The sequence below is a fragment of the Microtus oregoni genome, unplaced genomic scaffold, assembly GCF_018167655.1.
Source record: "Microtus oregoni isolate MIOR12 unplaced genomic scaffold, Mior012 000031F_ref0000149, whole genome shotgun sequence".
Classification (NCBI taxonomy): Eukaryota; Metazoa; Chordata; class Mammalia; order Rodentia; family Cricetidae; genus Microtus; species Microtus oregoni.
Window position 1 is genome coordinate 28004254 of NW_024543090.1, and position 124607 is coordinate 28128860.

Consider the following 124607-nt stretch of genomic DNA (forward strand, 5'->3'; position numbering starts at 1 on the left):
TTATCTCTTATGTCTCACTCACTCACTCACTCACACACACACCTTGCTGAGACCATTTAGTGTTGCTCACATGTTTAGAGCTCACCACTTGAGATTGGGTTGAGTGCCAGGGTTCTCATCCCTGGAGAAAACTGATTCTTCCATTCTTAGCTCTCAGTTGCCTATAGCTCTTCATCTAGGGATAGGCCCTTGTGAGATTATCCCCATCTGTGCTGCCATGTCACTGTGCAAGTCTCATTGTTGAGATTTTGTGGGTGCCGCTTCCTTGCCGTATGCAGAAGACGCTATCTCAGAGCAGTTGCCCCTGAGCTGAGATGTAGTGGCCGTGCTGTAGATATATCTTTTGGGGCGAGTGCCACTTGGTCAGTTGTTGTCTGCATTTTGAATTTTGATTAGTAATGACTCTCTGTGATAGTCTCCATCTGCTGTAAAAAGCTTCTTTGATGAGGGGTTGCGAGCTACACTACCTGTGGATCGATACTTAGAATGAAGTTGAGAGTTACACTGGCAGTAGGAGACTCTCCTCTAGGGCCCATCACCTCACCAGTCATGGGTAGCTGACTCAGTTTATCAGGCATGGATCCTTCCCTTTAGACCACTCAGACCAATTACATGACAGCTGCTGGTTATCCCCAAGATATTGGCGCCACTATTGCACCTACTGGGATGCTTGCCTCACTGGCCATGTGCTTTATAGGTGTCATAGCTGACTCTGACTATTGGTTGCTTTCCTCCCTTGGCAGCGCACATAGCATGTTGGGATACTGTGGGAGCTAGTCCTCAAGTACAGGCTTCCAGGTCAGGTCCAGCTCGGTTCCTTCAAGTCCTGTGTGTAAAGTATGTGCTGTCCTCAGCAACAGGGTCTTAACCTTCAAGATCTAGAAGGCAACCAAGGGCAGTACAATAGTCCATATTGGTTTGGGAATTCTTCTTCTTTTTTATATTTATTTGTTTATTTGGATTTTCGAGACAGGGTTTCTCTAGCTTTTGGTGCCTATCCTGGAACTAGTTCTTGTAGACCAGGCTGGCTGTTTTGGGAATTCTTCTAAACAAAGATTCTAAAAGTGTTTTGGGAAGTGTTTATTTAGCTTAGGTTAGAGCATGGGTTTCAAGTTGTAAGATTTATTTTCATTTTCTGTGTATTGGTGTTTTGCCTGTGTGTATGTAGATGTGTATCTTATGGGCATAAGAACTAAACCCAGGTCCTCTGCTAGCAGGGAGGACTCATAACAACTGGGCTATCTCCAGCCCTACAGGTCATATTTGCACTTAACTTTTCCCATGTGTTAAAAATCAATCTTGGGACCTCATACATGCTGAGGAAACAGCCTACCACTGAACTGTACTCTCACATGTGCGAATAATTATTTGTGTTAGGCTGGATAGATGGCTCAGTGCAGACCCCAGTTCAATCCCCAGGACCCATATGGTGGAAAAGAAAATGAACTCCCACAAGTTAGCCTCTGACTTCCACGTGCACACAGATACAAAATAAGTATAAAAGTTTTTGGAAAATAATTTGGTACTTATGAAATATATTGTGATAGGAACCCGCCGCATGAGACATTGACCTTTGGAACCTACAGTTCTTAGGCTCCCGTGATGGCCGCGCATGGCTTCCATGCTGCCCTTAGTGAGCAAGGACTGTGTCTTCTTAGGCTCACTTATAGAGGCCATCTGTGAGACTTACAGACCTCAGCGATGTAAGCAGGTTGTAAGGATTTAATGACAAAACACATTGCACTGCAGTTCCTGGTGGCTGGTTTGCAGTGATCAGGGCGCTGTCCTAGCTCCTGCGCTTCTGTATTGGCATAGAAAAGGGCTGGCAGCTATAGAACAGAAGATAGGCTGTAGCTGTTTGAACTGAAGTGTCTGGGATCTCACTGACTCGGGTGTCATCAAAGCTATACCAGGCCTGAGTTACTGAGTTCTTGCAGAAGGCAGTGTAATGTCCACCATCCAGATCGCCAAAGTGGTTCTAGGAAAGAAAGGGTGTAAGACATGGTTTCTACATGCAAATACTCTGACAGAATAATAAAAATCACAAGGTCAAAAAACTTTAAATTGTCTGTTGAACTGAGGAAATAGTTTTGTCAAGTCTTACCTAATGTCTGACTTTGAATTGCTTATATATTGTACTCATTGACTCCTTAATAGAATTATAAAGGAAGTTGGACAGTATATATATGATTTATAAATTTTTAATTTATATATAAAATTTTAAATTATTTTAAAATAATTTATGTGACCAGGCAGTGATGGTGCATAGCTTTAATCCCAGCACTCAGGAGACAGAGGCAGAGGCAGGAGGATCTCTATGAGCTCAAGGTCAGCTCGGTCTACAGAGTGAGTTCCAAGACAGGCTCCAAAGCTACACAGAGGAAATCCTATCTCAAAAAAACAACGGTAATTTCTGTGTGTGGTTAGCCTGCATATCTGCATGTGCACCACATAATGCCCATGTTCATGGAGACCTGAAGAGAGCATTGGATCCCTGGAACTGGAGGCACGGATGCTTGTGAGCCTCCATGTGTATGCTGGGAACTGAACCCTGGCTTCAGGGTCTCAATGCTGCAACAGTAAAACTGAGTAGCTGGCAAGAAAAAAAGAAACTATGACTATCAAGGCCTAAAATATATCTTAGCTGGCTTTTTTACAAAGTTTCCTGACCCCTCATATAAAGGAAAGAAAATAACATCAAGTGATAACTTTAGAAATGCTTCCACCTTGCGAGCCCTACTCCTGCATCTGTGAACAGCAGGGAGGAAGACTTAGGGAGTCCTAAGGCTCATACCTGTAATCCTCAAATCCTGTAAAACCATTCATTCGCTAGCACGAGGCATGCTGGCTGAAATATCAGCGCAGGAGGCCGAGGCCCTTGGAGGATTGAGGCAGGACTGCCACAAGTTCAAAGCTTGGAGCCTGGAGTGAGATCCTGCCTCAAAAAGAAACCGTCTAGCTTTTTTATTTTAATTTGTGTGTTTCCCTGAGCACCACGTATGCTGGTGCATGCAGAGGTCAGAGGAGGGTTTGGGTCCCTTTCAACTGGAGTCACAGTTGTGAGCCATCGTGTGGGTGCTGGGAAATAGACCGAGGTTCTCTGCAAGAGCAGCCAGTGCTCTTAACCACTGAGCCATCTCTCCAGCCCCTTTCAGCCTTTAGGAGGTAGATACCCATTTATGTCTCCTTAATCCCCATCTTGTCTCTTCATGTCATAAAATGGAGGAAGCAGATTGAAGAGCAGAATGAGGTGAGTGTGGTAACCTGAGCACTTGAACTGTGAAGCCACATAGGAGCCCTGGGGAGCACAGAAGCTGGACTGAGGTTTCCACACCTCCTGGAAGGACAGACTGAGGCTCTTGCCATCGAACCTGATGACCTGAGCTGAGTTTCTGGAACCCGCGTGGTGGGAGGAGGACTGATCCTGCAGGCTGACCTCCACACATGCTAAGTAATCTTTCAAACATAAACCATTAACACTAAGCATGGTGGCAGAAATACCCAGCACAGGAGGCTGAAGCAGGAGATCTTGAGTTGGAAGCCAGACTGAGCTAAGGGGGAAAACTGCCTGAAAAAGAAAACTTAAAAACACCAACACAAAGCATATGATGGATGCTCAGCTGCTACTTAAAACCTCAGGCTACCAGGTGCGGGGGATATCTTGTAATCTCAGTACTTGGGTGTGGTTCAAGACCTGCCGGGGCTACAAGAGCCTCTGTTTATAAATAAATAAACAAACAAACACTTTGGTTTTGGTTAAATATTTTAAGAGCTGGGTAATATCAAGCAAAGAGAATGTGTGCACTGGAGCATGGCGTATTGATTAATAGAACAAATGACACTGTCACTGGAAATCAGGAAGCCTCGTCAAGTGTTAAGTAGACAGTTCCATATGTTCGGCAATTCCCTCCTAGGTATAGCCCCAAGAGAAATCAAACTGTCCACACAAAACCCTCTGTGGGATATTAATAGTGACGGCCATAAAGTAGAGCCGACCAAGGACCTCTCAATGAAAGAATGGACTGTGGTTGTTTACATAGTACAGTGATATTTGGCAACAAAAGAAACGAGTACGTGCTACAACACACGGAAACCCTTAAAAACATGCTGAGAAACAAATAACACTCATGTCTTTAATCCACTGTTGAGCAGGTCTACAGAGTGAGTTCCAGACTGACAGAGCTACATATCAGAATTCTGTCTCAGAAACAAAACCCAACATAAAGCAGTCCTTGGGTGGGTGCCAGGCTGGTGGGGATCCGTTTAGACATACTAAACTGTTGTAGAATGTGATTGTGGTGCTAACGGGCAGCTATGTAAGTATACACCAGAACCACTGAGCTCTGCACACCTACGTGGAGTTTCCAGTTATCCACGGAAGTATTTTTAAGTCGGAAAGACAAAAAAATAATAATTTACAGCCAGCCAAAAATTGAATGAATTTGTTGAATACAGACACACCACATAATACACACACACACTATGGTTTGGAGCAGTGCTACCCATAGATCACAGATGCAGACTTTGTCCCCAAAGTGTGAGGTGGTAGAACCTTTAGAGATGGGAACTTCTCAGAGGGCTTAGGTCAGTGGGCGTGTGTCTCATCTCCAGATGTGAGTCACTGTCCTGACGTGCCTCTGCTGAGACACGCTAGGCAAACAGTGAGTAGTCACAACGCGGTAAGGTTAGGTTTCTCCCAGATTTAAACCCAGAGATGCACACATGCCAGGCAAGCAGTCTGCCACTAGAGCCTCAGACCTGTGACAGTAAGAACACACAGACAGAAGACCTGTTTTCACACACACAAAACCTCAGTAGGGCACGCTTAGTAGACACCTGAAGTCCCAGTGCCCAGGAAGCACGTTCAAGGCTATCCATCGTGAAAGTGCAAGGACCAACTCAAATTCAAGTGCTGTCCCACCATACAACAGCTAGAACAGCCCAACAGAAAGCTTCCAAGCACAACAGAGGCTTAAGGCGGCCACACTTCCCGCTGCTGCTGCTGAGCTGTGAACTGGAGCAATTTTGGAATGCCACCGTCTGAGTTCCTAATGCTGGCATATGCATACCCAGCCACCAGTGCCCCACTCCCAGAAATAGCCCCCGAAGGCCCGAGGACATCTGTACCACAGCAATACTCATGGGCTAGAGCACTGCAGACAGCAGAAGAGGCTATGGTGACTTCACACAGTGGACCCTATCCAGTGGGCACAATGAACTGTGTGTAGCAGTGTGGATGCCTTTCAGAACTGTGAGCAGAAGGACAAGATCCTAGTGAGGACATACTGCAGAATGCATTTACATAAAGCCCAAAAGCAGAGTCTTGTTTCTGCACCCGAGGAGGGAGAAGGACAATTACACACGAATAGTAATGTCTGAGCCCTGTTTCCTGTTTCTGCTTTTTCAAAACAGGGTTTCTCTGTGTGTGTAGCCCTGACTGTCCTGGAACGCAGTCTGTAGACCCAGAGATCCACCTGCCCCTGCTGGGATTAAAGGCGTGCGCCATTACTGCCCAGAATGGTCCCTGTTCCCACCTGTGCCATTACTGCCCAGAATGGACCCTGTTCTTAGTGCACGGATGTGCTCACTGGACAGCTCGCCCAAATGTCCTTCAAAAACAGTATTTTGGAGACAGGCCCAGCCTAGCCTCAAGCTTAAACAGGTGAAAGTAACCTTGACCTTCTTGGTCCTGCCTCTACCTCCTGAGTGCTTAGATTATAGGTGTGCACCCCCAGTGGCCATTTATGGTTTGGTGCTGTAGATTGAAACCAAGGCTTTGTGGATCCTGGCAGGCGCTCTATCAATAGCCACATCCCCCAGCAGCACCCCCCTCCACCCCCAGAAAAACAGGATTTTCTACAAGGAGGTTTAAGAAATGCCAACACTCCCTTATACTGCCACAAAGAGCCAAACAGCAAAAAAAGAACTGCATTGTGAGGTGAGGTACTAAGAGCGCTGGCCATGAGCAGGAGAGCAAACAGCACAGCGGCATAAACTCTGTATCTACTCTGGCTACCCCAGCTCTATAGCAGGGTGGGGATGACAGAGACTGCCCACTCTCGGCAGTGTGGCAAAATGGCTGTCACCCTTGCCTCCACGGTGTTGGGCTATGCACCCATATGTATTATGGCGAACCCAGCTAGTGGAAAGTCTGGTAGCCCACACAGGCTTGCAGCTAAACTAGGTAACTGATCTGATGGGTGTCTTCACAGGCAGTCTGACTTTGGAAACCAGTTCCCATCCTCTTGACCGTTTGGCAGGATGGCGTGGCCAGGAGCCATCTGGATAAGGGACCTGCTGTCTCAGTGCAGTATACTATAGAAATCTCTGCATTGTCCATCTCCAGGAGCCATCTGGATAAGGGACCTGCTGACTCAGTGCAGTATACTATAGAAACCTCTGCATCGTTCATCTCCAGGGCCCCATAGACATCCCACTCCCCTGCATGGCTCAGTAGATAGCTGCATCACAAACCAAACAGCCCGGCTGTCCGACCCCAGCTCAGCCTCATTGAGTAGCCAACCCAGGTGGTATGCCATGGTAGGGAGTAGAGAACCCTCTCAAGCATTGGAGAACCAGAGGAGCCTTCCCACAGAGGCCAGGCGCATGGGAACTGGATGATTTTCACAGTACTGCATCCCTCTGGCCACGCCTCTCCCACAGTGCTGCATGTGAGTATCTGCCACGCCACACAGGAGCAGAGAGGCGGGATTACCTTCCAGCAGAAGCAGCACCAAGTTTAGGACCCGAAGGTGCCTTTGAGTCTTATCTAGAGATAGCAAGTCATATTGTCAAGGTTTCTGAGCAGTAGACTCACCAGATGCCACATACCAACACCAGATGCAAAAACCAGTTGTGACTTAATGACCCGAAATTCAACCAGTAGACCTGAGAACTGCACATCTTCAAATCCAGGCAGAGAAGACAGAGAGAAATGAATGCTGATAATAGAAGGCTCTAGAACCAAGGGACACTTCTCCAGACAGCACTTAGGCATAACAACGAGACTGGGAATGAGCCTACCTCAACATCTGGCCAATTCCAACAGATTGGAATTAGGATATGCTTCTGTTAGCTGTGAGACGGATAGTGGTGGTGATTTCAGAATAGTCTGTGTCTGTGAACGGTCTGCAGAACCAGCAGGATAGAGCTGCATGGCCCTGTTTATCAGTCAGCGCCAAATGAAAGGTGAATGGGAAGGTATGTATGAATGTATGTGAAAATTATATAACTACAGAGCCACAGTAACAGAAACAGACACACAGGTCAATAGAACAGAACAGAAGAGCCAAGAGTGAGTCCATGCTACCACAGCCACCTAATCTGTGTGCATTCTGGTGCCATGGAAACCAGAAGAGGGAGCTGGAGCCTTCTGGAACTGGAGTTAGTTACCCATGGTTGTGAGCTGCCATGTGGGTCCCTCTAGAACAGCAGCAAGCACTAACCACTGAGCCACCTGCTTTTTGACAAAGATGCCAAAAACTCCTGCAGAAAAGACAGTATCTTCAACAGATGCCTCGGGGAAACAGGCAGCTACATGGAGAATGAAAGTAGATCCGTTCCCCCCATACAAAAATTAACCCCCCGAAAATTAAAACTCCTGTTGACAAAGGTGAGCGTATGAGCAAGACATGAGTATGGGCAAGGCCCTCCTAACAGGGCTTAGCAACTAGGAAATAAGGCAAGTGGGACCTCATGAAACTAAACAGAGCGCAGACGTGGCTTTGCCCGAGGTGCTCGTCAACTGATGACAGATAATGAAAAAGTCCATATACACGGTGAGCTGGGCGGTGGTGGCGCACGCCTTTGATCCCAGCACTCGGGAGGAGGCGGAAGCAGGCAGATCTCTGTGAGTTCGAGGCCAGCCTGGTCTACAAGAGCTAGTTCCAGGACAGGCTCCAAAGCTACAGAGAAACCCTGTCTCAAAAAACAAACAAACAAACAAAAAAACCCATATACATGATGAAATTCTATTCAGTAAAATGAAATTAGGAATCCTGCCAGGAAGTTGATGGAACTGGAAAATACTAAGTCAAGTGAGCTAAGCCAGGCCCAGAAAGTCAAATACTGCATATGCAGATCCTCAGTTCAATTTTCAGATGTCTGTGTTGTCCGTTCTAGTGGGCTCCCCTGTTGCAGCGGTGAAACACAAACCAGAGGGGAGAAGTTGAGTCTGGCTCGTAGGTTCTAACCTCAGCCCAACACCGAGGGAAGCCGGAGCAGGAACCTGGAGCAGGAACTGAAGCAGAGGCCATGGAGAAGCGCTGCTTACTGCCTTGACCCTCCATGACCTGCTCAGTTTGCTTTTTTCATGACACCCAAGACCACCTTCCCAGAGGTGACACTGCCCACAGTGGGCTGGGCACCCACGTCAGGAGGAGGAGACAGCGGATCCCTGAGTCGTGATGGTCAGCTAATCTGGCTGACCAGTGAGAGACCTTGTTTCAGAAGCAAGGTGGAGGGGCTAGGAAGATGGTTCAGTGGTTAAGAGCACCTTAACCAAAATCAATTCCCCACACCATCACTGGGCAGCTCACATCTGCCTGTAACTCCAGTTCCAAAGGCTATGACACCCTCTTCTGGCCTCCAGAGCATCTGCAATTGTGTGTGTGCTTGTGCGTGCAAATCCACATACAATGGAAATTTTAAAACTGTCAAATAACTGACATCTACCTCTGGCCTCCACACACAAATGCACACATGTGCACATGTGCCATGAACACCTATACCTCCCTCCATGGACACACCTCAAAGGGTCACACCATTGTTCTAGGCAATAACTTTTTAAAATGTGATCCCAAAAACACGGGCAACAAACTTACTAGATGATGGAGTTGTGCAATAAAGACAACTAGAGAGTGGAGGGAAGACCCATAGCGTGCGAGAAAATATTTGCAATCCGTTTATCTGATAAGGATTAGTATACAAAATATGTAAGAAAACTCGCACAAGAAACAGCAAGGATGCAGGGCTTCCACAGAGACTCACACAGTGCCTGGTCCACGGAGAAGTGACCAGATAACAGTAAAGACAATGAGCAACCTGGAGTAGAACCTAGGTGAGGGGCTGGAGAGAGGCTCAGCGGGTAAGACCCAGTGCTCTCCCAGAGAGACCAAGCTCACAGTCACCTTTACCCCTATCTCTAGGAGATACATTGCCCCCTTCTTGCCTCTGTGGTCACTGTACATATAGGGTGTACACACACACACACACATACACACACAAAACTAAAATAATAAATATAAATCTTTAAAAACAAAACAGCCTTGTAAATTCCCACATTCAGCCAGGCGCGGTGGCACACACCTGCTACCTCAGCATTTGAGGAAGCGAAGGCAAGTCCCCAGGAGGGAATTCAAGACCAGCCTGGGTTTTATGGGACCTTGTCTGAAAAATAAACAAGGTTTCCAGAAATGACACTATAAATACAATTATTAAAATGATCAATACCTTGGATGTACCAGTTCTTAAAAAAAAATAAGTAAATGGAGAGAGACAGAGACAGAGAGAGGAGAATGAAGTCCACCTCTTCCAGGGCTCACCCAGAACCTTCCCTTCTAGTCTGGATGAATGGCTCAGGCAGGGAGTGCACACCACACAGCAGCCTGCTGGAGTGTGTGCTGCAGGGCAGGAGACTGGGTGAGGCCTGGAAGCCGCGTTTCTAACAGAGGCCCTGATGCTCTGGCTTTCGTGTGCTCAGTGGCTACCATAGCCAGGTCCCAGCCACCTTTCCTAGCACCACGTGCTGCAGTTTGAGAGATGCTTGCTTAGCTCTTTACTGCACCAGCAATGTGCCACAAGCTCTATGTGCTCATCTCTTCCTGAGCTGACTTCCAGTGCCTCAGCTAATAAGTCTGAAAATAATAGGAACATTTTAGATATGTGGGGTAATTTTCACAGAAGCGTGCATCTTTTCCTAACACACATAATTTTTAAATATAAGCTCCACTTTTTTTTTTTTTTTTTTTTTTTTTTGGTGAAGATTTTCCTGAATCCTAGGGTTGGAGAGATGACTAGCAGTTAATAGCACTGGTTACTCTGGCTGCTCTTCCAAAGGACCTGGGTTCAAACCCCTCACCCACATGGCAGCTCACAACTGTCTGTAACTCCTTTTCCAGGGGATCTGACACCCTCACACAGACAAACATGGAGGCAAAACACATTTTAAAAAAAATTTTAAAAATTTAAAAAATAAAGATTTTCCTGAATCAGAAAGGGATACAACGAGAAGTTAAAAAACTAAGATCTTGGGACACAGCACCTTTGAAACTCACGTTAATTAGAATCTCCATCTGATGGGAGAGAGGAAGAAGTCACTGTGAATGCCGGAGTGTAGGGAGGCAGCTGTGTGGAGAAGGGTAAATGGTACAAAGGAGACAGACGGCCTCCGGGGGAATAAGGGAGCACTGTGCAAGTCTGAGGGTGGTTCTGAACCAGGGAACGCAGAAGACTAGACATAATGCCCTCCCCTCTTTTTATTATTTTTATTTTTTTAATATTTTTGAGACAAGGTCTCACTATGTAGCCCTCACTATCCTGGAACATACTCTGTAGACAGGCTAACCTTGAACTCAGACATCTGTCTGCCTCTGCCTCCCAAATGCTGGTGGCGTATGACACCAGCCGACTTCATTTTTTTTTTTAAATAAATCTTTTTTTTTAAGATTTATTTATTTATTATATATACAACATTCTGCCTCCATGTATGCCCACATGCCAGAGGAGGATGCCAGATCTCAGTACAGATGGTTGTGAGCCACCATGTGGTTGCTGGGAATTGAACTCAGGACCTCTGGAAGAGCAGCCAGTGCTCTTAACCGCTGAGCCATCTCTCCAGCCCCCGACTTCATTTTTAATACACTGCTGAGCAATAAGATGAACTGGCAGGTTCAGTTTCAGCTCATCAGAGGGTCCTGTGGCAGGACTGCGCTCTGGAAGGACCCCCACCCTCAGACACAACAGCTTACACCGTGACCCAGGAGCCCAGAGAATGATTCTCTGCTCAGGTTGGTTCCTCAGGGAGATTCTGGACAGTGGTGCGGCTAGGACTCTGTACCAATCACAGCTGACTTAGAGCCAAAGGGAGCCGCTGGGACGGGCTTCAGCCAGGCATGGAGTCCTGGGACTGCTAAGTGCCTAGTGTGTGGGTGCTGGCTGTGAAGTGCTTCCCTAGTAACACAGGCCTGACCTCTAGGGGTGCACGTGGCCAAGACGCCTAGCCGCAGAGGCCGCCAAATGGAGGAGGGAGGAGGCAGAGGACAGGATGTTCTGTTCCCGTTAAACTCACCACCACAGCGCAGAGGTTGTACTTGGGATGTTTCCGGAAAATTGGACAGATGTAAGGAGTGAGGTCCAAGTTGGTGAGCGGGTAAAGGATTTCTGTTCTCAGCTTCCTCTTCATTGTACCCTGGATGTCAAACCTGCAACCATAACAAACGCATGAAATTCAAAATACGTTTGCGAGCCACTTGTGAACGAGGTCCACAGGCCTTGACACATTCCACGTACAGTTAGGGTAATTTTGAGATGATTATCTGGTATATAAATTGCTTCCTTCTTGAAATAAATTTATTTAGAAATGCCAGACCCTTCGGCCTCACCAAAGTGAGTCAGCGAGAGACTATACATCTCAGTAAGCCCTGCCTGGTGGGGAGAGAGCAAGGCAAGCACCTGCCTGGGGGGGGGGGGATAGTGTACGCCTGGGGGGGATAGGGTGGGGGGAGGGGGATAGTGTCTGCCTGAGGGGGGATAGGGTCTGCCTAGGGGGGGATGAGGGGGAGGGGGATAGTGTCTGCCTGAGGGGGGATAGGGTCTGCCTGGGGGGGGGATAGGGTGTGTGGGGGAGGGGGGAATAGTGTCTGCCTGAGGGGGGATAGGGTCTGCCTGGGGGGGTAGGGTCTGCCTGGGGGGGATAGGGTCTGCCTGGGGGTGATAGTGTCTGCCTGGGGGGGATAGTGTCTGCCTGGGGGGGATAGGGTCTGCCTGGGGGGGATAGGGTCTGCCTGGGGGGGATAGGGTCTGCCTGGGGGGGATAGGGTCTGCCTGGAGGATGGATAGGGTCTGCCTGGAGGATGGATAGGGTCTGCCTGGAGGATGGATAGGGTCTGCCTGGAGGGGATAGGGTCTGCCTGGAGGAGATAGGGTCTGCCTGGAGGAGATAGGGTCTGCCTGGAAGGGGATAGGGTCCGCCTGGGGGGGATAGGGTCTGCCTGGGGGGGATAGGGTCCGCCTGGGGGAGGGATAGTGTCCGCCTGGGGGAGGGATAGTGTCCGCCTGGGGGAGGGATAGTGTCCGCCTGGGGGAGGGATAGTGTCCGCCTGGGGGAGGGATAGTGTCCGCCTGGGGGAGGGATAGGGTCCGCCTGGGGGGGGTAGGGTCCGCCTGGGGGGGTAGGGTCTGCCTGGGGGGGTAGGGTCTGCCTGGGGGGGATAGGGTGTGCCTGGGGGGATAGGGTGTGCCTGGGGGGGGGATAGTGTCTGCCTGGGGGGGATAGTGTCTGCCTGGAGGGGATAGGGTCTGCCTGGAGGGGATAGGGTCTGCCTGGGGGAGGGATAGTGTCCGCCTGGGGGAGGGATAGTGTCCGCCTGGGGGGATAGGGTCCGCCTGGGGGGGATAGGGTCTGCCTGGGGGGGATAGGGTCCGCCTGGGGGGGATAGGGTCTGCCTGGGGAGGATAGGGTCTGCCTGGGGGGGATAGGGTCTGCCTGGGGGGGATAGGGTCTACCTGGGGGGATAGGGTCCGCCTGGGGGGGGATGGGGATAGGGTCTGCCTGGGGGGGATAGGGTCTGCCTGGGGGGATAGGGTCTGCCTGGGGGGGGATAGGGTCTGCCTGGGGGGGATAGGGTCCGCCTGGGGGGGATAGGGTCCGCCTGGGGGGGATAGGGTCCGCCTGGGGGGATAGGGTCTGCCTGGGGGGGATAGGGTCTGCCTGGGGGGGATAGGGTCTGCCTGGGGGGGGATAGGGTCTACCTGGGGGGATAGGGTCTGCCTGGGGGGATAGGGTCTGCCTGGGGGGGATAGGGTCTGCCTGGGGGGGATAGGGTCTGCCTGGGGGGGGATAGGGTCTGCCTGGGGGGGGATAAGGTCCGCCTGGGGGGGATAGGGTCTGCCTGGGGGGGATAGGGTCTGCCTGGGGAGGATAGGGTCTGCCTGGGGGGGATAGGGTCTGCCTGGGGGGGATAGGGTCTGCCTGGGGGGGATAGGGTCTGCCTGGGGGGGGATAGCACAAAAGCTGTCACCTAGGTGAGGCATGAGTCAAGCCACCTCTTCTCTCCTCCTCCCCCATCTTTCTCTGTCTCCCTCTTCTCTATCTCCCCTCTCTCTCCTCTCCCCAGAGTCTCACTATGTAGTCTTGGCTGCCCTGGAACTGTATAGTCCAGGCTGGCCTCAGATTCAGAGGCTTGCTGTCTCTCCTTCCAGAGTGCTGGGATTAAAGGCGCAGGCCACCACACCTGGCATTATCTTAGTGTTGGCACTGTTAGCGCCCCAGTTTCCAAGCTGAGATCTAAAGCTAAATGTAATGTTTTAGAAAGAAATTCTGTTCAAATCTTTCACAGTAGAAGTCACCAAATCTAAGCGCGTACCAGAATCATTCAGAACCTTTAAAAACAATATTCACTCAGAAAATGTGCTGATTTAGATATGAGGCAGGGGGATTACTAGATGAGATGAGTCATCCTTAGGCCATAAAGTGGGAATGCCTATTCCTGAAAACTAAGGGAATGCCCTGTATGGTGTTTTGAATGAAAATGACCCCCTTAGACCCGTAGGGAGTGGCACTATTAGGAGCTGTGGTCTTGTTGGAGGAAGTGTGGTTTCAGCAGCTGAAGCCAGGCCCAGTGTCACTCTGTCTGTCTGCTGCCTGAGGATGTAGAACCCTCAGCTACCTCTCCAGCACCATGCTTCCTGCCATGATGACAATGGACTAAACCTCTGACCTGTAAGCCAGTCCCAATTAAATGTTTTCGTTTATAAGAGTTGCTGTGGTCATGGTGTCTCTTGGTCGGCAGTGGTGGCACACACCTTTAATCCCAGCACTCAAGAGGCAGAGGCAGGCAAATCTCAATGAGTTCAAGGCCAGCCTGGTCTACAAAGCGAGTTCCAGGACACCCAGGACTGTTAAACAGAGAAACCCTGTCTTGAAACAACAACAAGATTTGCTGTGGGCATGGTGTCTCTTCACAGTAATAAAGCCCTAAGATACCCTATGGCCTGGTCTCCTAGGCAGGGATCACCCCCGGAAATATGAAGAGTTTTATAGACTGGGTGTTCATGCTACACAATGGAGCAACTCTATCCACGTCTGCCCAGACTGAAAGCAAGGCCAGTGGCCACCAGCTGGCTAATGGAGAAATAACTGTACCTCTATCTACAGAAGGGATGAAAACCCAGCAATGGCAGGGACCTGCCACAGCCACAGCCACACCCAGGCCGCCTCAAAGGCATCGTATCAAGAGAAAGGAGCCAAACTCAAAAGGCTAAAAGCAGCGTGATGCAGGGCATTCTAAGAAAGGCAAATCTGTAGGGACAGACGACAGATTAGTAACCCACGGGGAGGGCTGTGGGGATGGGTCAGGGGTAAAGGTACTTGCCATGCAAGCATAGGGAGCTGGGTTTAGATGCCCGGCACCCATTTCACTGCTAGGTAGCATGTGGGCCACCTGTAACCCAGCTCAGGCTGGCTAACTGGACTATCCAAATTGGTGAGCTCGGGTTCGAGCCAGAGACACTGCCTTGATACCTGACAGTGCCTGAAGAAGGCAAAAGACATCACCTTTGGCCTACATCCTTGCACACACAGCACCCCACACACAGGCATCCACACGTTTTCCTTTAATTCCCTGGGCTCATGGCAAAGGGAGAGAACGGTGGTAAAGAACTATTAGGGAATTTTCTGGAGTGACAGGTGGTGTTGATACATTGGTTGCAACAGATATCATTGTATGCATTTGTACAATTTCATAGACAAAATACATTTTATATATGTAAGTATATCTTTTTTATACTTTTTTTATTGATCTTTATTGAGCTCTACATTTTTCTCTGCTCCCCTCCCTGCCTGCCTCTCCCTTCTTCTCTTCAATCATCCCCCAAGGTCCCCATGCTCCCAATTTACTCAGGAGATCTTGCCTTTTTTCTACTTTCTACTTCCCATGTAGATTAGATCTATGTAAGTCTCTCTTAGTGTCCTCATTATTGTCTAAGTTCTCTGGGATTGTGGTTTGTAGGCTGGATCTCTTTGCTTTATGTTTAAAAACCACCTATGGGACTGGAGAGATGGCTCAGTGGTTAAGAGCACTGCCTGTTCTTCCAAAGGTCCTGAGTTCAATTCCCAGCAACTGCATGGTGGCTCACAATCATCTGTAATGAGGTCTGGTGCCCTCTTCTAGCCTGCAGGCATACATGCAGACAGAATATTGAGAATACTGTATACATAAAAAAAAAAGAACATGGCTTGAAGGGACTGTGTGCCAAAGTACACCTGTGGAGGTCAGAAGGCAACTTACGGGAACTGGTTCTCACCTCCTTCCACCACATAGGTCCTAAAGGTCAAACTTAGGTCATCAGGTGAATACCCACTGAGCTATCTCTCTGGCCTTCAACTTATTTACTTACTTTTAAAAATGATTTATTACTTATTTTTATTTTATGTGCATTGGTATTTTGTCCGTATGTATGCATGTATGAGGGTACTGAATCCCCTGGAGCAGACAGTCATGAACTGCCACATGGGTGCTGGGAACTGAACCCCGATCCTCTGGAAGAGCAGCCAGTGCTCTTAACCATTGGGCCATCTCTTCAGCCCCTCAACTTTATTTCTAAGACATATATTCTACTAACATATGACCATAGCATGAGTGAGGGAGTTACATGCTATCTCAACATTAGTAATTGATGGGGGAGGACCCAGGCCATGTGGGTGGTGTCACTTCTGGACTGTTGGCCCTGGGCGCTACAAGAAAGCAGGCTGGGCAAGCCATGAGGAGCAAGCCAGTAAGCAGCAACCCTCCATGGTGTCTGCTTCAGTCACTGCCTCCAGCTTCCTGCCCTGTTTAAGTTTATTATCAAAAAACAAGAGCCAGTGGTGGTGGCACACGCCTTTAATCCCAGCACTCAGGAGGCAGGTGGATCTCTGAATCTGAAGGCAGACTGGTCTACAGAGTGAGTTCTAGGGTGCCAGGACTACACAGAGAAACCCTGTCTTGAAAAACAAAACAAAAAGATGGAAAATTACAAGTATCGGTGAGACAGAGAACTCTGAGTCCTAGGGTTTATCCTATGAGAACATAAATGGATGCAGCCAGGATGGAGAAGACAGGCTGTTCTCAGAGGACCTCATGCTCAGGAACAGAAAGGTAGTATTAACTGTAGCTATTCCTAGTCACTTAAAGGTAGAAACAACCCAACTAACCCAACAAAGGGAAAAGGCACACACACTAGACTGTTATTAAACCACAAGAGTATCGGCTACAACAGGAATAAACCTTAGAAAATGTTCTGCTAGCTGGGCCAGGTATAGTGGCTACAGCCGTAGTCTTAGAACGCTAAGATGGAGACAAGAAGATAGTCCAAGCCCAGTTCCAGCTACGTGAGCTCCTTCTTCAAATAACAAAATTTATGCTAAGTGAAGCCTACCAGACAAAAAGAACAGTGTGTCTTGTTTTTTTTGTTATTGTTTATTTGCTTTTGTTTTCCTGGAACACACTCTTGTAGACCAGGCTGGCCTCGAACTCAGAGATCCGCCTGCCTCTGCTTCCCAAGTGCTGGGGTCAAAGGCGTGTGCCACCACTATCCAACATCACTGTTTTGGTTAAAGTTACTATTGCTATGATAAAACACCATGATCAAAGAAACTCGGGGAGGAAAGGGTTTACTTGGCTTACACTTCCAAATTACAGTTCATCAATGAAGATAATCAGGGAAGGACCCCAAACAAGCAGGGCAGGAACCTGGAGGCAGGAGCTGATGACACAGAGACCATAGAGGGGTGCTGCTTACTGACTTGCTCCTCATGGCTGGCTCAGCCTGCTTTCTTACAAAACCCAGGACCACCAACCCAGAAGTGACACCACCCACAATGGGCTGGGTCCTTCCCCATCAACCACTGATTAAGAAAATGCCCTATAGGCTCACCTACAGCCTGATCTTCTGGAGGTATTTTCTCAATTGAGGTTCCCTCCTCTCAGATGACTCTAGCTTGTGGCAAGTTGATATAAAAACTAACAGGCACAAACGATCCCTTGTCAACTTGACACACAAACACATCACTTATTAGATATAACCTTTCCTTCCTTGTGGTTCCCAATGTCTCATAATCAATATTACAATATAAAACACATTACAGACTTCCCACCCTGACCCCTTCAATCCTTGGGTTTCAATTGCTACTAAGGCTGCGCCTTTACCAATTGCCTCTCTCCTGGTCTCGTGCAGCCCCAACCTCAGCTGTTCTCCATGAGCCCTTCATGGCTTCAAACCCAGTGCCACCTGGGTGACTCTTACACATGGCCAAGTTCAGATGTAAGCCCAAGGTACAACCGTGGCCTCCTATGGAACATAGTCTCTGCATGCTGACTCTGGGGAACCCCTTCTCCGTCTCACTCCCAGCGACGCTGGTCTCTGACGGCTGGTACCGTCTCACTCCCAGCCGACCGCCATCATTTGTCACAGAGGTTTCACTTCTGTGGTCCTGGATCTTGTTAATCACAGCTGGTGTTTTCAGTCCCAGCTGACCATAACCAGAGTTAATTCAACACAACAACTATGCAACAGCCCTGACAGTCTTTAAGTAGCTCTCAAACGTCCCTCTTCACAAGCCAGGCCTCCAGAGACTCCTGTGCTCTCAACACTCTCATCTTCCAAGCTCCTACAGAGCAGCCCACTGGGCCCTCAACACCCATTGGCTTTTCTAGTCCAGAGTTCCAAAGTCCTTCCACAGTCCTCCGCAATACAACATGATCAAGTCTGCCAGAGCAGTACCCCATTGTCCTGGTTCCAAGTTCTATCTTTGAGTTACTACTGCTCTGATGAACATCATAGACAAAGCAACCTGGGGAAGAAAGGGTTTGTTTGGCTCACCCTTCTGTATTTCAGTTCATCATCAAAGGAAGTCAGGGCAGGAACCTGGAGGCAGGAGCTGTTGCAGAGGCCACAGAGGAGTGCTACTTACTGGCTTGCTCTTCATGGCTTGCTCAGCCCGCTTCCTTACAGAACCCAAGACCACGAGCCTAGAAACAGCACCACCCACAATGGGCTGGGCCAATCACTGATAAAGAAAATGCCCTACAGGCTGGAGGCATTTTCTCAATTGAGGTTCATTATTCTCAGGTGACTAGCTCAAGTCAAGGTGAAGCAAAACCAGCTGGCCCAGCTACTCTAGTGAAAAGAATAGGGATAAATCTACAGAGACAGGAAACACATTACAGAAGTAGGAACAAGGGAGAGGGGGAACATGAAGACGTTGCTTAATGGGTTTGGGCTTCTGTTTAGGTATTGAAAAGTTCTGGAAATTATGACAATTGACATTTAACATTGTCAAGGTAATTAATTCACTTGATCAAAATGATAGCTTTTATGTTGCATATATTCTAATAAAAGAAATTACATATTAAATTGGAATCCAACCCAGTCTATGAACTGGACTCTTTATTTCTCACTTGCCTGACACTGAGGACTAAGCCCCTACTTTGCCACTGGTTTTAGAACAATTAAATAGATAAACTATTAGTGTGTGAATCACATCTCAGGAAAATTTTTACACACCATCCACCTACAAGATGTCAAAATCCACATACCTTTTTAGGTGAAAAACAATTATTTTCGGTGCCTTGGAAATCGTGGCCCTCACAGCTGTTTCTTGCTTGCCTTCACAAAAGGAGCAATGGATTTGGTTGTTCCAGGTCAAGGTGTCTTGTTGGAAAAAACACTGGAGACAGTCCTGTTGGGAGAGACAGAGAGCATTTGCTGACCTGCCATCCCCGCTGACCTTAGAAGAAAGCAGGGTTGTAGTTGCTGATTATTTACAGCACACTGGAGGTTGAGGCAGGAGGATCGTGAGTTTGAGACCAGCCTTGCAATACAAGAAGACTCTATCTCTCAAACAAACACACAAACAAAACCATAAAATGTTGAAAGAACTGTGTACCTGTGCTTCTGGGAATTTTCCTAATGAACAGACCCAGAAGTCATGCCCATCACCAGAGCCCTGTAAAATCTACCTAGCAACCTTTTTTGTTTTCAGAGTTGGGGCTGATGGCTCACACCACTAATCCAGATGCAAGAGGAGTTCTTCAAGTCAAGGCTAGCTTGCTCTGCATACCAAGTTCCAGGCCAGCCAGAACTACACAGTGAGACCCTGTCTCAATAATAATAAATAAAAATCTGCCTAGCAACTAGTGATGCTTCTCACTGAGTGTGCTGCTGAGATGGGTTGGGTTCTTTTCCCACTAATAAATAATCTATGAATTATCACTTTAACTTTTCTGGTTTATTGCAGAATAATACAGACTTTGAAAAGCCTAGTAACAAATCAGATAGCTGTTTTCTACTCTAAATCTGCTGACACAATGTGGGGGTCTGAAATCAATCGTATCTCATGGTTTGGGGTGACAATTCACAGCAGATAAATTAGAGCACGCATCCGAGGAGATGAGGTCTCTAGCCAGGCCCTGCTTCTGCAAGTTCTTGACTTAAGAGGGGGGGGGGGGGGATAGGACACACAGACTGTTTTCATTAGAACTGCCAGTGCTTCCCCCAAGAATCTGAAAGTCTTTCCAGTGATCTTGAAGCCTTTTGATCAAATGGGAAACAAAATAAAAAGTAACAGGTTCTGCTTCCCTGCTGTGGACAGGAAAACTGTCGCCAGCAGATGTTTTCAATCTCAGAAGAAAACTTTGTGTAAACTCCTGCAAAGAAAGAGTTCCCTGATTCCTGATTGTTCCTAGACAGCCACTTCTTCCTACTCTGTACCCACATCACTCCACCTCCCCACTTACAGATGATTTCTGAGCACCATGGTAAAGAAAATCAGAGTGGCAAACCAAGCCACGACTTCTCTCTCTCCTCCCGCCACAGCCCACAGCTTCCATCCAAAGTCTAAAAGAGTCCGAGGGGCTGGGGAGATGGATGGCTAAATGATTAAGATCCATTGAGGACCTTGAGAGCTTGATAAAAACAGACTCTCTGAACATGGTGGACAATGAAGGCCGATGAGAAGCCAAGGACAATGGCACTAGGTTTCGATCCTACTGCATGAACTGGCTTTGTGGGAGCCTAGCCTGTTTGGATGCTCATCTTCCTGGACCTGGATGGACGGGGGAGGACCTTGGACTTCCCACAGGGCAGGGAATCCGGACTGCTCTTCAGACTCCAGAGGGAGGGGGAATGGAGTAGGGAGAGGGGGAGAGGAGTGGGAGGAGGGGGGGGGGGAATGGAAGGAGTGGGAGGGAAATGGGAGGCGGGGAGGAGGCAGAAATTTTTTTCAACAACAAATAAATAAATAAATAAACAATCCACTGAGGATCCAGGCTCAACACCCATGTGGTGGCTCACAGCTGTTTGTAAACTACAGTTGCAGGGAATCTGAAGCCCTCTTCTGGCCTTCTCGAGCACCAAGCATGCACACGGTTGCACATAAATGTTTGCAGACAAACATGCATACACTACATAATAAAAAGAAATCTTTTTTAAAAAAGAGTCTATTATAGCTAGTCCTAGCCTTGAACTATGGCATGTGGAGGTGTGGGCAAGTCAGAAGAGCTTCATAAGAAATCACAATCTCCATCTCAAGAGACCGAATAAACCTCACCCATATGTATAAGTGAGGCTTTGTCTTGAATACATTTATTTATTTATTTATTTATTTTTAAAATATTTATTTATTTATTATGTATACAATATTCTGTCTGTGTGTATGCCTGCAGGCCAGAAGAGGGCACCAGACCCCATTACAGATGGTTGTGAGCCACCATGTGGTTGCTGGGAATTGAACTCAGGAACTTTGGAAGAGCAGACAATGCTCTTAACCTCTGAGCCATCTCACCAGCCCTTGAATACATTTAGAAATACAACTAAATTCATAGTAACTATTAACTATAGGTTGCTTTTCGAAATATTAATAATATTGTTGTTCATTCATGGACTTCCTTTATTTATATCTTTTTTTAAATTTATTTATTTATTATATATACACTTTCCAGGATACAGTGTCAGATCTCATTACAGATGGCTGTGAGCCACCATGTGGTTGCTGGGAATTGAACTCAGGACCTCTGGAAGAGCAGCCAGTGCTCTTAACCTCTGAGCCATCTCTCCAGCCCCCTTTATTTATATCTTTAAGGCATATGACAGCCATTTCCTGCTAAAATTGTAGGGATAACAGCCATGACTATAATTGCAGTTTCTGAGAGATTCAGGCAGGGTTACTTGAGCCTAGTGTCCCAGGCTAGCCTGCGTGACACAGCAAGAAAACCCTGTCTCAAAAATAAGAAAATGGGGGCTAGAGAAATGGCTCAGAGGTCCTGAGTTCAATTTCCAGCAACCACATGGTCGCTCACAACCATCTGTAACAAGATCTGGTACCCTCCTCTGGCGTGTGGGCACACATGAAGGCAGAATGTTGTATACATAATAGATAAATAAATCTTTAAAAAAAATAAGTAAATTACCTGAAGGGAGCATTCATATTCAGATGGGATGGGGAGGGAGAGGACGGTGAAAACTTCATTCTTGTTGGTGCAGGTCTCACACTTTAAACACGTGATTCTGTAGTTGAGCTGTCCTTCAAACAGCCGGGTGATGATTGACGCCTCACTGGCCACCACCTTCCTGCAGGATCTGGGAGCAGATCTCTTCTCGTATGCCCTTCTGCCGCAGTGCTGTGTAAAGCGACAGATTCCTGTTGGTCATCTAGTGACCAACTAGATATAAAGCCAGGTAACACAGAATGGCTGTTCTTCCTATTAAAATGATACATTTTGACCAGAAAAGAGTTCTTTTTGATCCAGCCAGAACACTAAGGCCTTGGCAGCATCTGCCACCTGTGACAACTGATAACTCAGCTATTTCCCTCTCCAGATGAAACTGAAGAGTGACAATCATTGTCCCAACAGGAGAAAAGATACTCCAAGGAGAGACAATTGCGTCCTTCCTCTGCCTAACAGAATACTAATACTGAAAACAATGGTCCTTGGGATATTGGGTTGCTGTTCTCAGGGCTGAATGAAGCCTGGTGTGGGTGGGGGAGGAGCTGAGCTCCTGAGAAGAGATTAAACACAATTGCAACAATTTGTCATACTATCTTGTAAGAAAGATAGGCTGCGAAACAGTGATGGCTCGGTGAGGGCAGGACTCCCCTTGACCAGTCTCCTATTAGTTGTGCATACTTCAAATCACCTATTTAAACCTAAACCTCATGTCAGTACCCCAAAGTTGACTTGGGGATCACAACCTCTGTTTCTCTTCCCAGTCTAGCCACTCTGGGTCTTTCCAGTGTTTCTGTCTCTAATTGTCTTTACAAGAAGGTGGGGGGTTACAGAGAAACCCTGTCTGGAAAAAAAAAACAAAACAAAAATGAAGAAGGTGGGGGCTCAACCTCTGTAGACCAGGCTAGCCTCAGATTCACAGAAATCTGCCTGTCTCTGCCTCCAGAGTGCTGTGATTAAAGGCGTGCACCACTGCTGCCCGGCACAAGGTTTCCACCCTTTAAAAGCATTGGTAACAATTTGGCAAGGTAGGTGGGCACTTGCAAGCAAGTTGGCCCCAGAGAGAGGCAAGATTCAACAGGCCCCATACAGCTCTAGAACCCTTTCCCGAGGGGACTTTGGATCTTGGGTTTCAGCCAGCATGAGCTGCTTTGGAATTGAATTTAGCAACGAGAAATGTGTGTTTCGACCCTTTGCCTGGGCTTTGCCTTCTTGTTGGCATAGAGGCTTTTTGAGGTGCTTGATTTCATTTGGGCTATTATCCCTTGAATGTCTGAGCAAATCTGGAGTACTGTTGGGTCATTGGCCATTACCATATACCAAGGAAGGCCGGAATGTGAGTATTTCAGATCTCTTCCATAACACCTGCATTTGGAGAGGGGGCTGAGGCAGGAAGACTGTGAGTCATATACCTGCCTGACACAGTAAGACTCTGTATCATAAAAAAAGAAATATTAAAAGAAAAATTATTTTAGGAGCCAGAGAGATGGCTCAGTGGTTAAGAGCACTGACTTCTCTCCCAAAGGACCGGGATTCAATTCCCAGCACTCAATTCCCAGCACTCACATGGTGGCTCTTAACTGTCTGTAACTCCACTTCCAGGGCCTCTGTTGCCCTTTTCTGGCCTCCATGGGACCCTGGCAAGCAAGTAGCACACAGACATACATGTGCAGAAAATAAAAATTAAAAAAAATTGAAGTTAAAAAAGCAAACTAATCAATAAACAACAAATATCCTAACCTGGACATTTTCCAAAGGACCCCCAGCACCCAGAGCCCTATCCTACACACACACACACATACACACACACACACACACACACACACACACACACACACACACACGTGCGCGCGCGCGCGCGCGCGCGCAGATGTTTCCGATAAAGAAGCACACCTAGCTCAAAGCGGTTGGTTGGTTCTTACCTTTTTCAAAGCTTCATGAAGTTCATTGAGGACGTAAATCAGGAACTCCTGTGCATCTTGCTGTGTCTTTTTCAGAAAAACTGGGTAAAGGCTGCCAAGAGCCGACAGAAATATCTCTGGTGAGACACAGTCTGAGTCCCCAAGCCACATATCTGTCATCAGGTAGGCAAAGGCGGTGGTGACCTCGCTGCAATCCCTGGGAAGAAGAGAGGGCGAAAGGCAACTAGTCCCCGCTGATTCATGAAGAGCGGAGCCAGTCGTGGGGGATCTGGACCACGCCACCGACAGTTCTGCCTGCTGCCCACCCCGTCTGCTCACCCTTGATGGGTTACCCAAGGACCTACAGTGCCTGGGCTGACACAGCCCTTCCATCACCCCGCCTCGGGGAACTGGGGGAGCTGGGGGCGGGGCAGAGCTCAATGAAGAGCGCCTCTTACTTCTGAAGAGCTGTGACGTACTTTCCCGAGAGGAAGTACTCCACCAGCGGGGATATGCTGCAGAGGCATTGCAAGATGGCGTTCATGTAGCAGGTGTTGCCCAGGTTCCGCAGTCCTGTCATGCCCTGCAAGTGCGGCTGGCTCTCAGACTCCGGGAGGCAGGCATGGTCTGGACACTCTGAACTGCGTGGGCCACACACATGGAAGGAAAGTGTTTCCAGGGAAGAGAGTTAAGTGCAAGTGACAGCAAGGCCCTCACCACTTAGGAAATAAAGGGGTTCTTTTGTGGCTGGCAGTCAAGGTCTTGTAACCTAGGCAATCTCTGAACTGACAGTCTCCTGCTTCACATCCCAATCTGCGGTTAACCTGCCACCAGCTTGGCAAGGGGGGGTGGTGGTGGTGCTTGTTTTATTATGAGATAGGGTCTCCCTATGTAGCCCTGGCTGGCCCAGTACCGGCTTTGAAGACCAGGCTGACCTGAACTCACAGAGATCCCCCTGCCTCTGCTGGGATTAAAGATGTGCGTCACCATATCGAGAACATGATACATACACATAGTAAGAACATATATATTCATGTTAAGAACATAAATGTGTATATATGCAAACACGCATATATACATACATAGGGGAAAGGAGATAGAAAAAACTAGACTCACATCCTTACTATGCTAATGACTAGTTATTATATATTTATCATCTGGGTTCTTTTTTTTTTTTGGGTTTGTTTTTTCAAGACAGGGTTTCTCTGGTTCTGGCTGTCCTGGAACTCGCCCTATAGACCAGGTTGGCTTTGAACTCACAGAGCTCCACCTGCCTCTGCCTCTTGAGTGCTGGGATTAAAGGCATGCGCCACCACCCTGCAGTTGTGATCTGGGTTTTTGGGCCTGCTCATTTATAAAATAGAAACGATGAGTGTGGTCGTGTGCCTAACGTGAGGCTCTGGGTTCGGTGCCTTCTCCTCTTCTCCCAGCAGCCCAGGAATGCTCTACCTCCCTTGTGGGTCAGGCGTGTGCTGTGCTGGGTGCTTAGCCTAGATTATATAGTAAATGGTAGCTTTGAAAAGAATACAGTGGGGGCTGAAGAGATGCTCAGCAGTTAAGAGCACTTGCTGTTCTTTCAGAGGACCCAGGCTCACTTCCCACTGGCGTGGCAGCTGACAACTATCTGTAGTTCCAGTTGCAGGGGATCTAATGCCCTCTTCTGGCCTCCAAGGGCACTGCTTTGGTGCACTTACATGCCGGCAGAACATTCATACACATAAAATAAAAACAAATCTTTAAAAAAAAGTACAATGACTTACTTAGGATGGCTTAATGGTAAGGGATGGGATTGGAGCATCTGCCTGGCATGCAGAAGAGACGTGACCTCCTTTCCCTTTTATTATTTGCTCTATCTCAGGAGGGCCACTCAACACCTTCGTCCTTTACGATTTTCCTTTCCATGTTCTGAATCTAAAGTTGGTGTCCCATGATACAGGGGCCTCTCTCAGGACCTCTGCTCACAGTTACACCCATATGAAAAGTGCTCACTGGTACATGGAGGTCCTTTTCACTTTTGCTCACTGAGGTCACAGAGGCCCTGGACTGACTGCTCAGGAAGGACATCTATGTTACCTTTGGGGGTCCTTCATGAGTCAAATCTGGCAGAGCCCTCCCAAATGCAACACGTGCCCCGACTCCTGGGGGTAAGGCTCTGCCCCCCATTCCTAAGGTTATCTAAAAAGGCACAGTACATAGAGGCTCACAGGACATGGTAGATACCGAAGTCATCTGCTGGGAATGGCCGGTGAGAAGTCATTTTAGCGGGAGCACGTTGGATTTTCACTTCTACTCAGGAGCTAAGTTTGATCCTTTTAACTTCATTTCTCCAAGAGTGTTTCCTTGGCTACTGTTTGTTTTGTTTTTAAACAGTTTAAATGCTCTTCCCCCTTGCGGTTGCTGTAGACTGATTACAGCTGGCTCAGGCCTGTTTCAACTTGGTCCTTACCTTTCATCACAATTGTTTCCCATCACTCCAAGGTTCCAGCGTGTTGTCAAGGGATACGAGTGTTTGTTTGAGATGTGTCCACGTCACTGCTCTTCCTCCATTGCTGTTTCTCCTGGGTACATGTATGTTACACACAAGCACACACAGAGATGATTGTCCCTTGGATTAGAGGACACTATGGCAACCCTGCTCCCATGATCCGGAGCAGAACATCTCACCCTATGGAGGAAGGCTGGTTTTCTGATTCCCATGCACACTGCAGTGGGGTTACCAGGAGACAGTGGGACATGGTCATATTACCTGTAGCACACAGCTTATTATGAGATTTACAAGCTGTGACCTCAGGGGCACACAGGATTCTCTGAGCTCAGACTGGGGAAGAGGACAGCGCCCTTCCTCTAACTAGAGAAAGCATGTGACTGTGGCCTGGGAAAGTACCTGTGCTGGGGCCCTTGCTGTTGCTGGCCTGTTCTTCACTGAGCAGATCTACGGAGGCAGCCGAGCAACAGCAGAAAGCAGGTCGTAGGACCAACTGCTTGGCTTCTCTATTTATCCCAGGCAGGCCAAAGTAAGGATACCATCAAAGTCCATCTTGGTGAACCAATGAGTGTAAAGCTCATGAGGTCACTAACAGCAAATATGGATGAGGGGAGTGGGGGCACATGATCCCCCCCCAAATATGAGTGACAGTTTATGGACGCTGGACTCCAGGAGCACACACGGCCTACAGGGATCCAACAGGCTGGAGAGAGACCTTGTTAGGTCTTTTAATTACAAGTCACACATCACACCACACACACACTACCAAACCACACCCCAGTCTCCCCCGCACAAAGGCTAAGAAATATGCATTTATTATATCCATAATGATGCCCTCCGTGTGTATGTGGGTTGAGAATCAGAAGTCACATCAATAATCCCAACTCTAAACCTTTCCATATTTATTTTAGGTTTTTTTTTCCCTTATATCACTGATGCCACCGCATAAGACTCACGTATCTTCCCACTTCTAGCACGTGACACTCACTGGGCACTGCCCCAGAGCCCACCCTCACTTCATACAGCTCACACCAAGTTACAAGAAGAGAGAGCTGGCTCTTAATTTTTCCTTCTCCCTGGTGGTTTGTTTTAATCTGCCCCTCTTAATCTTTTTTTCTAGTTACCTGAAAGTTGTGCAGTACTTTCAAAATCCACTTCCATGTATTTTAGCTGGTCTGACAATACGAAGGGCAGCCTATGACCTTTTAATATAATTATGACTAAAATTGAGTAGCAAAAGTGACTATATTATTTTTCAGTTCTGGGTGATAAAGATTTATGTGAGCATTTCTATTACTCTACCTAACATCTGGTGGGGCTGGGAGGCAAGGAGTTCTTTGTGATGTCACAAAGGAAACAGTTGTCTTGGTAGATGTCTCCTGTCTGAGAATGCTCCTGCATAGGAAACATCCTTGATGCCGCAACTTTGGTTTTTCCTGATCTATCAGGAATTAAAGCACCAGGCACTCTCCCAACTGTCCCTCTGGTGCAATTAAAAAGCAACCTGTAAACAGGAGCTGGTCACAACTCCAACTTCATGCAATCCTTTATTTACATTGTGGTTTTGACAGCCCTTTTCTAAAATATCACAGGGAAATTTATAAAAGAGACCAGACACATGATTTTGGAGGTAAGTGGGTCACTTCACCCCTATGAATATGAAATGTGTTCCACAAATATTGATAAAACCTTGTAAAAACCCTAGTTTATAATCCAGTGGGCTGACTACTCCTTGCTCTGTCAGCCCACTCATCCCAATCTCTCTGGGGTGCTAAATTTGTACTTAAACTGTCTGTGTCAGAGCTGAATTATTTAAATAAAAAAAAAAACAAGGACCAAGGAGAAATGATCTTTGGTAAGAGACCAAAGTATGAAATTTAGGAGAGTGAGGTTTACCCATACTTAAAGTAATTTTCAGTGTGGTAAGATTTGGAGATCAGAAGAACCTTTCTCCTCCCAGTTAGATGTGATCCAGGGACTTGGGTTCCAGCTACTCAACAGCCAGCAAAAGTTAACTCAAGACTGTGGCTCTTGAGTTCTCTCACAAGGATGATTAAACATGCAAGGTGAAAGCAATCTTTCTTGGGAGAAGTCAAAGGAAAGTGAGACACCAAGGAAGAAGTTCCCAAGAGTTGATTGGGTGTCTAGGGCATTTTTGTAAGATTAGAGCAGAAACTGGACAAAGACTGGGAATCCTAGCCAGGCTGGCAGCACACAGCTTTAATTCTAATACTTGGGAGGTAGAGGCACATGGATTTCTGAGTTCAAGGCCAGCCTGGTCTGCAGAGCAAGGGACAGCTACAGATACATAGAGAAACCCTGTCTAAAAACCAGAATCCTATTGTGATTGGTTGTTTCTCTGCACATATCTGGGCCAATCAGAGGTTTACACACTCTTGTGCACATTCTTCTGGCCCACTCAGGAGAGTGGTCACACTTTGAAGCCCCTCTGTTCAGCTCTGATTTGCTTTGAGCTTGGCTAGTTTGTTGTCTTCCTGGCAGTGCTGCCAGCTCTTCCAATCCTGCAGGTGTTGCTGATCCAACCAGGGTGGGTCTGTAAGTGCTCATCAGCTCTTGGCTCTCATGTATTTCAGCAGAGTGGGGAGTGATTCCTATGGCATTACCACGACACAGCCGCAGTCCTTTTTGATTGTCCCGCACTAGCTCCTTGTCTATGGGTGTCCTTGGGAGGTTTCTTGTTAGAAGCTGCCCTCTAAGTTGTCTGTTATATTTAGCCACATAAAAAGTTCGAAAGCACTGTGCCTTGTCTATGTCTTCCAGGGTTTCATGGGGCTGGCCAGCCAACTTGCAAATATCAACTTTATTTCCAGATGTAGAGTAAAAGGGGGCAAAGAAAAAAAAATGTCCTGACCCTGACTTGACCCCCTAGGACTTAAGTCCCACCAATCCCTGAGCTTGCCCCAGAATCAAGCTACAAAACTCCAATCCCAAGCCACTCTGGAACGCTTTCCTCCTCCCCCGACCAAGAAATCCTACATAAGGTCTGCACCGTGAAGTTTGCTGCTGTTCCTTACCCGAGGCAGCCATCCTCATGGATTCTTCCTTCCCAATGAATCTCGAGTGAGGTCTGTTGGGCAGTGCTACATTTTCGTGGGAGCCTAGCTTTTTGCCAGAGCAGATAAGAGCAGAACTGTAACACTTCTCTGGCATTTAAGATGTTCTAATAATATAATAATTATGGCAATGAGATGTCTGCTCCTGGCAGCACCAATCTACTTTAGAGAAGATGATGGGTATCAAAGAAACTCCATATGGAGTTTGCTTTTTTTGTGGCAAAAGTAAGCCACTGGGTAAGAAAGTGTCCTTGCCTTGACTGCTGACTGTATGCTGTCCAAATTGGACAAGCAGGACACAAAAGAAAGCAACTGCTGAACTTTGCCATGACAAGGCAGGTTCCTACTTCACAAAAATGTCTGTCAGATAGTCTAGGTCTGCAGGCTTTAGATGGATGCCCCAATGTTACAGAGGAACCTTGGCTACTGTCCAGGCAGTCAGCTGCCTGCCATTTCTTAGATCTGAAGTTGCTTGCTCTGTACTTGCTGTTTACTCAGGTATATACTTCTTGGGTCTCTGATGGAGTCGAAGACTAGTTAGTTATAGTTTTCCTTGTTACCAAATTCAAAAATAGAAACTTACAAAAGAGGTGTAAAGTGTATAAAGTTGAGAGACATAATAGTTTTGTGTTGGTAATACAAGTTAGGATAAAAGAAAAATTAGGCACAAAACTTGGGACTCATCAAGACAGGATAGAAAATGGAGCATTTTCTCTGAATTTGTGAATGTACTTCTTACTTGATAATTATTCTTATTGTATAAAATTTTACTATGTTAGAGTTCAAACCTTTCTTTTATTTTTCCCCGTTTTTGGGGGCCAGGTTTCTCTATATCTTTGGGCCTGCCCAAGCCTGTCCTGGAACTAGCTGGCCTCGAACTCAGAGAGATCTGCCTCTGCCTCCAGAGTGCTGGGATTAAAGGTATGCACCACCACCGTCCGGGTAAAAAATTCTTCTAAAGGAGAGGATTGACCCCTGAAGCTATCCTCTGACCACACATAATCTGTGGCAGGAAACACGGGCACACCCTAACAACCAACAATGAAAAAAAACACACATTTCAGAATGAGTAGACTCATGAAACATCTGTAAACAAGAATAAATTTAATTTCTTTTAAAGATTTAATGGTATACAAAACGTATATGGTATAGTATCTTTAAGTAATACACTTTTTCTCTCCACATCAACATTAAACACTATTAAACAGCTTATCTCTGCTTGCCTTGTCTGTATCTATGAGATACACTATTGAATACAAATAAGCTTTACACTGCTCCCTTCCAAATAAAAATTAAAATTAGTACCTAGGAAATGAAAAGAAAGAGAAAGCATAAAACTTTAGTCAAATGATAAGTTTTTCTTGTTGAATATGCAAAAATATCTGGGCAATTAAGTTACATTTTATTGACATAAAGTTGGACTGTGATCTCCTTATATTGTATAAGGATACTCCAACAACTGATTTCTTAAATAAGTACCAAAAACAGAATTCACATTGACACATTCCTACACAATTTTAAATGTGAGAGCTCACACAGCACTCTGATTGGATACACTAAGTCAGTAAGTCTTTGGAAATGTATGCAACTACAGGTTATTTTAACTGTGACCTTCCTCACAGGAAACACCTGCTCAACAGTGAGTTAGTTCTCATTTATCATGGCTTTCTTTTTACTTAACATTGATAAAATAATGTAAAAGACCCTTTTGCACAATTCAGGTTTTGTTTAACAAGAAACTGGCTGTATCCATAAACAGAACCTAAAGTTGATTCTTAAATAAAATCCCTCTTAGGAAAAGGTCTTCATGAGGCCCCGGGTTTGATGCTCAATACTAAAGGAAAGTAGGGATGGACACAGGGAGGGAGGAAGACATGGTTTTTAGTGCAGGCTTTTAAAGATGCCTGTGAAGCTGGAACAGTAAGGAGTCGTTTTTCCCGTGGCCACAGATCTAGTAGAAAGCTAGCATCATTATCATGCAGCACACCAAACTGAGGAAGACTCTGCCACTTAACCAAAAAGCTGTGTGACTCAGTTTCTTTAGCTGAATGTCTGTAACTGAGCAGCCAATAAAACTCAAAGACACTTGACTTTGGTTAATGATACTGCACCAAGTGACAGGGAATCACTACCCTTCACAGAGCAAAGTTTCCGATTCCCCACTGTAAGAGCCCTTCACAAGTTGAAAGCATTAACTTCTACCACTGCTAACGTCTCAGCTGTCATTTGTAGCGAGGTGCTTTCCAATGAGAACACTAACCTCTAGACTATGTGTGGGGCCAGCAAGCTCAATTTGCACACACATTTTTGTGTCATCAATTCCCTCCTGAAGGAAAAACGACAGTCACACTTTTGTGAAGTGTAGGCAAAAAATCAGAATTATAACATCAAACGAACAGAATTTGTTGCTTCTGATTCTTTGGTGGAATTTCCAGACTGAAGATTCAGATCTGCTGACTCTTCCTGAGGAAATATAATCTTATCAGGCGTATAGTCGTTCCTCTTCAGATCTACAGTCACAATCCCAGAAGGGGAAGTCAGTATGTTTATAAACAAAAAATTAACAACATTTTGTACATTATTTTTCCTCCAAACATGTCAGAACTATTTCCTTAAATCTTAAACTTAATAGTCATACATTTCTATACAATTATTACATGAGGATCACAAATCAGTAAACTGTGGAAGTATGACACTATAGCAACGAACCCAGTACAAGGTGCCTGCTTTTGTTATCACAGAAGTGTGACAATACAGTACAGTAATGAACACAGCACAAGGTGCCTGCTTTCGTTATCACAGAAGTGTGATAGTACAGTACAGTAATGAACACAGGACACAAGGCCTTGCTTTTGTGAAGCTTACGAGGTCAAAGTCTTATACCAGAAAACCTCCCATGCTCATGGACTATTAGGGAAAGATTATGAAAATGGCTATCCTACCAAAAGCTAACTACAGATTCAATGGAATCTCCATCAAAATTCAATGATCAATTTGAAATTGATCATGGAGTTCAGCTTAAGACCTGATGCCCTAAATCAGATACAGGACAGACCTGGGAATAGGCTTCAATTCATTGGCACAGCACAGGACTTTCTGTTTAGGTCCCAAACTTTCTGTTTGGGTCCTGTTTAGGACCCAAAACAGGATTTCATGAAACCAAAAAGTTTCTGTACAGCAGATAAACCACCATCATTTGAGTGAAGAGGAAGCCTACAGAATGGGAATTATCTTTTTAATAGTTGACATCTGACAGAGGGTTGGTATCTTAAATACATACACACAAAAATTAAATACCAAGACACATACAATGCACTGTAGAAGAAGAGATAAGACTTTAAGAGCCAGAGGAGGTGGATGGACACAAGAAAACGGTATCTTTCAGACACAAAAGGATAGCTGCATGTAAGAACTCACAGGTTTTAACAGCATGCACAAGCCTCATGCAGACCAATGTCAACGGGGGTGGGGGGGGGAGGTAAACATCAAGTTCTACCCAATCAAGGAACTATCTGAGAGAGAGACAGTCAATTTTCTTTTAAAAAGAAAATGCTGTTCCTGGGCTGTAGAGATTGCTCAGTTGGAAGAATACTTGTCACATAAGCATGAGGACCTGAGCTCTAATCTTAGAACCCACATAAAGAAAAAAGTAAGTCAGATGTAGCTAGGTGGGAAGCAGAGGCAGGCGGATCTCTATTTCAGAGCAAGCCTGGTCTACACAGCAAGTTCTAGGACAGCCAAGGCCACAAGTGAGAACCTGACTCCGACAGATAGATAGATAGATAGATAGATAGATAGATAGATAGATAGATAGATAGATAGATGGAATATCCAGGAATATATGGGTAGCACGAATGGACTTAGTGGGTTAAAGAAAAAGAGGACACAGAGGCAAGAAGGGAGGGGGTGAGTGGCAGGTGGTGGTGAGTATGATCAAAAGCCACGGTGTGGAACTCTCACAGAACATGTAACCCCTCACTTTTGGGAGAGGGTTTATGTAGTCTTTGTTAACCTGAAATTCTCTGTGTAGCCCAGGCTGGCCTTGATCTTGGAGATCCACCAGGCTCTTTCCCAAATGGTGGGATTCAAAGTGTGCCTAACTATGCCCACCAAAAAAAAATTCTTAAGAAACAGAAATTTTCACAATCTAATCAAAGTGCAGAATCTTTTAAAAAATTAAAACTCTTTTATCTCTCTTAAATTTTATTTTTAAGGAAAATAAAAATTATTTTCTCCCTTCCTCTAAACCCTGCTTACTTCTGTATGTGTACAAGTGTTTTGCTTGCATGTATGTAGGTGCATTACATGTGTGTCTGGTGCCCTGCCCTTGGAGACCAGAAGAGGGAGCCAAATAGCTATAAGCTTCTATGTGTCAGTGCTGAGAACTGAATCTGGGCCTTCTCTCTGCAAGACTCAAAGTCTTACTGCTGACAACCTCTTTAACCCCACTTAACATTGTTTTAATATTAGAAAACCAAATGCTTTCAGGAACAAGATAAAATATACTGACCTTGCTATTCCTATCTTAGCACAGCATTAGAAAGTCTAGGTAGTGTAAAATGTCAAAGGTAAAAATAAGATACACAGTATAGAAAAGAAGTAATGAAATTATCTTCATTATCTATACAGATAATCTTGAAGTGTGAATCAAGAAAAAATTTGCTATTTTTCTATCACAACCTAGAATTACTATTTTTGGCATTCTTCAGATGTAATAAATACGTTAAATAGACTAATGTGTATTTATGAAGGAACCGCCACAGGAATTCCAGACCAAATCTTTGAACCCATGGCTTTACTGTTATAGTAACAACTCTGATAACAATTTATATAGCACATGGACTAAAAACACATAAGCCAGGCATGGTGACAACTGTATAATTTACAATACCCCACAGGTTAAGGCAGCTGAATCTTGAGTTCAAAGCTAACTTGGGTTACATAACAACAGAAATGAAATGAATATTTTTACCTGGAAGTTTAAGCTTTCGACAGCAAGAATTACAGTGATGTTTGGCTCGGAAGTTTTTTATTGCATCTTCTCCTAGATTGGCAGGGCCAAAAACCATGTCACAGGATCTGCAGAATTGGTAGGTAAAAAAGGGAGCTTATTCAAGTGGACACATGGAGTTTAAAAACAACAAATTACACCTCAATGAAACGGTTAAATCTTATTACCTCTTCTCTTCAGCTTTTATCACGGACGGGTCAGTCAAGTTCTCACCCACACCTTTAAATGTATACATAAAAAGAACAACATATATTATGCAATCTATATAAACACTTATGTTTACATAATAAAAAGGTCTAGAGAGATTTTATAGCATTGTTCTTACATTACATTGTTAAATTATTCAAAGAAGCACTTTTCCCTCTTGCTATTTCATAACTTGATATTTCAGCACTCCACCATATTGGAGATATGCTCAAAATTATATCTCAGAGTGGGTGAGGGGGGCATGGATGTTGATATTTGACATATTTGATTACACACTGTAAATATATGTCATTGTCATTGGTTTAATAAAGAAGCTAAATAGCCAATAGCTAAGCAGGAGGTATAACTGTCCAGGGACTTCTGGACAGAGAGAGCTCTGGGAAGAAAAGCAGTCAGACTTGGAGGCAGGATAGACAAAATGGAGATGAGGTAAGGAGTACAAAGAAGAACACAGTTACACACAAAAGTTCCTGGTGGTTCCCAGCAGCTGAATCAATGTATGCAGGTCTACATATGCTGCGGTCACCAGCACTAGTAAAGTGTGCTTTTCTATTTGAAGGCTTTTAAAAAGTCCTACAGAATATTTGTTCTGCCTTTTGGTCATTTATTTATTATTCTTTACCTTCAGTCTTCCCCAGAGGAATTAAAAGTTGGTTGAATCCCTTTTTAATAATCACAAATACTTAAACCCATTACAGTGAAACCCGATTAAAACGGTCCAGTTTTACAAATGGAAAATTCAGAATTAAAACATGATACCAGGGCTTATACCAGGGCTCAGCTGGCAGAGTGCCTGCCCAGCATACACAAATCTCTGGGGTCAAGTCCAGCATTGCATAAACTATGAAGGTGGCACACATCTGTGTTCAAGGTCATCCTTCAACACACTGAAGTGGAGGTCAGCCTGGGATAAATAAGACCCTAGTTCACAAAAGTAAGTAACAAAATAAAAGAACAAAAAAAGCAAAGCAAAGCAAAACAAACCAAACACCAACAACATATTTCTACTTTACAAAAGAGTTTTGAAAAACATTTAGTTTGTGTAAAGATGCATCTGTTATGCTGGATGTACAGAGTTCAGATAGGAACTTTCCGTCAGTTCTCTGTCTCCACTATGGAGATTCATTGGTCAGGTTGGCAGTTCAATAATCTCCTGGGACCCCAAATACTGCTACTTTTACTCAACGGATTGGAAAAGACCACCAATAGTGGATAGATGGGCACTCATGTGTAAGGCCAAAAAGGAAGTCAGGACCTACAGCCCTTTTTGAAAGTAAACTGGTAGTGCTTTATTGAAATAAAATAATCTCTAAAATAAGCCAATTTAGGAGCTCACCGACAGATGAGAGCAGCAACAGCTCTGTAGCAGCAAAAGTTAAAACTGGAGAGTTCCAGGCTAGTAAAAGGTACACAGTGAGATTCTGTCTCAAGGAAAATAAATATAAGCCGGGCAGTGGTGGCGCACGCCTTTAATCCCAGCACTTGGGAGGCAGAGGCAGGCGGATCTCTGTGAGTTCGAGGCCAGCCTGGTCTACAAGAGCTAGTTCTGCCGGCACCAAAAGCTACAGAGAAACCCTGTCTCGAAAAACCAAAAGGAAAAAAAGGAAAATAAATATAGATGCAATTTTTAAAAGAAGGATGGTATTAGTATAGTGCTTGCCTAGCATATTTTGAAAAATCGCATGTGAGGGGGAGGAGAAAAAGGGTTGAAAGAGTCTGGAACACTTGTAGAAGTTTCAGCATTCTACCATTAGGTGTGCTTGTGTGCTCCTTTAAGTCCTAGCACTCAGGAAGAAAAGGAAGGCCGGTAGGCAGATCTCTTGAGTTTATGTTTGTAGTTTGGGTTCCAGGTCAGCCAAGGAAACAAATCAAAGATACACTGTTAAGTCTGTCAAAACCAGAAAGACAGATAGAAAAACAGACAGACAACCAGGGCAGGGTGCTGTGGGATAATGCTTTTATATACTGTAAAGATCTGTCTCTCGTAATGGCTTAATACAACACTGACTGGCTAGTAACCAGTCAGGAAGTATAAGCAGGGCAACCAGAATAGAATTCTGGGAAGAGAGGCAGAGACAGTCACCAGCCAGATGCAGAGGAAGCAAGAGGAAGCCTTACTGAGAAAAGGCACCAAGCCACGTGGCTAGACATAGACAAAAATTATGGATTAATTTAAGCTGTAAGAGCTAGCTAACAATAAGACTGAGCTAATAGGCCAAACAGTTTATAATTAGCATAAGCCTCTGTGTATTTATTTGGGACAGAATGGCTGTGGGACCAGGCAGGACAAAAACTTCTGTCTACAGCAGGGGAAAGAGTTTGAGCTTTTTCTCTTGGCAAAAGTAGCTGCCATGCAAGAAGCCAAATACCTAAAACCATCCTACTATAGGAAAGCCCATGTTAGTCACATGGACAGAGAGTGAAATCAGGTAGTGAACAGAGAGCTAAGAAATTTAATTCCAATTAAACTATTATTTTTTTAAAGATTTATTTATTATGTATTCGGTGTTCTGCTTGCATGTATCCCCGCAGGCCAGAAAAGGGCACCAGATCTCATTACATATGGTTGTGAACACATGTGGTTGCTGAGAATTGAACTCAGGACCTTTGGAAGAGCCAGCAAAGCTCTTTACCAATGAGCCATCTCTCCAGCCCCCAATTAAACCATTATTATTAAGTTTTTTGATACAGGGTTTTTCTGTCTAATAGTCCTCCTAGCTGCCCTGGAACTCGGTCTATTGACCAGGCTGGCCTTGAACTCAGAGATTCCACTGCCTCTGCCTCCTAAGTGCTGGAATTAAAGGCATGTGCCACCACCACCACCCAGCAAAAAAAAATTATTCATGCCTATGAATTACTAAAGGCCAGACACCTAAGAGTATAGTAACAGAGTTCACACGAACATGTATCACCCTAGCAATTATTAAGGTAGCCAGGCTGGGTGTGGTAACACATCCCTTTAGTCCCAGCACTCAGACAGGAAAATCACAAATACTACAAATACTAGGCCAGCTTGGGATGCAATGCAAAACTCTACCTTAATAAAAGGAAAGATAACCAGATCCCATTATTTAAAATCCCAAATGACCATGCTGCTATGACTGCGACTTATTTTATACTTTCTATCAGCCCAAGATTTTAAATTAGCAGATTTCTCTATGTGCAATATATGAACAGGTAAGGACCTACCACACAATTTCACCTGAGTAATTCAATTAATAATAAATTTACCTTGTAAGTCAAGTACCAGTAACTCCCCTCTGGTATATTCGTAGGTCCAGTGGCTAAAGGCAAGCATGATCTCTTCCAGAGTGTTCGTTGGAATAATTTCATCACCATTATTATTATTGTATTTTCTAAATTCTCCAGTCATGCATTCTTCTACAGCAAACCACTGCCCTGCTGAATGGCAGTACAGTAGGAAAACCTCAAGGAACCTTATAGAAAGAATCGATATCACCAGGGGGTTGTTAGTAAGATTCTAATTGATATGCAATATATAGAGAATACACACACACACACTCAACATCAACAATGAGTGCCAAAAAAGACTGCTACCTAGATACCACAAGCCTCACCAAACGTAAAGCTTTACCTTGGAGAGTACGGTATGGACTTGGGTTTCATCTGATTAAAGGCAAACGTGAGCTTCTGCGCTGCTCTTTGTTGCTGTATTTCCTACAGAAGGGGAGAAATCCCTTGATCAGTATTTGACTAAGATTTCATTTGGTTTATTCACACTTTAAAAGTTAAAATATGAAACTCAGATCGAAGTTCACATATACTTACTCTGAGACAGAGATGTAGAACTGTATCTTCTTTATAAATACTTGACCATGTGTTAACCACCTCAGGAAGAAAAGACTTAATGATATAAAGATGCCCTGATTTCAGGATATCGTGCTCTGACCAGGTACATTGTACTTTGACTGCTCTTCGTAAACCTCCTCCCATTTCCTCTTTACTTAAAAACTCTATTTTGGCACAGAGGCCTAGTTGAGACCAAGAAGACATGCTGTTATTCAGTATACTGGGAGAACTCTCCTCCAGACGATACACCGTGACAGGCTCACCTGTAACACAAATGAACACAGTTTAAGATCAAAGTATAACTTAAAAAAATAACAAAGTAGAATAAATATTTGTAAATATCTACGGTTAACATCAAGCAAGGAACAGAACATAAAAAGTTGCAGTTTTATAAAAAGTGATAAGTAACAGGAAACAAAAACAAAAATACACTTCCTTGAGAGGGGATGTGGCTCACTGGATAAAAACATTTGTTGGGCAACCATGAGGGAGGCCCTGAGTCCAAACCCCCAGAACCCATGTACTATTAGAACTCTGGGCCTTGTGAGCTGCCAGTCTAGTTCTAGATGCGGCGAGAGACCCTTTCTTACAGAAATACTACTACTAATGATGATGATGATAATGATAATAATAATAATAATAAGGCAAAGAGTGATAGAGCACTATGTTCCAACGTTCTCCTCTGGTCTTTGTGTGCACACACCAGCATATTTTGAACTCATATTCACAGTTAAGCATGTTTTAAATTATATTTTAAAGACAAACTGTGTGGTGGAGTATGTGTACACATGAGTAAGTGGGTACCAGAAGGTAACTTTATTATGAAGCTATTGTTGCTCAGCAGCCATCTACTTTGTTTTTTGGAGCAGGATCCCTCATTGGCCTGGAGTTCAGGCTATGCTGGCCAGAGTGTCCCAAAATGACAACACTGCTGGCACGCCTGGCTTCTTCACAGTTCTGGGGAATGAACTCATCGTCTTACTGACTATATCATTGTCCTAAGCTCTAGAGATAATTTTTAGAAAGCAAATAAAACTTTACAGTTCTAGACAGGAGGTTAGAGCAATCTGTCTCACACACGCTATGATGTCTATTTTCTTACACTTCTGCTGCCTGACAATGGATCAAGGTTTCTGAAACAGAACACAGAATGGTTTCTAATGTCTGTCCCACCCTCCACCTCACTTCAGTATACTCTACCCTTCTAGTCTGAATTGGAACACAGAATGGATTCTAATGCTACCCATTTCAATATACCGTGCCCTTCTAGTAGCAAAGAAGGGACGTGAAGCTGGTATTTCTTCACAGGAATCCTCATTTTGTCCTGACCCTTGTTCTAAGTTGTGACTAGAGACCAGTGAGGGTTGCTTCTTATTTATGTTTTGGGATTTACCTCGTGGAGGTACAGGCACGAAGGGAATACTCTGTGATAACCTCATCAGGTTATTTCTTTCCACAGCTGCATTGAAATAGAGAGAAATAATGAAAACTCAAAAGATTCAAACATCAGTAAATTTTGTTTTCAATATCACTGACCTGAATAATAGTAATTTGTATCCATAACGGGCTTAAACGGCGAAGCAGGACCTAAAACTGTAAATACATCAGACTGTTTAAAAAGCACTCGTGCAGCATAAATTTATGCTCAGACATTCTCAAAAAATAATCTTAAATTTCTTTCATAATCTCTCCTAACAAGGGGGAAAAAAGAATGGTAAAAAAAAAAAAAAACTATCAAATATCACATGACGTTATTTCATTGTGGCAAAACAGTGGCCACTGTGCTCCAAACACCTGGAAAGAAGCATACACAAGATGCTCCACTCTCCAGCTCTTGATGTAAACTGTACTTTCACACCTGCCACTCAAAAAGGAAAACTGTTCTGTTTCTTGCTGTTTGGGTTGGGGACAGTAACTATCTAACCATGTTAGGTGAGCTGATGTGAGACGTGAGCTTCTGGGACACGAAGACACTACAGATCAGTTTCTCCACGTCTACATTTTATGTATTCACTTACTTTGAGGGTTTGACTTTTAACCATAGGAAGAAGATATGGGAGAATAACAGATCTGTGATGTGCTAAGTTTTAAGAATATAAATGAGAAGGAATCTACTATCTCACAGGAAATAAAAGCCAACAGTTCTAACACTGTGGTAATATAAAAAGATACAGTCTATACAGACACCTATCCACAAACACTTGTATCTCAGGACTACAAGGCAAGGTAATTGATGCTGCCTAGGTAATAAGGGCAGAAGCTACCTCACCTGGGGAAAGAAAGAGCACTCTGCATGGCAGTGGATTTTTAGGGATACATTTACAAGACTATCTGAAGTGCTAATGTTCATGCTACATTTGAGAAACCCCAGGCAGTTTAATATAGAATGACTAGTTAAGAATAAAATTAGATAGGCCGTGGAGTTTTCTGAACATCACCCACCGACACTCAGTCCACAATATCTAGTTCCACAGGTCTGTGGCACTACAGATGACTCTACAGTGATTGAATATGCAACCAAGATTGCAAATTAATGAGCAAGAGCATAAGCATACCTGAAGGAGGTGAAGCTACAGAAGCAGGCAATATCAAATTGTGAAGAGCCTAATATGTCATGCAAAGAAAGGACACTGCATTTTACTGAATGACAATGGGAAAAATGTAAAGCAGAGGAGTGGCTAGATCAAATCTTTCAGGAGAATTATTTTGGTGGTAGAAGATAGACTAGCACTAAAACTACAGGCAGGAAGCCAGCCTGGAATAACTAATCTGAAAACCTATCTGGCAGGCAGTAACTACTGAATATGAACATATGCATAAGCTATGACCCAGCAATTCCACCCATAACTAAATGGAAAGCAAATTTATGTTTACCAAACAACATGAACAAGAATGCTCAGAGCAACAGAAAGCATAATGGTTACACACTGGAAGCTACTGAAATGCCCAAATAGAATGGATAAATTCAATATATTCTAATAAGAAAATACTATGAAATACTAATAATCCACAAACTACACTAATAAAATAGTACTGATGAATCTCATAACAATTACATCTCTATGATTCCATTTTTACTATACTAATAAGTAAGCCACCGTGTTAGTCAGGATGGAGGCCAGAGCAAGAGCCTGGCATGTTAGCAATATTCTGGTTTTCGGGTACTGGTTAAGTGGGAAGCAGTTGTGACAGAAAAGTGGCCATCATAATTTACGGGGTGGGTCATGTGTTTGTAAACATTTATATTAAAGATGAGGGAAGAGTTTTCCAACCACCTTAACTTTATAAAACTTGAAGTCTAAAGTGTCTGGCCTATGATAATGTGGTAAATGCTTTAATTACGACCTTTAATTTTTCATATTTAATTTACTACACAGACTCACCATTTAATGTTCCTCCTTCAGATGGCCTAAAGAAATATAAAAATAATATAAGCTGTGAAAAAAAACCTTTGTTTTGATTATCATTTAACTTGTGATTTTATAAGGTTATCATAGTTATTTAATGAAATATAATTAAAGGAATACAGATGTTCAGATATATATGTCTGAATACTTGCTATTTCCATACTCCATATACAGACATGTACATATTTACCTGTGTACATGTTACCAACAACTTGTATCTCAACTTTATGGCTACATAAATATTATTTTGGTGTTCAACTGATGGCTACTAGATCTTAATAGAGTAATATTTTTATTTTATGGCTCAGTATTTGTGGAGACATTTCCAGTACTGTGACAATACCAGGAAATGATTTTCTATGATTCTAGAAGTACTCCAGTAGATTGTTATGAAAAGGACTGAGGCATCATTTTACAAGATTCAATATCCAATGTCCAATCTATTTATTTATAACAAGTCTTGATTCCAAGTGGGATTTCTTTGAATCTCAAAGATTCCTATGCAGATAAGATAGTTACAATGAAAAGGAGAGTGGGATATGACCAGGATGAATGCTAGGCTGAGTTCTCCCACTACACAGCTCCGAGTCTCACTTGGGACCTAAAGTTCAAGACCCAAAAGGACCCTGGAAACATGGCCTCTTCCCAATTCCCATATTCTAACTGGTTCCAAAGGTTATCTTAATTTTAGTAAGGTAAAGATTTTCTTGTAAGGAATATTTTAATCCAGCTTTATCCCCTCTTCTGCTAAGTACTTGACTCAATCCACAGCACCAAAAAAGAAAAAAAAAGTTCTGTGCTTATCTTCTAAGGCTTTGGTTATAAAGACACAGTCCCAGAAGGGGATTGAATGTAGCCAAGTCTTAACCTATTAATGTCAACACAGTTTACTTTCCTGTGTTCACACCTACTTCAGATCTACAAGGGGAGACACTAAAATATGGATTGCTTGAAAATGGCCGTTCTTCCTCAGTAGTACTTATCTGGGTGTACTGACAAATGGGTGTCAGTCATCTAGGGGCAAATTACCTATCAGATTGCTTTTTGTTTACTCTTCTGGCTCTGGGTTTGTCACATTCATTAGATAATTTTTCAGTACCCATGCTTTCTAAAGCATATCATGTATTACTGCGCTAATCATCACAGTACACACACACACACATGTTTGAGTACAATGACTGACAAGTATCCTATTAACCAAGTGCTAACTAAAGTCTCCAGATTTCAACAAATTTATTCAAGAGCAAGTTGAAATAATAGAATCAAATTATATAACTATATAGGAAGATCATAATAAAAATCCTCCAATTTCCTGTCTGTGAAGACGGGAAATGTTGCAACAGATATCTTAAATGGAGTATAAAACAGGTTAAGACAGAGAAGAACAAATATAGTATTCATTATGAACTCATATATTTTTCAGGCCATTAAGACTTACTTACATTTCTCTGTTTGATGGTCTATCTCGTAACCAATCCTTTAGTGAAAAACAAACACAAAAACTTAATTGAAATATAGAAGCAGTTTTCTAGAATCAATGTTAACTAATATATTTCTTAATATTCTTTAAAAATGATGGCCTGAGAACTTAATATGAAGTCCTTGTTTCATACAACTTATAACCACAAAGGGAAATAAGTAATTCAGGAACGTTATTTTTCACAGAGCTGTGTTTGTGTCTCTCTGTGCACCCATGTGGGTATCCTCCTTTATCCCATGCTTGGTTTTACATGCACGCTGGTATCTTTGTTTCTGATGGCAATCTTATTTTCCGAGCATGCCTCTGATTCTAAAAATAATCTATGCTTCTTACCAAAAGAACATCAAGTATAAGCAGAATTAAAATCACACCAACTAAATACGAATAAAATGACAGAAACACAAGTATTAAGACACATTTTGCACACCACACCCATTCACATGGTTTCTATTCAGCAAACTTAGTTGTTATGGTCTAGATATTTAACTTCCCTCACTGAGATTAATATTTTCTGAATTTGAGTTTTTATATATTTCATCAATTTAGAAAATTCCAATTCATTCACATTTCTTCAAATTCTACTTTCTCAAGGCCAATTAGATGTAGTTGCATTCTGGCCTTAGTAATTCTCTCTTTATAGAGTTCCTCACTTGTTACCCAAAAGAAACATTTGGTCTTTAATCTTGACAAAATATTAGTGTGTAGTCAGGTTGGTCTGGAATTTGCTATGTAGCAAGTCTGGCCTTAAATATGCCCCCCTGTTCTCTGTCCCCAGGTACTAGGGTTATTATGCCTGTATTATTTTCCCCTCTTTTTCTGGTTTTGTGCGACGGGGTCTCATGGTGCGTCCCTGGTTGATCTGGAACTTATTTTGTAGACCAGGCTGGCCCTGACCTTCCAGACCTGCCTATGCTAGGATTAAAGATGTGTTGCCATGTCTGGTGAGTATTTTCTTCCCTTCTACATATTTTTCAAGTTGCTAATATTTTTTAATAGTATCTTTTTCTTGGCTAATGTTTTATTATAATCCATTATTCTTTTTTTAATTGTTAGTCTAATAAAATCTCTATAGTTAGGAAATCATCTTAATAGATGATTCTACAATAGATATTCTACAATTTAGATTCAATATAAACTCCTAGAGAGCAGTATTTGTCACAGTGAAATTTTTACAAATTCCTTTTCCTAATGAAACAACTACTTTGTTTTGATTTTAAGACAAGGTCATACTATGTAGTTCAGGCTGGCCTCAAACTTGAGATCATCTGCCTCAATCTGTGGATTATTGAGGTTACAGCTCTGGGATTGTAGATGTGTACCAAAAATACTGTCCTTAATAACTTGTGGGTTTTTATTTTTCCCAGTTTTGCAAGACAGGGTTTCTCTGTATAGCAATCCTGGCTGTCCTAGAACTAGCTCTTGTAGACCAGGCTGGCCCTGAATTCAGAGATCCTCCTGCTGCTTCCAAGTGCTGGATTAAAGGAGTGCACCCAGACTTAATAACTTGATTTTTAACAACAGAACCAACTGTAAGTTACTCTCTATGGATTATAACTGTGTGAGCATCTATTTCTAGATACTCATTTGCTTTCACCCAAGCTAGCAGTCTTAGTTGTCATCTGGTTTTAGAAGATTTTACAAAAACCAAACAACACCAAAGATGGTTGGGAATGAATTCATTTAACTATTTTCTTTTTTTTTATAATTAAAAGATTTATTAATTATTGCCAGCAGGATAACAATCTCTGAGCCAAACTCGAATTGCCATGAGAAGAGGGGTGAGGGAGGACTTTTAAAGGTGAAGCCCACAAGAAGACCTTGAGTATCCGCACAAGCAAGCTTGTAATTCCTGACTTTTAGCAGACCACAGTTATCACAGGAGATTTGCATAAAGAGTGATGTGTTCGGTTCTTGAGGTAAACACATTTCCTTCAAGAGACTGGCAGATTACTTTCTGCTTTCCTGCAATTTCTGATTTCATAAAGGATATTTTATGTCATAGGATGTCAATTTTATGCTGTTTGGATAGAATGTGAAGTTCTTTTTGTTTATTTAATATTTTTTCATTTTACATATCAACCTCAGTTCCCTCTCTCACACCCCCACCTCTCTTCATTCTACCCTCCCCCCAATCCAGTCCTTAGAGAGGGCAAGGTCTCCTTTGGGATGTCAGCAAAATCTGACAGACCAAGTTGAGGCAGGACCAGGCCCTCCCCACTGCATCAAGGCTGAGCAAGGTATCCCACAATAGGGAATGAGCTCCAAAAGCCAGTTCATGATAAAGATAAGTCCTGGCCTCACTGCCAGCCCCCTCCCTAACAGACCAAGCCACATAACTGTCACTCACATTCAGTGACGGGGAGGGGCCTGGTCTTGCCTTTACCTGGTATGTCAAATTTTGTTGATACCCCAAGGGGAGGCCTTGCCCTCTCTAAGGAGTGGATGACCCAAGCTGATGGAAGCTCACAGACTATGAACTGACAGTTGGGGGACCTGTGTAGGACAGAACTAGAGCACATTCTATGCCACTCATATAGAAAATGAAGTTCTTTTTGTTTATTTAATTTTTTCCATTTTACATACCAACCCCAGTTCCCCCTCCCTCCCCTTCTCTTGCTTCCCCTCATCCCACTTAACTATTTTCAATTCAAACAGGAGGCCTTCCTTTTCTTCTGTGTAAAATTTCTGAGTGTTCTGCATGGAGGAGACTGAGGTCCGTTTTCTAAGGAAAACTGTTTTTAAAGCTTGATATAATTACCCATAAAACACTTATCACAACTTTTAAATGTTCATTAGTAAGTGCATGTTCCTGTCAATATGCTACTTAATTGAAATATACAAACCGGTAACAAAGCAGCTTTGGAATCTACTTCTGGAGATTCTTCTGTAGATGTTCTTCTATTGTTGCTTTCTGTTACAAGAAATTAAAAAGACATAGTTGAACAATTACACCTTTTTTCCCTTCCTTCCTTCCTTCCTTCCCTCCCTCCCTCCCTCCCTCCCTCCTTCCTTCCTTTTTAAAATTACAAGACAAGGTTTCTCTGTGCAGCCTTGGCTTTTCTAAACTCTGTAATCCAGATTGGCCTCAAACTTATAAAGTTCATAAAGTATACACTGGCTTCTGCCTCCCAAGTGCTGGAATTAAAAGTGTATGCCACCATTGTCCAGCTAAACAACTAAACTTTTAAGTATTCATAAAAAAGGAAAGTATTAATAAAACAAAGTGATTCTGAGAGTGTAACCTTCAAAAGCTGGTTTCTTATCTCCAACAAAGCCAAACCCAAGAGTTATAAGAGGCCCATAAATCCGCAAGCTATAAAACTTATTAAAAGAAAATTATTTAATTTATTGTGAAAACCTAGTAAGAAGCAAAACGTATTTTAAACACAAGCCCTCTCCTATTTTCAAACCATCCCTACCGACATCCAGGTTACTATTTTCTCGTGCATCTTTCTCAATAGTGTTTTGGTCAGTGTATGTATGTGTCATATAGCCCCTGGCACTTCACAAAAACAGCAGCATAAAACTTACTCTGAGGGTGCCTTTTTTTCTTTAAACGTTTAGAACCCATAATAAGATCCTATACCATAAAACCAAAAATAAAGTAATAGTTGAAAAAAAGGTAAAAAAAAAGTTGAAACATATTACAAAATGCATAGCAAAACTTTCTTTAAAAACCTGAAAGTAACAGGATATATGCTATTCTGAGAAATTTAGCTAAGTATCAAAGAATTTAGGATGCTGATTTAAATAAACTCATGGCATGATTATATTGGTGGGAAAGGGTGAAGACATGTGTATGTGTTCAATCTGGAAATGGTGGGAAAAGTTTAGTCTCCACTTAGTTAAGAAAGCTAAGAGCTAGGTACAGTAGCGTGTATAATCTCAGCTCTTGAGAGGTAGAGACAGGTGAATTGCTGTGTGTTTGAGGCTATCCTACCCTAGATCTATATAGTGAGTTCTAAGACAGCCAGGGCCACATAGAGAGAGCCTGCCACTAAATAAATAAAGAAATAAATAGCAAGCAAATTAAGAGATGTGACCTAAAAATGAAATAAGCCGATAGAGCAATATAATTGTGTTACTTTTAGAAACAATACACATGTTATCTAAAAAGTACTGACAGTTTCACCTTTTCCTTGATAATCACTTCTATTGTTTCTTTTATGGGCCTTATTTCCAGGACTATAATATAAAAATACAAACAGCTATAATTTCTATCTTAGTTCTCAATATGACATGGAATATGAGATTTGTGGTAAGATTTTACAGATAACTTTTATTGTAATTAAAGAACTCCATTCTTACATTACTATGTAAGTTTTATTCATGAGCAGATGGCTCAACTTTATCAAATGCCTTTTCTGTAGCTGTTGACATGATTTTTAGGTTTGAATTTGCTATCACTCACTATAGTAATTATGTATGATGTTGCCAAGCCAACCTGAACTCCTACAGTAATATATACTGCTGAACTCAGTGTACTGAAACAGATTAAAAGAAGTGATTGTGAGGGGACAAGGAAGCACTGATTTTAAAAGGAAAATGTCACAACTAATCAGCCTTTCAATTATAGGCATTTATATAAAAACAAAGTCAGGTATGGTAGTATGCACTTAGAGTACCAGTAACTAGGGATACTGAGGTAGGAAGACCACTTTAAGTTGGAAACAGCCTGGGCTACAGTGAAGACTGATCTCAAAAACAAGGCATGATGACACATCTGTAATCCCTGCAATAGGAGGCAGAGGTAGAAGAAGCAGGAATTCAAGGACACCCTGAGCTACACAGGGAGTTTGAGGGAGTTTTGATTTCCTGTCTTAAACAAACAAACAAGAAAAAATACTTAATATGGAAATATCACCATGACACAAGAAATGAAAAATTAGTAGTACAAAAGAACAATATGCTATCTATTGTATACATTATAGAAAATAGGAAAACATATATTGTTATAAAGGATTGCATAAGCATAAAGACTAGCAGACACACCCAACCTCTGATACTGTGATACAATGTAATCATTTACTAAGTTCATGCAGGGAAGGAGGAGAGGAGTAGGGGAAAGGGAAAGTGGATTGAGGGCACAGGATGGTAGAGATGGGGAAAGGACAGAGAAGGAGGGCAAGGAAAGAGATATCTTGATTGAAGGAGTCATTATGGGGCTAGCAAGAAACCTAGCACTGGAGAAATTTCCAGAAACCCACAGGATGACTCCAGCTAAGACCCTAAGCAATTGTAGAGAGGGTGTCCGAACTGGCCTCGCCCTGTAGTCAGAGTAATGACTTCCTTAAAAGTCATCACAGAACCTTCATCAAGCAAATGATGGAAGCAGATTTAGAGAACCACAGTGGAGCACTGGGCAGAGTCCAGTCCAAGAGAGGGAGAAGCGATAATATAAGCAAAGAGGTCAAGACCACGATGGGGACACCCACTGAAATAGTTTAACTGAACTAATGGGAGCTCACTGGAACCATCATAGGGCCAAATATGGGTGACAGTTGTATGGCTGGGGCAGACTGTGAGGTCACAGGCAGTGAGACCAGGATTTATCCTTACTGCTTATACTGGCTTTCTGGAATTCATTATCTTTGGAGGCTCAGCCTAGGGGAGGGCCTTGTCCTGCCTCAAAGCAATGTGCTAGATTTTGTTGACTTCTCATGGGAAACCTTACCCTCTCTGAGGAATGGAGGGGGGGGGGGTGGGGGGGGTAGGGGGGGAAGGTGAGGTATAGGGGTAGGAGATAGAGGGAGCAGGAAAGGAGAGGGAGTGGGAATTGGGATTGGTATGTAAAATGAGAAAAGTTTTTTCAAAAACTGATTTTAAAAAATTACATAATTAAGATTAATAAAATCAAAATGCTTATGCTTTACTAAGTCACTATTTTGTGTTGGACTAAATTTGTAGCTATCCATGAGTGAATATGACCTTCAGGCCACAAAATGGATATATTAGCTAAATGCAGACAAAAATAATAGTGGTTCCATGTATGGTTGGAAGAAGTAGTAATTTTTCAAACTGTATTTTAATATCACCAGAATTTAACCAAGTTGAACTACAAAAATAAATTTGTTGAAAAACTGATGCTATCTGTAAATGTTAAAAATTAGATGTAAAAGATCTTTGAATTTCATCTTTTCTTTTCTGACTAAATAATCATATATATCTATATCTATATCTCATATTCATATGTGTTTGTGTGTGAGAGAGAGAAAAATGTAAGAATTACATTACTCATTTCCAAGGTCACACTAACTATTGTTGACCAGGATTTTCATCTTTTGACTCACATACAATTTATTACTAACATACTTGGTAAATATATACTTAAAGCCAGGCGGTGATGGCACACGCCTTTAATCCCAGCACTCGGGAGGCAGAGGCAGGCAGATCTCTGTGAGTTCGAGACCAGCCTGGGCTACAAGAGCTAGTTCCAGGACAGGCTCCAAAGCTACAGAGAAACCCTGTCTCGAAAAACCAATATATATATATATATATACACACACACACACATACACTTAAAGCTTAGTCTTTTTGCTAAAAGAATTCATCAAAACACTCACCTTGTTCTGCATGAAGAGATGCAGAAGTCTTAAGACACTCACTATATCCAGCAGCACCCACATGTTTCAAAGTGTTTTCAGAAGGAGTATCATTCTGTATAGATTATATAGATATGTGAGTGTACATATAAGCATAAATATATATGCACATAAATTTTTAAAAACAATTGACCTTCAAGTCCATTGTCCTGCATAGAAATTCTTTTGATCTAACTCAATATGCTTTAATCTACTCAAGCATTAAAAGGTATATAACACAGATCTGGTTACATGAATGTGAATCTCAAAAACTATCTGAAAACTACCTACTCATCTGAATGAATCCTTTTAATACTAATACACATTCTCAAGATGTTTGGAAAAATATAGAAAACTGTGGGAACACTGAAAACAAAACCATTATTACTTTATAAAGGAAAAAGTATTGCCACATGGCTTGATACATACTGCTTTGTAGGAGCTATGTGTCAAACCTTAATTTCTCTTTGAATTTGTTCTGACACATGGGTACAATATTTCAGTGTCTCTGAAGCTTTCATTTTGTTTGTAATATTCATATATTAAAGGCTTGCTGCCTTTCTGGCCTAATAATTATTTTGCATTTTTATTAAAATTTTCTATGATTAGACTTTCTATATTTAGCTCTAAGATTCATCCACATTTATAAAAATCATGATGATATAGTCTTTTCAAATTTTTACCCAATTCTCCAATTTATACTAACAAAGCACTTCCTTTATTAACTTCAAATTCAGCCCTCCTACTAAATTGTTTTGTTCAAGGTCTACTTCAACAACAATGATATTTAATGAAATAGTTTTGTTTTAACTATTCTAGCTACAAAATATTTTAGTATCTAATAGTTACTTCACTTTGACTTTCTTCTTTCCAAACAAACTAATGAATCCCATTAAACAATTAGGGAGAGGCAGCACACCACTTTCTTTTTCAAGTTTTATTTTTATGAATGTCTGTCTGTGTGCATGTCATATACACATGCTGCACACAAAGGCCAGAAAAAAAACAAAACATGGGATCTCCTTGAGCTGACTGATGTAGGTTCCAGGACCCAAATTCATATCCTTTGGGAGAGCAGCAAGTGCTCCTAACCAATGAGTAATCTCTCTAGCCCCACACTGTTTACTTTATCAACTCTAAGAATATTACACAACCTTTAGAGTATTTCTGAACCTTGGTCACCAAAACATTACTGCTGCAAATTATTACCTCAAAAAAAACTAAGCATCTCTGGCTTTGATGCTGCACACTCTTCACAATATACAATATACTGGAAATATGATAAAAATATGCTAATTTAAAATAATTTCCAATAACAGCTTTCCTAAGACTTAAGAATATCCAGAGTACTTCATTTACCTAAAAAAATCCACTTCATTATCATGTATGATGTGCCAACTAAAATGCATCCAACCCACTTATCTAGCTTTCTTCTTCAAAATTATCATATGTAATGAAAATATTCAGAACTTTACAATTATGCCAACAGAACTAAAATGAATAGAAAATATTGTGCAAAGAAGCTGAATGTAATAGCACATGCCTACAATCCTGTTCTTGGAAACAAGAGGCAAGGCAGATAAGGATTTAGATTTAGACTGTCTCAGAAATCCCACAAAGATGTAAAATGGAGTGAGGAGGGACTGTGGATAAAGAACAGTGTCAGGACTGGAACACTAAACTTATGAGCACCTCCTTTAAAGGCTATGTGGATGCTAAGCTCACCTTCTGACTCCCACACACTAATGAGATGTTACTGGGTATTTAGGCACCTATGAATACCCTACGATCATGTTTCATATATCAACCTGCTGTTCTTTTGAAGCAAGAAAACCATACAACTATTTTCATACTTTAAGGCAAACAGAAGATAAATATAGAATCATCACTCTCAATATGCATATATTCACCAATTAAATTATGAGTTGACAGCACCTACCCACTAGATACTTACTATGTGCATCAAATTTTAGTACAATGCACCTGAGCCTGCCTTTTACATATGCCTGACAGCAATGACACAGTTAACTCTGGATCACATGAGTGATGACTCAGAGGGCATGTTAGTTATTATATCTCTGTATCTTTAGGAACAAATCCTGTTTCCTGTATTTGTTATTTGACCATTTCTAAAATGTAAGTTCTTTAAGGGACAGAACAGTTCAAACACTTCAAATAACTCATGGTGTTGTTCTTGAGGTGATGAGTAGCTATGGGCAATTTATGAAAGCAAAAGAAATACATCTTTTTGTTTTTTGCCATTTGTTCCATTCATTCATTAGATGTCATTGGAATTTATTTAATACTCTATCTATGTACATCATATATAGTCTTTTAACTTCTAGATTTCGAGTTCTTTGAAAGGAACGATCGTGTTCTAATAAACTTTGGGTCCTTGAAGAAAAGTTAAGCTCAGTAATAACTCCATAGAAAATGAACAGGGAAACGCCCCTTTTAAAAAACTGTTAAACATTTTAGTTAACAAAAATGCAAGCTAATTTGAACTTTTCATGTTTCTCTTTGAAGCCTAACAGTTTCAGGTATCTGGGGTAATCATATAATGATAACAGTTGCAGGTATCTGATAGTTTCAAGTGTATGATAATTATACTAATGACAATCTCTGCTAACCTACTTTTTACTAAAAAGTTTAGTTCTATTTAGAAGAAATGATCAAAAAAGTGAAAATACATTTAATTGTGCTGACATTTAAAAGTGTCACTTACGGATAACAGTTCTTTTATTCTGTTTGATGTTTCTTTAAACCTCTGTAAATCCATACTATCTCTGTGTCCTTAACAGGGGAAAAGGAAAAAAGGTTACAATGAAACTTTTTCTTCCCTATTAGATGAAGTAAAATCTTAGAAACAAATGATTTATATTAATCTTTTAAGTAGTTTTCAGGCTCTGTAAACTTTCCTTTAGCTCTTTTTATATGTCATACTGAAAATACCTACCAGGAAGATGTCCAACAGCAAACAATCTCCTATTGAGAACCCCACAAACAATCTAAGTCAACCTTAGAATTAGAAGGAGACATTTTACTCTTACTAATGAAATGCAAAATAGACTGAGCCAGGCTTAGTGGCAAACATCTGTATGGCAAACATCTGCACAAGGGGGGTAGAGGAAGGAGCAACAAGATATTCAAACAAATTTAAGGGAAACTTAGACTTGGTAAGATTGGGATAGATTTAATGCAGGAAATGTTATTTAATTAACCACATAAACTAATAATAAATACCAGTAATCTAATACCTAGATAACATGCCAGGTTGGCCTTAATATGGATATTCTACATGGTCTTATTAACAGATTCTCTAAATAATAATAACAGTGTCCATGACTAGGTAAATTTGTAGGTTGGGAAAAGCTAGAAAAACAGTTAAAGTCTAGAACAGAAAGTTAATGGACAAAGTCAGATAAGAAAGGCAAAAGGCCTCAGGTAGACCTTGTAATAGTATGATTATCACTCTAAGAGAGCAAAGTATTACAAAAAAAACTTCTTTAAATATTTTAATACTCTATCAGAAGACAATTAGAACACTATATTCTCCCATATTACAGAGTTCAGCTAGCCCTATGACATTTTCTCTCTTCAGCTGTTTATTCTCCTCTATATGGCATGCTGTTAATATTCAAATATGCTAGGTCTATATTACCACTTAACACATTTAAGCTTTCAGGTAATTGTCCAACTCCTCACATTCACACTTTATTTTACTACAGTCTAGCCCTCCATCCCTTTCCTGATCAAGTAATTTTCACAAATGTTATTAACATGATTACTGTCAAAAGAGTATTTTTTCCCCATTACTTTACTTATGCTATCACTATTATGTAAAAGACTTTTCTTTTGCAACAATCTTTTCTGGTGCAATAGTGGAATGAATGCTGTAGTACGAACTACTTTCTAATGGATCTCAGGCTTGTTCCACAACAGATCCATGCCTGACATTATAAACTCACGTCTGTTACTTTGCTAATTGTTCTAAATATCTGTGTGCACCCACCCATAGACCTGGGAGGCTCTCAACCATGGTCAGAGAAGCTTCTTTTAGGAGTGGGCGGCAGCCCATAATTGTTGAAGGAGCTGAGAACAAATGAGAACAAGTGAGTGCTAACCCTTAAACCCACTACTAGCCAATGCTCAGGGAAGTGTGTGGGAAAAAAAGGTGGAAAGAATTTAAAAGGTAGTTCCTTTGTGCTGGTTCTTTAATGCACAAGATATCCAATAAAAGTGAGAAAGGGGGCTAGAGAGATGGCTCAGCAATTAAGAACACTTGTTAGTCTTTTTTTTTTTTTTTTGGCTCCCCGTTGGGGAATTGAACCCCGGTCTCCCGCGCACTTGTTAGTCTTGAAGAGATCCAGGTTCAGTTCCCAACACCCACATAGTGGCTTACAACTCCACTTTCAAGGGAATTGATATCCTCTTCTGACCACTGTGGACAACAGGTACACCCATGGTACACAGACATTTGCAGGTAAAAACTCATACACATAAAGAAAAATCATCTATTTAGAAATATTCTCATCTTTACATATGTGATTGAGTAGACCACAAATACAGACATGTATTTGATTGGTTGGGTAACAAAAGTTGCTTTTAGGTGAACCATTTATTTTTCTGGTTTTATTAAAGTTTTTAATATGATTATAATGCCTACCGTATCACTGTTAAGTAATGAATGTATGTGCTGTCCCTCTAATCCTAACGTAATTACTTGTAGTATACAGTCACGTTCAACACTGTCTTGGTTGTATATGAAATTACACATTGGTCCTATTCATATTGGTGTCATAACCTCCCTTATACCGTTCTACTTTTACCCTAGAATCTACCACTCACAAATCACTCACACCCTAACAATTGACAAATCCAACTGAATATGCATTAAATTCAAATGACAGTTCCCAAATAAGTATATAATTAATGGCAACCTGTCTTATAGTACATTTTTATTAATTAGCTAATTACTTTTCTAAGGTAGTGTCTCTGACATCAAAAGCAACACTAATATGCAGCAATAGTTTGCCAAACTTACCCACGAATGCTCCAAATTCTATGTTATCTCCTTCTGCAGCTTTATAGAAAACAGGTTCTGGATCTTTGGTTGCAGATTCCAAGTGACTTTTGCAACTTGGCTGAGATGGAGTACTCACAGAAAATTTGGTTGGTGGGGATGACATATGTGGTGAACTATTAGGTGAACTGCCTAATTTCTGATTTTTATTAAATATTTTTAAGATTTCTACCCCATGTCGCCTCTGTCTTAATTCTGGGGGAGAAACAGCACTTGGGAATAAGGCACCACAGGAGGAACCAGCCTCTGGAATGTTGAATTCTTTTTTCTGGGGTATCACAGGCAAATCTTGACCAAATATGTTATACTGGGGGTCTTTTTCATCTTTCATAAAAATGTTACAAAGAAAAGGATTATTACTTTCACGATCACCTTGAGGAAGAGAGGAACTCAGTGTATTTACAATGCTATGCTTCTTCCACATAGGCCTTACAGGAACGTCATCAATAAGATTCTGGGTCAAGTGTTTGGAAATACTCAATTCCCGAGTGATCTCATTGTGAACTTTGCTAGCTTCTGAAGCTTTCTGGGCTGTAAGTGTTTTTAATGTATCTACTGTCAGGGCTGAGAGATCTTGCAGATGGCCAATTTGAGAATCTAAAGACTGTAATGATCTTTTTATGTAGTTGACACGATCTCCAACTTCTTTAATCTGAATGCACATCTGCTCCACTCTGCAGGGGGACAAAAGGGCATTTCAGATGTTAAAAATAATGTAGATGGGACAGGGCGATGGCTCATTAAAGACCGAAGTTTGAGCTCTGTAATCTGGTCAGGAGAAAACGTTGTCCTCTAATGTCTTCACTAAAGCCACAGCAAACATGCCCTCCACATGTCATGCATACACAGGGGCAATATATATATATATATATATATATATATATTTTTTTTTTTTTTCCTTGAGACAGGGTTTCTCTTTGTAGCCCTGACTGTCTTGGAACTCACTCTGTAGACCAGGCTGGCTTCAAACTCACAGAGATCTGCCTACCTCTGCCTCCCTAGGGTTGGGATTAAAAGTGCGCACCACCATTCCTGGCTTAAAACATAATACACACACACACACACACACACACACACACACACACACACACAATATTCTGTCTGTGTGTATGCCTGCTGGCCAGAAGAGGGCACTAGACCCCATTACAGATGGTTGTGAGCCACCATGTGGTTGCTGGGAATTGAACTCAGGACCTTTGGTAGAGCAGGCAATGCTCTTAACCTCTGAGCCATCTCTCCAGCCCCCAAAACACAAAGTTTTACAAACAAATTTTGTTCCATAGGCTATCTGAGTTCACTCCTTCAAAATGTATATAAAACTACATATACAAAGGATTACCATCAGTGTCATACACAAATACCACATGCTTCTAATATGAAACAAAAACATTGTAAAGAAACAAAAGCCTTAAGATAGTTATGAAAACATTACTTTTATCTTCTTGAAAAGTTAAAAATACCAACTCTTCTCTCCTTGTAACTACAGTCAAAAAACAAGAGCACTGAGGACCAGACTAAGAGGTATAAGCATTTCCTAGTAAGTGTGGGCATAAGCTTGACCCCTAGCATCACTAAAGAGCAAAGTAAGGGGCTAGACAGGTGGCTCAGTGGTTAAGAGCACTTGCTGGTCTTCCAGAGGAGTTGGGATTTGAATCCCTTCACCCTCTCAGTGGTTCATAACTATCTGGAACCCCAGTTCCAGGAGATCAATGCCTTCCTCTGACCTCCACATGAACACAAATGCACACGTGAACACACACACACACACACACACACACACACACACGTATATAAAACACTCATACACATAAAATAAAAGCTTGTAACAAGAGATCTACTGGGTTACATGTAGTAAATGTAAAGAACTAACCTGATTTCTCAATGCTTGTAATATAAAGTTTTTTACCTGATAAACTAAACTGAACAGAGAACATATATCAGCTAACAGGATTCATTTTAACATACAGTCAGTAATAATTAAAGAGATTATCTACCTGTCAAAAGTGACACGGATTCTCTCTTCACTCCCAGAATGGAATTTATCATCCTTTTCATCAAAATACATTTCAACACACTGCTCTTCAAAGTCATGGAGTTTCTTTTGATCTTCTTCTGTTAAGAAAAGTTCTAAGAAGAAGAAGACCAGAAAAAAATTAGAACACAATGAACACTACCCACCAGATTTCAGTTCGTGTCTTTCTCCTTCTACTTATTGTTTTTGTTTATTTGATAGACAACTATTTATTTAACAGACTGGGTCTCTCTATGTAGTCCTGGAACTCACACACATCCCCTTGCCTCTGCTTCTCAAATGCTGAGATTAAAGGCACGCAAACCATGCCCAAGTTTTAGATATTTTCTCTTTTTACTTTCTTCTTTAATACTATGTCGTTCCTATTTCTTGCTTAGTTCTCTGATCATGTGTCTTGTAGGAGAAATTTAAGAATTTTATGAGAAAGAAAACCACAGAAAATTTAAATATAATGACTTGTTGAAGGTTGTATGAAGATGTACTAATTTGGAAGAACAGGTTTCAAGAACAGGTAAAATGACATAGGTTATCATTTTTAACAAGAACTGAGGGGCCATTCCCCAAAAGAAGTTAAATATCATATTGACTTTTATGATCATATTGTTTTGCTATTGTTTAAATGATCAACAGTTTGTTCTAAGGCCAAATATGATTTACAATGGCCCAGAAACAGAGATTTAGATTACCCAAATTCCATGTTAAAACATGGAAGCAGTTTTATGAAGTTTTCATAGTAACAAAACAGAAAAAGTCATAAATCAAGGCATTTTTGAAATAGAAAAGACATCTTAGCTATGATGTGAATTTATCTGAATATACTTAAGCTTTTGATTGGTAGAAAGTTAAGGTGTTGCTAAAGTTAACATATTTTAAAATTTGTTTGTTTTTCTCTCAAGATAGGGTTTCTCTGTGTAACAGCCCTGGCTATTGGAACTTTCTCCGAAGATCAGGATAGTCTCGAACTCACAGAGATCTGTTTGTTTCTGCCTCCCTAGTGCCTGGATTAAAGGTATGTGCCATCAAAACCCAGCTGAAAAAAACTTTTTGTTCTTTGTATCTGATATAACATTTATGTGTGACATATTATAACTTGAAATAAGAATAATCAAAGATACTATTTGGGCTGGGTGGTCGTGGCACACGCCTTTAATCTCAGCACTCAGGAGGCAGGGACAGGCAGATCTCTGTGAATTCAAGGCTAGCCTCGTCCAAAGTTCCAAAACAGCTTCCAAAATACACCCTATCTCAAAGAAGAAAAAAATTATACTATTTGGCCTAATAAAGAGAAAGTAGCAGATGAGGAAAGTAGGCGCCCTAATCAACCAAAATATCTCCAACCCATGTCATCACACTCTTTACCCAGACTCAGGTGTTTTCCTGCTGTGTCTAGTTATTTGTACTTTATGAAACATTTGATGTTTGAAAGCACTTGTAATAATTTAGTAACTTTTAATTTTAGTTGTCTTCTGGCCAGTTTGATTTCATAGCTATCACTTTATGTGCTCACTCTAATTCTTAAAAAGACTGGTCTTTAATATTCAAATTATCATAGTTCTTATTTGCAGATACTCAAACTGTACCTAAAATTGCTTTGAGACAAATTTAGAATTTTCACAATAACTAATCTAATAGCTTATCTCTAAAATCAATATTTAGCATTCAAGTATAATACTGAGAAGCAAAAAAAAAAAACACATTTTCCTTAATTTATTTTACTTACTTGGTCCATCAGAAGTCTTATCTTTCTTTCTTCTTTTACATACACAGCAAAACAGGGAAACTATATGGCTGAGAATGATAAGTGGAGGAGGCAGAACTGGTTTCTCATGATAAGCCATAATAAAATGATAACGCTGATACTTCCATACAATATTGGAAATTGCCTTCACTTGTAAATATACATTACTAGAATGAACAAAAATAAAGCAGTTATATTCTGAAATATTAATACTAAATATTTCACCTTAATTCTGTACTACAAACTTTAGTATACTTTCATTCAAAAAATGAGAAACCCTGTCTAGAAAAACCAAAAAAAAAAAAAAAACAAAAAACTATAAATAACATAAAGGTTGATATTGTTGAGGACCTTAATAATAACCTTAGAAAAATGGGCAGGAAGGGAATGGCTTGAGGCTTTTACAAAACTATATGTAATGGATAAAACAGTCTTTAACCTTAGCACTTGGGAGAGAGAAGCAGACAGATAACTGTGAGTTTGAGGCCAGCCTGGTTTACATAGCTAGGGACACAGCCTTATTTTGATTTAAAGTCAAACAGCCCTAGAAGTACATATCCTCAACAGTTCTGAACATTTAGAAAGGAAAAAAAAATTCAAGAAAACGTTTAGCGGGCTGGAGAGATGGCTCAGAGGGTAAGAGCATTGCCTGCTCTTCCAAAGGTCCTGAGTTCAATTCCCGGCAACCACATGGTGGCTCATAACCATCTGTAATGATGCCCTCTTCTGGCCTGCAGTCATATACACAGACAGAATATTGTATTGAATAATAAATATTTTTTTTTTAAAAGAAAAACGTTTAGCAGCAAAAAAATGATAATCTGATGGAGCAGTTTAATATACTGGCATGAAATATGGTCTAGATCATGGAGAATGACATAGTCATTAAAAACTGCTTAAACATAAAACTGCCAAGCATGGTGATGCAGAGGGAGGTGGATCTACACGCAGGGCAACCTGGTCTACAAAGATAGTTCTAGGACAACCAGAACTGTCTCAAGAAATACGTGCACATTTACACACACACACAGAGTAAGATTATTTTGAGAACCACAATTTCTATATTCTCAAAAATGTTATATGAAGCCGGGCGGTGGTGGCGCATGCCTTTAATCCCAGCACTGGGGAGGCAGAGGCAGGCGGATCTCTGTGAGTTCGAGGCCAGCCTGGTCTACAAGAGCTAGTTCCAGGACAGGAACCAAAAAGCTACGGAGAAACCCTGTCTTGAAAATAAAAAAAAAAATGTTATATGAATATAACCTAAATATCAAGTATAATTACTGTTAAGTTCTGTGTTTTTCTGCAATTCTCTAGCAACCCAAGAAAAATCTGAGATAAAGATCAAAAATTTTAAAACATTTTTTTCCTATGTGTGTCATGTGCACAGGTCTCCTCACCATGTAGGTCCTGGGGACTTGTTAATAAGCACCTTTATCAGCTCATCTCACCAGTCTTTTGACCCTTTCTTTAAAAGTAAGGTAGAGATTGGGACTGGAGAGATGGTTCAGAGGTTAAGAGCACTGGATGTTCTTACAGGGCGGGGTCTTGAATTCAATTCCCAGCAACCACATGATGGCTCACAACCATCTATAATGAGATCTGGTACCTTCTTGTGGAATATATGAAAACATACAGGCAGAACTGTATACATAATAAATAAATCTTTTAAAAAATGGGGAGGGGCTAGAGAGACAACTAAGCCATTAACTATACTGGCTATTTTTTCACAGAGTTTGGTTCCCAAGGTCCACATGGAAGCTCACAACAGTTTGTTAACTGCTTGAATGTCGTATAGACATACATGCAAGCAAAAACATACCTAAACACAGAAAATAAAAATTAAATTTAAACTAGAGAATGATCAACAAACACACCAATATCTACCTCCACCCTCCATATCATACACATCCTTATGCACATATGCATGTGAAGGAGTACAGATATAAAACACAAATACACACACGGATTTTATGTTGAAAATAATAAAACCTCTAATTTCCTCTAATTTGAAAAATCAAGTCTTATTTATCCAAAATATTTTAATACTTTAAGTATCAATAAAACTTAGATTTTAAAACTCAGTATCTCATTCAAAATGAGAACTCTGTATCAAATAAATAAATAAATAAAATTCTTACTTGAAAAATGCGATAAGAAGATTAACCATAATGATATACTGTACAAAGAGGTAGACTGCCTGAAGAAATGGAGTCAGCCATGTGCCAGGACCACAGATTTCCTTGACAGTGGAATCATTTGCACACACTTTGGGAAGAGAGAAAAGAATTTTAAACATAATAGTTCGGTGTTCCAGGTTTTTGTCTCAACAGAAAAATTTGAGCATCTGCAAATCTGCTTAAGAGTTAAAAGACAGCCGGGCGATGGTGGCGCACGCCTTTAATCCCAGCACTCGGGAGGCAGAGGCAGGCGGATCTCTGTGAGTTGGAGGCCAGCCTGGTCTACAAGAGATAGTTCCAGGACAGGCTCCAAAGCCACAAAGAAACCCTGTCTCGAAAAACCAAAAAAAAAAAAAAAAAAAAAAAAAAAAAAAAAAAAAGAGTTAAAAGACAAGGACCTTTGACAGGCCGCACTGGAGCCTGCTTTACAAGGACTCCAACACTGAGGGCTGTGGGGCTTCGGTTCTGCCATACTACTGAACTATACATAAGCAAGGGTTAGTGCATGTTCATCTATCTGAAGACAGATTTAGACTGAGGGTAAACATAGATAAAACCCCTAGATACAGTGTATAGCATTTATATAAGAAAAATATCTGAACTTAAAAAGAATAAGACAGATTCACAGTAAACTAAGTTATAGATTTCATTATGTCTCCAAAGAGTACTAAAATGCATTTTAAATATAAAAATTACTAGATTTGGGGTCTGGAGAGATAGCTAAATGATTAAAAGTGAGGATCTGAGTTCAGTACAACACCTACGTTGGGTGAGTCAGAACCACCTGTAACTGCAGCTTCAGATAGATTCCATGCTTCTGGCTTTCACAGGCACCTGCAATTAGGTGCATATACCCACACACAGGCAAACAAATATACATATAATCAAAAATAAATATATGTATTTTTAAATTTTGTTTTGTTTTCCGAGGCAGGGTTTCTCTAGGGCTGTCCTGGAACTCACTCTGTTAAACAGGCTGGCCTCGAACTCAGAGTTCCACCTGCCCCTACCTCTCACGTGCTGGCATTAAAGGCGTGTGCCACCACTGCATGGTTTATAAATATATATTTTTAAATGACTAGATTTGAATTCCTTGTTTCTATTATCCATACATGAAATACTTTTGAAGCTAGGTCAAGCAAGGTGGGGCATAGTTTTAACATCCACCACAATTACAAGGAATAGCACAAGATTTATTTGGGTAGGAGGGATGAAAACCATTATGAATGAGAAACAATTCTATATAATTATAGTATACTTACAGCTAGTAGTTAGCCACTATTTTAAAATGTATATATTACTGAAGTTCTGATTATTACTATGTAGACGAGGCTTGCCTTAAAATCACAGACATCCTCCTGTCTCTGCACCCCAAGTGTTGGGATTAAAGGTGTATGACACTTTGCCCAGGATGTCTATGTTTTATAAGATTCATATAAGAAGACACCATTAGAAAAATAGCAGGCAACAAAACCCTGAAAAATGACACTGAATGAGAAGCCATTAAATAAAATTGACAGGTATATAAAACATCACTATCCAAGTGTGAGGCAAGGAAGAGGGAGAGAGAGAACACATACAGTGTACTCTACAGCTCAGATGCAGAGGGCAGTACACCCCTGAAAGTTGCTGCCAATCAGTCAAACTAAAAATTTACCTCACAGAAATGGGCAACAGACGTAATGCTTTTTAACTAAGATTGGGTTGAACAGAGAGAGTTACTTCATTTACCAGTTTATTCAGGTTTTCAAAATTTTGATATAAACTTGAAAAAAATCAGTTATCGCCTTAAAAGGTTGTCATCATGTAAGCTTTTCAGTTTTCACATAGGACCATTACTTCTGTCAGTGACCTCCCTGGCTTTGTCTAGGATAATAATGGTACCCTCATCCATTACCTGAGAGGTATCTTTCCAAGCGATAAGAATTTAGGACAGACTTTTATTACACATTTTGTTTTTTCTGCGGTTAATGCATTGTGCAGGACATTTAAGTTTGACTGGAAAGCATACAATAATTTAGAATGTAAGTCTAACTTTACAAGATAACCAAAAAAACATTAAATTCTTACCATCAATTTCATATGCATACACTTCACCAAAAATCATCCAGTATGGATGAAAAACTATATCTTTAGCAAGAGACCAAGACGGTTCTTCATGAGGATAAAGTATTGCCTTTCTGGGAACACCAAAACTAAGTAATACAAGAGCCATTATCACTACAATGTAGAACATATTGGCGACCTGTTTTAAAAAAAGGGGGAGAGGGGATACTATTAAGACATAAGAGAATTTAAGTCCTGTAACAAATTTTCATCCTAAAAGGTATTTCTAATGTTGTAATTGATAGTAGAATATTTGAGCTTCCATTTACTGCTGATAATAGCATTCAGAAAAATGTTATCACTACATAAACCTTATGAAGGAGATTGTATTTAAAAATGATTAGTGATGCTAAGCAAATACAGGCATCTTTGACTCTATAATAAACTATCAGTAGTTCAAAATATAGCCTATCTAATAAAGACATAAAAAACTATAGTTACATGGGCAAATTTGGAGGCTTAATTTCAGTAAATGCAACTCTTAAGGCTTGTCAACTAACAATGAAATGAAGACTTTCCCCCACTTTGCCTCATACATCTGTATTTTGCTCACATCATAGAACCTGGGACTAGAGACATATACCACAAAGCAAATCTTCAATATAAAGAAATGTAAAGACCCTTGTGAGTACAGCACAGATAAGAAAGAGATCAAGAACATGCAAGATAAAGTTTAAAGGGGAAGAATGGAGATACAACCTTTGGAGGAAGCAAGACAAAAGCTAACAGGATTATTATTATTATTTCTTATAGCTCAATATGATCTCAAAATTAAAGAAAAATGACAGGAGCAAAAAAGTAGAAAAGGAGGAAGGGACAGGGATGTAAAGAAGAGAGTGAAGTAAGGGAGAGAAAGAAGAGAAGAAAGAAGGGAAGAAGAAAAGGTTAGTGTCAACGAGACACCCTATCACAGGGAATAAGATGAAGGGTAACAGAAAACAACCAATGTCATCTTCTGTCCACCACATATATATATAAACACCCTCAGACACACCCACATACATCACAAACACACTCCACATTAACACACACATTGATGAATATCCTTAAGGAATGGGAGATTAAGAGTATGAGGCAAACAAACCTAACTAACAGATATTTGTGGGTCCAGGTAAAGCTATATTAAAATATTTTTATAATTTTAAAGAAACAATTCATGCATTTCAGCAGATATTTCAACTTACCATTTTTCCAATCATCATTACATAAGGTCCCGCCTGTTGATTTACAGCTAGAAAATCTAGCAAACGCACATACCAAAATATTATATTAAGACAGTAAATTAATCTTCCAGCCACAAAAACATGATTATCATATGCATTCATAAAGTTCCATTTTGCTCCAAATCTTAGTCCAAATCCAATGAAGAAAGAAATTATGGCAATTGTGTCACTGACATTGAAGTAGTCACTAAACCACACTTTGATCTTCTGGCTGATTTTCCCAGCTTCAGACATAAAGACCTAAAGGTTTAACAAGAAAAAAAGGTGACTCAAATCCTTTCAATTAAAACATATATAGAATCCAACTATAACACCACAGAAGAATTTTAGCTATATTTTGGTTTCAAGGTATCTGAGATCTTGTATCTGAAGATGTATTTAATAATAAAATAAAAGGTTAATAGATGAAAGATTCCTTTTGGAGGCAGGCATGGTGACAAAACCATTTAATCCCAGAACATATAAGGCAGAGACAGGCAGAACTATATAGTGAGAGCCTGTCACAAAACCCAAAACCACACAAACAGAAACAACTTCTTATAAATTACTTGCTCAGCAAGTTGATGTAAGTAGGAAGTTGGGATGAGAAATGCTTTTCAAATGTTTTATTCAAATCAAAACAGTATTTGCCTATACAGGCAACACATTCCAAAACTGCCTTATTTGCAGAAGGTAAATAATTCAATGATTGAAGTAGTTGTAAATATCTAACTTATTAAAAATCTACTACAAGTAATTAAAAGCATTACCTTTTGAGTAATATATTCAAAGCTACAAAATAAAAGTGTTTCCCAATAGTAATGCCTGCTTTTGCTTTCCTCGCAAGCAATTTCCCTTCCCACAAAAGGCAGATACAATTAGTGCCATTCTCACAAATACATGCAAAAATGCTATGAATTCCTTACCATTAAACAAATTAATTTCAGCCATGATGACAATAAATTTCAAAAACACATGGACTGCCATCATTAGGTATTTTAATAAGCTTCTGTAGTAGCAAAAAGGAGGGAAATACTATGCCTAATTACTTATACAAAACTATTTCCAAGTATACAGCAACTAGTTTAAATAGAAAATACTCAGGCAGGCACGTAGTACATATTCATACACGCAAACAAAACACAACACAAAAGAGTCTTTTAGGCTGGAGAGATGGCTGTGTGAAGAACACTGGTTACTCTTCCAGAGGACCTAGGTTTGAATGTCAGCACCTACATGGCAGCTCATAACTCATCTAGGAGATCTGATGCCCTTTGCTGGCTTCAGTTGGCACCAAACACACAGATACACACACAAGCACAGTTAAAACATTCATAAACATAAAATGAAATAAATACCTGGGTGGTGGCAGCACCTGACTTTAATCCCAGCACTTGGGAGACAAAGGATGGCAGAACTCTGTGAGTTTGAGTCAAGCCTGGTCTAAAGAGAGTTCCAGGACAGGCTCCGAAGTTACACAGAGAAGCCCAGTCTCAAAAAACAAAAACAAGCCGGGCGGTGGTGGCGCACGCCTTTAATCCCAGCACTCGGGAGGCAGACGGATCTCTGTGAGTTCGAGGCCAGCCTGGTCTACAAGAGCTAGTTCCAGGACAGGCTCCAAAACCACAGAGAAACCCTGTCTCGAAAAATCAAAAAAAAAAAAAAAAAACTAAACTAAATAAACTAAATGTTTATTTTATTTTTGAAACAGGGTTTCGAGCAGCCCAGACAGGTCCTCAGATTCACTGTATAGCAGAAGATGATCCTGAACTCCTAAACCACTAAGCCTGCCTCCCAGTGCTGGGATTATAGATGTATACTCCCCATCCCCTAAGATTTTTTTTGTTTTTGTTTAAGGAAAGAAAAAATTTTTTCCCTTCTCAAAATTATGATGTTATAAAATTGCCAATTTTAAAGTAGAAAAGTAAGAGACACAAATAAATCCTACTGGTGACTGGGAGTAACACAGGGCACTCCAGGAGGTATACAGCCTGAGTGCTAAATGGAAACCGACCTTTAATTTACCTGACTACCACCATGCACATTTATTACTTCTGAAGAATGTCAGCGATCATGTGAAACTTGAGGAAGTAAGATAAAAATAAAATTTATGTTTTGATTTTGAGAAAAATTATTATATCTGTTAATTGTAGAAAAGTGAACATAAGTTCCTAATAACCATTTCGTTTTGCTTTCCTGAGAGAGGGTTTCTCTGTGTAGCCCTGGCTGTCCTGGAACTTGCTCTGTAGGCCAGACTAGCCTTGAATTCAGAGATCCGTCTGCCTCTGCCTTCAGAGTGCTGGGATTAAAGGTGTGTGCCAACACTGCTCTGCTTAAGCATTTTTTTAAAGATCATGGTTTTCAGAATGGCAAAATAAACAAGCTCTAGACTTCCACGTATCACTGAAATTACAAGAACATACCCATAAGCACAACAAAATTAAAGAATCCTGCATGCATGTATAACATACAGTTACTGGAAAGAAAAATTAGACATACCTCACGGACTTTCTCAATAGCATAGGTAAAAATATAAGCGATAACAATCCATTCTTGAACTGAAGGTAACTGTTCCATTTGTACAAGAACTACAAATGTATAAAGCATCAGAAATCCTAAGTATGCCAACTAATAAAAAAGAAATAAAAGTTATATGAATAAAATTAATCACAAAACAGAACATTATGGACATATTTCTGTATACACAAAATCTAATTTGAGTTATGGTAGACTAGGGAACTATAAAGGCAAATATTCATGTGGCAACATGGGCTGGCTGTTTTAAGCAGCCACTAAAATGAATGCAAATGTTAGCAATTCTCATTAATTCAGTGGGACAGAATTAGGGGATCAGAAAATAGAGGTTTGCATTATCTGCATCTAGAAGGAACAAGAAATCTTCATAAAAAGAAATCTAATAAATTAATCTCAGGGTAATAAAGCATGAGTATGAGTGAAAAAGCAATTAACTATAAAATATTCGTCATAACACAAAATCATTTGTCAACTTTGGCAACTGTCTAGTACTGATGAAAGTGAACACCATTACTTTGTTTTCCTGGGAGGGGAGGTATGGTGGCACATGTCACCATAAACAAGCATCAGAAATTTCTAAGTGCAGCACTTGTGAGGTAGAGGCAAGAAAGAGGATCAAGAACTCAACGCCAGCCTTGCTTATGTATCCAGTTCAAGATCAGTTTGACTACATGAATCTCTGTTTCAAATAAACCAAAATTATCTTCTCAGACAAATGTGTTCTTCCCTAGAAGATGCCCCCAACAAGACATCCCACTAGATGTTCTAGAGAACCAACAATGAGTAAAAACTACATTTCAACATAAAGATACATACTTTTATGAACTTATGCTTTTGTCACTAAATTTTCCCCACAGATTAAGAGAAGGGCCAATGCAGAACAATGGAGCACATGACTATAGCAATGGTCATTGTAAATAAAGTCTGGATTGCTCTCTTCCTTCCTTCCATTTTAAAGTAGCAGACTTATTTATAAACATTTCTGAATGCTATCTGCACAACCACAAAACACAAATTTATCATTTTCAGTTGACCTTTTAGCACTATTTTTGTTTATTATGATTGTGTTAGATGCGCGCGCGTGTGTGTGTGTGTGTGTGTGTGTGTGTGTGTGAGAGAGAGAGAGAGAGAGAGCGCGCGCACATGTGGAAATTAGAAGACAACACTGTAGATTTGGTTCTCTCCTACCTTTACAGTCATGTTGCCAGCTGTCAGCATTACTTTAGATTTTCCCTATCTCTACCAAGTACTGGGGGTTGAATGTAGGATCCCACACATGTTAAGCATATACCCCTACTATTGGGCTATATTCACAACTTTAATATTAATAGAAATTTATATTTGTTACCTTCTGTTTGCCTTTTGAAGACTGTACTGAAATTCTCTATGTAGAGCAGGCTGGCCTTGAATTCCCAGGGATCCACCTGCTGGGATTAAAGGCATGTGCCACCACAACTGGCTTATATTTGTTACCTTTTAGAAAGGCATATGCTTATTACATTATTTAATAAAATTAGAACTAAAATTTGTTAGTGCTTATTATTCTAAACATCAGTAGCTTAGTTGAAGTATGCCAATGTAATGCTCTTTTAATAAGGAATGCATTTTCAATTACCTAAATTATACGAAAATTAATATGGATTCCAGATTTAAAATTCTCTAAGAAGCATCTTTTGTGGTGCATGCCTTTAATTGCAGCACTTGGGAGACAGGCGGATATATCTGAGTTCGAGGCCAGACCTGGTCTAAATAATAAGTTCCAGGACAGTCAGAGCTACACAAAGAAAACCTATCTCAGAAACAAAAAAAAAACCCCACAAAAACAACAACAACAAAAAACTATGCTTTTCAGAACTAAAAAACAAAAAAAACCCATTAAACCAAATCATGAACATAACAATTCAAAAACATACCGTGTTAAACCAGAACTTTACAATTGGTGCATGATAAAAGGCATAAAACTTTCGTGTGATTGGAAGCTTTTTTGATTTAATATGCATCTCCATTTCATTCTTTCCTTCACTGCTGTCCAAAATCCTTACTTCTTTAAATACTTCCTAAAATTAAAAATATATATTTGGTATCTATTTACTCATAACAAACATAAATATACCTGCTCTGTGGTCCTCCATCCTTACCATAGGTATCTCTTCTGTTATGTTGTGAAAATTATTTTCACTGTCCTCCATAGTCATCTGATGAGCATCTTGAGATTGTGGGATATGGGACATTTCAGCCTTGGTTTTATACTCTAGCATTAATATAGCAGGTGGAACTAAAATGCTTAATATGACCTAGAATTTTGAGACATAAAAGTTTCCATTTTAAAACCTTTGAGAAGAAAACAGTAAGTTACACATGAATTATCTTTTGAGTGCTGCCAATTTTACCACAAAACTGTAGGAAAAATTAAAAATTCATTTTTCTTTACATACTGTATCATCTTAGTACTATGGTAGTGTCAGCATAGGTTGAATAATCAGTACAGAACGGTCCTTTAAATAAAATCATAATTTGCTAAAAAATATTTTTATTTAGAGAAAACTTAAAACATTATGAAGGTGCTGTTGTTATTTTACCTGAGACCTCTCCTATAGCATGAAGACTCATTATTTAGTCATAAAACAAAGTTTATTTCTTAAACTTTACATATCACTCTTACACAATATTCTGCCTTCTAATTTTTTACTATATTAAAAGATGTATGAGGAAATAAAAAGGAAGTTTAAAGTAGTACTTCTCGTAAAGACAAAACTGAAAGGACTAACCATTTTACCCAAATTCTTATCCTTAGGTCCTGTATACATTGATATGCTGCACTAATCTATTTTATACTCTAGGCACATGGAGACATGCATTCAATACACCTCAATAATACATGAAGTTTGCAGATGATAGATCTGGAATTCTACAAATTAATAATCACTCATTTCCTCAAGTTCTAATTGTCTATTATACTAGAAAATAATTTTACTATATGTGTAGGCTAATTTGTATATAGTATGTATCTCATTATATACTTTAAATCAAAATCTAGTTATTTTTAAAATACCTTATACCAGGAATTTTTTCTCATATTGAGCCGTCCCATCCACATATCAGATAACAACATCTGTGTACAGGTGTGAGCTACAAAAGGTCTGAGTCTTGATGAAACTGCTAATTTAAGGCAGGTTGAATTACTCCAGTTTTTCAGTTCATAAGTGAGTAATTTCATAGCCATGGTTTCATCTTGCCTGAAGGATTGTTCCAGTAATTCAACTGCTAGTTGGCCAAAATCACTACAGAACAAAACAAAATAAATAATAACAACAAAAACACTAAAGTATACTCAGGTAAAGAAACTGTAAGGTTGTTTTGTTTTTGCTGAGAATCAAACATGTTAGAGGCTGGGTAGTGGTGGCGCACACCTTTAATCCCAGCACTCAGGAGGCAGAGGCAAGTAGTTCTCTGTGAGTTCGAGGTCAGCCTGGTCTATAAGAGCTAGTGCCAGAACAGGGTGCAAAGCTAAAGAGAAACCCTGTCTCAATAAAAAAACAAACAAACAGCATGTTAGAAACTCTACTACCAGCTGAGCGTTGGTGGCACGAGCCTTAATTCCAGCATTTGGGATTTAGGGGCCGGCAGATCTCAGTGAGTTCAAGGCCAGCCTGATCTACAGAGCAGAGTTCCGGGACAGTTTCCAAAACTACACAGAGAAACCTTGTCTCAAACAACAACAAAAACAACAACAAAAAAATTCTACTACCCTCTCCAAAAGAATAAATAAAATATAATTTAAAAATTAAGAGCTGGAGAAATGTCTCAGCAGTTAAGAGCACTCGTAGCTCTTCCAGAGGACCTGGGTATATATACAATTCCCAGCACCCAAATGGAGAATCACATTTGTCTGTAACTCTGTCCCATGGGATATGACATCCCCCTTCAGGACTCCTTGGGCATTAGGCACACAAGACAAACATGGAAGTAAAATACCCAAACACATAAACTAAAAAAAAATTATTTTAAAGAAACTATACTACTGAGTTTATCTATACACCCAGTCTAAAAAGTACACTTTTAACCAACTACTCTTAAATTATCCTAGAACTTTACTGTTTTAATTTAATTTCTTTTAAGTTAATTTTTACGGGTATGTGTGTGCCTGAGTATATGTACATACATCACAAGTGTGCAATGTGCAGAGTCCACAAAAGTCAGAAGAAGGCATCAGAGCCTCTGGAACTGGAGTTACAGGAAGTTGTGAGTCACCATGTGGGTGTTGGATATTGAACCCAGGTCCTCTGGAAGAGTAGCCAGGTCTCTTAACTGCTGAGCCAAATTGCCAGCTCCACATTCCTTATTTTCCATTCCAAACAGAATTCTTAACATAATTAATATTAGGTATACTTATTTAACTCTCCCATTTCTTTCTTGCTTTCTGAAATGTTTAACATATCAAATAGCAAGCGTCTTTCAAATTTTTAAAATTACATAATGCACCTAAAATATCTGTCTTGGTTATACCAATAAACTCAATACCCTCCTCAACCCTACACACATCTCTGTTAAAGACAGCAGCAGAGCATGCAGGCAAACACTTTCATGTCACTCACTTGGAATACTGCTTCAGTTCCTCTGAAGTATCATCTACCAGGTCACTCTGCTTTGCTTCATACGCCATTGAACGATAGATCTTACAGGCAACTAATGCTTTAGCCATTGATTCTTCACCATGCTGCCATAGAAAGCGGGCCATGACCTGCCTCTTCATAAGGCAAGCCCAGATTAATAACTCATTAAGAGGATAAGGAAAGCGCTTGGTTTCTGGATCATCAATATCTACAATTTCATCTTTGGTTCTTTTCTTCTTCCCTTCTTCCATAGTTGCATCCATCTTCAAGGGAAATAAACACTGTAAGACTCACAATAAGGCCATATGAGGGCTGGGATTTAAGTCTGCAGAACACAGACTATCTACTAGGCAAAGAGGCTTAAATCTTACCTCTAGGATCTTAAACCAGTAGTGACAGTAATAACAAGACCATATGACAACCACAACCATCCTTTTTTTTTTGTGTGTGAGACAGAATTTCTTTGTGTAGCCTTGGCTGTCATGGAACTTATTCTGTAGACCACACTGGCCTAAATCACTTAATTTTTAAATCTGGTTATTATCGTAGCTAAAACTGGACAAACAATATAATTACTAATTCATAATAATTTTATTCATGGAAAAAATAGGTCAACTGTATAAAAGTTCCAAACCAAAAGATAATTCTTACTAAATCAAAGTTTTTACCTAGTAATACAAATTAGCAAAAAGCAAAATTTAGGAAGGATAATATTTACATCTTTAATATGTTGAACAAATCTTTTCGGGGAGGCAGAGGGCTTAAGACAGGGCTTCTCTATGTATCCCTGGCTATTCTGGAACTTGCTCTATAGACAAAGTGGCCTTGAACTCAGAGATCCACCTGTCTCTGCCTCCAAAGTGCTACTATAAAAGGCTTGTGCCATCACTGCCTGCCCAAACCTATTTTTGTTAAAGAATAAATCAACATACCTTTGGTCTGTAGGGTTGGGCTGTTTTAATAAAATGATTGTGTCTCATTTTTTCCTTTTTATCAGCTCTATTGCCAAAAGTTTCATGACTCTTTCGCAACTGAGGAGTGCTGCTAGAGGTATTTCGACCTGACCTCTGAAAATGAGAGTATTTTAAAAAGCTGACACATTATAAAAAAATTCCAGAATAAATTATAAACATTTGTAAATGTTTGTCTACATATAAAAATAGTTGGTTTAGGATTCTAACTACCATTTTCTCTCCCTTTCTCTTTTGAAAAAAATCTATCTATGTAGCCTATACTGGCCTTGAACTTTTGGCTCTTGCTTCTGGACACAAAGGATGAGGATTACATGTGTATCATGATGACCACACTCATTCAGCCTCTGGTTATAGTTGTCTCTTCTTTCAGTGATAGCACTGTCTCTAACGTTGGCAAGCCTAGCTCAGCCACCCAAGGAACTGATACTACAAATATGTACATGCTACCAACCACCTTAAAAAAATATTTTAATTACTTTTAGTCTGATTCTCATGCTTTGTTTTATGACAGTTTAAGTAGCCCTGGCTGGCCTGGAACTCTTTGTAGACCAGGTTGACACTAACTCACAGAAGTCTTCCTGCTTCTGCTGCATGAATGCTAGGATTAAAAGTGTGCACTGCCACATCAGCTGAAAACTCACATTCAAAGTCAACTGACACTGTCAGTATTCTAATGAAACGAACACTGTCCTTTATATGATGAGAGGCACCTAATTTAGGGACTGACTTATACAAACTAGGCAAACATTCTACCTTGGAACTACTTTCATCCCCTTAAAATCTTTAGTTGTCGTTGTTTTTGTTCTTGTTTGTTTTATTTTGAGACAGGGTTTCACCAGCATACTGGCTAAGCTGTAACTTACTATATATAAACCAGGCTGGCCTGAAACTCACAGCCATCCTCTTGTACCGGCCTCTCAAATGCTAGAATTACAGGTATGCCTCATCAAACTCAGCTCTTATAACTAATTCTTTTGTGTTGTTGTTTTGTTTGTTTTTCAAGATCTGCCTGCTTCTGCCTCATAAGTGTCGAGATTAAAGGTGTGTGCTACTACCGACTGGCTTCTATAACTAATTCTTAACATTTAACCACTAAAACTATACATACCCGGTTATTCCCTCCAAGACTATTATATATTAATCGAAAACGTTTTCTTGTGTATGTGCATCTGTAGGTTCCTCCCATGAGATATTCAATCACAAGTCCAATATCAATTAGAGTGATCTTGTATCCTGGAGGAAGATTACCCTAGAAACAAAATAATAAATGGACAGGATAATATTATTCAATATTGACTTGCCAGACATGGGAATATGCATAATTTGCTAAATTGAGAACTATTATTTGTTATAAGAAATTGGGTTGCCCTTTACAGAAGAAATAATGAGTATTTCTGTTTTCTCATAAAAGATAACGAGGTTCTAACATTTCTGAGGTCTCAGGTATGACTTAAATCAGTCCAATTTAACCCAGAAAGACAGCTCAGTTTTACGCCCCCCCCAACATTCCATACACAGAGGCTATAAACTCTGAGAGCTAAATATAGCACATATCACAATTTATTACATAAATTAAAAAAAACATAGAATTGACATTTTGTGTTTATTAAGTTTATTTTATTGCTAGGTGTGGTGGTGAACACCTTTAATCCCAGCACTCGGGAAGCCAAAGTAGGCAGAACTCTGAGTTCGAGGCTAGCTTGGTCTTCAAGAAATAGTTCCAGGATAGCCAGGGCCACTGAGAAACCTTTTTGTCTAAAAAAAAAACAAAACAAAACAAAAAACAAAAACAAAACAACACCACAACCAAAAAAAAAAAAAAAAAAAAAACAACCATGGCTGGAGAGATGGCTCAGCAGTTAGGAGCACTGGCTACTCTTCCAGAGGACCCGAGTTAAATTCCCAGCAACCACATGGTGACTCACAACCACCCATAGTGAGGTCTGATGCCCTCTTCTGGCCTTCAGAGATACATGCAGGCAGAATACTGTGTATATAATAAATAAAGAAATCTTTTTTTTAAAAAATGTATTGTGTTCCATCTGACAAAAGCTTAGGAAATTGGGACAAATATCACAAGCTTTCTTTTTCTTGGTATAGATATAGTAAGTTCTTTACTATAAACTTTTTAATTTATGTATATGGGTATTTTGCCCACATGCATGTCTGTGAACCTTGTCTACCTAGTTCCCAGGAACTGGGGTTACAGACTGTTGTCAGGCACCATGTGGGTGCTGGGGAACAGAATTTGCGATCTCTCCATTGCTATTCCAGCTGAGCCATCTCTGCAGCTCTAAGTTCTTTACTTTTATGACAAAGATGGTTCTTATTTTATCTAGCACATTTTAAAAATGCACTTAGGTATTTTGAGGGCAAAAATAAAGTGCAAATGACTGAAAGGTCAAGTTTTCCTATAACAAAGACAGTTTCTTACCTGTTTGACATCTCGAATGAGGTGGAACAACATCGGATTAGTTGGACCTTGTTTCTTTAGGGAAAAAAAAAACTATTAGCTTTGGTCTAAATTAAACAATCTCCCTTTTTGTTACTTATAGTACTTACAAAGACCCTCTTGAACAAATGCTAAAGATTTCCTTGCTAATGGAATCAATTTTTGTTTTTACTGTTTTATATTTGGTTTATATTTCAGTGAGAAACTTCATATAACAATGAGTAACCCTATTAATTTTTTCATCAATTAACAAGAGACAGGACACAAATAAAGTTCAGTGTAATTATACTAGATAGTATTAGTGGATAAAACTATAACCCTATTCAAAAGAAATGTATAACCCATGGAGGAAGATATAATCCTTCACTAGTCTAGTAGGTTTCTTGGAAACAGTGGAATATGTGAGCTGCTTTATACACAGAATAAAATTTCAATAAAGGAAGACTAGATAGAAAAAAGCAGGTGAACATATCAAGAAATCAGTGCTTTTCTAAATAGTTTGTGTGTTTGGAAAATGGTAGGTAATACCCTCAACACCCACCAAATAAAAAGATGAAGTGAGAAGATAGGTAGGGTAAAACTTCGGCTACCATCTAGCATAGTGACACAGGCCTTCAATCCCAGCACTCTAAGGCAGAAGCACTCCAACTTTTATGAGTTCTAGGTCTAAACTGAGCCTGGTCTAAACTGAGAGTTGCAGGTAGGCCATGTCAACATAGTGAGAACCTGTCTCATAACTTAAAAATCGCCAGTGTCTATTTCTGAAAACAATCAAGCTATACGGTGTAGACACTAAAGAGTCATCAAAAAATTCTAAACTACAGAAAGACATAGCAGAGTATATTATAAAAACTAAAGAATTTGATCAAGGTAAGAGATTAAAGAGATAGAGATAAGAAAATTAAAATGCAGTCAAGTCAATTAGAGATGGCCAAAGAATAAAAAAGTAGTAGAAACTGATGAATTTTCTAAAAGTTATAAAACTTGGCTTTGCTTAGTATTCCTCACAGCAAAGTTCAATTAAATTTGCATTGGATCCACAGAAAATCACAAAGTATTTGCCCTATCTGAAATTATGAATTATGAAATATGAATTTGAAAAAGATTAAGTTCGCCAGGCGGTGGTGACGAACGCCTTTAATCCCAGCACTTGGGAGGCATAGGCAGGTGGATCTCTGTAAGTTTGAGGCCAGTCTGGTCTACAAGAGCTAGTTCCAGGACAGGCTCCAAAGCCACAGAGAAACCCTGTCTCATAAAACAAAACAAAATTAAATAAAATAAGATTGTTTTTACAAGAAAAATGGGGAAAATACACCAAACGAAAGATACCAAAAGGTCAACAACCATAAATTTAAGAAATAAGAAAGGAAAAATATTGTGTATGTTTTCCAATAAACAAGAGTAAAAAACCAAAGTAACACATCATCCTCTAAATAAGAAGTCTATCCTATACTTTTAAAAGGTAAGAAAGAAAAGAAATGATGGGTTATTATTATATCAACACTCTTCCCATATGGCTAAGTCAATAGAGAAGGGTTTCTAAAACTGGAGAGTGGCTTCAGACTGTCATATAAGAATCAATACTAAGAGTGACTGTTTTCTCCACCCATAACAACTAAAACACTGAAAACTACCAATAGGAGTATATATTTTTTTAGATAAAATGACATTTTAAAGACAATAAAACAATGAACAAAGAATTTTGTCAGACTTACAGTGTTATAAAGTTCTTCCAATCTGGGGATGGTAAGGAATTTATGCATGCTCACTCCATTTTCAATGAGAAGTTTTACAAATGAAACCCTATCCATTACAAGAGCATCAAGCATAGCTTGTTCTAAGGATCCAACCTAGAATATAAAAATAAATATATTTTATATGTTTCAACTATTGACTCCTTAAATACAAATTCTCATGATTTATACCTACATTTTCTCAAATAGTGTAAAAACAAATTGAGAAACATGCAGAACAGTAACCTAAGATTTTTAGAGAATGGATAAAAAGACCTACATTTCACAGGATTCCCTAAATAACATTACATAAATGCTCTATCTGTAAGACAGCAAATGTTGTGTGGGGGTGGGAGAAAGAAGCAACACAGTCCATCACCAATTAAACTGAGAAAAACAGAGCCAGGAAATGCTCAGGGGTAAAGCACTGCTTACTGTCTCCAGTTAGAGCACTGGAGTTAGACAAGTGTGTTACCCACTCAATTTTACACAGTGCGGGATGCAAGCTAGGCTGGGCGTCCTACAAACTAGACAAGTACTCTATCTGCTATACTATATCCCAGCTCTACTTTAATACTTCATCACTGCATATTTAAAAAGAACTTTGTAGCAAAAATTAATTTGGAAATCACTGTTTTACACTGCTATTTTATATATTTTGATTCTTGCTGGACAATGGTGGAGCACGTCTTTAATCCCAGCACTTGGGAGGCAGAGGCAGGTGGATCTCTGTGTTCAAGGACAAGGTCTGTGTAGTGAATTCCCTTTCTCGGGTGGGGGGAAAACTTATATGTATTTTGATTCCGTCCCCAAACATTTTCCATACAACTAGGCAGTTTCCCTCTAGTATCTTATATCACGTCCCAATTCATTTTCTGTTTTCCTACTTAAAGGACGGTATGGTCTCTAATGTATTTTTTTTAATGATCACCACCACCCCCCCCCCCTTTTGGTTTTTTGAGACAAGGTTTCTCTGTATAGCCTTGGCTGTCCTGGAACTCATTCTGCAGACCTGGTCAGCCTCAAACTCAGAGATTCACCTGCTAAGAGCTGGGATTAAAGGTGTGTGCCACTATTGCCTGGCCTCTAATGTTCTTTACTTGGTAATCACACATACCTGCTATATATGATAAAATCTCAAGACAGAAACTGCTTTTTTAAAAAAAATTTTTCACTACTCAGTTTTGTGACAATGAAAATATTTTGATGTTATACTAAAAAAATAAGGTCAAATTCACAAGAATGTAAATTTTTCTAAATTAACAGCTTATAATTTATCATAGATGTTATTCCTATTTTAAGTAGGATTATTTTCTGTCACCACATGTAATTGTTACGTTATTAATTTACATTCTAACCTTACTCTATTTTCCTTTTGATCCTCTGTTCTATTCTACACATTATATTTACTCTTTAATTAGCCAGACACTTTACAGGCATTGCATATATAGGGGAGGGGAACATAAAAAATACATTTGCCATCAAAAAATGTATTTCCTAAGAGTAGAAAGATAAATCATGAATGCAGAGTAAAGGGAGGGATTGCTTAGGAACCATACTAAAACTAAGGCAGGTCACAGTGAGTTCTGTACACAGAGCAAGAGTTCCAAGACTTTTTAAGTCTTTTAGAATTTGTATATATTATTAAAATACCTTAGATATTATTTAAAAAACAAAGTTATTAAGAGAATATACCTCACTAATATTTCCACTTGGGGCAGAAAGGTAAAATCTGAGTATAAATCACAATCCCAATAAATACTTACAGTCACTCCTTTCTGCAGTGGGGACTAGTTCCAGGACCTTCTTCTGATACCAACTTCACAGAAGCTCAACTTTTAACAAAATGATGTACACTGTCTATGGTAACACAAACATCCTATCTCTAGATTACTCAAGATACTGAGTTTAATAGAGCAGATGTTAACACTATTGATTATGGAATAAGAAAGGATATTTCTGTAGCTAACTACATAGTACTCACTTTGTGGTTGGGGGAATCCATGGATAAAAAACCTGTAGCTACTAAGTGTCCACTGTAGCTAATTTAATTATATTATGTATTTGAAGTATCTACCTACCAGCCACTGCTGTCCATAAACAAACACATGATTTTTGGCAATATCAACTCTGTCCCATGCCAGTGTAAGGATAAGCTGGTCAAATGCAGATGCATTAGTACCTAATTGAATAAAGAAAACAGTTGGTGAGCATATGCCCATCAATTTGCAAGCATTTACAAACTCTCCTTAGAGCCCTTTAATTTACACAGCTGGCATCAACCAGCATGGAGCATTTGTATTTTCAAGCATAAAAACTACATCACTTCATTAGTTGAAAAAGGAAAAATCAGAATGTAGGCACTGATAAACCAAAAGATTATTTGTTTCTATCACAGACACAGTATTTCAACGATTCTGAAAAATGTTTTGTTTTTATAAAGAAGATTTATTTATTATGTATACACTGTTCTGCCCAGATGTATGCCTGCATGCCAGAAGAGGGCACCAGATCACATTATAGATGGTTGTGAGCCACCATAAAGTTGCTGGGAATTGAACTCAGGACTTCTGGAAGAGAAGTCAATATTCTTAACCGTTGAGCCATCTCTCCAGCTCTGAAAAATGTTTAACGTACTTTTCTGCACAAGAAATTATAGCCATATACTTTAAATTATTAAGACAGGAATACACTTTAAAAAAGGGGGGTTATTGAGTGGGATCTGAGAGAGCTCAGTGGATAAAGGTACCTACTCCCAAGCTTGTCAACTAGAGTTCTATCTCCTGGCTCCACAGGGTAGAAGGAGAAACCCAACTCAAGTTGTTCTCCAATCTCTACACATGCATCATAGCATGTTCAAATGTATATGGGTGTATAAACACACATAAATCATGCATTTTTTTAAAGATTGAATAAATGGAATCAGTGATGCTGTGAGATAATGCTCTTGTATACTGTAAAGATATGTCAGTTGTATTAGTTTATGAAAAACACTGATTGGCCAGCAGCCAGGCAGGAAGTACAGGCAGGGAGACCAGACTAGGAGAATTTTGGGAAGTAAAGCAGAAAGTCAGTCATCAGCCAGATGCAGAACGTAAGAATGCCTTACTGAGATATTACCTAAGCAAAGAATGCCTTACTGAGAAAAACCAAGCAACATGGCTAAACATAGACAAGAATTATGGGTTAATTTAATTATGGGTTAATTTAAGTTGTAAGAGCTAGTTAATAATAAGCATGAACCAACAAGCCAAACAGTTTATAATTAATATAAGCCTCTATGTGTTTCTTTGGGACTGAACAACTTTGAGACTGGGCAGGACAGACACTTCTGTTTACACAGGAATAAGAAGATGGCAGAGTGAATAAAATATTTGCTCTGTGAATATGAGGACCTGAGTTTCAATTTCCAGCACTTTTGGAAAAAAAAAAAGATTGCCGCGCACTGCGCCCCCATGTCTGCGCTCTGTGAGCTAGAACTCAGTTCGTGAGCTTCGGGCAAGGGGCTGGAGGTTGAGAAAAAAGACGCAGAGACAGACCGACATGCAGACCTTTTAACACTGAAACCAAAAGCCCCCCTTTATTAACACCATGTAGACTTAAATACACTGCAGTCAACGGCCAACAGGTGATAATCCCATCCTCTGATCCTCTAACTAGGCACAGCTTCTAGTAACTTCACCTAGAAGGTTCTAGCAGGGTAGAGCAGCTGAAAGCCAGGACTCAATCCCAACACCCAGCTGATGGCAGAAATGCAACCCTATGGCTTGGATGGGGAGGAGAGACAGGTAGATCTCTGGAGCATGCTTGCCAACAAGTCTCACAGGATCAGTGAACTCCAAGTTCAGAAGCGCCTTAATCTGGACACATACACATATAAACACACGCAGAGAAATGGGGTCACAGACATTACACACACAGAGTGACAGAGTGACATGATATGTAGCATTTGTAAAATCAGTATTGGGAGGCTATATCAGGAGGACTGTCATGAGATTAAAGCCAGGTAAATCTACAGAGCAAGTCTGACTAAAAAAATGAAGGTTTAGTAGCTGCCTTGAGACTCACTCTACATAGCTTTCCTTAACAGAATACATAATTTTACTTTATATGTATTAATCTTTTAAGCATGATTACTTAAAAAATTCCAGTACATAGATATTTAGCGTACTGTAAAATTCTTCAAGTATATTTTAGTGAACATGTGATTATTTAAATAGAACAATTCTCTAGGTTAATTTTCTGGACTTAAGAATATCACTTTAAGTCTGGTGGTGGTAGCACATGCCTTTAATCCCAGCACTCAGGAGGCAAAGGCAGGTGGATCTTTGTGAGTTTGAGGCCAGCCTGGTCTACAGAGCAAATTCCAGGAAAGCTAAGGCAGTTACAGAGAAACAATGTCTTGAAAAACAAAAAGCAAAAAGAATATCCATTTAAAGATTTTGATATATTCAGGAAGCATGTACCATTTACAAAGAAGATCTGTACTTCTCTATAAGGAAGAAGAGGGAATGGCATTTATTTAAAATTCATTTGTACTTTATTGTTATTATTATTATTATTAGTTTTTTGAGACAAGGTTTCTGTGTAGCCCTGGCTATCCTGGAACTCAGTCTGTAGCCCAGGCTGGCTTTGAACTCAGAGATTTGCTGCCCTCTGCTTCCCCAGTGCTAGGATTAAAGGCGTACATCACCACTATCCAGCAAAGATAAGATAATTTACTATTTTTAATAAATAAAATTTATTTTCTAGGGCTGACTATCCGGTACCGAAAAACCAATTGTGGGACTTCTTCATGGCAGAGACTTATCTCTCAGCAGTGGTTAATTGCCTGTTGTTATTCACCTAGGGGTGGAGACCTTGTGAGAATCTCCCATCTACTTTACACGTCTTGGTGTTATCATTGTTTAGATCTTGCTGGGATTTCATGTGGCAACCCTGTCACAGCTAGAAAATACAACATCATAGCAGACTTTCTAGTCTTCTGGCTCTTACAGTCTTCTTTCAAAATGTTCCTTAAGTGTACATTTGTGTACATGTAAATGCAGCACTGGAATTGGGCACTACACTAAAAATTGTTCTTCAGGTTTTAGGCAGCTGTGTTTTTTTTTTTTTTGTAAAGGTCCTTAACTTATGTAAAAACAAGCTGCTCTGATGAGGAATGAGAGCTACATTTATCAGACTAGGTCAGCACACAGAAGCCTTATTTTTATATAATAATATTAGAATATAATTCTATTAACCATGTCTTTGGAATCTTCCTCAAACTTTAATACTCATTTTCCCCATAAGATATTCATTTTTCTCAGCTGGGTAGTGGTGGTGCACGCCTTTAATCCCATTGCCTCGGAGGCAGATGGTGGTAGATCTCTGTGAGTTTGAGGCCAGCCTGGTCTACAAAGTGAATTTCATGGCAGCCAGGACTGTTACACAGAGAAAATCCATCTCGAAAAATAAAAATAAAAAAGATATTCATCTTTTTCTTTAGTTTATAGCCTTTAAATTACTATATTTATTACTTGTGTGGGGGTGGGTCTGGGTGTGAACGTGTCACAGCAATAATGTGCAATCCAGAGGACAACTTTCATGAATTAATTCTCTCCTTCCACTATGGATTCCAGGACTGAACTTATGTTGTCTGGCTCATGTGACAAGTACTTTGATCCACTCAGTCATCTCAATAGTTCAATATAGCCATCTTTCAAATTCCTCCACTTTAACATTGACTCCTTAGTTTCTTCCTTTGTAAGACGAAGAAAAGGTAAATGGGCTATGTAGGCTATTGTTTCAACATGAAAGCTCTTAGCTACTGTTCCACATGTAGGCTAGCACACAGACTACATATGGCAAACAGAACAGATAGCTATCTTACATTATCTTATGTTGTGATATTTATGTCATCTCTTTTTTACTTACTATATTTATGGTTTCTGGGTTTCTTAATATTTACACATCTCTTGATCCCCAAATGATATATACTTAATTATATAATTTTTAAATTATTTAAAAAAATACTGGCAATTTTCTGTGGTCTAATATTGCGAACATCCTTATGGATAACAAAACAGTGCCCCTTTGCTCCTGTCAAATATGTTGTTTTCAGGTACTCAGATAGGACACTATTTTCATTTCTATTTTTGAAAATATTTTTTCACTGTACATTTTATCAGTGGATATCTCTGGTAAAATTCTGGGGAAAATATTTTTTCACTGTACATTTTATCAGTGGATATCTCTGGTAAAATTCTGGGAGAAAAACAAAGTGCATATATATCAATCTCTTAGTCCTAGAAGACAACACTAGTTTTCAAATTTTCTTCAAAAGAAAATAGCATATTCCACACCTTGTTTGAGATGGAACATTCACTTCCTTAGGGTCCTCCCTTTCAGAGGCACTGGCTGACAAGGAGCCCCTCTGAGGCCCAGCTATCTCTGCCTCCAGCACTGGGGTCACAAGTGCACAGTACCACTCCTGGCCTTTTAGACAGGTGCCAGTACAGCAAGCATTTTACCCACATTCACACCCGCCACATGTTATTTTTTTTTTTAATTAAAAAACTGCTTTTACTTATGTGTTTGATCATGGTTATTCTACCTCCTCAACATCATGGTCTCTCCCCCATCAAGCATGTATGCATGCATAAACTCAAACACATAAAACCAGGCCCAAAATGAAAATCAAAACAAAAAGCCAGTAATACAAAATTTAAAAAGACCAAAATAAAACAAAAATCCCCTATATAAAAATAAACCATGGATTCCAGGACTGGTCCCAGGCCCAGAAATAACTGGCCAATATAAAACCTGTCACAAGCTTGAGGAGTCTGGATGCATAAAGTTAAAGAAAATAAAAGTCTACAAGAGAGAAAACTACAAATCTATAAAACAGATTTTCTGTCAAACTAAAAATTAACATCTTTCATTAAAAAAACTATTGAAAAACCCACTCCTTAACCTTTAGTTAAATGAAAAGTCCTACCTTATATAAATAAGACATAAATTAAATATAATTTTATAAGAGTTTAGAATCTTACCGTTTTAGTCAATCATGGTGGCTCAGACCTTAATCCCAGAACTTGGGAAGCAGAGGCAGGAGGATCTAGGTAAGTTCCAGGACAGCCAGGACTATGGAGATAGATCAATCCTGTCTCAAAAAAACAAAACAAAAATAAAACCAAAACAAAATTAAAAAAAACTTTACCTTTTAGCAGTGCAGTAAGTATTGCAACATCTATATCTTGATGTTCCTCTGATCCAATGTGGAAAACAGTAATCTATTTTAAAAAAACATTAATATTATGCATTTTTAAAACCAAAGTATTATAAAACAAAAATGATTTCAAATAATACAAAGAAAAATATTTATATAGAGATTTGTATAGAAACAGGTATCTACAGGACTGGCAAGATGGCTAAGTGGGTAAATGTGCTTGCCATGTGACGATTTGAATGAGGATGCTTCCAGTAGGCTCACGTTTGAATGGTTGGTAGAACTGTTAAGGAAGAATCAGGAGATGTGGCCTAATAGGAGGAGGTATGTCACTGGGAGTGAGCTTTGAGGTTTCAAAAGCCTACACTATTCCCAGTTAGCTTCCCTGCCTTGTGGCTATTGTTTCATGGAAGTAACATGAAAACTCTCAGCTACTGTTCCAGCTCCATGTCTGCCTGTTGCCATGTTCCCTGCCATATTGATCATCAACTCACCCTGTGAAACTTTAAGACCTCATTAAATGCTCTTTTATTAAGTTGCCTAGGTTATAGTGTCTCTACACAGCAACAAAAAAATAATTAGGACACCATATAAAACTGACAATGAAGTTCAGTCTCAGGAAGGCATGTAAAGGTAGAAGGAAAGAAGTGACTCCACAAAGTTGTCCTCTTACCTCCATGTATGCCCACAAAATCATATATACCTATATAATCATTTTTATACAGAAATAAATTTTTGAAGTCATGTACATATTTCTGTAACTACACAGATGTCTAAATATAGACGTAAGTGATCTAACATTTTAATCCTAATTTAAGCTTAGTTTAACCCAAAACAAAACAGAAAATTAAGAGTATCACTAACCAAATATCAATGCATTTTCAAGAGTAGTTTGTTTCATATCACATTCACTTCTTTTTAACCTATCTTGTATCTGTCAGTTAACTAAACAGTTTGTGGGTAGAGGATAGAAATCACTATCAGAACAAATCATGTTGCTCTTTCTACAGAGTGAGCACTTATTCGAAAGATTAATGTATTCCTTTTTCTTTTAAGGAAAGTTCTTACAATGCAGTCCTAGTTGTACTAGAACTCACAGGCCTCCTGCCTTAACCTCCAGGTATGTACCACTATGCCTTGCAACACATGCATTTTTGGGTGAGGCATGCAGTGAAATATAAAACCATTTAGGACACTTTTACTTAGGTACTTTTTAGAAAGAAAAAATGATTTATACACAAATACAAAGTTTTCAACCAGTTTCATTTCATGGAGAATAAAGTCTGCAATGAAAGAAAATACAAATTAACACACTCAATCAAAGCCAAAAGGTCAAGAAGAGACAACAAATCTATGTTTCTCCCCCCCCCCCCCCCCGAGACAGGGTTTTGCTGTAGTTTTAGAGCCTGTCCTGGGACTAGCTCTTGTAGACCAGGTTGACCTCGAACTCACAGAGATTCGCCTGCCTCTGCCTCCCAAGTGCTAGGATTAAAGGTGTGCGCCACCACCACCCGGCTCTATGTTCCTATCTACTTATAGAACGTTAAAATTTTGTCTCTGAAAATACACGTCTATGTTTACATGTATGAGACTAAGCAGCACCTATGTTGCGGGAGGTCCTTCTGCTCCTCCAGCCTATAGCGCTGAGATACCAGCCCACTGGGGCGTGGTCTCTCTCCCTTTAAAAAAGCGGCTACTTCCCTTCTCGCTCTCTTCGCTTCCTGCTCCTTTTCCGGCGACTAGACTCCTTCCTGATTGCACAAAGGGCTGTTGTCTGGGACGGTTATCTGTAAGTTTTTTCCCCATTAAATAAATACCACCCTATTAATCATAATTCCAAACTGGTGTGGTATTGTTTGTGACTTACGCCTTCACCTGGTGCCCAATGTGGGGCCCAAACCCACGACCCTGAGATTAAGAGTCTCATGCTCTACCGACTGAGCTGCTGGGAGAAAGAGGAAGTGAGTTCAGAGGCCATGCTCCCCTCTCCCGGGCACACGTGATGAAGCTCCGACCCAGGATGGACATAGGCTAGAATCTTCCCGATAAGCGCACCTAGGGGTGCTACACACATTATTAGAAATGGGCTAGTGTAGGTGCGAGAGTTAGCCAAGAAGAGGCTAGATATAATGGGCCAAGCAGTGTTTAAAAGAATACAGTTTGTGTGTTGTTATTTCTGGTGTAAAGTTAGCCATGCAGGAGCCGGGCGGGACGAAAAGCAGGCCCACAGCTCCCACAACACACCTAGATGTAGTAGTCTTCCAGAGATAAAAGCCTTAAAATATTTTCCCAAGTATTTTATTAGAGAAGCCACTAGCAACTATAGTTCTTCTTTTTCATGTATATGTATGTGATTTGCACACAGCATCCACATAAAGGCAAAAGGCAATCTGCAAGAGTTGGTTCTCTCCTTAAACCAAGTAGATTACAGGGATCAAATTCAGGTCTCAGGTTTGGTGGCAAGCACCTATAGCCACTGAGCCATGCTGCTTGTTCCTCTGCAGTCTTCTTAAATATTAAGCACAGTCAGTTGAGATGCAGTTATAAAAATTCCTTTGAAAGAATGATTACAATGTCTCACCACTATATGAATATTAGGTTTTCTATGCCATCACTCAGCTGAAGAGCAATAAGAAAATAACAGAACAACTTAAAAAACTTAAAACACAAACTAAAACCTGAAGAATTGTATGAATTAGAACGTGTGTTAAAAGAAAAGATTTATTCTGCTGAAAACTACTCACAAGCTCCTTTTTTTTCATGCACTCCATCAATGTTTGAAACAAATGAACTGCTTCACTCTGGCCAAAGTTAAAGGTTTTTTTGATAGTTGATATAACATCAGGTTCTGCTGCATCGGGAAGATTCCTGGTAGAAGAAGAAAAACAACTTACTTCACTCATTTCATCTTCTCTGTAGGATCAAACGAAGTACAGGTAGACCCATGCAAGGCTTCTGAAGGTTCTGTAGTAATATTAATAGTAACTTCCTGAGACACCCATTATTAAATCTATGGCACAAGAAAAGGAATGGAGTATTTTCACTTTGAATAATTTTGTGAATGTTTTAAACAAAGTATGTGGTGTAGTATTAGTACTCAGATTTTACAAGGTATCATAAGGAATGTTCTATATTATGGCTTATAAAACAATTTACCAAGGAGTCTTCAACATGGATACATTTACCCAGCTCAAAGTATCAAAATGCAGGAGTTCATGATCAAAGTCTCCAATTGCCTAGTTTCATGTCACTTTTTTTTCAGGAATCCATCAACCAGTGTGAGATTCTGTGGAATATTCCTTTACACTGTGTGATAATATGCTGTTGTGAGTGGTTTAATAAAGAAGCTGACTAACCAATAGCTGGACAGAATAAGGTTAAGCTAAGCTGGAGAACCAGACTAAGAACACAGGAAAGAAAAAGGGCAGAGTCAGGAGTCACAAGCTAGAAATGGAAGGGAAACAGAAGGTACAAGATGAAAGAGTGGCAACGCTATGTGGCAGAATGTAGATTAATATAATATAAATGGGTAAATTTAAGTTGTAAGAGTTTGCTAATAACAAGCCTGAGCTAGTGGCCAAGCATTTATAATCAATAAGTAAAACTGTGGTTATATTGAGAGCAGTTGCCACACAGGTTCCATCTTTACTCAGCTATAACCATTCTACTGTCTAGATATACCAAAATTTATTTGTTTAGGCTTTTTCTGGTAGATGTTCTACAATGTCCTTATCTTGTATAAGATATTTTACATAAAATTTTATATAAGTGTTTACCTGTAGTAACCATTACATGAAATTAAACTATCAGGTCAAAGGTATGTCTCCGAAGCAATAAGTATTTTCTAAAAATGACTACACTTTAGTTCATTCCAATAGCGTATGACACAAGCTACTGCTCTAGGTCTGAAGAAAGTATTGTATTAATACTGAGATTTTCATGTTCATTTAATAGACAACGGTGTTCATGTGGGGACCCACAGTTGTGAGCCTGTTCCACCTTGACTGGAAGTCAGTGAGTTTGAGCTTATTTTTGCTCTCTCAAAATTGTTGATAACAGATATGGTTATAAACAAAATTCTGATTAATATTTTGGGTATAGAGGTGGATCTGTTTCACCTGGACCAAAGGTTGGAGAATTCAAGTCTATTCCTTATATCATGTTAATGAAGTCTACTGCATCCTACCTCCCCACTTTGGAGGGAGTGTGTGGAAAATAGACAAGGCGAATTCAGTATTTGCTGAATTGTCCTCCGGTACTATCCTATGTCTCTGTGTTTCTTTCCTATGTCTGTTCTTCCTACACGTTTCTAATCCACACCCCCTACCCTGGACCATACAAACCTGTCGTAAGTCACCTCCAAAATGTGGCTTACAGCAAGTTTAGAACTGCACAACCTACCAGCCTCTAATTTATTGTGAAGTCTGCTACACGCTACACTCACCCTCCTTCTTCTGTCTGCTTATGGATATATGCCAGTAAATCTGCAGCTCTGCCTGTCCCTTCACACACAACAACTGGAACAGGGGGACTTTCCTGAAGATACTCCAGTACTGTAAGGATGACATTTGGCCCACCTTCAAATATCAAAGCCACTACAGGAACACCTTGCCCAATTCCTAAAAAAGGATAAAAGTTTAATTAGTAAATCTGACAAAATTCAGTAATTTAATTAGTTATTTTAAATAAAAATTAAAAATAAGATAAAATTTCCTATGAGACAGTTGGCTTTACTTTAAGCACTGGATGTTAGTAACAGCCAGTCTCAAATAATGGAGCACTAAACAATCACTAACATCTGCTCTGGGTGATAAAATCAGGAAATTCAATAAATGATTTAGTGCCAACCAGAATCTGTATATTTATTCAAAACAAACTTTTGTGTATTTATTAATTGAGCTCTTGGCAATATATGTATAAGGATTAATTTGTGCCTTAGTTTGCCTAGTTTCTTTGCTTTTATTATTTTTCAAAGTCTTGCCATGTAACCCAGGCAGCATTAGAATATAAAATCCTCCTGTCTCAGCCTCCTGAGAACTGTGATTACAAGCAAGAGCCACCATGGGGTGCTTATTTTATATTTTAATACTATATTGGTTTAATTTCTAACATATACCAACTTACATTTTTAATAAATGAAATTTTTTTTAAAAATTAGTAAAAAATACTCATTTTCATTTTTACAGCAACCTGAAATGTGGTGATAAAAGACAAATATTTCTAAGCACAGGTTTTTAAATCATCACTAGTTCTCAGGGTATAAGTCAGCTCGATGAGCAAAGCATCTGACAATATGAGTTCAACTGCCAAGTCCCACAGCAGACCTTGAGAACCAGTTACCAGGAGCTATTCTGCAACCTCCAATCATCCCACACACAGACACGGGTGTGGGGGGGTAATAAAATAAAAATAATCTGAATGTTGGTGTCCTTCAAGGTCAGAAGAGGGCATTGTATCCCCTGGAACTGTTGTTAGACAGTTGTAGGCCACCATGTGGGTGCTGGGAACCGAACTCAGGTCCTCTCCAACAGCAACAAGTGCTCTCAACTGCTGAGCTATTTCTCTAGCTCTAAGGATATTTTTTAAATTAACAGTTCGCACAAACATTATGACACTACTATGTGTGCGCTTCTGTAATTTTGTATTTCTGTTATCACTTTGTCAGAGTTCATCTTCTTTTTTACTAGGGTTACAGAACTTCTTCTACTTGTAATAAAATATAAAAGCTAAAGGAGAAAGTTCAGTCACAGTTGGAAAGGAAAATCTGTTCCAAGAATATCAACTTTTAGGATTCATTTGCCAACAGCAATACAGACTCACTTTAGAAACTTTAGGCAAAGCTCATTCTTACTTAACTGGTATTGCTTCTATATCTTTTTTTTTTTTTATTCTTTTTTTCTCATGACAGGGTTTCTCTATGTGTAGCCCTGGCTGGCCTTAAATTCACAAAGATCCAAAGTTACATATTAGCATTACCACACATTAAGACTATTAGTAAGTACTTTGAGCTTCAGTTGATTATAAGAGCAACAAAGCCAAAAATAAATAAATAAATAAATAAATACATTTTCTTTTTGTAGCTCTTAGTATTTTGTTTAAGATCAGCGATTTTTGGATGCTTTGTAGGTGCATTTGCTATGTAAACAAAAGTGTATTTACTTCACAGAACATGCTACCTTTTAAGTATGCTGCTGGCTACTAACACAATTTTGAATAATTAAACAGTAACAAATGGGCGAATTCTTACTAGCATGAATTCTTTGCTGATTAATGGTTTTTTCAAGTTCTCTTCTCAGTCTGACTTCTGCCCCATACTTTCCAACAGTGCCATCATCCACCAATATGAAATGGGAGTGGAGATTATTCAGAACATTCAGTTTGCTCAGGGGATTCAATAGGGTTTGGTAAGGAGCAACCACCTAAACAAGAGCAAAACAAGAGACAGTGGAAGGAAGCTGAATGTAATATAGTATAAGTTAAATTCTGAAGTGACCCACAGATAAAAGATAAGATTCTATTTTCATTTAGATATAAAGAAAAAGCATACACTTTTAAGTATTTGAAGATAACAGATTAAACCACATAATTACTCCTTTCTGCAAAATTGAGTTTTTTACTACCTCATGCAAATGGAGCAATAAGTATATATACAGTGTTTATAAATTATAAGGTTATTAAGTGAGTAAAGTACAATACACAGAAGACAATAAGAAAGCAGTAAAATATGACAGTGCTATTTTCCAAAACATACATACAACCCTTTCAAGCTGACATTGAAAATTTAATAGCACTTGAAAGTTATCTCCATAATTACAGTTTTTGTTGTTGTTTTGTTTTTTGAGACAGGATTTCACTATATTGCATTGGCTTGTCTGGCACTTGCTAACGCAGATCAAGCTAGCTTCTAACTCAAGACCGGCCTGCCTCTGCCACCACTGCTGCATGATGGCATTAAGGCCTGTGCCACCGTACACAGTCAATTTTATTTTAATAGTCTCATGATGAATATCTACAAACTCACATTTTCAACCTATTCAAATAAAGCACTATCATTTGATTCCTACTCTTAATGACAAAATTAATCCTTAATGTTATAATCAGCAGGCTGATCTCCGAGTCTGAGGTGACCCTGGTCTACAGAGCAAGTTCTAGCACAACCATGGCTCTCAAAAAACAAACAAACAAACAAACAAACAAACCAATTACAAACACTAATATGATGTGGAAGACATGTTAATATTCTACATAAAAGACAGAAAACAAAAAGTACCAACAATATTATAAGCATTTATATTGATAAATGCATTTTCAAAAAAACCAGAAAGGGGTGCTGGAAATTTTGTTTTAAACTTAATGTGAAAGTATAATATAGTCTACAAGCTGAAATTTAAGACATGCAAACCCATTCTTACATCTCTCCCAACAAGATCATTTCTGTTTTCTATCACTCCCCATGGAGCTATTCCAATAGTGCAAATCTTTCGAGATGATCTGGAAGCATGCTCTTTGAGGGCATCACCAACATGTTTTGCCACACCTGTTCATACAAAATTTATTCACCATTAGAAAAAAAAAAACAACCTGAATTTACTTTATAATATTACAATTCATGATTTTTCTTTAAATAAAAGATTCTAAGGCTGCAAGATCCAAAGTCAAGCAAACAAAAAATTTAAGATAACCAAATAGATTAAGAAAACAAAACCCCACAATATCATATCAAGTCCAAAACACTTGTAAATCAAATCCTATCACATTGGTAGGTAGGCCTAGTACTAAAACACTGATATATCTTTTAGTTTGCTTCTTTTAACATATTAGATCTCATCTTTCATATAAAACATAGAAAATAACATCCACTGCCTTCCTTGCTTATAGTCTATTTTCAAAAAAACATTCAAGTAACTTTGTTCTTACCAATCAGCACCTTAAAACCTTCCCTTCTTATTCAAAAGAAAAAGCCACAATGTTTGTAATGGCTTGTAAGACCTTAAAAAGCATCTGTCTATTACTGGTAGTAAGCACACTTCCATATCACCATGCTTTCCCATCTCCCAAGAACTTCTGAACAACACTGCTTGCTTACTTTCCCTTATGTCACATAGGAACCGCCTCATTCTTGCAATACACCAATGATTTTCTCTTCTCTACATGCTCTGTCCCAAGTTCCCTTGTTTCCTAACATCTTTCTTTCTTTCTTTCTTTCTTTTTTTTTTTTTGGTTTTTCGAGACAGGGTTTCTCTGTGGCTTTGGAGCCTGTCCTGGAACTAGCTCTGTAGACCAGGCTGGTCTCGAACTCACAGAGATCCGCCTGCCGCTGCCTCCCGAGTGCTGGGATTAAAGGCGTGCGCCACCATCGCCCGGCCTAACATCTTTCTTGAAATATTAAGCTATCAATAAAAATCTGCTTACTCTTATCAACTTGACTGAACTGAAAAGTGAAGAGACAATCAGGTCTCCATATGTCTACATAGAACTGATCTTAAAATACACTAATCATACCTAAATTATCCTCTTATTGTTTACATAATCCCCACTATAATACTGAAAGTATCTATTTTAAAAAACAATATATACCCTATAGCTCAAAGAATGCCTTACAGTAAGGTTCAATAATTATCGATAATGAATGAATGAGATGCTTAAGATGATTTAAATAAATAATTATGCTTAGCTTTAATCATTAAAATTAACCCATCCTCCTTATAATCAAAATTAAAACATTATATAAAACACCAAAAATAAAGAGAAAAGATCTTGGATGAAGGGGACTAACAGATGAAAAATTAATTTTTGAAGGCTACTTTTTCACAACTTTATTCTTACATGTTCACAACTTTATTCTTATGTGTATAGATGTCTACCTGCATGCATGTGAGTCACAACCATCCCTAGTGAATGAGCCAAAAGATGTCTGATGCCCAGGAACTGGACAATTGTGAGATACCACGTTGAGTACTGGAAACAAAACTCATCCTCTGCGAGAGCAGCCAGGGTTCTTACCTGCAGAGCCATCTCTCTCATCCCCAAAGGACATGCCTTTACTACTACCAAAGGAGCAGGCTATCATTCTTCTACCAGTGTATTGGGAGTCAGAAATTAACACTTTGCTTTACAGAAGGGTCTGCAGATATTTTTGTAAAGGAAAAGCAGTAAGCATTCTGGCTGTGCAGAGTATTTACTTACCAGTCTTTGTTACAATTACTCAAGTTTGATATTGAGCACAAAAAAAGATACAGACAAATGAACGTGGTTATGTTCAAATCAAACTTTATTCATAAGAACAAGGATTAATTAACCTGGATTTGACACACAGGTTAACTTTGCCAACTTTTACTCTAAAGTATATATTTTAATGGCCTGAATGACAACCAAGCAGATTAAGTTATTTTTATCAATGATACTACCACGAATTACAGATTAAGAATCAAATCTATTTATAATTTATTATTTCAAATGCCCAACTGATATGAGAGACTGACAAATATATTTAATAAAACTGTTCATATTACCTGTGTTTACTCCTCCAGTTAAAATCCAAGCTCCGGTTGTAACTGCAGCTTTAATAAGACCCTTTCCAAGCAACTGCTTGATTCTTGGATGAAGCTCAAATTTCTGCATGCCTCCATGTACAGAAATAACAAGTTTGGGTAACTCCATTTGCCATTCTTTAAGCAGAAGTTGCAGAATGATTTCAGGTTTGGTATCATATGACAGTCTCACATACTAAAACAAACAAAGGGTCAAAATAACTATGTTCACAGATTTAATAATGCAATATTATCTGATATTCAAAAAATTTACTAGCCTGGAGGTGGTGGTGTATGCCTTTAATCCCAGCAATTGAGAGGCATATGCACATAGATCTCTGTGAGTTTGAGGCCAGGCTGGTCTACAGAGTTGTTGTGGGATACATTGTGAAGATATATTGCTGTGGTTGGTGTAATAAAAAGCTGAATGGCAGGAGGTATAGGCCAGATTTGGGGGAAAAGAAAAAAGGAGGAGGAATCTAGGCATGCAGGAGAAGCTGGGAGACATGAAAAGAAAACAGGAAGAACAATATGGAAGACAGGTAACACCATGTGATAGAACGTAGATTAATATAAATAAGTTAATTTAAGTCATAGAGCTAACTGAGACAAGTCTAAGTTAAAGGCTAAGCTTTCATAATTATTAAGTCTCTGTGTCATTTTGGGAGCTGGCTGGCAGAACAGAGAAAGACTTGTTACATACGGTGCCCACCTTCTAGGCAAGTATTTCCATATAGGGCCTGAGAAATCTAAACAAACAAACAAGTGAGCAAGTAAAACAAAACAAACATGGCTTCCTAGAAACCAGTGCTAGCGGCTTACACAGGGGGGCTGCTGTACAGTGAGCACTTGAACAGCACTAAGCAGAAACAGCACGGGCTCAGCAAATTCCCAGAACTGAAGCAGGTAAATGCCCCAGCTGGTGCTGCAGGCTGATTCTGCAGGAGTAAGGCTTTGCTCCCACAGACCCAAGCAGGATGGAGCCAGCCACCAACAAAGCCACACAGTGGGTTTAAGGCTTGGCTCACATGGTCAGAGAAGGCTACAGGTGGCACAATAAAGCAGTCCAGACCAAGAAAACCGCTAAACAGGTACAGTAAAAAATGGGTATAGACAGTCACAGAAAAAAATATTTTAAAAATAATAAAGTCTTTAGAGAAAGAGTAAAGCAATATATTTAAAAAAATAAGCCATGTAAACACGGGAAATGCACAGGGCATCTGGATCCTGTATGGTGTTTTCTTGACTTTAAATTCTTTGAATGCTGATAAGAAAACAATAGCTGCTAAGAGACACTGGATTATGAAAGGAATTGCTAAATTAAACCAACCTATATATTTTAAGAATGTCTTACCTTCAAATGAAAGTCAAAAAGTATGTTGCATTGGGAAGAGGTCATGCCTTTGTTTCCACAGGAAACAAAAAGTTATGGTTCTCTTAAAAAATTAATGAAGATCAGATTTGAATGGGGAAGACCTGAAAACCTTGGCAACAAATAAGGAAAAAAAGACTATAGGACAGGTAATGTATATATTGATCCCTCGACATGGGAACATCTCTGAGACTGGATGCAATATGATAAATCTAACTGGTTACAGAGTCCTCATGACTTATTATATGCCATATTTTCATATGGTATGGATAGAGGTTTGCCTATACAGTCCAAGCAGACATACAGTTGACGGATGACTTTTACCTGCTCAAACATAAAAAAAAAAAAAATCTTTAACTAACTTATGCACACTGCACATTCCATGGTTAGTGCAGATATGTGTGTGTATGTATGTATGTATGTATGTATGTATGTGTGTGTGTATATATATACATCTAATCTTTTAAAAGTTTATGTGCTTTCAGAAAAAAAGAAAGGACCAGATAACAATAAGAAGTGATCCAGCCTCTCAGAATGCCTCTGCCAGTTTCTTCAAAATTCTGCATCCAAAACAACTTCTAAACTGCTAGCTCAGATGGCCCAGCCTAACAGACTATCCAGTCAAGACTTCAGATAAGCTCTATACTTTCCCATCAGAAACAAAACAAAAAATAATTCACCTAGCTCTCCCAGGCTTTGATCATTATCCCAATTTTCTCAGGGTCCCCTAGAGATACCATCACCCCCAGACAATAGGAAGCTGTCTAGAACACCAGACACCCACATTCCCAAGAGGTGGAATAAGTGGTCATTTGTTGGGTTTTGAATGTTTGTCATTGTTTAGGGGGGTTGGTTCTAAGTTATTATTGACAGTGGCCAGGAAAAAAGCTAAGCAAAGCAGATCAGATTGAGGGATCTCTTTCTGAGGGGAAAGGAGTTTTGAACATAGAAACACTGGGATAAAAGGGTGAGTTGTTGAGTCTACTTTTGAACAACCACTAGTCTCAAACATTTTACACTGATATGGATTTTTGTATATTCATACAAATTTGAGGTTATTTTTGTTATACACTGTATCTGTTTCTGCTCTTGTTTAAGGTATTGAACCTATGCAGCTCACTTAAAAATGTAATATCAAGCACTCGGGAGGCAGAGGCAGGCGGATCTCTGTGAGTTCGAGACCAGCCTGGTCTACAGAGTGAGTTCCAGGACAGGCTCCAAAGCCACAGAGAAACCCTGTCTCGAAAAACCAAAAAAAAAAAAAAAAAAAAAAAAAAAGTAATATCAAGCTTTAGTCCTTTAAAGTTATTTAGAATAATAAGGACAGGTTATTAGTTAGTCATCTATAATAATCAAACTGATGTCAGTGTCTTTTCAAGGTCAAACATATTTTAAATAGATGGTGTTCAAACACTTCACGATCCACAGAATATGGCACTAAAAATATTTTAATAACTTCAAGTTTTTCATGACAGTAAGACATGTCACCTCCTGGCAACACCATTTACTTCAAAGAAATAGGCATTGAAGAAACTCCATATGGAATTTGCTTTCATTTGTGGCAATGTTAGCCATCGGCCAAAGAAACTGCCCTTGCCTCGACTGCTGACAGTATCCTGTTCAAACTGGAAAAACAGGATGCAAAAGAAAACGACTGCTGGACTTTGCCAAGACAAGGTAAGACAGTTCTTCAAAAATTCTTCAAAATTCCTTCTTCACAAAAAAAAAAAAAAAGCCTGTCAGAATTTTTAGACACATAGGACAAGGATGGTTATGCCCCAATGTTGCAGAGGAACCTTTGGTGACTGTCCAGGCAGTCAACTGTTTCTGTCATTTCCATAGTTTTAGAAGTTGCTTGTTCTGTACTTCCTGTTTACTTGGGTAATATTGTATCCTTTTTGAGTCTTTGTTGGGTTGAAGACCAGATATAGTTACAATCTCTCTTGTTACCAAATTCAGAAAAGAAACTTATATAAGAGATGTAAAGTTTATAAGATTGAGAAACATAAGCGATTAACTTGTTTAAAAAGATTTTTTTAGGGTGATAATACAAGTTATGATAGACAGTGGTTTGGGGCTAAAACTTTAGACCCCTTAAGTTAGATAGATATACAGTACTTTCTCCAAATTTGCCAAATACAAATGGACTAGACATTGTGAATGTAATTCTTAACCTGATAATTGTTCTTATCATATAGTTTTATTAGAGTTAAAACCTTTCCTTTTTAAACAAGTGGGGGAAATGTGGCATATTTGTACACTGTGAAGATATACTGCTGTGACTGATGTGATAAAAATCTGAACAGACAATAGCTAGGTTGAAGGTATAGGCCAGATTACTAGGGAAAGAAAGTAAGGAGGAATGTAGGCACGCAGAAGTCAGGAGATACAGAGAGGAAACACGAGGTGCAAGATAAAAGAGGTTAACTCCACTTGACAAAACATAGATTAATATAAATGGATTAATTTAAGCTATAATAGCTAGTTGAGACAAGCCTAAGCTAAAGGTCAAGCTTTCATAATGTCTCTGTGTCATTATTCGCGAGTTGGCTGGTGGGACAGAGTGAGTTCCAGGTTAGCCAGGGCTATATGGAGAAACCCTGCCTCGAAAAACAAAAAAAATCACCAACAAAAAATACACATAAATTAGATAGTATTTACACTCCTAAAAACATAAAATAGCAAACAGCTTTTAAATTTGGAAAAATTCTTGTGATATTTAGTACTAGTACTGTAACTTATACAAATTAAGATTCAAATGTCAACTTACCTACTTATACTCAATTATCAATTAACCTATCCAAAGCATTTGTTGCCCTGTTTAACTATGAGTACAAAAAGAACAGGAAGCATTAACACAAATAACATGTGTTTTAGGAATCAGTCTGCTACGAAAGCAGTAAGAACTTATGAGATTAAATTAGGAAAATTTGGAGATGAATATGTACTGCTCTTCCTAAGCCAGGGAGGAGGAACAATGCAAAGTTTATAAAATGTCAATGTAAATAATTAACAATTACATTACAGAATTTTAAAATACACAGAATTTAAATTCCTGCCAACAAATGCACATAAGCCACAAGAGAAACAGTGCAGTTACAGATGTTCTGAACATTTTTACATTGGAGAGTGGTTAAAGGGAGAGCAAGTTAAACTGTGTTTATTACAAGATTATACTAAAGAACACAAGAATAATGTATAAGTAAAGGAAGCCACTAATTAAAAAACTTAAAAACAATATAAGACAAAGGGATAAAGAAAAAAGGGAGACAAACAGCTAATACTATGATGGTTACATTTAAAATCAAATACAAAGATTTAATTTTAAAAGACTATATATACTACACTTTGGGGGATTTGGTTTTGTTTAGCAGACAGGCTTTTTCTATACTACCTAGACTCATCCCAACAGTAGATTCACATGATCCTAATACTTTGGCTTCTCAAGAAAATGAATCTTTTACCTTAAGAAAAGTTTAAAAGGCAAAAAAAAAAAAAAAGGTTTAGCCTTCCTTTCAGAAAACAAAGATTCTGTCAATAAAATACTTTTTATAATGATAAATTATTTGATCTGCAAAAATACAATAATTCTGTACTTATGTCAACCCTTATAATAAAGAACTTATATGCACTGCACCTTACTTTCTGTTTTGGCACTACACATATTACAAGATAAATGAAATATAGAATAATCAAGTGGCATACCTTAGCTCTGTAGGAATGAGAACCCCCTTGAAAATTGATGACTCCATAAGCATCTGTTGGGCTCTGTTCCGTGTGCTTTTCTACAGACCATTCTTCTACTGCCTGATTAAAATGTTCACCCAATTTCACATCTGAGTATTTCATGGCAAGACTTGCAGTAAAGCAAGCATGTTGCTTGACCAAACGACCACAGAAACACCTAAAGGTAAAAAGCAAAAGCATATTAAGATAAAGAGCCCGTTCACTGGTAGTGGTGGCACACACCTTTAATCCCAACACTCTTCTAGGCAGAAGCAGGCAGATCTGTGAATTCAAGGCCAGTCTGGTTTACAAAGTGAGTTCCAGGAATGTCAGGGCTACATAGAGAAACCCTGTCTCAAAAGGGAGAGGGGGGCACTAAATAAAATTAAACAAGTAAAAACAGAAGAGAGATAGATAGATAGAAATAGAGAGATAGAGAGATAGAGAGATGAGAGAGAGAGAGAGAGAGAGAGAGAGAGAGATAAAAAAAAAAATAACTTCCCAGGCATGAAGCAACACATGGTGGCTTACAAATACTTGAGAGAACATGAAAAGATGACCATAAGCTTGAGGTTTACTGGGAATAATTAAAAACAAAAAAAAATCCTATCTTAAATAAAACAAAAGAAATAGCAACAGAGCTGAAAAAAGTGTTTGTCCTAGGCATGCAATGAAGTAAAAAAGTAGTAGCTCAATGGGAAAAAATAGGCTGAATGGTGGTGGCAGAACCTTTCATCACAGCACTTAGAGGCAGAGGAAGAGGCAGGCAGATTTCTGAATTCAGTTCCAGGACAGCCAAGGCTACACAGAGAAACCCTGCCTCAAAAAAAAAAGGGGGGGGGGACAACACTAAATAAAATAAAAAATGACAGATGATATAAAAGAAGTATTAGAAATAAGCACCAAATATTAAGACTATGCCCCCAAAGAGCTGAGGAAAATACAGACACAATGAAGGAGAACTAGAAGACGTTTTAAAAGTTAGAATAATATAAAATAGCTCAAAATATATAATTTAAACTTCCAAAAGGAAGAAATGGGGACTAAAATTTAAAACACGCTGAAGTAAAAAAAAAAATCCAAATTTGAAAATTCTTGACTCTACATCTTTAGTTCAACAAAAAATATAGACCAGCCAGGAATAAACAAAACCTTACTAGGGCCAGGAGTGGGGGTGCACACACCTTTGATCCCAGCATTAAAAGAATTAGAGGTAAGTGAATCTCTGTGAGTTCGAAAGCATCAAGGACTACACAAACGTCATCTCAAATATAGACAGATAGGTAGGTAGGTATAGACAGACAGACAGACAGACAAATAGATATAGGTAGACAGGTCATGCTAGGGCATTGCTGAAAATGGTAAAGAGAAAAAAACCCTAAAACAAGCTAGAATATAACCTAATTAAAAAAAAACATAGTCATATGAATATAAATTAAAAATGATAAATTCTGCCCAGGTGTGGTGGCACATACCTGTAACCCCAACACTTGGGAAGTGGAAGCAAGAGGAGTCGGAACAAGACCAGCCTCAGTCAAGAAGTTTAAAGCCAGTGTGGGCTGTGTGAGATTCTATTTTCAAAAACATGCAGCAAGAATGATGGTTGTAAAGGAAGAGAAAGAAGAAAATCTAGTATGTTAATTTCATGTGTATGAGTATATATCTGAATATTTATGTGCATCACATTCAAGTAATTCCAACAAAGGTTAGAAGCAGACACTGGATCCCCTGGAACTAGAGCTACAGATGGTTGGGAGCAGCCATGTGGGTGCTGGGAATCAAACTTGGATCCTCTGGAAGAACAGCTAATGTTCTTAACAAACAAGCCATATCTCTAGTTTGCTACCTACCTCTTCTAAAAGAAATCAAATTTTCTAATGGAAAATCAGAAGTAAAAGACATACCATATACTATACTTAAATGATCTGGGCCCTATTTATTTCTCTCCAATTGTTTTTGTTTTGTTTTGTTTTAAGACAGGGAATTACTGTATAGCCCTGGCTGGCTGGGAACTCACTACATGAGCTCAGAGATCTGCCTGCCTATCTCCTGAATGTTGGCAGCCCAGCCTACCAACCACAACTTGTATCTTACACTGTTGTTTCCTGATAGAACCACAGTATCTTTAACTGTCAGATCTTCCTACAGCCTCTTTTGCTTTTCATAATCCCCTGTCCCTCAACTCTCTGGTCAACTAACTAAGACTCTCACAAACCTGATGTAGTACTTTTAAATTTGAAGCACACATTGTCAAATGTTTGAACAAAATGTCCTTTAAGTATACTATCACGTAAATTTTATACCTAGCATTTTTTATACGTAGGTGTTCTCATATATCATATTTTTCAAAATTTCTGCAATTCATACTAAACTTACCTGACAAGCTGCTGACAGATCTGACATCCTGGAAGACATCTATAAAATGCAGAAAGGTAAATTATTACTTCATAAAAATATTTATCTTAAAATTAACTATTTAAATTCATATAAGTATGAAACAAAGGAAAACCATAATATATCATTTCAGTAGATACCATAGATCATGCATACGTTGGTTTATACATTCAACTAACCCTTTATATTTAAATAGATTTTTTTTTTTTTTTTGAGACAGGGTTTCTGTGTTGCTTGGGAGCCTGTCCTGGTCCTGGAACTAGCTCTGTAGACCAGGCTGGCTTCAAACTTACAGAGATCTTCCTTTCTCTAACTTCCACGTTCTGGGATTAAAGGTGTGCACCACCACCACCTGGCTTTAATAGATTTATATTTTAAGTACCATTAATTCTGAAATAAAACTAAGCAACTACAACAGAGTAAAAAGACAAATTTAACTATATAAAACCATGTTTACATGCAACTAATAAGATCTAAACATGAACTTTATTTTTTTTCTTATATTTATTTATTTATTTATTATGTATACAATATTCTGTCTGTATGCCTGAAGGTCAGTTGAGGGCGCCAGATGTCTTTACAGATGGTTGTGAGCCACCATGTGGTTGCTGGGAATTGAACTCAGGACCTTTGGAAGAGCAGGCAATGCTCTTAACCACTGAGCCATCTCTCCAGCCCCCTGAACTTTAAAAAAAGAATTTCCCCATTATATAAAGAGCTTTCTCAAATCAATTTGTAAAAAAAAAAAAAAAAAACCACAAAAATGGAAAAATATGAAGAGCTCACAGAAAAAAATAAAGATTAAATTAGGAAAGACTTAAAAATATTTGAATAGCTTCATGAACATATAGAGCATTTATATTAAGGTGAACTATATTTTATGACTGTATTTTTATGAAAGACAATTTTATACTTGTCAAAATAAAATAAAAAATACCAACTCCTCACACTCTGTGTCAAGTTCTAGAAGTTTGGGTTAGAACTGGGGATGTAGCTCAGTGGTAGAACACCTGCCTAACAGGCATAAAACACTGGGTTCAACTCCCTAGCACTGATAACCAAAATATATTTCAAAATATATTTTGAAAATATATGCTAAAGTCAGCCTAAAATATCTGAAGTATATGTAAAAAATGAAAATTATAAGATAATACATTATAGCATTTTTAACATCAAAAAGAAAAAGAGAATATAACTAAACTGTTCATCAATAAGGAACTACCATACTAACACAAATGATCCAGACATAGAACTCAAAAATGCAACAAATGAGGATAAAATAAGCTGGGAATATAGCTTAGTGGTAGAGACTTGCCTAGAACATGCAAGGCTGAGTTCTAGCCCCAGTACCACTTAAAAAGTACAGGGGGTAAAGTTTAAGTCAGGTGAGATGGTGCGTGTGAAAGGCAGCAGGATGGCTGTAGTTCTGGATCAGTCTAGTCTACAGAGCCAAGTCTCAGGCCAGTGAGGGCTACACAGTAAGATCCTGTCTCAAAAGAAAACAAAGAGAAAGAATGAAGTGATGATCTCCAAGATAAGTAGCACACAACAGATAAAACAGTATGTACTTGAACATGCAAAGACTATTTCTAGGAGCTTTCAGATGAATGCTAGCGATGAGAACTCACCGCTGACTGCTTTTTAACCAGGTCTCTCTGGAAGGAATGTCAAGGAATGGACAGTACCAGAATATTATGGCCAAAGAATAGTAGTGGGAAGACTTTCATTTTTTATTTGATAACAACTTGTGGTTTTTTTAATGTCTGGTGACTATATTATTTCTACTGCAGAGTAAAACTAACAAAATCATAACAAACTTATCAACAATACAATCTATTATTGTATTGCTTCTTTTTTTGTATTGAATTGCGTTTTTTGGGGGGTACAGGGTCTCACTATACAGCTTTGTCTGGCATAAAACTGACTATACATAGAAAAGGTTGGCCTTGAACTCAGAAATCCAAAAGCCTCAGCCTGCCATGCGCTAGGATTAAAGGTGTGCACCACCACACCCTGCCAAATCCATTGGTTTTTGTTGTTGGCAGTAATGTTTTGGGAGGGTCTTGGTAGCATTTGTTTTGCTTTGTTTTTACAGAATTTCTCTGTATAACTTAGCTGTCCTGGAACTTGATTTTGCCTGGAATTCGATTTGCCTAGAATCATGGAGATCCATCTGCCTATGCCTCCCAAGTGCTAGAATTAAAGGCATATGCCGTCCTTGACTCCAAATCCATAATTTTTAATAAACCAAAAAAATCATACTTTTCTGAAAGAAAAATGGTATCTGAGAACTTGCATGGTAAATTAGGATCATAAATATAAACCCCAGTGTTAGGAACTACTCATGGTGTTTCCCTGTGATATAACAACAGAACTCACCTTTAGTAAACTATAAGATATTAGGGGGAAAAAAATCACAGAATCTAATTATTTTAAGGGATATTAAGGTTATATAATGATTGGGAGAGTTAAAGATTTCTGCAGGGTCTGGAAATTTGCCTCAGTCAGTAAAATGCTTGCCATACAAGCATAAAGACCTGCATCTAGATTCCCAGCACTCACATTTAGGAAAGAGAAAGGAGGTGGGGGAGAAGAGACACAACAGTGCATGTCTGAAACCCCAGAACTGGAGGGCTCCCTAGAGCTTGCAAACCATCCAGCCTGGCCACTGGGTTTCAAAGAGTTAGACGGATGGCTGCCGCATGAATGCACACATTCCACACAACACCCATACACACAAGTACTCACACACACACACACACACACATACACACACACAAACACACACAACTAAAGAAAAACCTTTTTCAGGAATTTACTAAAATCTGGAGAACATTTTAAAAAATACTTTTCCAAGACTAATCAACTAAATTCAAATTTATAACATATACTATTTTGGCCAACTAAAAATCAAGAGGCAGGTAAGGCAAGTAAGGCAGGTAGGAACTGACAGTTTCAGCAATCCTGGCAACCAGAGAACTAAACTGTTATCACCTGAGTTCAGTAGTTCAAAAACTAACCTGCGCAACACAACAAGGCCCAGTCCTAAAACAAAAGAAAAATGGGCTGGAGAGATAGCTCAGCAGTTAAGAGTACTTGCTGCTCTTAAAGGATCCAGTTCTGTTCCCAGCAAACACATGTAACTCACAACCACTTGTAACTCTAGATCCAGGGAATCAGTACTGGCTTCCAGCCTCCACGGATATCATGCATGCAAAGGAGAGACTTAAATGTGTGCAAGCAAAACACCCATTCAAATAGGCACATTAAAAAACAAAAACAAACAAAAAAACCAACCAACCAAACAAAAAACCTTGAAAGAAAGAAAGGAGGGAGAGAGGGAGGGGAAGGGAGGGACACTAAGAGGCAGAGGCAGAGGCAGGCCAGTCTGGTCTACAGATCTAGTTTCAGGACAGCCAGGACTATAGAGAAACCATCTTGAAAAAACAAAGAGAAAAAGAATAGCATACCTCAAAAAAAAAAAAAAAAGTATTTTCCACTTATCACCATTTCTTGAAGATAACAGAATGCACTATCTTAGACAATATTCAATCAAGAACCTACTTGTATTTGCTACCGGTCATAATTAACACACTTACAAATCATTTAGCGCTACATAAACTAATAGTGGAGTCCTTAAACACTAAAAACAACAACAAAAATTATTACTGACAAAAATCTTTCCTGTGTGTTGCTATGGATCAAGCCCAGAGCTTCACTGCTGATCTTTTTAGCAATTTTTAAAAGAGTCATACGCCCAACTAGGTATAGTGAGTGACCTGTGCCTGCAATCCCAGCACTCTGAAGGACTGCCTTGAGCGTGAAGACAGGCAGGGCTACACACTGGGGAGGAAAGAAGAGACTGACCAAATGAAAGAAAAAAAAAAAGAAAGAAAGAAAAAAATAATCACATACTCAATAGAAGTGAAAGTTACAGAGCAAATTTATTCAACAGAGAACAGGGTTTGACAGAAGGAAGGGGTGAGAAAATCCAAAGGTCTTTTAAATCAGCAGATCTCAACATGTGGGCTATGATCCCTTTGGAGGTTGCGTATCAGATATCCTACAGATCAGATATTTATGATTAATAAAAAAATTAGTTATGAAGTAGCAACAAAATAATTTTATGGTTGGGGTCACCACAACATTAGAAACTATATTAAAGGGTCACAGCGTTAGGAAAGTTGAGAACCACTTGCCATGTTTCTTCCCTTGTAAAGTTAGGAAATAACCTTTGATTTGTATTTTTAATTTATTTCTTACTAAGTTTACACTTCAAAAAAAAACAAAAAAAAATCTTAAGAATATATTTTTCCCTTTTTTTGTCTCTCTCGAAGAGATAACTTCTCCTCTCCCCTCCTTCCCCCCATTTCTCTCTCTTTCTGCTCTTCATCCTTCTCCCCTTTCCCCTTCCCCTCCATAGCCCACTAAATAAATATCCACTTTCTCTGTCATTTTCCTAGTGTGTGTGCATGGCAAAGGATAACTTCAGTGGTCAGCTCTCTCCTCCACTGTGGGTCATGGGTATTGAACTGAACCCTGCTCATCAGGGTTGTACAGAAAGTCTTTTTACCTACTGGCCCATATCTCATTGGCCCAAGAATGTTTTTTTCTTTTATTTTATTTGTAATTCTATGCTGGGGGGGTGTAACTGGGGGGGGATATCTATGCATGAATGACAGCATAGTTCAGAGTGTCCGATCCCCTGGAGTTGGAGTTACAAGCAGTTGCTAGCAGTCTGATACAGATGTTGGAAACTGAACTTGGGTCCTCTATGAGAGCGTCAGCACTCTTAACTGATGAGCTATCTCTCTAGTCATATTGAGATTACTTCTTAGATGTTTCACAAGATCAACTTTTTCCTTATTTATAATGTCTTAACTATCAAATTCCCTTCATAGAACCTTCATCTGGTGATGGATGGAGATAGAGACAGAGACCCACACTGGAGCACTGGACTGAGCTCCCAAGGTCCCAATGAGGAGCAGAAGGAGGGAGAACATGAGCAAAGAAGTCGGGACCACGAGGGATGCACCCACCCACTGAGACAGTGGAGCTGATCTATTGAGAGCTCACCAAGACCAGCTGGACTGTGACTGAAAAAGCATGGGATAAAACTGGACTCTCTGAACATGGTGAACAATGAGGGCTGATGAGACGCAAAGGACAATGGCACGGGGGTCGTAATGTGATGGCTTTGTGGGAGCCTAGCCAGTTTGGATGTTCACCTTCCTAGATATGGACGGAGGTGGGAGGTCCTAGGTCTTACCACAGGGCAGAAAACCCTGACTGCTCTTTGGACTGGAGAGGGAGGGGGAAAAGAGTGGGGGGAGGGGGAGAAGGGTGGGAGGAGGGGACGTAGGGTGGGAGGAGGGGGAGGGAAATGGGAGGCTGGGAGGAGGTGGAAACTTGTTTTTTTTTCTTCTCCTTTTCTCAATAAAAAAAGAAAAAGAAAGACAAAAAAAGGCAATTGAATACCTATATTCTCTGATGACAGTTTTTCTAGTAAATATTATTCTATATACATAGACAGGAACATGTGAGAGGCCTTAGGTTTAATCTCCAAGCAAGAAGGCAGGAGAAGTGTCCATGGGGCTCATATTCTTCAGCATCAACCGTAAGTGCATATTAATATGCCCACTAAACAAATTCTGAAGTATCTTTTTGTTTTCAGGATGGGGTGGTAGTGGTAAGAACTTTATTGTAGCTTCTATTGTGCTTAGACAGTTAGGGTTCCAAGATAGGCAAACAGTTCGAGGAAAGAAATTCCAGAGCACTAGTAACTTGCTCAGTCTCCTTTTCCATTCTCAAAAGAAAAATTAACAGTGACCTTATATTATTTTGTTTACTATAAGCAAATAACAATAAATTTACATCTAAATTTCTAGAACATTCTAGAAGAAACCAATGCATGCTTACCTGTGAGGGTCTTTGGAGCTTGGTATAATATACACACACTCCCTCTTGGTCAAAGTGCTCTCTATCCAGGATTTCTGGGACTAAAACAGAGAGTTCAAGGATGGTTTACAAGTTTACAGCCTGCTAATCTAAGGAAATAAATTCACAATAGATGCACAAAAATGTGTGTGGTATTTAATCTTGTTTTAATCCACTAAATAGGCGCTATATATGATTATCAGTGCTGGCACACCTAAATAAATCATTAAAATAATTCCACTGAAGTAAACATGATTTGACAGTGCTGTGCCAGAGGAAACAAAGCAAGTGTGAGACTCTTACAGTAAGCCTCAAGAGGGACTAAGCCATTTAAAAGAGCCAAAAGTGACAGCCACATTTAACTTAGAGGAAAACAAAAGCCCAGCCTAAGCTATCAGGTATTTCTAGAAAGGTTAAGGGCACATAATAGCTAATGGTACTGCGATATAAAAAGATAACAAGCAAAATTCTAGTCAAAGGAAAAAAATCAACAGAAATAAAGCAGGTTATCTAAGATCCACCCAGAAAGTAGTTAGTTATCTCATCTGATCTTGGAAGCTAAACAGGGTAGGGCTCATAAGTTTCTGGATGGGAAATACAGTAAGTTATTAAATGATTATAAACATTTAATCTACCAAATTTGTGTGTCCATCTTATGTAAGATCAACCACAAAGATTTTTTTTAAATATTTATTTATTATGTATACAATATTCTGTCTGTGTTTTATGCCTTCAGGCCAGAAGAGGGCACCAGACCCCATTACAGATGGTTGTGAGCCACCACGTGGTTGCTGGGAATTGAACTCAGGACCTTTGGAAGAGCAGGCAGTGCTCTTAACCTCTGAGCCATCTCTCCAGCCCCCCACATCAAAGATTTTTAAAAAAGCAAAAATTCAATGAGAATTAAACAATTCTAGATCACATACATTTAATACATTTCTTTCTAATCAGGAAAGGTATTCTTTAAAGTTTTAACACAATTAACAAGTTCAACTTGATGAACGCATGCCTATTTCTGCATCCCACATAGAAAAGACCCACTTTCTTCAAGCACACACAGTTTAACAAAAAATGATAGTATATTTATCCACAAACATTGAATCAGCAAATATTCAGACAATGTATACTTATAGAACCTACAAGATGATCGCACTGTAATTAACAAAGCACAGACAAAATTAGCCTTCAATAGTTAAAATATTTAAGAATCAAAATAAATGTCACAAGCATCTAAAGTTCTCAGATTTGAATGATGTGTCTGTCTGTTCTAGTTTGTTTTCTTGTTGTGGTGATAAAACAACTCGAGGAGGAAAAGGTTTGTTTCATTTTAAATTCCAACTAACAGTTCATCATTGAGGGAAGTCAAGGCAAAGACTGAAGCAGAGATCATGGAGAAATGCGATTGACAGCTACCTTTCTTAAACAGTGTAGGCCCACCTGCCTAAGAACAGCACCAAATACAGTGGGCTGGGCCTTCCTGCATCAAATAACAATTAAGAATGTGCCCTGCCAGATGGATCTCTGACCTAGACACCATTCCAGCCTGGTCTACAGAGTTCCAGGACAGCTGGTGCTACACAGAGATACCCCCCACTTCCACCCCCAAAAAAGAACATGCCTCACAGATAGGCCCACACGCCAATCTGAAGGAATTTTTTGTTTGTTTTTGGTTTTATTTTGTGTGGGTTTTTTCGGTCGTTTGTTTTTGTTTTTTGAGACAGGGGTTTCTCTGTAGCTTTGGAGTCTGTCCCGGAACTCTCTCTGTAGACCATGATGGCCTTGAACTCAGAGATTCACCTGTTTCCAAGTGCTGGGTGGGATTAAAGAGGTGTGTCCCCATGTCCAACCTTCCTTCCTAATCTTTTAAAACACTGTTGTTTTTTTTTTAAAACAAACAAACATTAGGTAATTCACAAATTTCCATTTCTGAATTCCATCCCAACATTGGAAAAAAAAATTGCAGGCCAGGTGCGGTAATGAACACCCAGCACTTGGGAGTGAGTTCAAGGGCAGCCTGGTCTACACAGACACATCTCAAAAACAAAACAAAAAAAATGTATTTCAATCCAAATCTTCCACTATATTCTTACATCACATATCAACTGCCTGGCATTCAGCTCTTTTGATACCTAAAATGTACCTCAAACTTAAGATTGAACATTCACACAAACACTCATTCTTCGTGGAGTTTTGCCTATCTCAGCAAATGCCAAATTAATTCTCTCAATACTATAGTGACTGAAATATAGATCCTTAGCCATCAAGCCCAGAAGTCAAGAAAAAAAAGAAATCTATACCTAAAATGCTTCTGTGAGATGGCCTGTAGGCAAGCCTGTGGGTACATTTTCTTGATTAATGATTGATATAGGAAAGCCAACACACTGGCGGCAGTGCCATCTTTGGGCAGCAGGCTGATCAAGTCATAGGATCAAGCCAGTAAGTATAAATAAGCCACTAAGTTCCTCCATGACATCTGCCTCAATTCCTCCCTGCAAACTCCTGCTCGGACTTGAATGGTGGGGTGTGACCTGAGAGCTATAAGCTGAAATAAACTCTTTCCTCTTCAATTTGCTTTGGTCATGGTGTTTTTTTTCACAACAGAAAAGAATCCCTAATATAAAAATTGGTCCCTAAATTATAGGACATTACTGTAATAGACCTGACCGTGTTGGGGGATGACTGCTGAAGGACATTGAAACTTTGAGCTGGAAAACCCAAAGTGTTCAGAGCTTAAAGAGCTGCTGTGGGAACTCAGAAGATAATGGTGAGATCAGAGCAGACAGCAGAGGCCTAGTTTTTGTAGTTTCAGAGGAAAGTTTGAGTCCCTTAAAGACTATTTGGGGACCAATTCATATTTGAATTAAGAATCTGTGGTTCTGGTCAGCTGGTGCAGAAGAATTAGCTTTCATTAGCAAGAGATCAGAACCACAAAAGTGAAATCTTGGCTTTGCTGGGACAATCCATACTGGTCAGCTAGGGTTGAAGAATCAGCTGTGATTAAGAAAAGAACAGCTCCTTTTTGTGGCACCTCCTAGGTAGTCAGCCATGTCAAGATGAAGCTTAATATCCCTTTCCCAGACCATCAGCTGCAAGAAGTTCATTGAAGTGGGTGATGAACACAGATTTCATATTTTCTATGAGAAGCACATGGCCACATAGGTTAATTGTGGTAGGAATCAGTGGTGGGAACAACAAGCTTTTCCCATGAAGCAAGGTGTCTTGAACCACAGAAGAGGGCACCTGCTGTTAAGTAAGGAAGGGGCGTTTTTACTTACAGAGCAAGAATTGAAGAGAGGAAGTGCAAATCTGTTCTGGGATGCATTGTGGACATCAATCTGAACATTCTCTACCGTTAAGAAGCGGGGAGTTAAAGAAAGAGGAAGCGAGAGAAAGAAAGGGCAAATATGTGTGTTTTCCTGGACTTGACAGATACTACCGACCTCAATGGTTGACATATACTACTGTACTTAAGGGTTGGGGCCCAAAAGAGCTCATGGAATCTGAAAGCTTTTTAATCTCTTTAAAGATGGTGTGTACCAAGATGATGTCAGATAGGCCTTGAACAAAAAATATAAAGAGCCCAGGACCAAAACATCCAAAATTGAAATCTTGCTACCCTACATATCCTGCAACACAAATGCCAACGTATTAGCTCTGAAGAAACAACAAAAGAAGAAAAGCAAAGAGGAGGTTTCAGAATATGCTGAACTTTGGACAAAAGAATGAAGAAATATGATCAATATGCCAAGAGACAGAGATGTGGACTGTCTGAAAGTTTCTACTTCTAAATCTGAATCCAGTCAAAAATAAGTCTTTCAAAGTAACAAATAACCCAGGAGTGGTGGCACATGCCTTTAAATCCAGTACTCAGGAAGCAGAGGCAGGTGGATCTTTGAGTTCAAGTCAGCCTGGTCTACAAAGTGAGTTCCAAGAGAGTCAGGACTACACAGAGAAATCCTGTCTCCAAAAAAAAAGAGTAACAAATAAGTGATTAGAACTTGAAAAAAATGAGGTGGATAAGGAGAACAGCATCACTAAGGCAAAAACACTTCTAGGAAGTGTTTCCTCAGGATCAGTACACTGTAGTCCAGATGGGAACCAAGGCTGTACCTCATGCTGGCAGCCAAACTTGGTCACATATAAGAGTGATACTTGGTTCTAAAGGCATGAAACAGTCAATGAGACCAGCTGGGGCCTGACGCTGTGCGAGAGCAGGAGAGGCCAGAGGTGAAGATGCAGCCTCAGTTGCTATAGAAGGTCCAGGAATGAAGAGGCCAAGTTGAGGCTTGGTACCATATGTGACAGGGTCAGAGTCCCTAAAGAGAGCCCAGGAAAGGCTACTGGTTAAGGTGCAGACCAACTAGAGCAGAGACTCCAGAATTTGAGACATGGGACAATCACCAAGGATAGCAATAGCTATGAAATGGAGCTGGTCTGAGCCTGAGACATGCTATGTATGAAGAGACAGACAGAGGTGGAACTACCTGTGCCCTTTAAGACCCAGAAGATCGTGAGTCCCAGATGTCTGACACTTAGCTTTACATCAATGGACTTTGGTTTTGCTTTAATCTGAATGTAACTGTGCCCTGGTTCTTCCCTGTTGGAATAAGAAAGTATTTAACTTGTTTTCAGATTTTACAGGAACCTACAGTTAGGAAACCTAGCTAAATAGAGACTTTGAACTTTTGGGGGAGGGGGGTTGTTGTTGTTTTTTCAAGACAGGGTTTCTTTGTGTAACCCTGGCTGTCTTGAACTTTCTTTGTAGGGCAGGCTGGCCTTGAACTCAGAGAATTGCCTGCCTCTACTACCACAACCAGGCACAAGTGACTTTGAACTTTTAAAGTGTTTTAAAGACTCCTGGACTTTTAAAAGTTGGAATGTTTTAATTATTATGTTAATATGAGATCTTGAGAATAAGAAAGTGAGTTGTGGTTTAATAGTAATGTAGTAGCACTGTCAAGTTGACAAGGGGTCAGTCAGTTGTCCTGATCATTCTGTCAACCTGACACACGCTAGAGTTATATCTGGGAAGATGAACTTCTGAAAATCCGAGACTTTTTTTTTTTTTTTGACTAATGATTGACGTTGGAGGGCACAGTTCACTGTGGGCAATGTTACCCCTGGGAAGCTGGTCCTGAGTTGTATAAAGCAGGAAGAGCAGTCATGAGGAGCCAGCCAATAGGCAGCACTGCCCCAAAGTCTCTGCTTTAGCTCTTGCCTCTACGTTTCTGCCTTAAGTTCCTGCTCTGACTTCCCTCCATGATGGAGCACAAGATGAAATATACCCTTTTCTCTGCAAGTTGTTTTAGTCATAGTGTTTTATAACAGCAATAGAAACCCTAACTAAAACTTTTTAAAAATGATTTATTCATTTTTAGGTGCACTGGTGTCTTGTCTGTTTGATGGTGTCAAATCCCTTGGAACTAGAGTTACAGACAGTTATGAGCTGCAATATGGGTACTGAGAATTGAACCTGAGTCCTGTGGGGGAACAGCCAGGGCTCTTAACTGCTGAGTCATCTCTCCAGCCTATGACTAAGAAGGCCGTGGTCTATGCTTCTGGAACTATAAACCCAAATACACCCCTTCCTTATATTGCAATAGACAAATATCCACTACATCCATCAAGAAATTTCTTGGACTCAACTAAAAAAAAAAGACTTCAAAAAGTCACAGATAGTGCTGGAGAGATGGTTCAGTGGTTAAGAGCCTTGGCTGCTCTTCCAGAGGTCCCAAGTTTAATACCCAGCACTCGCATTGTGGTTCACAACCACCCACAAGGCCGGTTCTAGTGAGTCTAATGCCCTTTTCTGGCATCAACCATCATTACTTACATATGATACAGGACATACATGCAGGCAAAACACCCATGCACATAAAATGATAAAAATCAAATAATTTTAAAAAAGACCATAGATTATCAACAAGTCAATATCAACTGTTCCTCTCTGATGACAGTTCTTAGATTAACCATAGAGCAGATAGATCCTAATCCTGCTTTTTGCTCTAGGAGGGAGAGAAAAAACTTATTTCTTTAATGATGTATAACTAACTAGTAAGAACTGAATGTTTCCAGGATAGTCAGAACTGCTACACAAAGAAACTCTGTCTCAAAACATGAAAAACCAAACAAAAGAGAACTGTAGGCATTATCTAGATGTAGTAGCACTACCTGTGATCCCAGCAGTTAGAACACGGAGGCAGGAGGATTGGGGTTTTGAGGTCTAACTAGACTACAAGCCAGACCCAATTCAAACAAAACAGTAAGAAAAGTAGTGTAACTTCAGGGTATGTAATTTGATGTTTCTAAATATACTGCGAAGTGATTGTAATTAAACTAATATATCTATTACCCAAATATACTCTCAGCAGATTTCAAGTATATAAAATATTATTCATCACATCAATTAGATTTTCAGATTGTATTCCTTTTATGACAATAAGTTTAAACACTTTAAATATATCCCCTGATTCTCTCCCAATGTTATAGGTGTAGATCTGGGTCTTTTAAAGATTCCTGCCTAAATATTTAGGTTCTTATGTTCCACAGCAAAGAATTGGACATGGGACACATGATTAGAAATAGGAATAGAGACAATGTCAGAAAGGGAAAGCACTCCTGAGGATGGGAGTGGGCTGGTGATCTGAGGGGAAAATCTCAACAGAGCATATAGCCCTTTATATAACACCTCTCCCACCTACCCCACAGTAGCATCGTTCTTCCATATGTTGCATGAAGGCCAGGTGGTAAAGGGCTTCCAATCTGACACTCTACCACTCTACTCCCCACTGTTCTATACTCTACTTGTTTCTGACTTTTTACATTCCATATGCTTTTAGTCAATAAAAACCCTAACTACAATACATACACTTACAAATATTATTTAACTTTTTTGTTGGTTTGTTTTTTGAGACAGTGTTTCTCTGTAGCTTTGGAGCCTGTCCTGGAACTCCTTCTGTAGACCAGCTGGCCTCAAACTCACAGAGATCCACCTGTCTCTGCCTCCCAAGTACTGGGATTAAAGGTGTGTGTTATCACCACTCGGATTAACTTTTTGATATATTAATTTTAGTTACCTTAAGACAAAATTTAGTTTAAAAAAAAAGTCCAATAAGCACCCTCAAAACTGCTAGCTAGACAGTGAATTAACAGCATTGCTTATAGCTGATCAGCTACTGAAACTCAGTAATTTTTCTGACACAGGCAGTAAAAATCCCAAAGGACAGGTGGTCAGCTATTAATTAAAGGTTCTGTTTGCTAATCTAGCATCATAATTTCAATCTTAGGTCCTGCCAAGTAGCTGGAAGGAGAATATGGGTAGAGGAGAATGTGTTGAAAACATAAAATGTGACTCTTTTGGCCCATGTTGGCTGAAGCCACACACAGGGTCTGAGACTGAACACAGAAGCTTTAAGATGAGTTGGTAAATGAATGAGGCAGGCCCCACAAGAGCTGGAATCAGTGAGTCCGGAATGCAGCACTGGGGTGGGCATCAGGGGTTTCTTCTTGGCTTTCAGGTAGTTTAGCCAGGTTTAAAATGTCACAGTTCTAGTCGGACACATTCCAACAGAGTTGCTCAAAGTAAATCCAAGCAGGCCCTGAATGATAATATGGTGGGGAAGGTGAGAAAGGTGTAAATATATATATATATATATATATATATATATATATATACTTTAAGTATATTAAAAACCACAAGGAAGCTAGAGCAGTGGTTCTCAACCTTCCTAACGCGACAATCCTTTAATTCTTCCTATAGTTCTTCATATTGTGGTGACCCAACTATAAAATTATTTTCAATGCTACTGATGTAATTTTGCTACTGTTATGAACTGTAATGTAACTATTTTTGAAGATAAAGGTTAGCTAAAGAGGTTGAAACACACAGGTTGAGAACCACTGGCTCACTAGGAGCGCATACTGCATGCATTAGTTCCTTCCCTGCTGTGGTGATGATAAAACACCATGAACAGGACACCTTACAGGAGAGGTTAAGAGTCCATCATGGTGGAAAAGCAGGAGGAACAGGAGGCTAAGAGCTCACATCATCTACCATAAAAAAGAAACAATAAATAACTGGAAGTAAGATAAACTTTTTCATCTCAAAGCTACCACTAATGGTATACTTTCTTCAGCAAGACTGTACTGCCTAAACCTCCTCAAACAGCAGCAAAACTGGGAACCAGGTGTTCAAACGCCTGAAACTACAGAAACATTGTATCATTCAAAGCAGACACTTAGAGGTAGATTCTCTTAATAAAGTGACTTTTGTCCTAACAAAGCAAAAGATACATCAAATACATAGCCAGTAAGTGTTTAGATATATAACAAAAATTAATCTGAAAAGGGGATATGTAAAGAAGTAGTGGGGCATTATCTATTAGAAAGCCTTGTTAACACTAAACAAATGATATTAACACATGATCTACCCCTCAGTATTTTCATAGTTCTTTATTGATACATACATTTTTCTCAGGCCTTAATACAGAATTTACTCTTTTTTTTAAAAAAAAGATTTATTTATTTATTATGTATACAACATTCTGCCTCCATGTATGCCCGTACGCCAGAGGAGGGCGCCAGATCTCATTACAGATGGTTGTGAGCCACTATGTGGTTGCTGGGAATTGAACTCAGGACCTCTGGAAGAGCAGCCAGTGCTCTTAACCACTGAACCATCTCTCCAGCCCCCAGAATTTACTCTTAGGTTAGTAGATAACTTTTCCAAACTACTAAGAATCCCCTCACATAGTTAAAGTCTGTATTTGTCAAAGTAGAATAAGTAAAACTGAGCTGCATGTAACCTATCTATATGTAAGGAGCTTACCCATAAAGTAAATCCTACTAGTTTTCATGTTAGTGGAAGAAAATATGGTATAATAAACAAATACATCTGCTAGATTGTTGTGGCCCACACCTTTAATCCCAGCACTAAGGAGGCAGAGGTAGCTGGATCTCTGTGAGTTCGAGGCCAGCCTGGTTTACATAGCGAGTTCCAAGACAACCAGAGTTACACAAGAGAAACCCTGTCTCTGGTGGCACACGCCTTTAATACCAGCACTCAGGAGGCAGTGGCAGGCGGATCTCTGTCGAGGCCAGCCTGGTCTACAAGAACTAGTTCCTGGACAGGCTCCAAAGCTACAGAGAAACCCTGTCTCAAAACCCCCACCCCCAAGAGAGAGAGAGAGAGAGAGAGAGAGAGAGAGAGAGAGAGAAACCCTGTCTAGAAAAACAAACAAAAATAGCAGTGATTTTACTTTTTAAAAACAAAGATTTCTGTCTTTATTATGCATATTACCATGTGCTTGTCAATACGTGCCAAAAGAAGGTGTCAGAGCCCCTGGAGTTGCAGTACAGCTGGTTGTGAGCTGCTCAGTGTAGGTGCTAGGAACCAAACTGTGATACTCTGGAAGAGAGCAAGTGCTCTTCAACTACTGAGACATCTCTCCAGCTTCCAATCTTACTTTAAAGCAAAAACAAAAAACTTACCCTTAACACCTTTCATCTGAAAGCTCACAGGTATACATCTCCTCAATAGTAAGCTCCATTCCCAGGCTGATCAATACCTAATCCACCATTTAGTAACTTGGAAATTTTAATTGTGCTTCTCTTCTTATTTAATTAATAGAGAAATAAGTATTTACTTCATAGTTTTCTTGAGTGATTAATATGTAACTGGCTGTGTAAAACATTCAGAACAATAGCTAACATCTACTAGCTAATCACATTAAATTTTGTTTCAAGCCTATTATATTCTTACAATATCCTGTGTCTGTTATAGTAAATTATATTCTTTTTTTTTTTTAGTAAATTATATTCTTAAAGATTACAAAAACTTGATTCACGCTGGGCAGTGGTGGCGCACGCCTTTATCCCCAGCACTCGGGAGGCAGAGGCAAGCGGATCTCTGTTGAGTTCGAGGCCAGCCTGGTCTACAAGAGCTAGTTCCAGGACAGGCTCCAAAGCTATAGAGAAATCCTGTCTTGAAAAAAACAAAACAAAACAACAACAACAAACTTAATACACACATTAAAAGGTAAGGTGGGGCTCAGCAATTAAGAGCACTGCCTGTTCTAAAGGTCCTGAGTCCCAGCAACCACATGGTAGCTCACAACTATCTGTAATGAGATCTGGTGCCCTCTTCTGGCCTGCAGGCCTGCAGGCATGTATGCAGGCAGAACACAGTATACTTAATAAATCTTAAAAAAAAAAAAGGGGGGGGTGCTAGAGACATGGCTCAGAAATTAAGAGCACTTGTTAAGTTCAATTCCCAGCAACCATATGGTGGCTCACAATTATCCATGATGAGATCTGGTGCTCTCTTCTGGCATGCAGGCATAACGCTATATTCATAATAAATAAATTTAGTATTTAAAAAGGTAAGGTGAAGCGCTCGCTCAAATATAAAAAAAGGGCTTCTCCAGTCTCCTCCTCATAGTGGCAGCTTCTTAGATACCTTTTCATCTATCACTTCTGGCACACTACCAAACTGTCAGAAGAAAGTGGGTACCACACCTGTTAAATCTCACTTTGTGCATACTTTTACAATAAGTAAACTTTGTCAAGGTTGCTAAAACTGTTGATGTGGCTTGTCTTAGGAGTCTTTTTTTCTTCCCAAGAGTAAAGGAAAAGATTGAGGTTTCCAGTACTCTGGAATGTGGATAGTTAAATATTAGATTAGTATGTTTAAATAATGGGAGGAGAGACAAGAAAGTGCTAACAGACTCTAATCCTAACATAGCTCCTGACATCAAATAGAGAAAAATGATCATCTACCTTTAGAAGTTAATGAGAGCAGCCTATGACATTAAACTAGGTGGAGCAGCACACAACTATAGTTACAGTTATTTAGGAGGCGGAGACACAAGAATCCCTTTGGCCCAGGAGGTGGAAACCAGCCTGGGCATAATAGCCTGAACCATTCTTTAAAAAGTGAGAAAAATAAATTTAATCTGATAAAGTAAGAGCCAAGACTACCAAAGTTGAAGAACTGCTCCCCTTCAGACAGAAAGACTCAAGAGGTTCTAAAAATTCTAAATCTTCAGGGAAGTGGGCATTCTAACCAAAAACACATTATACAGATAACCATTTTCTAAATATAAATGGAACTGAACCAGAGAATCAACAAATCTCTAAAAGTACTAATGCACTTCAAATTAGAATGGTGGCACACGCCTTTAATCCCAGCACTTGGGAGGCAGAGGCAGGCGGATCTCTGTGAGTTGAGACCAGCCTGGTCTACAAAAGCTAGTTCCAGGACAGGCTCCAAAACCACAGAGAAACCCTGTCTCGAAAAAACAAAACAAAACAAAACAAAAAAACCTTTAAAATAAACTGAAAAGTTCAATTCTCCAATTCATTGTAATGTTAACCACCCAATTCAATAGAAGTTAGGACTTAAGCAGTAGGAAAAAAGATTAAGACTCAATTTAGCCGGGTGGTGGTGGCCACACCTTTAATCCCAGCACTCAGAAGGCAGAAGCAGATGAATCTCTGAGTGCTAGGATGGCAGGGAGTTAAACAGAAAAATCCTGTCCCGAAAAACAAAAACAAAATCAAACAAACAAATGACTCTTAATTTCAAATTTTAAAGTGAGATTCCTCAAGTTTATCCATGTCCTAACAATATTAAGTTCACACTATCTGACATACATGGTGAATTACTTACAAAGTAATTTTGGGGCGATTTCATCAATTAATGAAAGAATTTTTTTTAAAATACAGAGTCAGTGTGTTCAAATTTATGCTGGTTACCATCTAAACTGAAAAGCTAGTTGTATCACTGAATAAGTAAGTATCTAACAGCTTGCAAGACACTTTGATTCAACTCACCCTCCAGTAGAAGCCTTTAAATCAAAGCCACTTAAGTACTTAAAACGAAATGATTTAGCGGAGGTAGTGGGATTTGAAGTTTCCTTTCAGGAAATAGAAAAAGTCAGGGATGGTGACAGACAACTGTAATCTCAGCGCTGAGGAGATCGAGGCAGCTTCGGGGTTTGAGGCCACCCTGGACTACAAGCGACCCCGTCTCAAGAAAAAAAAATTTAAAAAAAAATAAAATCGTCTTCACTGACATCTTACGAAAGAAGGTGGAAAACGCATTATTTATTCAAAGTTTAACACACAATACTTTATAAGTAAAAGCCCGATTTAAGTTTGGTAAGCATTTCTCAACCGAGCCCGGCGTGGTGGCGCACGTCTTTAATCGCAGCACACGAGCGGCAGAAGGAAACGGATCTCTGAGTTTAAGGCCAGCCTGGTCTACATAGTGAGTTCCAGGACGGCCAGGGCTACACAGCGATACCTTGTCTCAGAAAGAAAGAAAGGAAGAAAGCTAAACCTGTCAGGCTTCGCCAAAGGGAGGCCAGTTTGCACAAAGTGCACAAGTGAAACTACTGACCAGGAATGCCTGCCCTGCTCAGGTCCTCGATCTAAATGGCTTTCTTTGTAAGAAATCTCCAAATCCGGTGCCCGGCCTTAGCGACAACAAAAGCTCTCCCCACCGCTGCACCGCAGCGACTCCCTCCCGTCTGCACCTCGCTACTAACTGTCTGGGACAGCAGACGAGGGAGTTCGACGCAGACCTGGCACCCACTGTCTCAGCCTTCCCCGTCCCTTCCCTCTCGCTTAAGGAAAACCCGAGCCCATTACCGTCTACAACATCAAAATCCCTCCCGTTCGGCTACGGAAAGAAAAAGAAGAAAAAAAATAGAGAAATGTACCTGTAGAGCGTTTGCCGCACAGCCAACAAGTCCCAGCTAGGAACCCGCTCCCTTCCCCTTTCCGTTACCACGCCAGCCCTCCCTCCTTTTCCGTGTCAACCCGGCGGCTCCTCGGCTGGCGACGGCGCCCCGGAGGCCCGCAGAGCTCCCCGGGGCGCCGCGCGTGCTCCCGCGAGGCCCGCCCGCCCGCCCGCCGGCCCGCGCCAGGCCCGGCTCCGTACCATTCTCCTTACGGGGCGGACTCCGGAAGGGCAGCGGCTCCTCCTCCACCTCCGCGGCCTGCAGCCATCTATCGGAAAGCGTCTCCGGAGGCGGTGGCACGGGCCACCGAACAAGGACAGCCCCGGGAAACCTTCTCAGAACTAACTCAGCTCCGGCGCTAGCAGCAGAAGTCGAGTCTTTCATAATTGTGCGACCAGCTCCGCCGGGTGACTGGCCACAGGGACGCGCCCGCGCCCGCCTCCGCCGGAGACGGGCCGAGGCAGCCACGTGACGGGCGCGTCGACTGCGTCGCGCGGAGGGCGCGTCACGTGAAGGGCGCGCTGACTGCGGCTCACGCCGAAGCCCCGCCCAGCCTCCGGGAAGGGCCTCGCTGCCGCTCTCCCGGTGCGGCCGGCTTCGCCTTCCCTTGCCCCGGCCTGTGTGAGAACGTGGTCCGCTTTAAGACACGGTTCGCCAGGCGCAGCTCCCACGGCGGCACCGCACGCCTGTAGCTTTTGTGCTCTACGTTGCTTACTTGTGATCGCTTTCCGCACGCTCCTCTTTCCCATCAAGGGTGCAATCTGTTTATTATTTTTATCTGTTATTAGTGGCTTATTTTATTATTTTAAGTGCATGTGTGACTTGCCTGAATGTATGTCTTGTGTACCATGTGTGTGCAATGTCCTCAGATCCCCTGATCTGCAATTCCAGACAGTTAGTGGTTTTTGAGTCTCTTGTAGCCCAGGCTTCTGGCCCCAAGTGACCTTGAACTCTGGATTTTGCTTTTTCTCCCCAGTGCTGGGGTTACAGGCGTTTGCCATCCTGAAATAGTTTTTTAAGGCTAGGAGTAACGGTACATGCCTGTAGTTCCCAGCAATCAGAACGCTAAGGCAAAAGGATTCCAGTAAATTCGAAGCTGGTCAGACACCGTCTTAAAAACACGAAACCAAACCTGCTTTTGACACGTCTTCTTTCCGCTCTGACAGATTTAAAGGCTCCTCGTCTTAAGGCTCCATTCTGCCTCTATCTTCTCTCTTTAATTTTTTTACATTAAAAACTCGATGTGATGATGCATGCTTTTAATCCCAGCACTCTGAAGGCAGAGGCAGATGAATCGCAATAGATTGAAGGTCAGCCTGGTGTACACAGCAAGTTCCAGGCCAACCAGGAATACATACTCCCCACCCCATTTTGCAGGAGTAGGAGGAAAATGTTTTAATTGCAGACCATGGTGGCACATGCCTCTAATCCTAGCAGTTGGGATGTTGAGGAAGGCACATTTCTGCTTTCAAGGCCCACCTGGTCTACATATCAAGCTCCAGGCCAACCAGGACTACATAATGAGGACCTGTCTAAAAAGAAAAAAAGAAAAGAAAAACTTCTAATATATATGTTATAATAGATTTCCAGTCCAGATTTCAGGGGGTCTTTACTAATTTATGCAATCATTCAATAAATAAATAATCTTTGTGATTTCAGCTGGATCTTTACATTTTGTGCCTGTAGTGGCTTTATAGTCTAGGAGATAGGACAAACAAGAAAATCAAAATATAGTGAAGTGGAAGCACTTAATTTCTTGGGAACATGGGGTCTTTTGTCGCTGCAGCAAATGTTTCCTTTCCTGCATGATGTAGAAATAAAATGGTAAGTAAGTTCAGAATTCTGGTAAACTGAAAACCTTCAAGTGGGAAATAGTGAGCAGGAATACTCTTTGGTGGAATTAACCAAAACATTTGAAATATTCAGACATCAGACAGCCTGGAAGTTTATCCATGCTCACCAGAAGGCATTCTGAAGAATAATGTATTAAATAAAAGTATTTATTGAGTGCCTAAGATTGTGTCAGGCAGAGCTGGGTGCGGTGGCATGGAAGGCAAAGGTACTTTGTAGGCAGAGGCAGGTGGATCTCCGGGGCCAGCCTGTGTATGTAAGGCACAGTTGTATTCGATGTCAGTGATTGTTGTAGTTAAGGTTTCTATTGCTGTGATGAAACACCACAAGCAACTTGGGGAGGAAAGAGTATTTGAAGCACAGCTCCATAGAACAGTACATCGTCCAAAGCAGTGTGGGCAGGAACCTGGAGGCACGGGTCGATGCAGAGGCCTTGGAAGGGTGCTGCTTACTGGCTTTTTCCACATGGCTTACTCAGCCTGCCTTCTTATAGAACCCAGGAACACCAGCCCAGAATGGTACTACCCACAATGGGCTGTCCCTCCCCCATCAATCACCAATAAAGAATATGCCTTACAGACTTACATAGAGCCTGATCTTATGAAGACATTTTCTTTCCTTCTTTTCTTCCTTTCTCCCATTTTCTTTCTCTTTCTTCCTTTCTTTTTTATATTATTTTTAATTTGACATAATTTCTTCATTGATTCTTTGGGAATTTCACATCATGTACCCTCATTCTGCTAACGTCTCAGTTCTCCCATATCCTCCCCTCCCCCTGTAGTGCCACTCAAACAAAAACATTTTTTAAAAATCAAACCAAAACAAGCAAGCAAACAAAAATAAGACAAACAAAACCAAGAAGAAAGTCTTTACTCGTCCATCTTCCCTCCAACACCTCTTCACTGTCCCAGCAGCACTGGGAGCTAAGGTGTGTCACACAGTCAACCCTTTTGTCCAGTCAACTTTATTTGCAAATGTTTCTTGCAATGAGTCATCGGTCTGGTTCAAGACCTCTGGGTTCCGGTACCCCATCCTCTCTGGATCCTCACTGGTATTCCTCTCTGATATCCCAAGGCTTTCCCAAGTTGTGGAGATTCTACAGGTGTCTTTCCACAGGACAAGTCCTTCACAAACTCCAGTAGGTCCAGGATGGGGTAGAAGTTAGGGTGGGTCAACCCAAGGCCCAGCTGTGGGCCTGGATGGTAGCTGAGCTGGTCAGTCCAAGCCACTGGGGCAGCCTACCCCCATGGAGATGGTTTCATAATTGAGTTCCCTCCTCTCAGGTAACTTTAGTTTGTCGTGTTAACATGTAACTATCCAGCACAGTGAGCAACAAGACTGATGAGCTGATGCTTCAGAAAATGTTAGTAAACAGTCCTTCCTCCAACACCTCTTTCCCTTAGCTCTTCCATTTTGGTCAATGGCATGTATGTTTCTCATCCTCACTGCATCCCATTCTCCTCCATACCCTTGCCAATTATTTACAACAGTTCGATTCAGGGTTGGAGAGGTGATTCGGTGGTAGAGTACTGGCTGCTCTTTCAGAGGATGCAGGTTCAATTTCCAGCACCCCCATGGCAGTTTATAGCCATCTGTAACTCCAGTCCCAAAGGATTCTACTTCTTCTGGGCTCTGTGTGCACCAGGTACACTGTGGTACACAGACAAAACACCCATACACATAAAGTAAAATAATAATTTAAAAAATTAATAAAGCGTTTAATTCAAGAAAGTTTTTGTAAGTTGACAAAATGGATTGGTGGGTAAAGGTGCTTGCTGCAGAAGCCTAGAGATCTGGGTTCCTTCCTGGATGGAGTGTTAAGGTGGAAAGAGAACACACACGTACACACACAAACAGACTAAGAACACACACACACTTCCTGGACAGAGTGTTAAGGTGGAAAGAACACACACACACACTAAGAATTTTAAAGAATAGCCATCTCTCCAGCCCACTCCTTATCGTCTTGTACTACAATCATAATCATAATAACATATTTAGAGGTGGTTCCTTGGGAGGTCTTTAGGTCATGGCAGGGCACTGACTTTCAGATACCTGGCATGGGTTATTCTGAGAGTGATTAGTGCATAAGGATAGTACCAAGTGAAATATAAGATGAACGAACCCATGCTGACACCATGTTAACTAGCCTTGATAATGCCCTCAGTGTTTTTACCCTATGGTTGACAATCTCACATTGACCTCATGTTCTCAATGGGGTGTTGTAGAACTATCAGTGTGTGACTTCTGAGGCTTGGCCACAAAGAATGCTTTGGCTTCCATCTTGATCGCTTAGACCACTCATTCAGAGAGAACTAGCTGCCAAGCTGCCCTTCAGAGAGTACACCTGACAAGAACGAAGGCCTCCTGCCAGTAGCCTGTGCCTACTTGCCAGCCATGTAGGTAAGCCATTGTGGAAGGCTTCAGCCCCCTCATTAACTCCAAAGGCCTCTGAGAGGAAATCAGCTAAGCCATTCCCAACATTCTTACCCTTGGGAACTATGAAAACTACTGTTTACTGTTCTTATACGCCTCTAAATTTTGGGATAATTTATGTAGCAATATCTAACTGATAAAATTACGGTATGACCAAATCATTATTTCATGGTAGAATCTAATCACAACTGGGAGATGTTGGGAAATCATCAAAGCACTTGAATTACAATTGAGTCTTGTGAAAATATACAGAAAAAGGGCATTCCCAGACAAGAGAATACGTAGAAAGGCCTAACCAACCCACACCGACACTTTTAAGTGGTTAGAGGCGTGGGATTCTCATAACAAGTCTGAAAGCATTGCCCAGAATGAATGGAATAAGGATTGCACTTTAAGTCACTCCTATACTGGAAATTCTTCAGTGGCTCTTGTAGCTCTCATAAACAAGTTTGAGTTGGGCATAGTGATGCACACCTTTAATCCCACAACTTGTGTACCGCTTTTTTTTTTTTTTGATTTTCGAGACAGGGTTTCTCCGTAGCTTTTTGGTTCCTGTCCTGGAACTAGCTCTTGTAGACCAGGCTGGCCTCGAACTCACAGAGATCCGCCTGCCTCTGCCTCCCGAGAGCTGGGATTAAAGGTGTGTGCCACCACCGCCCGGCTTAATCCCCCAATTTGTAAGGCCTCTAGAGGCAAGAGGATTGCTGGGAGTACAAGGCTAGCCAGGGCTACAATAGGGAGATCCTGTTTCAATAATACATACATGCAGTCGACCAATGGAATCGTATAGAAGAACCGAATTTTAACCCACAAACCTATGAACACCTCATTTTTGATAAAGGAGCCAAAAGTATACAATGGAAGAAAGAAAGCATCTTCAACAAATGGTGCTGGCATAACTGGATGTCAACCTGTAGAAGAATGAAAATAGACCCATATCTATCACCATGCACAAAACTCAAGTCCAAATGGATTAAAGACCTCACTATCAGTCAGAACACATTGAACCTAATAGAAGAGAAAGTGGGAAGTACCCTACAACAGATGGGCACAGGAGATCGCTTCCTATGTGTAACCCCAACAGCACAGACATTAAGGGCAACATT

The 124607-nt window shown here is 40.1% G+C and overlaps 2 protein-coding genes across 4 annotated transcripts; both read right to left on the bottom strand.

Annotated features, from left to right (window-relative positions):
* Window positions 1-1775: 1775 nt before the first annotated feature.
* On the bottom strand, window positions 1776-23995 carry Usp50 (ubiquitin specific peptidase 50). The gene is made up of 5 exons (XM_041678829.1): window positions 23624-23995; window positions 21666-21875; window positions 18795-18937; window positions 11288-11420; window positions 1776-1978 (listed from the first exon to the last, which is right to left on the bottom strand). The coding sequence occupies exons 1-5, from the start codon at window positions 23993-23995 to the stop codon at window positions 1787-1789; spliced, it is 1050 nt and encodes a 349-aa protein (XP_041534763.1). The 3' UTR covers window positions 1776-1786.
* Window positions 23996-30250: 6255 nt separating this feature from the next.
* Window positions 30251-119658, bottom strand: Trpm7 (transient receptor potential cation channel subfamily M member 7). Of its 3 annotated transcripts, XM_041679287.1 has the most exons (39): window positions 119415-119658; window positions 106454-106533; window positions 100517-100555; window positions 98120-98318; window positions 93025-93238; window positions 90925-91049; window positions 89760-89931; window positions 87957-88131; window positions 86257-86380; window positions 83504-83576; window positions 78384-78484; window positions 76285-76419; window positions 74552-74605; window positions 73226-73366; window positions 72076-72210; window positions 71126-71406; window positions 69583-69811; window positions 68669-68824; window positions 68444-68587; window positions 66495-66623; window positions 63978-64256; window positions 62758-62932; window positions 60649-60775; window positions 58493-58677; window positions 56735-56867; window positions 54702-55414; window positions 52383-52450; window positions 49640-49733; window positions 45920-45987; window positions 43039-43073; window positions 41573-41598; window positions 39726-39782; window positions 39583-39648; window positions 38169-38452; window positions 37975-38057; window positions 37611-37816; window positions 34340-34391; window positions 34134-34240; window positions 30251-31671 (listed from the first exon to the last, which is right to left on the bottom strand). In XM_041679287.1, exons 1-39 carry the CDS (start codon window positions 119415-119417, stop codon window positions 31541-31543), a joined length of 5598 nt encoding a protein of 1865 aa, XP_041535221.1. In that variant the 5' UTR covers window positions 119418-119658; the 3' UTR covers window positions 30251-31540. The 3 variants fall into 3 exon arrangements, with proteins under 3 accessions (XP_041535221.1, XP_041535222.1, XP_041535223.1); XM_041679288.1 differs by lacking the exon at window positions 72076-72210; XM_041679289.1 differs by lacking the exons at window positions 30251-31671; window positions 34134-34240; window positions 34340-34391; ... (3 more) ...; window positions 39583-39648; window positions 39726-39782 and adding an exon at window positions 40098-40793.
* Between the last annotated feature and the right edge of the window lie 4949 nt (window positions 119659-124607).

Coding starts and splice junctions, on each gene's coding strand:
- Usp50 (XM_041678829.1), bottom strand. CDS start 23,995: ATGGAAGGGCTGTGTCAGCCCAGGCACTGTAGGTCCTTGGGTAACCCA. Junction 21,876..23,623: donor TTCATGAAGCTTTGAAAAAG/GTAAGAACCAAC, acceptor CGCTTTACACAG/CACTGCGGCAGAAGGGCATA. Junction 11,421..18,794: donor ATTGTTTTTCACCTAAAAAG/GTATGTGGATTT, acceptor TTATGGTTGCAG/GTTTGACATCCAGGGTACAA.
- Trpm7 (XM_041679287.1), bottom strand. Junction 93,239..98,119: donor CTCATTCCTACAGAGCTAAG/GTATGCCACTTG, acceptor TGTTTGTTTTAG/TATGTGAGACTGTCATATGA. Junction 49,734..52,382: donor GAATAAAAGAACTGTTATCC/GTAAGTGACACT, acceptor TAATCTATACAG/AATGATACTCCTTCTGAAAA.